Source organism: Mytilus californianus, unplaced genomic scaffold (genome assembly GCF_021869535.1).
Source record: "Mytilus californianus isolate M0D057914Y unplaced genomic scaffold, xbMytCali1.0.p SCAF_6, whole genome shotgun sequence".
Taxonomy (NCBI): domain Eukaryota; kingdom Metazoa; phylum Mollusca; class Bivalvia; order Mytilida; family Mytilidae; genus Mytilus; species Mytilus californianus.
Window position 1 is genome coordinate 88,119,567 of NW_026262712.1, and position 144,179 is coordinate 88,263,745.

The 144,179-nt window shown below is 34.7% G+C and overlaps 3 protein-coding genes and 2 long non-coding RNA genes across 25 annotated transcripts in view; 2 read left to right on the top strand and 3 right to left on the bottom strand.

Moving 5' to 3' along the window:
* LOC127704227 (proline-rich transmembrane protein 1-like) overlaps positions 1 to 3,263 on the bottom strand; it is a 7,477-nt gene extending 4,214 nt beyond the window's left edge. The window contains exons 1-3 of the mRNA XM_052208181.1: positions 3,208 to 3,263; positions 1,132 to 1,292; positions 39 to 161 (exon numbers count right to left, since the gene is read on the bottom strand). Of these exons, the coding sequence (XP_052064141.1) occupies positions 39 to 161; positions 1,132 to 1,292; positions 3,208 to 3,226 (303 nt within the window). The 5' untranslated portion in view covers positions 3,227 to 3,263. The remainder of the gene's footprint in view (positions 1 to 38; positions 162 to 1,131; positions 1,293 to 3,207) is intronic.
* A 5,571-nt stretch (positions 3,264 to 8,834) lies between these two features.
* Positions 8,835 to 90,945, top strand: LOC127706470 (alpha-1,3-mannosyl-glycoprotein 4-beta-N-acetylglucosaminyltransferase C-like). 11 transcript variants are annotated; one of them, XM_052211101.1, is made up of 8 exons: positions 8,839 to 8,973; positions 56,176 to 56,353; positions 67,977 to 68,057; positions 85,096 to 85,232; positions 86,597 to 86,625; positions 87,126 to 87,254; positions 88,617 to 88,710; positions 89,748 to 90,945. In XM_052211101.1, exons 4-8 carry the CDS (start codon positions 85,103 to 85,105, stop codon positions 90,902 to 90,904), a joined length of 1,539 nt encoding a protein of 512 aa, XP_052067061.1. In that variant the 5' UTR covers positions 8,839 to 8,973; positions 56,176 to 56,353; positions 67,977 to 68,057; positions 85,096 to 85,102; the 3' UTR covers positions 90,905 to 90,945. The 11 variants fall into 11 exon arrangements, with proteins under 11 accessions (XP_052067066.1, XP_052067061.1, XP_052067062.1 ...); XM_052211102.1 differs by lacking the exon at positions 8,839 to 8,973 and adding an exon at positions 36,246 to 36,412; XM_052211110.1 differs by lacking the exons at positions 8,839 to 8,973; positions 56,176 to 56,353 and adding exons at positions 42,340 to 42,363; positions 72,484 to 72,499.
* A 6,793-nt stretch (positions 90,946 to 97,738) lies between these two features.
* On the top strand, positions 97,739 to 104,287 carry LOC127705161 (uncharacterized). Of its 11 annotated transcripts, none has more exons than XR_007983728.1 (8): positions 97,739 to 98,228; positions 98,931 to 99,070; positions 99,425 to 99,639; positions 100,349 to 100,705; positions 100,883 to 101,019; positions 101,376 to 101,553; positions 102,964 to 103,179; positions 103,714 to 104,034. It is a non-coding gene; the product is annotated as an uncharacterized LOC127705161 (long non-coding RNA). The 11 variants fall into 11 exon arrangements; XR_007983725.1 differs by lacking the exons at positions 97,739 to 98,228; positions 103,714 to 104,034 and adding exons at positions 98,314 to 98,760; positions 104,068 to 104,287; XR_007983720.1 differs by lacking the exon at positions 97,739 to 98,228 and adding an exon at positions 98,314 to 98,760.
* Positions 104,288 to 125,235: 20,948 nt separating this feature from the next.
* LOC127704896 (uncharacterized) lies at positions 125,236 to 133,983 on the bottom strand. The gene is made up of 3 exons (XR_007983559.1): positions 133,279 to 133,983; positions 132,394 to 132,925; positions 125,236 to 125,836 (listed from the first exon to the last, which is right to left on the bottom strand). It is a non-coding gene; the product is annotated as an uncharacterized LOC127704896 (long non-coding RNA).
* Positions 133,984 to 141,769: 7,786 nt separating this feature from the next.
* Positions 141,770 to 144,179, bottom strand: part of LOC127705399 (alpha-1,6-mannosyl-glycoprotein 4-beta-N-acetylglucosaminyltransferase-like) — an 8,816-nt gene continuing 6,406 nt past the window's right edge. Inside the window, exon 2 of the mRNA XM_052209704.1 lies at positions 141,770 to 142,983. Within this exon, the coding sequence (XP_052065664.1) occupies positions 141,791 to 142,957 (1,167 nt within the window). The 5' untranslated portion in view covers positions 142,958 to 142,983 and the 3' untranslated portion in view covers positions 141,770 to 141,790. The remainder of the gene's footprint in view (positions 142,984 to 144,179) is intronic.

Below are 144,179 nucleotides of genomic sequence, written 5' to 3' on the forward strand. Positions count from 1 at the left end.
ACAACCTTCAAATTTTCCGTAATCATAGAAATACAAACCTCACTGGCTTTCATGATAGCAAAAATACCAATAGGCCAAAAACAACACACAGTCACCATTATGGCCCTTGTCATATAATCTGGGGGTGGAGGTTCTGCCATTGTAACCATTCCTGGTGCCACCTAAAAAATAAAAGAACAAATCCTCTTATTTTTCTATTTGCATCCAATTAAAGTATTTGTAAATATTTCATCTATACCCAACTTTTGTGATGAAAAGACCATAAATAGATTTGATACATACATATAGAATAATTAATTTAAGTGAAAAATCATAACTAATACTTACGTTCAAAATAATGAAGAATTCATTGCAGGACTAGTATACAAGAATATCTGCATAAACAGGAAGTCAAACAATAATTTGAATAAAAAAATTGATAAAGAGCTACTCTGAGGGCATGATGATACAACTGAAACCTGTTTACATGTCAAAGTTAAACAAGTGTGTATCAAAAAGCAATGTGGACATTTACTTGCTTGAAAAATTAATGTGCTGGATTACAGTAATTTAATTCTTTATACATATATTTTCGTGTAAGATGTAAAAAGTGTGATTTAGGCCCCTTTCACCCATTAGAGCTTGCATTGGAATCTATGAGCTGTGGAAAATATGTTGCTCTCATCAAGAGGAACATAAGTAAAAACATTTCCAAAATTTACAACTCATTTTCATTCCAAAATAAAAAAAATTCAACATATTTTTTCCACTTGACACACCATATGCATGTATCTGGTTACTTACACATCTGTTTTTTTCATAGTTTAGGCCTTAGAAGGAACAGTTAAAAGTTCAATGTGTTTTCAGGATTAAAAAGATTTAATGGATACTGTAGTAAAATATTCATCATGTTCATATTGGGTAAATAAATTGGTAAAATGTCTACCTTGAAAAATAGGGAAAAATTAAGACACCTGCTAAAATCAATTATCACCATATAAGGTATATCATATGTACAGGAATCTGTCTGTGCTTACTCCGTTTTCTTTGTACTTACCAGGATATGACTACAAATGATTACAGATACATGTACAGTATACATGGTATACTGGTATAATAACTAAATATTTATCATCAAATACTACCACTTACAACTCTGTATTGTGTTTCATAGCCTGTAGGTGGTGCAGGAGGAAAGCCTGGGTGATCCTGTGGTTGTGGTGCATAGCTTTGTCCATGCCAACTGTATTGAGGAGTGGACTGATTATAGGCTGGAGGGGCTTCTTGAGGGGGGTATTCCTGGTCAGGATAACCTGCAAATAAAAATAATCACTTACATTTTTATAATTTCATACCGGTACTCAAGAATTTGGGCAAGATAGGAACGTGTTTTTCATGTCCTTATTTAGTGAAACAAGATGAGTTTAATTGCAATTTAAAAAGAGTAATAATTCATTATAGTTTTTCGGGGGGGGGGGGGGGGGGGGGGGGGGGGGGGGAATATTTTTTGTTTCAATCTTATCCCACACAAAAATGTATCAATTCAGAAATTTTGTTATTTTTTTAATATTGTGGAAATAATAAGACGGGATAGGTTTTGCAAAAATTAAAAATTGCATTTTAAATTTGGTAAGTTTTTGTCTGGAGCGATTCTGGAATAGATCTATAGCTCTCATTGCCATTCAGCAAGGAAAAAGAATATCAAGCTTAAATATTCATTTCTGCAAAACCATTGAAACAAAACAGGAGGATAATGAATTACAAAAGGGTGTATATATATGTCAAGCATGTCATGTATGTATTCTGTATGAAAGTGCCATACATGTAATTCTGTACTAAGTACATAAAGAAGATATCATGGAATTATCTTGCACTTAAGGTTCTTATATAAAAGTTAAATGAATTTTGTGTTTGAGAAAGAGAAAACTTTTTTGGAAATTTGAATGGCATTTTTTTTTTTAATTCCTGCAGAAGGTCTAAGACCCCGTTCACACTAGCATTTTTTTTTATCGATCTAATTTGAATCGATCTAAATAAATCCAGTTAGCGTTCACATTATCTTTAACCATATCGATTTCTATCGGTCTAATCTGAACCACTGCGTTCACACTACAATTAAAAATGCTATCGACATATGAAGTTATTGTTTCTCTTGAATCACAAGTTCAAATTTTGATACTGGTGTTCATGTAGTTTTCATTAATTTTGAAACAAAAAACTGTAGCAAGGAAGAAATGCTCCGGTTTTGAAAAAAAAAACAACAAAAAAAAGGTCAACAAAAACAACAGAAGAAAAGAAGACACACAAATTTATGGTACGGCTAAGACAACTTTTTTTCCGTTTGTTTTTACTTGCATGTACACAAAGGTCTGTTTTCAAAAAGAGAAATATTGGTTAAACAACGAACCACCGATATATACTGGGTACGTGTTATGTTATTACACTTGTAGTTTTGTCGCTATACATGCGCATAGATTATTTTCGATTCAATCGTACTAGTTTAAACCGATCTTTGCGTTCACATTTAAAGTTAGATCAGTTCACTTTAGATCGATTCAAACTAAACTACCTCTTTTGGTGTTTTTGTTTAGACCGATTGAAGATCGATTCAAAGCGTTCACATTAGCCCTTAAACCGATCTAAAGTGAACCGATCTAGTTTAAATCGATATAAATGTCCTAGTGTGAACGGGGTCTAAGTCAGGTAAAATCTTTGAGATTCCCCCTCTCAGGTAAAGTTGTATTGGATTGATATGGACAATATGACACTAGATATCTACAAAACAATAGATGTAAACATTGTTACTGAGTGTACAGTATCTGTGTTTGTCCATTTGTTAAGACGAACTTTAAAAAACTCTGAAATATGAATCAAAATATTTTTGCAAGTACATGTATACCTGATGAAATATTCTGCTCCTTTTATTCTATAAACTTTACTTATAGTGTTGAGACCAGTTTTAGATTTTAAAGAATAGTATTGAGTGACCCTTGGGTCGTGTATACATGTACATATTTCTCTGAGAGGACCTATGGAGAACCTGTAAATAGTGTATATACGTTTATTGTTACAAGAAATTCTTGGTGTTCCTAAATGGAAGGATAATACTAACAAAAGAAGAAGAAGCTAGAAGACAAACCCTTTTATTTTCGAAATTGATCTTACATCTTTTTTTAGGTATTTTTTTACAGAAAAGGTTACATTTACGGACACAAATTATATGTTTACCTCTTTTTTCATACGACATAGTTCTTGCTTGGCTTGTTGACAAAACGTGAGTAAAGAAAGACAACTCCTAAATTAATATAACCAATCACCAAACGACGCCAGGAAGAAGATAATAAACAGAAACGAAAATAAATGTATTCCAAGTAAAGACAGAGACATATATGTCTCTGGTAAAGACAACCCATGCGCCTAGAAAAGGCATGCCCGGTAGGAACTGGATCATTAACTGATTTTAAGGGACTTATCATTTTTTACCTGGGAAGGGGGGGGCTGGTCAAAATGTCGGGGGGGGGGGGGGGGGGGTCAAGTTTTTTTTATATAAATTCAAAGTTGGGGATCAATTTTATCTCTAATGAAACATTTGTGAACTTTTGAATCTTCAAGTATATCCTATATTTCATGTGTGTCAAAGCATAGATATGGTCAAAGGTAAGCATGGTAAGTGTTTTGCATGTAAAAATTTTGGCATGTGTAATAGAAGGGGTCACATTTTTTTAAAAATTATTTTAAGGGGGAGATGAAATAAAAATAGTGAAATATTATGAGGGGATCAAGAAAATTTTATATCTTTGATTTCAAAACGACTAGCACCCCTCCCAGGTAAAAAATGATAAGTCCCTAAATGCATTAATTTTAGAAAATTAAAAAAAAATCTAGGATTTTGATATTCTTTCTTTTTAAACCAGCAGCTGTTGTTATTATTGCCAGAGACTACTATATAAAGAAGTCTCAGTTATTGTTTTTTTCTTCTTCTAAGTTTGTAGTCATGGTAGTGGTAAGAATATTTATATTGTTCCAAATTAAGGACCCTTGATGAGCGGCATGACATTTATCGTGTTTATACCAGAGACGTATGTGTATATGTTACAGGCATTTTCTAAATTTAGGCATGTTGTAAAATGCCTTAAAACTTTGGACATTTTCCTGCAAGATTCAGTCATTTTATATAATGACTGGAAAAATTGAAAGGCATTTAACAAAATGCCTGAAACTATTTTATAGAATAAATTTAAAAAAAAAAACAATTGTAAGCTTTGAACACAAGAGAAGTTTTATTTATGATTATTACTGAATGTTAAAGCTTGCAATCTAAGACTTTTAATAATCAAAAATTAGTTTTACCATGGAAGTATTATAATATAATACTTCCATGGTTTTACTGAATTATTCCAAATTCACACAAGCACTGATCATGAACTCGACAATTATTATTTTGTTATTTCTTAAAATGATTGGATGACAGAACTGTTACACAATATTTGTCCTGATTTTTTGCAAATACATTGTTTGGCGTAAAATCTGGTTTTAGCACTTCGACCACATTTGGCCGGAGAACCTGGATAATGACACATTTAATTCACATTTAATTAGCTCTTTCATTACCTTATCTGCTAAAACAATTAAGGGCATACAGTTGTTATCCATTCGTTTGATGTGTTTGAGCTTTTGAATTTGCCATTTACTTAGGGACTTTCCGTTTAGAATTTTCCTCGGATTTCGGATTTTTTGTAATTTTACTTTATACAATACAGTTACATGGGAGGTAATGACGTTGCTAATGTAAAATGTTATTTTCGCGACGTCAAACTGTGACAAATCGGGAAAAGATGTATTTTTCGACTGATTTTTTTAATTCAGACTGATTTACTTGAAAACGAGTTCATGGACCCCTCTTTTTTTAAAATAACGTTAGATTTGATTACGTATGAAGATTATTTGTACCAATTTCAATGAAAAAGTCACCGATGAATTCTTTTTAAAATTTTTAAATATACAGCAAAAAATGCCGGTTTTTTTTCTAAAATCATGAAACTTTGATAAAAATTAATTATTTCCAAAGAATTGTTATACAAATTTAGAGCATACTCATGTAATTTAAAAAAAGAACATTTTCCAAATGTTTTTACAAAAATCTGCTTTTGTTTATGATCTTTTGAAACAAAAAAGTTAGGTATGTTTATCCAAAGGATAGAAATGTCAAAAAAAAAAACGAAATTTTGAGTAAATGTCTAAAATTTCGACCCCATTTATCTCTTAAAGTAGCACACGAAGGTATATTTTTTTTATTACATATTTGAATTGACTAGGTGAAAAATAGCTTGTATGCAAATTTTCGTAAAAAAATCACCGTGGGTTCAAAACTGTATCGTATGCCCTTAACGTTCGACAACATTGGGTTTCGCGATAAGCACACAGGTCACACATGAATATCTTCTTTTTCATATTTACCCAAAAAATTCAAAATACATTATCATGCTTAGTTTGACTTGAATCATTTGGCTTATAGCTTTTAACGGACTAAAGCAGATCTGCCCACGACGGGTGATGCATCTATAACAGGAGACGCTTTCCTGTTAATGCACCGTTATTTGTCTCTTTTTGGTCGATTTTCGAGATTTTAACCAAAGTTAACTACTGTCTCATTAATTCATCAGATTGCAAAGACCCAGGAATTTCCTTGAGGCAGTGAAGATGAAGATACTCATATCTTTGCATCACAACCAAACACGACCTTGTTTGGCGAAACCCATGCTATAGAGGGGAATTTGTTTGGATGTGGATGTAAAAATTCTCATTCTTTCTGAATGGGGACATTGAATATATTGCCGCATGTTAGTAAAGTGCAATACTCTCTGCACGTTAAAAACTCTTTGAACGTTCTGCAGGTGGCATTTTCTGTTCCTATCCAAAATACCTTCATTTCAAGCGGCAGTCGAAATTCCTATCCTTTATCCAGATTAATCCAATGCAGAAATAACCCATATGAATTATAACCAAATTGTTCTCGTCTTAAAATGCATGAAATATTTGCTACTGTTTAATTAAAAACAAATTTCTTTTTCTCTGCTTCATATGTTTCACTTCACTGTTTTGAATCTGGATTTTCTAAAATTTCGTTTGTAAATTTTGTCCTATTGAAAGACAAATTTGTCCTTCTGCCATTTTGACAAAATAATCATAAATTTACCATCTGAAATACAGAGTAAGTACATACTAAACGTAGTTTCACTAAAAACAACATATCATGATTTTATAAAAAAAAATGCATGATTTTTTATTATTAATTGTTATTGGCTTTTAACTAGCTTTCAGTAACTGCGAGTACTTTCAAATCGTACTTTCGTGTTTATTTGACCTGTTGACACAATTTGTAATGCATTTTTGTTATTCAATGTTTACTAATTTTGTGTTATATCTCGTCTCACTATTTTTAATATGTACCACCTTTGAGTATTAATTAGCTCTTTCATTACCTTTTCAAAGTATTTAGTATGAAAATAACTTTCCACTGCTGTTCTCGTACTATGAACAACAAATTTATTTATTTTTTAAAAAATATCTCCGTACTCCTAACAACAAAATTGTTATATTTAAATTTACCTGTGTACGTTATTTCATTTAACGCCATTTTGACCAAGGTTGTATAAAGTTGTCTTTTTGACACTGTTTTACATTTTTATTTAATATTGTATTTATATTGTGTAATCATGGATCAAATTTATTTGCTCAGTATATGTTTACTTGTTTTTGTTAATATGTCTTTTTGATTGAGTTAAGCCATTTCAATTGATATTTTATAGTTTGCTTTCTCAATACTATTTCATGTTAGGGTGAAGGTTGGCGCCTGTTAAAACGTTTAAACCCACTGCATTTGTTTGCACCTGTGCTAAGTCAGGAATACTTTGACCTATAATTGTTTACTTTTTACACGTTGTGACTTGGATGGAGAGTTGTCTCATTGGCACTCATACCACATCTTCTTATTTCTATATTATATGACATACAAACTTTCCCTGGTGGTTTTTGAAGAATGAATTCATTCTACCGAACCATTAGTTATTTTCTTTGCAAGATGTTGTGTTTTTGTCCACTTTTTGGCATAAGCATCTCAATGATATCCTTTTTCTACAACTTGGCTGAAACTTAACAGGCAATTTGTTGAATTTTGTTTCAAAATTTCAGTCATTTTACAAAATGACTAGGTATTTTTAGTCATTTTATATATATGCCTGTCAAGGTTAGGCATTTAATAAAAATTGCCTGAAAATTCAGTCATTTTACAAAATGCCTAAATTTAGCAAATGCCTGTAACATATATATGTCTCTGTATATATGTCTCTGGTTTATATATACCGAAAACAGTACATTTAAATGAAATATTAAATGTTCATAAGGCAATAAACCTACATATTTATCATCATTCAGTAGTTCACAGTAAAGGAGTGCTTAATGAGGGGCCTGATGGGTTATTTTCGTTCTTCGTGATCGGCGCATTTTCGCTATCGTGATCCGTTTTTCTACAGATTTTTTTTTTATATTTTTGTGATCCGTGATCATGGAAATTTATTTTCTGTGAATCGTGATTGACAAAAAAATCAACTCGTGATTCGTGATGAGACCCCCCCCCCCCCCATCAGGCCCCTCCTTAATTATAAAGAAGATAAAGAAGAAGACGTATTAAGAGCTAACGATTAATTTTTGCCCCAGAATATACCAACTCACTTTTTCTGAATTTCTTTTGCGAAACAATACTAATAAAAATATATATCCGAATGGTATAAAACAATATCGTAATAAAATATTTCGTCAGTGTCTATATTAGCTGGGACTTTTAGTATGATAGTCCCAGCTATTAGTTTCAAAATGAAAGTATACAATCTGAAAATCTGTCCCTGAAAGGAACTTAATATCCTTCACCATGCAGCATTAAATTAAAAGGTATGCTAATTAGATTGATGCATCGCGTCTGGGAATTAGTGAGAAATCGTTTGCGCCAAAAATGCGTCGATTTGCGCCACTAGTTTTCAAAATCACCTAATTACATTAGTAGGCCCCAAAAAAATATACGATTGCGAAAATAAAAAAAAAAATCTTTCCTCCTTCTTTATCATGGCTTGCCATTGGGAACGATAGTTTACATTGCCGGGTTTGAAGTAATTTAATAGCACATTTTAAGACAAAACAATTTACAATCCAACAGCATAATTCATGACACAAACATAATCTCTTCGGCTGAGTTCTCCTCTTGTGGAATTCTAGTATCTTACAACGGGAACTGTGTCTTTTAATTGAATTGCTGCATCAGTACTACACATTTTATAATGACTTGAACTTAAATCGCAATATTGTCCATAAATGAAAAAAAAAAATGGATGGATGCGATGAATAAAACAGCTCATTGTTGAGCGTATGCAATGCCTCTGGTCCAGACGCTAAGTGATGATATTTCTTTTTCGTACCTTATAATCCGAATACATGTATAGTATACCGAACAGCAGACGTACTTTAAATAAGACTCAACATACTTCTTTTTTTTTAATTTGTTTTCCACAAAACAAATTTTGCTCTGCATATTTTGTGATAGCTTTTTTCTTTTTTCTTTTAATTTTTGATGTAATGTATATCATTTCAAATAGAATGAATAACAGAATGTCATACATGAATTATCCTCTTAAAATCAAAATTCAATTATCTTCACTAAGACATTTAAATACACTTTCCCCGTAAATGTATCTTAAATTTCCACTTACTGCATTGAATAAACAAGTAATCATCACGTTTACGGCATAATAAAACACGTTTTTATATAATAGTACAAGTCCACACATAAAATGGTTTAAACGAATCAACAAAGTACGTTAGATTGATGTTGGTGTGATTCCATAAAAGCTCACGAGATCGGCTGTTTGTACTTATTTGGATTATCTTTAGAATAGAACTGAGGTCCTCTCACTATTTATCTTTGCCAAGAACTAAGGTTTCAAGGTAAGAAAGATAAGTTACAATTCATACTTTGTACTTTATAATTATACTAAGTAGTAAACATGCACTGGATATTCCATCTAACCATATAATTTCAAATTATTAGTTTTGTCCTCGGGTTTCTTTTTTTATCCTTTTTGGTTAACACCAAAAGATAACTTTGGTCGCAAATTTGCTGATGAGACTATGTATATATATATATTACATCATTATTGCTTCACCAAAATGCCCTTTTCCTGGCTGATCGTGTTTTGAGTTGAATTACAAGTTACCATTTTTGTCTTGTACAGTACAAATCAGTATTAACTAGTATAAAAAATTATAACAAAAATACCAAACCCCAAGGTAAATTCAAAAAGGAGATATCCATAAAAACTGAAAAAATCAAACGCTATCAACCAATGGAACAAGTGAAAAACAACTGTCATATTCCTGACTTGGTACAGGCATTTTCCGAAGACAATGATGGATTAAACTGGTTATATAGCTAGCTAAACCTCCCACTTGTATGACAGTTGTTTAGAACAGCCGAACAGATTGATAATGAATATATACTAGACTGATAATAACGAATAAGTGTATGTGTTGCTTTAGGTGTCTGACCATCAATTCTTAATCCCTATCTATTCAACCAAATTTTGCAATCTTCACAGCTTTCCTAGTATTTTGTCTTAAGTTTAACTTCATAGAAACCAGTTATATCCTGCGACTCTTTTCACAAAAATTCTTACGATTAGAATTGATCGTAAGTTATACTGAAATGTGTATAACTTACGAGTATTTTTACTCAAGTTTTTTTTTGTGAAAAGATCGAGCCGCTGAATTGTACATGTATCAACTTTCTAAATGCCAATTTCAACCCATGTTTAAATTCTTTTAAATAAAGAACTGCCTTTCGTAAGCCAAGTACTACTAAAATAACCCCTGGTTTTCTGAAAATCTTAAATTAGTATACTATGGAGAGCATTATTCCTCAATTTTTAATGCAAACTCATAGACAAGTAAGTTTTGGCTCAAAATGGTCTAAATATATTTCTCTTTCACCAAAAGTTTCATTTCTGCAAATGTGTTGGTTAGTTTAAGTAAACAATGACATCAAAAGCACTATTTTGTGTCAGAGTAGGGCTACTTTTACATACGTTCTTAATTGGAGGGAGTGAATTGGTGGTCTGACACCTTTATAACTGTTTTATCGCTGAACTAAAGCGAGAACAAGGTTGCAAATCTATATCAAATCAGTCGTACTACCTGATGAGTTCCAGAATGCTATTGGTTTTAAACAAGTTGATTTTGCATGTTTGTTTTACTTGTCATACTAATATTTCCAATTCAGATATACAAATTTACGGGAAATCGTATGCTATTTTCTGGTGTAGTCAGATATAGTCATACCCCTTTATGATGATTAACTAGAAAATCCAGTTAAAAACTAAAACCGTGAAGAACAAACTCCATACACCTTTTTTGTGCGGATCATACTTACCTTTTTAGGCAGATCGATTTGAAAAATTGTTCTGATCGCCCATCCATTTCTTATCACTTGAAAGATTTTTTGCACGATTATTGATTTCAACCGATACCTTCATTTGATCGGTCGACTAGTTTGTTTAATCGATATTCAGAGACAAAAAGGTAGATGCATAAGTACAAATATATACATTTTATTTCGTTTGAAATTGGGTTTTTCCCGTCTGCTGGTTGTATGACTTATATATATAGATAGGAGCTAGTGTATTAACTAGTTCTGCAACAGTACTTACTATCTATTCATAAAGTTTGATATATAAGGTGCATGGGAAAAAAGGGTTTGGTGCTTTATACGAGTGTGGTTTTATGTACCTATATAAAGTTTAGAATTTAGATGTATTAGTATCGAAGATGCTCGCAGTTACATCAAAGATAATTGGTAGCTATGTTTTTTTACATATATTACATGCATCAATACATATATGAATGATACAAATCAATTTAAAACATTACTAAATTTTTCAATGGATACAAAGATTTGGTTTGGAAGTTTGGCTGTACCTGCAGAAAAATTATTTCAATCGGGATAGCACATCCTAATTTTTACGGTAATGTTGTTTACCGAGCACGGAGATTTAGATGCGATCCGGGTAAACTTACCAAACTAAATATCATTGTTATATACATATGCACATTCACGGTTCTATAATCTGTCGATACCTGTATCTTGGCATTGCACAAGGTCATGTTTTTCTCTTACTGTTAATGACGTCTTTAAACTAAATCCATTGGATGTATGATGTGTACTGATTGATATTTTAGTATTAGATATATAATTTCTTTATAAGTTGTTATTTGCTTTGAACTAACTGTCAGTAACTGAGAGTACTCTCAGATCTGTAGTTAGTGTCTTTTTTTTTTGTTTGTTGTTGAGATGTATAGATATCCTGCCATGTCCGGTCTGTGTTTTTGTTAATTATTTTTCTGCTTCGTATTGATCTGATGAATTAAGCCCTTTTCAACTGATTTTTATAGTTTGTTCTTATGTTGTACTGTTACACCACTGTCCCAGGTTAAGGGGAAGGTTTGGCGCCAGCAAACTGTTCAAACCCGCTACATTCCGTATTCGCCGTGGTTGTCGTTTGTTGCTGTTTATCGTATTTGTTTTTCGTTCTTTGTATTGTACATAAATCAGGCCGTTATTTTTCTCGTTTATTTTGTTTTACATTTGTCATTTCGGGGCTTTTTATAGCTGACTGTGCGTTATGAGTTTTGCTCACTGTTGAAGGCCGTAGGTTGACCTATAGTTGTTAACTTCTATGTCATTTGGTGTCTGGAGGATAGTTGTTTCATTGACAATCATACCACTTCTTCTTATTTTTATTTTTATTTTTTTTTAATGGTAGAATTCTGTACAATTATTTAGAATAAAAATCGCTAAAGAAAATAATAAGTTACTGTGAGCTACTATCCCTATTTCTGTGTATAACTTGTGTATAGCCAATTGAATTTATAGTAGAAGTACTTTAAATTTGGACGAGCAGGGCGAGAGAAAATTTAGAAGATAAATATAAGTCACTTATAATTAACTGATTAGAGAATCATTATAGTGAAATTATTATAATAAAATATATAAACAGGATACCCTATGTATGCCAAACACCGATATTAAAATATTCATGAGTTAAATTCTAAGAGGTATCATAAAATAAGTTGCTTTTATAACAACTAAATGACCAAAATTTACGACTGTAAATATGTACATGTATATTTGGTTTAACTATATACACATCTTATATTATATAATAATACAGTGAATAAACACAGTTTAAATGTTCTGCTGTTCGAAATCAACTTTCTATTGGGTTATTATTGACTTCGTCATTTGTTTGATATAGTGAATAAAATCATAACTTCCTGCATGTTAAGACTGAAACAAATCAGGTAGATTGTATAAGGATGGAAAAGTAAAGGTCAAATCCGGAATAAAATATACGTAAATGCAAATTTAAATGATTTGCAATTATATAAGTTTATATTATAATATATTTGTATTTGTAATTAGCTAACAATTATAAAGTAAAACTTATCTTTAAGACACCCTGTTCTTAAAGATATTAATATATCAGGGTACCTTGTTTGTGAAAGCTGTAGCAATAAGGTTATTGTAACAGCTTTAGAACAATAAATCAATTATCATAGTCTAAAAAAAAAAAAAAGAAAAAAGACTGAAACAATGTCGAAATGACACATTTGTCCTCCTTTGTTTGAGGAGTATCTTACTTTTTTCATTATATGAGAGGTATTTTCCTACAAGAAGAAAAAAAAAAGAAAGAAAAAAGAGGTAATTTTTCATGAAGATCTTTTCTGTATTTTGAAGAAAAATAGTATCACTATATAGGAGTCAGTTTTGAAAGCTTTATCTTTTAAGTCAGTAGTTTTCTATGTAGTGTTTTGTTAACTTGTTTGTCATGGCGTTGTCAGTTTCTCTCGACTTATGAGTTTTGGATATCCCCTTGGTATTTACTGCCTCTTTTTATGTAATAAAACTTTGAAATTATTCATGATCTAAATTTAAAGTCGCAAAATATGAGGTTGTTCATGTCGTTGGGATATGAGCATAGATTTAGAGAATTCTGCATAATTCATAGGGTGTAATTTTTAAAAATGACAAAAGTATAAATGTCATGTAGTAATTCCAATGATGTTCTTAAGCTTGAATTTCATTGGTCAATGTCATGAAAACCGAAACTTTACACATATCATTTAATAATAATGTAACGAGATTCAGCTGTGTAAATATCCATTATTTTTGAAAATAAATCGTTTAGATCCTTTTATTTGAAATATAAGTAATAAAGATAATTTTGTTTTACAAAATTTATTGACTTATAAAGTAGGCCTTCATCTCATAGAACAAAGGACTTAATTCTTGTCAATTTTAATATTATTAACCATAATTAGGAAGTCCGCGCTTCATACTAAAATGTGCTTCGGTCAATGTTTTTACATCCTATTACAACAATAAACAAGTATTCAATTGCTATAATGCTAAAACACTGAAAATACGAGTTAAATCAAGCTTTCGTTCGTTTTGTTTTATCAATTCTTACGTATTTGTAACGTTTGAATGTCCCTTTGGTATCTTTTGCCTCTCTTTTGCCATGGAGTGCACGTGCAAGCAGTGTGTTGCATTTTATTAAGAATTAAAAAAAACTTCAGAACACCATATCGTTATTGCCGAGTTGTCTACCAATCAAACTGATGGATTTAAAGAAACATCTAAGTAATGTAATTATTTTATTATAATACATATTCTCCATACTGTCATCCTTACAACAACAACTGTTTTAGATGATTCAATTGACGAAGCACGAGATGACCGAAAGTAATGCACTTAAAAGATTCATAGTGATATCGGTAATTAAATTTAAAACCAATACTAGTATATCTTTGGTGCACTTAATACCATTGCATTGTAATTTCTTATACTATCAGAAATTTTAGTTTGTTGAGCTAACCAAATTAAGCTTCAGATCTGCTTTATTTTTATTATTTTGTTCTATTTCAAATAGAGATATGTCAGTGGTTGAATAAGATACAAAACTATGGTAACTCGTCTCCCGTCCAGCAGTTAGGTCCATATTCAACAGGCGTAAGTTTGGTTGTGCAGCCACCAGACGCCTAGTCTGAATTGGGGCGTCAAATCTGGTGCCTAGTGTTGGATAAGTGCCACGCTCTCTCTCTCTCTGAACGTGTAAAAATCCTTGCAGCAAATCAGTAAATGGCCTCTTGCAAGGATTTGGTCCTGTTCCTCATATCATTTTTTTCAAGTGGCAGCTCGAATTCCCTCATTTCATTATTTATTTATCAAATGTATAATTAAATTTGCTCTCGTGCTGAATATGCATGAAATGTTTGCCATTGGACGTTCAGCAAACAACAATTAATTATTCAATAGAGGTTTCAAGAAAATCGTCTGAATCAACCTTTGACTTTGACAGTGATGACTTAATGAAAATAATAGGCCAACAATCCAGCAACCTAACTGAATTAAAAAAAAGAAAGAAAAGCAACGTTCAACTTCTTGGTAAATGAAAAACAGATCATATGCGACTGCAAAAAAGTGACACGTTAAGTTTGCTTTTATGTATCATTACTTAACTTCAATCTGGAATAGTTCAACATTACATTTGCTTAATCAAACAAATTAATTCATTACCTAAAGATAAAACACGTTTTATAAATTTGCTCTTATCTTACAATTCACAACATTCTGTCGTTAGATTTTAGTTTTTGTCACTCCAGTATGAAAAGTTTTTAAAGCTAACTTTTCATTTGAAAACTCATTTATAGTTTTAACCAAATTACGCTAGGTTCTTTTTATCTTTCTCCAAAATGTGTTTGTTTTAGATACTATTTAGAAAATCAATAATTCCAGGAAACAATTACTGCAGATAAACCTGATTACTGGCATTAAATACACGACAATATATTATTTATCACAAATATTGAATGTTTCACATCACTTCCCACGTAAAACATTTCAATTATCATGCTGAACAATACACAACGGCAAACAAGTTCTAAATCATTTATTAACCTGCACTGGTTAGAAGTTGAAATATTCCATGATATCAACACTTTTAACTTATTTCTTTTTGGTAAGTTTTTTTGATATGAGAAGATTGTTTGATTGTTACTTGCTCTATAATACATGACATTAGTATTTACTGCTTCTCCAAAAAGCATGCAGCATTTAGGAGTAAGCGAAAAAAAGTATTCGGCCCGGAGTCCGAATTAAGGGTGACATGTCTAAATGAGGATTGTAAATGTAGTGAGATGTACATTAAAAACCGGCTAAACGTGTCGGTCTAGTACAAATTAGGGTTCATATAAATATTACAATAGCATGTTCTCGTCGTGATTATGCATTTAACTTGCCACTGGACGTTAAACAGCAAACAACTCTCCCGTCCACATTCTCAAAATCACAAAATATCTCGTTAAAATAATTAATGACGCACAAACAGAACTGTCCATTTATATGTTCAGCATCCAATACTATATTCTTTGTATTATTTCCACATACAAGTTCTTGTTCATTTGTAAGTGTTTGCGCACATCACTCATCGCTTGTTTATGCGTTCATCCCTCACTGCTGACTTGTCACGTATAAGTCTAACAGTACAGTGTATTTATATTTCATTATACACTTTCTAAATCAAGAGCCTGATATTTTTGATGAGTTTTTACAACGCGCTAATACTTCTTTTGAATTCTAGCAATACACAAATGATACATAAAAAGAATAGCAGGAACCAACAACATTGCACATTACAACAGACCACATTAACATTAAAACCCAACTCCTACTAATAAATAATATCACATTTAGCAGTTAAAATTTAACCAGTGGCACTTAAAAGATTAAACATGTATATAATATCCAAATTGAGTAAAAAAAAAACTCATCATAGATACCAGGATATTTAGTACGACAGACACGAGTTTCGTCTACATAAGACTCGTCAGTGACGCCGAAAAAGGTTAAAAAGGTCAAAGATAGAAGTTGAAGGGCATTGAGGGCCAAATTCTGAAAGGTTTTGCCAAATACTAGTACATCTAAGGTAATCTATTCCTAAGAATTTCAAAAAATTCAAAGATTTGAAATCAGTTAATTTATAATTATAACCATATCAGTAATACAGCAGAGTTTTCAACTACCGCGACATTTAATCATTAAGATAATGAAGTAAGGAAGACATTTCGATTTAGAAGTTGCATTGTTCCTTCATTATTACCAAGTTTTTGAATTTTGACCAACTATATATTTCCTGAAAAGTTATGTACGTTGTGACTAAAATGGACTTTTTAACTTTAGATAAGAGAAACAATGTAACCACCTTTGATAATTAACGCCAGTTAATTAATCAAAATAGAATGCTCAAGATCGAGTAAATTTGAATAAACGTAACGACTCTCTCCCTTCTTATCAAGCTTAAAAATCGATGAGTTGTCACATATTCATTGATATCTAAAAACAAACAAAAATATATTATAAGCACTCTACTGGGAATGTATAGGTTTAAAAAACTTTAAATGAATTATGATATTTCTTTTTATCAATTGAAAGATTCGAGCTTGATCGCCGTGCCAATGAAGAGGTTCGTCGGGAATGATAGAACGATAAATATTTTAGAATCAGAGTTTGAATCTTACAACCGATAAAAAAGGATATGTTTAGTACACGATATATTTTGTTACAATCACAGAAAGAACAATGTATATTTTTTTCCACCAATGATCTTTAATATCGATTCAGTTTAATGTTGACGTGATGTTTAATGCTAAAACGACTGACATAATCTTGACTTCCAAAGTAAGACATAAATGTTTTACTACTACGTCTATATACTCTAATATTTGAATTGTTTAAAATGCATCAACTCGAAATCGGTAGAGCAGATAAGGTTTAACATTTAATTAAAGCACATTTGTCAACATTCCTTCCCTAGAAAATTTAAATGAATTCAGCTATGTATGTAGTAGTGAATTTATGAGAAGCAGGGGATTCGAAAAGGATTCTACGAGGGAAGAAAGTCGTGAGTTGATTATCGTTTACGAATTCAGTAATTTTATTTTTGTCTATCTATTCTTGAATGTTAGAACATGATTGTATCGATACGATTCACATAAATACTTGGGCATCCGAGAATTTTAAGAAATTTAAATAAAACTCAAAAATTAATACATATTATTTCTGCCATTGATTGGATAGTATATTAAATCAAAACTTTAAGCCGTATTGTAAAAACAAGATTTAGGCCATAATTGGCTGAAAGAGAACAAATAATCGTGCTTAAGCTTTTGAATGTTTAGATATGTTAATTGTTCCATCAGTGATAAGTTAGTTCTTTTTGACAAATAAAAAGTAAGCTAAGATTGTAGATGGAAAGTTCTACTTCAATTAAAATCGTTTAAGCTTACAATTGACATGATGTTTGTTTAGACGACTTATGATCAATCAAAATAACACCGATTTATAACATGAATATCAAAATTAAAATTTTGTTTAAGCTGATAAAGATAATTGAAAGCACTTGCACATTACATGTGACCTCATTCCCAAATCTTAAGGCATCCCTGCACTTCAATGTTAATCCTTCACGAGTATCGATTATACTCAAAGGTATGTTGTTTTTTTTATGGTGCGTTTTGTTTAATTCTGCTGTTAAGAGAGAGGCTAAAGTGGTTGCGTATCATAGATATATGTATATTTATTTTACACTTTTGTAATTGAGGTTAAATAGTCACAATTGTATAACGGCCCAGCGGAATACAGCAAACAAGAATGTACTAAATCAATTTATGCCCAAATCTGACATCAAGAATAAAAGTTTCGAAATGTTATTATTGAAAGTTTTGTATCCATGTTTTCCTCTCGTTCGAACAGTTTTGTCATCAAATATATTTGTATTGCTTTATGATCATACTATTGTAGTTTTAAAGTCAATCTGTAATAATGATAATAGATACTCATTTAAAAAATTCGAATGTCGAACTTTACATTCCTAAAAAAAAACAAATAATGCTCTTGATAAAATGAATAACACGCACATATAGAAATAAAATAAAATAAAAAATGAGCCGTTAAATATATTGGATAAACATGAAAAAGTTCAATGACACATCAAAAGAATTGGGGTGCTTGTATTGACAAGAATTAACCATTAAGTGCTTAACATTATCATTATTCAATAGCTGTGGTGGAGGGGTATCGTACACGAACCGAATACTACAATGGTTATTAAAGAAACGCGCGCATATGACATTTGACGTTTTTTAGAAGAAAAAAAATCGTACTGGTAAATCAAATCTAGAGTTTAACTCCAACGTTTTATATGTTTTGCTATGTTAATTTATGGTCTTTAGCATATTTGATGAAGGTTATTCTAAAACATCTGTTCTGTTGTGCGCTCGGAAATCATATCAAACATTTTTTAACAACACTAAATTGTTACTGCTTCATGTAGACTATCAGTAATTGAGGATATCGTCTACCCAGTACTTATGGCTTCTGTATTGGCATGCATTAAATGCTGCATTTTGTCTAAAAAATTCCAGTACAAAGAATTAATTCATTATAATAAAACTAAACTTTGTGACTTCCTCAGGCAAAGTTGACCTGAAAGGTTTCATATGTTCTAATTACTAAAAGTTCCTTTGTTTTTCTTTTTTGTATTTCAATGTAATATATCTTTAGCTTTCAAAACCTTTGATTTAAAGCGTACCCAATGAAGATTATTCCATGTCATACGGTTTTTTTAAATCCCAGCCAGTAGTGTCAAGCATAATACACTTCCTTGTAATTATTCTTATTTTTACTATTAACCGCAGTTGCCATATTTGTCATATGAGAACCAACATAGCACCGAGGCATATCTATTGAAATGAAATAGCTGTAACACGTCATATGTAGGCAACGAATATTACTATATCAGGAAATACCCTGTCATTGAAAACAAAAGAAATTTTGTTTTCTTGTCTTTCATTTTTGCTTATGTATTTTGTCTATAGAGTGTCTTTATGCCCATTTGTTTTTAATTGTTGAAATAGTTATTTGTTTTTATAGTGATTAATTATATAAGATAACAATGTTGACTGCTGTACCCCTATTTTTGACATTTTTACCTATTTTGTCTGTATGTTTTTCTCACACATTGTTGTCAATGTAATGGAATTATATGCGACTGTCATACAAGTGAGAGGTTTAGCTAGCTATAAAACCATGTTGAATCCCCCATTTTCTACATAAGGAAATGCCTGTACCAAGTCAGGAATATGAGATTTGTTTCCATTCTTTGACTGTGCTTGAGCATTTGAATTTGCCATTTGATAAAGGACTTTCCGTTTTGAATTTTCCTTTGAGTCTTTCCATTACTTTGATCACGATACCATTTACCTTAAAGTTTTATTCACTGTTTACTACGATAATGATTTCCACGTTAAAATTTATCAATCAGAGTAATAAACGGGAAAAAAATCAGCCCTTCTGGTTAATGAATACCTATAAATAATTTATATATGTATCTTCATTTTATTTTTGTATTGTTTATTATGTATAGATTAAATTTCTTCCGTTCCATGTATGTACCATCCTCAGCATTTCATTGTTAAATATAATAATATATTAACTTCTGTGTACCTTTGTTAATTGGTTTTAAAGAAGAAATTATCTGTGTCTTTCTGTTTCTTTATGAGCGCACCTCAAAATAATCTGTTATGGTAACATACATCAGAACATTTACCGAACACTTTTTTCTTTGAATTCAGAACCTTATTAGACACAGAATAAGAAATTATACGAAAGTCGTAACGTTTGCTCATTTAATTATGTCAGTGTTAATTGATCAATTTAACAGTGACATATCTTTTTAATTTGAAATGCTACCTTCAAAGGGACTTTAAACGCATGTTCAATATTTTAGTTGATGTTAAATGCTTTATTCTTTTTTGAAACGGCCTTTTAGTAATAAACATATTCTCTCAACTGATGAAAAAGCGAGTAAATGTTGTTCGCTCAAATGTTTGCAAATACAAAGTCATTGATTTGAGTAGCAATTTAGATTAACAAATTATCATGTTTCCCTTCAGTAGTGCACTCAATGTTTTCTTGCTATGACGCTTTATCTTTATTTGAGACATTTTATTGCCATTAATGGTAGTCAGCATTTAACCACAATATAGTCGGCAAGCAAATATCATCACAAACTATCACAAAACCTGTGTATTGACGTACTCAATCGCAATATAATACAAGACAGTTTAAGTATTTTTTTTGCATACTTTAGAATATAAATAATTCCTTAGATGAACCCGATTTCCGGCTAGACAGATCTGTTATTCGCAACGATATGCTCAAAGTTAAATTTGCTTAACTATTTTATCCGGGTGGGTTAAAATTTCATAAATCGAATAAAAAAACAAATTAAGACAACAAGCAAACACTGAGGTATCACATGAACCACAAAAAGGAGCGAGACCAGACGCGCCGAAAGGGTACAAAAAATATCACCAAAGATACCAGGCTTATAGTTTTGTACGCCAGATGCGCGTTTCGTCTAAAAGGACGAAATAGAAGAGCATTGCAAACCAAAACTTCCGAAAGGTTTTGTCAAATACAGATAAGCATTTTCTGCTATGAATGCCCGCCTTGCGAATTCACAATTTTGAAAGTGACCCAACAATTTATATAGTGTCGATTACAGTCGTTCTTTTTCATAACTCTGTTGGAGCAATTTTTGTGTCAGAAGCATACCCCTGCTAATGCAGTTTTTATAGTATGAACATGCACAATGCAACGTATCAATTAAGATATGCAAACATCATACGCAGGAACGGAGGGTTTGTTACTACTGAGAAATGGGAAGTTAACAATTGGAAAGTTGAAATCATCACGTTTTGTCATTGATTCTACGTTAAAAGTCATTCATCTGTATCGATATTGAGGAAAAGATCAAGATACGAAGCAGACCTTGTAGCTTCGGTAGTATCTTAAATCTCAAGTTCACTTTAATATATGAGATGCAAGCAATCACTCAAATGTGGGTAATTGAGTGAAAGGACATTACCAATATATATGAAAGTAAAATTAAAGAATTTTGTCTTTTTGTTTTTGAGAAGATTTAGTAGAAATTCTGCCTCATATGAATACAAAACCTAGTTGGTCAGTTGGGATGCACAGTTAGTACCCATTGAAATTTGTATTTTAAAGTTTGTTTTATGGATGATAAATAAAAGAAATGTTTCATAAAACTGATGTAAATTTTCATTACGTGTAGACAACTAAACGCAAGTTTATTTTGATTTAAGCATTTTCGCTTTTGCCGTTCCATAGTTATGGTCGTAAATCGTTGGGTCAATTCAAGACTTTGTGCTTTTGGGATGATGAATTATAGAGAACCACAACACAATATGAAATATTAATTGTGCATATGGCAAAATCCTAGGTACTATATGAATATGATTTGCACCACGTGACTTCGACCCTTTTAGGTAAATTACTTCCCTTAGTTTGAAAAATTGAAAACTAGAAATTATATGAAATTTGCGGATAATCTAGTCTTTTTCTGTCTTGGCTCTAAAACTAACGTGTCTTTGAAAACTTCTTTTGGCGGATATTTACAAATAAATTCTAAGGAAAAATTATTACAATTTGACTACATACGAAAAGGGAAGGTTGAAATCATCATGTTTTAAAAGAATTTGGCCGAAAACTCAAGAAAACAGATGAGATAAAAGTTATTTACCCTGAAAACTCAACCTGCAAGGTGTTTCCCTCTATGCGGACAAATCTTTAACAGCCTCGTCTTGTATCTTTAATTGTACTCCGAATCTTACTTTTTTACAACTTTTCTTTATTTCATGCAGAAATTTACTACGGTTATGCTTCCGATTTTCATACTGAAAAGGCCGAAAGTTTTCAAAGTAGACAATGTTCATTTGTACACGAACAGAAAGCAAAACACATGTACAATTCACCTATACGCGGACAAATTGTTGATGTGACTTAGGAATTGTCATATTGTCAAATTTATGTTTGGGGCATGTTTAATCCTATTGTTATGGCTGTCGTCATGAAAAGTCAATATGAACGCTATGCATAAGGTGTTTCGTACTACCAAATACATGGCGTATATGTTGAATATCCATTTTGTATCTCCCACCTCTCTTTTTATGTTCGATTTCCGTATTTTTAGCAATTTTAAACATTCCAGAGTTATGTTCGGTGATTGCGTTGCAACCTTGAAAAAACCTTTGAAATAAAAAAGGGATTAACAAGCATTGGAATTCTAAAGGAATGTATTGGACTACTGACCAGAGATTTAATTTTGATAAATGTCATTTTTGCTTTCAAAGTTTAGTTATGGTCATTGATTGTTTAAACAATTGAAATTTTGTGGTTTTCCGTATGATAATTGGAAAACCATCTGGCTAAATGCTTTTCTTTGATCTTGTGACATCATACCCTGTAAATCATTACATGCGAATTGGTCTGAACATACGAATAAATTGTAAAAAGTGAAAGTAAAATAAAATAAGTCATATTTTTATCTTTATAAAGCAGAAATATATACATTGTATCACTACAAAGTAAGTTGCTGTCAATATCATAAAATGGCTCTGCAAATACAACTCTTCGGTCAGAAAATTTATTTTGTGTTAATCTTTTCAACAATTCCATTTAAGATTACGCCAGAGCATGGGCTAAACAAGGAGTTGAACTGGACACTTTGTCAGAATGGGTCAAAACAATAAGGTTAAAACGTCGAATTCATAAGTTGAAAAACTGTGTGAATGATCGACCGAAGTCCGTTTTCAGAGACAAAGCAGCTGTGAAATGTCTTCAAATAATATTGTTTTTGTATGTATGTAAATCGTACTACTACGAGTGTCTTAAACAAAGATGTTGTGTGAATAAATGAGCACTCAGGTAATCCCACATATAAAAACATATCATTTGACAAGGATGAGATTTTGGCGAATCATAAGGCCCTCATGGCTTCAATGAACATTACATTGAACAGCAAATTTGCCGGCTCATCTGCATGTTCCACAAAGGAACTGTCCATTAGATTGACAAAAATTTTGTCCACAGTGACAGAATGTCTTCAGAAATACTATGAAACTGCTTACTCGCGTAGTGGTATTAATAATATGTGGATTCTAAAAAATCTTGATCTTTCTCTGAAATTAATTCTATCAAAACTTGTTTTGATTTTTCAACCCTTTATTATTGTCCGTTTAAAAATTTAAAAATTATTTAGAAACTAAGGTTTCAACATCCTCAGGCAAAGTTGACCTTAGATGGATTTGACTATTTTTTCTTAGATCCTTTTGGATCGTATAGCTCTTCAACTGTTTCGGTTCTTATACGTCCTTGGCTTTCAAATATTTGGCATTGAGAGTTCCTGATGAAGGTAAATCCAGAAAAGTGCTTCGGACGCATGAAATTTATAACGTGTTGTTTTCAGTTTTTATATCACCATTCCCCGTGTGAAATTGAAAATCGTCTAAAAGAAATAATCCACAATGCTTTTCAATATAACAATAGTAGCATACGCTATAAATTTATTGTTTTTGGGATACCATACGGCATATTTTGTTAATAGTGAGTTTGTTGAATTATGAGGTAGACTTTTTTCAACAATTGTCGGAATTCCTATTGGAACGAACTGTACGCCTCTCCTTGCCGACCTCTTTTTATTTGCATATGAGTAGGAGTTCCTTCAGACACTTGTCAAAAACAAGAAGATCAAAGAAGCCAGATTATCTAATTTCACATTCAGATATATTGATGATGTTCTTTTCATTAAAAATACAAACTTTACTGATTGGGTTCTATTGATATATCCTCCATAACTAGAAGTTAAAGAAACAACAAACACGGCTTCCTCCGTCTCCTTTTTAGACTTATACCTCAAATTTGAAATAAGCGATCATCTCAGTACCAGAATCTATGACAAACGAGACGATTGTAATTTTGAAATTATAAATTTCCCCCACCTTACGAGCAACATATCAACTTCACCTGCATATGGGATATACATTTCCCAACTCAGTCGGTATTCAATAGCTTGCTGCTGCTACTCAAATTGTATAAAACGTCACCAGTGTCTGAGCAGAAAGTTGATGAACCATGGTTATGTCAAAGAACGTCTCGTTCTTTTTCTAAAAAAAATCATCGGAAGATACCTAGACCTTGTTTATATATATTCCGATTCAACTTCACAAATAATGCATGATGGTCTTGAAGTATAGATTCTAGATACTGACCTTGTTTATTATCTTTATTACGTGTTATAGTGTTCTTTTTATCTGTTTTTCTATATTTTTAACCTTTATTGTTTAGCCCATATTTTAACAATATACTTTTTGAGTGGCTCGGTATTTATACATCCCGCCATTGTGTTATTGTGACATGGTCACTTTTTGTATTCTTGTCTTTCCTTTTCGCTGATGTACTTTGTCTATATATTGTCTATATGCTATTTTGTTTTTTCTTTGTTGAAATAGTTATTTGTTTTACAGTGATTAAGATTACAACACAATGTTGACTGCTGTACTCCAATTTTTGACATTTTTGCCTACTGTGTCGTTTTGTTTTGCTCACACATTGTTGTCATTATAATGGAATTCTATGCGCCTGTCGAACAAGTGAGAGGTTTAGCTGGCTATAAAGCAAGGTCTAATACACCATTTTCTAAAGAAGTGCCAAGTCAGGAATATGACAGTTGTTTTCCGTTTGTTTGATGTGTGGGCTTTTGATTTTGCCATTTGCTAAAGGACTTTTAGTTTTGAATTTTCCTCGGAGTTCAGTATTTTTGTTATTTTGCTCTTCATACAGTCCAACTTAGCATTAACATTTCAAACTTGAAATATTTGATCAAATAGGGCCATTGTAAAAATAATTTTGGTAAAGTAAATATGAGCAATATACTCACATTAAAATATATTTCATTCGCATCAACATCTTTGTATAAGACTCCTTCTAGTTTCTAGCTATACGGGAAGTTTGAAAGCTGAAAGCAAATATGTAAGGCAAAATTCACAAATATCAATATTGAGATCTGACAAAAAAATGTCTTGTGAAAATCTGAAAGATGTCATTTGCTAGATGTGTGATATTTTTCCATTTTCAAATTCAATGTGCCAAAATAGTGGCATTGCCACAACTTTCTTGTAATAAAAAAAGAAAAATTAAAATGCATTAGAACAATTCAAGTATAAACTATCAACTCTTTTGATGCGAACAAAATATTAAACCAAAAAGTTTTGATTTCAGATCTTATACAATATGGCATTTATAAATTGTAATATTAATAATCATGATTACGAGAACACTTTAAGACAAGAATAAAAATACATCAATAATTATATTTATTATATCAAAGAATGCTTAATGAATACATCATCAAGGTACAATAGATAGCAATATTAACTTTGTTTTATGCAGTAAACAATTCATTGTCGTTGTGTTAATGGAAAATTGAGCTGGGGGACTTTTAAAGACACACGGTTGAACTAAACGTAAGGAAATCATTCTAAATTAAAAATATCGTATTCACGTCTAAGATGTAATAATTAAATATAATCAAATCAAAACTAGATTTATGTATATTTATGTCAAATGTAGATTTCCGAATAGTTGTATATTGCAAACTTATGAACACTTGTATGTAATATGATATTCCTTATTTCTGCTCTCTACACATTACATATAAGAAATTTGTTTTATTAGTTGGAGTTATTGAAATCGGTGGACAAAAACATGGTTGCTTTGTTTATAACTCAGTGCTTATGCAGTTATACGCCTGATATCTTTGATGTGTTTTACAACTACTATGTCAATACCACTGATGATGGACGTCTCATTTTCGAGGGTATATCCACCACTTTTGTGTTGACATTAGTTATCACTGATACGTTTATATTTAAGAATATACTGTTTATGAAATGTTGAATCCTTCGATACGCTAAGATGTTTATACCTCAAGCATAGATTACCTCAGCTGTGTTTTGCACAACTTTTCACGATTTTTTGTTCTCAATGCTTTTCAACTTCGTATTTGATTTAACTTTCCAACTGCCATATGTAGACGAATAAACTCATCATAAATACCAGAATTAAATTTTGTACGCCAGACGCTAGTTTCGTCTACAAAAGGTTGCAGTCTTGTAATTGACTGCTCCATAGGCTTACATGCAAAACAGCTCATTTTTGAAAATAAAAAAATAAAAAATCCTACATAGAAAAAAATTTGTATGTTCATATCATGTATGTACTAATGTGAAATTGTGATTTAATCGAAAGAAAAGTGGGTCATGCCACGAAGAATAAAAAGTTAGGTAACCCTGAAGTCAAAACAATTTTTTTCTACTTTCTGTTTGCTGTTTTTACTAGGCCGCACCACTTCCAGTAAACATGATATCCTTCCACTTTCTTGGATTGATATCCCCAAAAAGATGCAAGATTTTTTTTGAATCTATATATATGTTTCAATTCAGCATAAACTTTTAATCAAACAGAAAAAATTGAGTCCAGAAAAAAAAATCAGAAAAAAAACTATTTTTACCTCCATGTTTTGACATGCACCGGAAACTGGAGTTGTAATACAAGACTGGTACCTATAACTATAATGACATGTCTTAAAAAAATAAATCATTTACTTAGTTTCATTAAGTAGCCATATTTGAACATAAAAAATGCCATTAAAAGAATTGTTTTGTTGTAATAATAAATATAATCCCACTATTAAAGGAGTACCCCTTTCTGAACAAAGGCAAAATTTGGAAATAAGTCATGCCTATCAAATGATCTGTAAATCTCATTCTAGTCTATCTTTATGAATGTTTTCTTATTATGTGGATACTGTGAAGCTAGAAGAGAATTCTTATCTATTATTTTTATTTTTTTCCTTCTATTTGATTGAACCACATTCAATAGTTTACCCCTGCCCCTTTTTTCATGAAATCTACCCAAGTGGGCCTCTTGTTTAAGTCAAATTGAAAAACTACCTTAAACTTTTTCATATTGAAGAATTTGTTGCAATTCAACTATCTATAGACAAGAATGACCATACCTTTCTCTTTTTTGACTATACATGTCTTTATACATGCCTACTATATGATGGTTTTTAGGCTGTACTTGTCACCCCAATGCATATAAAATTTGCAATAACATTCAAGAAAAAACAAAATGAATACTGAAATTGGTGTTTTTGGTAAGAATATTGATTACTTGTCACACCTAATCACAAAAATCCTTGTCATGATGGATAGTTTTTGAAAAATGCTACTTTTTAAACAAATTTTTAACCCAAATATGGAATTTTCAATTAACCATACAGTACCGCAGACAGGAAAAGAAGTCATAGACTCTTGTAAAGTAAACATTTTGTGAAAATCTTTTCACCAAAAGTTCATTTTATACATATTCTACCTATATGTCAACAATTGAGCCATAAAAATAATAACCCTAAAGAAAAAAATTACTTTTGTATGTAGCTGTCCCTTCAACTTTACACTGATTTTCAATGAAACTGCGCAACTAGAATTTCCATCACAAGAAGAAGATTTTATGAAGGAAAAAATCTTTCTATGTTCTTTTTTATTAAAAATCATGTATGTAATACTACCAGAATCTCAATTTACCTCAAACTGATGTGCTTTATATCTATTTATACTTTTGAATGGTGTCTTGTATAAAAAATCATAATTATTACATAATTTCAGTTTTTTCATTGTAACTTGATACCCCATGATTTTGTTTTCTTAAAAAGTCCTTAAATCATAATGTTTTATCATTCTGGGCACACAAAAGTCCACATGAGCTACTTCCTTGCAGTGAAGATAGGAAAAAATTACCCTATGCAGGTTGCATTTAATTGACTGCTCCATAGGCTTACATGCAAAACAGCTCATCTTTGAAAATAAAAAAATAAAAAATGCTACATAGAAAACAATTTTCATGTTCATATCATGTATGAACTAATGTGAAATTGTGATTTAATCGAAAGAAAAGTGGGTCATGCCACGAAGAATAAAAAGTAGGTAACCCTGAAGTCAAAACAATTTTTTTCTACTTTCTGTTTGCTGTTTTCACCAGTCCGCACCACTTCCAGTAGACATGATATCCTTCCACTTTCTTGGATTGATATCCCCAAAAAGATGCAAGATTTTTTTCAAATCTATATATATGTTTCAATTCAGCATAAACTTTTAATCAAAGAGAAAAAATTGAGTCCAGAAAAAAATTCAAAAAGAAATGGACTATTTTATTTACCTCCATGTTTTGACATGCACCGGAAACTGGAGTTGTAATACAAGACTGGTACCAAAAGACTCATAAGTGAAGATCGAATCAAAAAATTTAAACAGGCCAAAAAAGTACAAAGTTGATGAGCATTGAGGACCAAACGTGCGTCTGGCATACCAAATTATAAGCCTGAATCTTTGGTTAGTTTAATTATGTATGTGATTAAGCAGTTGTGTTACGGAAGAATATTGGTAATGTCTGGTAATGGTTAGTTAAATTTATATACAATCTACCGTTGCTCGTGACGATTTCAGTTATTTTATGGACACCTGCCTACTGTTAAATACAACGTATAAATATGAGGAGATATATAGTATAATTGTTAGCGAGATTACTATCCACCAGAGACCAAAGGACGTAGATGTAAGCTGTAAAATGACCTCTTTTTGGCTGATTTAATTTTTGCAGAAGTATATTTATTTCTCTTAGTTTTCGAGTGATAGCATTTGATAAAAATTAATATCAAAAAGCTCTGTAATAACATAAACGGTACCAATTTTTCTGCACCAGATGCGCATTTCGACAATCAATGTCTCTTCAGTGATACTCGAGGCCAAAATATTTGAAAATCTAAAGCTTATTAAGAGTATGAAGAGCTATAAACCAGTCCGACATCTTGGAAGTGACGCCCTTCTCTTTATAAAAATTCCGTTTTAACATTGTTAGAGCTTAGAACTGTGTAAGCGGTGTTGTCGTTGATATATCCAACCGCTTACTTTCGAATCCTGCTGATGAAACGATATCAATTTGTTTGTGCATAAATGCAGTTTTAACATTGATGGTCTAATTGAATGACGAGTTTTCAGCTGATGATAGAGAAAATAAATCGTAAATCGTGGGATCTTAGGATCAACGTAAAACTCATCAAAGATACCAGACTTAATATAATTTAGAGCAATTCTCTGTAACCACCAACCATTTCATATGGGGGGGGGGGGGGGGGGGGGGGGGGGGGGGGGGGGTCGGCATGCATGGTCACTGAAACTTAGCCTGACCATTTAATTAGGTGAACAAGTCAGAAAAATGCCTCCCAAAGTGTTGCTAGGCCACGATTGGCATGGCAATCATGTCAATGAGTTTAACTGTATATTTTAGGGAATTATATTTTGAAAAAACAACTATTTTGCAGGCATTCTGAAGCAAAGCCAGATTTTATTTAATGATATTTGTTAATATTTTTCAGAAACTTGATACTAACCAAACATAACAGCAATGTCATATTTAAAAACAAATATTAGGCTGAATATTTTCAGAACCGCAGAAGCAGAGGTCATTTGTTATTGTATTTGTAAAGGCAAATTAAACACATTTAGCATGAACAAAATATACAGTTTTGCATCCACCTCCATTAAAGTTGTGGTTATAAATATAAAGTATCAATGTTTCTAGTCAATAATTTATAACAAAATATTTTGGATTCAGGGTGCTAGGATGGTTGCTATGGACACCAAAATGTGTCATTTCTAGCTCACCTGGCCTAAAAGGCCAAATGAGCTTTTCTCATCACTTGGCGTCCGTCGTCCGTCGTCGTCGTTAACTTTTACAAAAATCTTTTCCTCTGAAACTACTGGCCCAAATTTAACCAAACGAGGTCACAGTCATCATTGGAGTATCTAGTCCGATGACCCTGCCTGCCAACCAAGATGGCTGACATGTCTGAAAATAGAACATAGGGGTAAAATGCAAGTTTTGTCTATTATTTTGAAAACCGTTATAAATAGAGAAAATCTGACGTGGGCAAAAATGTTCAGAGTGATGATCTCTACCAATTGTCCATATACGTCAAAACTATCAGACGACTTCTTATAGGAGTTATTTCCCTTAAATGACAAATTTTACCATTTTTGTTCATTTTTGCCTATTATCTTGAAAACTATAATAGATAGAGAGAATCTTGTGCAAAAATGATCAGCAGGACAAGTTCTACAAATTAGTTTGATGGTCGAAATTGTCAGTCGATTTCTCATTAGAGGGTTGTAGCCCTTTGATGGCGATTTTTACCAATTTTTTGCGTTTTTGCCTGATATCTTAAGAATTATAATAGATAGATAGATAGAAATTTAAATAAGCAAAATTGATCAGCAAGACAAGATCTATAATTAAGACAATATGGAGGAAATCGTTCAACGATTCCTTATTGGAATTATTGCTCTTTGATGACGATTTGAATATTTTTTTTGCGTTTTGCCTTATATGTTAAAAATTATAATAGATAAATAGACACTTAAATCACAAAAATGATCAAAAAGGCAAATAATACTTGCAAGTCAAATTTTGCCGATATAGTTAGTAGACTGTCACTCTTTGTGGGAGTGATTGCCCTTAAATTAGGATTTTTTTTTTATCCTCTTTTGTGTTTTGAGCAAAAACTAAAGAAGAAAAAAAGGACACTAAACAGACTAAATGATCAGCAATACCAGATCAACAAAACAGGAATTTTTGTCATAAAATCTGTTCTCGTCTACAATGTTGGAGAGTGTCCTTTGTTGAATATGCACATAGACCAGGTAGGGGAGTAACTGTTTTCCGATGTCGTGTATAGAAAAGATAAAACAGTTAATTTCCCCCCCCCCCCCCTAAATTGTTCCGATTGTAAGTTTGGTGTAACTTCTTTAAGTTGCTCTTACTTGACTAGATACCAGGATGTCCTACCGTAGAGTACTGTAAATTCAGAAATTATTGCGTGCATTTATAATTTCGATTTTTTTTAAAATAAACAAGAATGCGAGTTTAATAATTGCGATGTTAAGAAAAGCTGCATACAGATATATGTACCAGATATCAGAATGCGAGTTCTTATTATTGCGATATTATATTATTATAGGAGGCATTTTTCGCATTATTAAAAACCTCACAATAATTTCTGAATTTACACTAGGTTACCTGTCGAAAAAATATAAACTTTGGAGTCAAAAGTCGGTAATATGAAAATAGTCTAATCAGTTATCTATTTTTACCTGTACCAGCCATTATTTTTATCAGGTGGCAACAGAATATGGGCTTTTTACAGAAGATATGCTATTCATTATTAATTACTGTTAAGTTTAATAACATTTGATTATGCAATTTCAAAGGGAAATATTTAAGACGGACAATGGAAAAAAGTTATGACAATGGCGAACGCTCAGTGTCTGTATAACCTCAGTAAGCTCTTAAGAGCCAGGTGAAATTAAAGGAAAGATCTTTGAATCATAATCAGAAAGATTTGTTTTACATTTTGTCATTTTGTCATTTTCCACGATATGAGAATGGATACTTAAGACTACTGTGACGATATTGACCACTTAGCCCCTTGTTGTAAACCTAAATATATGCCTGAGAAAACAGCCTTAGTACTTATTTTAAATGATTTAAAGTTTCCTGAACACACAAACATATCTATGATGTTTTAAGTCAGGACAGGAGACAACGTGGCTGATGTTTAACTGAAATACACATAGGTTCAGACATTCTAATTGAAAGAAAGAACTACATTTTAGTTTAAAAATTTCGGAATTTTTTCACAAGGGACCAAAACATTGATGATTGCTAGGCAGTTTCCAACTATATGAAAATGAATACTGAAATCTTTGATAACGATATTGACCCCTAACCTTCCAATAAGCATCTATATAACAGTTCATATTAGTCTGAACCCAAATATGTATGGTTGCTAGGTACTTTTATATCAAGTAAGGGTCGTTGCTAAGAACTTTTGACATGACCTTGACCTCTGGCATTTAACCTTGTTACCAAATAAAATCAATAATCATTCTGAACATTTTTTTTCTATTCAAGGTATGGGTATATTTGTAACCATTTCTGACAAAATATAATAAAAAAGAATCAAGGTCAAAGGTCAAGGTCATCAGTAACCTTATATCTTTTGATCAAACTTAAGGTTTTTTCAATTTATTTTTAACCTTAATCTGTCATAGTTTATGAGATATTTTAATAACAAGGTCAAAATTATTTTACAAAATAACAAAAATTTCACTTTTAGGTTCCCTTAGCAACCACCCTAGCAACATGAATCCCAAACCTTTAGTTATAAATAAAACTAGGCAACAGTGTTGGTACACATTGATAACTTCAATGTTAATGGGTGTGGATACAAAAGTTTGTAATTAGTTCATGCAAAATGCTTTTAATTTGCCTTCTTGGATACAATGAAAACTCCCTTATTTTAATCAGTGTTGCAACCGTCTCCCCTTTTCATTAGAATTATGTTTTATCTTTTATCTAACTAATTTAATGTTATATTTTAAGGCCACGCCAAATTATTACCTCGTTCGTCGGAATACCCGCGTGTTGTGAAAGGTGGACCAGAAAAAGGTACTTTTTTTTAAACCCCGTCCGTCTCTAAATTTATGAAACAAAACTTTTAATCAGTTGTGCGTTTGAAAGTAACATCATACAGACACGGAAATTGACATTAAAAACGATCCAGATCTAACATTCACAACGTTGTTGTTACAATATTATTGCCAAATTTAGTATGATAAGCATTCTTAACGTAAGACATGAGTGGACTATCTTTAGTTACAGTGGTAAAGCAGGAAAACACATCAGTAGAATATGATTTGGGCAATTATTTTACCGATTTGTTGGAAGTGCTCCGTGCAAGACCACAACATGCACAAACGTTCATAACATCAAACTACAATTACGACACAGAATAATATGACAGCAATTTTTAGACCAGCTGCAACTACCATCCCTAAAAGATCGTCGAACCCGAAACAGATAATATCCTCTTCTACAAAGTCAGACACGGTGAAGCCAAACTGAAAAAAAAACATCTAGGACAACCAAGAACATGCATTATGGTCAACATTTCCTGAGACTGCAAACAAAACCAGACAAATTAAAAATCTGCTTCATACCAAACACAATTAAAGATTGGAACCTACTAACACCGGATATTTTCACCAAGATTCAAACAGCAGAAGAACCAGCCAAAACTTTCAGTGATATTGTAAGGGGAGTCCCACTTAAGTGAGTTACTTGACTCACGCGCATTGTAGTAATATCCTTGAATGATTCACCGTATATCTATCAAGATCAAATGACAAAGCAACGACGCCACCGAATTGAAAGATTTAAATTATGACAGTATAACATGCATAAGAATAAAAGAGAATCCCAAAGCTGATAGAACCTGAATTGAAATGGCATCGTAAATGAAACTATTATATTGTTTACTTTTTTTTATCTGTTTTATAATAAACGTTATTCCTTGAATTTTTGTAATCTTTTATTTATATTTGCTAGTATCATTTCAAAGTTATATTAAAATAAATTTGAGAATGGAAATGGGGAATGTGTCAAAGAGACAGCAATCCAACCAAATAGCAGAAAACAGCCCAATGCCACCAATGGGTCTTAAAACAGCAAGAAAATCCCGCACCCAGAGGCAGACTTCCTCTGACCCCTAAACAATTATGTATGCTAGTTAAAAGCATGGAACTTGACAAGAATGTTTATGTGGTAATTGAGTTCAATCCATATTTACAATTTACAAAATATACATGTATATAGCATCTGACTGGTTCATTTGAATGGTATAAATTAGTGTGGTTTTTGAAGGACAGTCCTTTATTAACTGTCAGCTTGTTGTATACACAAATATTTATGGTTGTATATACAAGCTTTATACATGCATTTATGCTTTGCATATGTTCATTTAAAACAACATACTATGCATCAATTATGACTTACATTAAACAAGGATGCATGCCTGTTCAGAGCTGTTGCACTTTTTCATGTTCAGCATGATCATATTTATTTGATCAGACTACACAAAGTTGTAGGTTTTGCTACAAGTTAACCATTCTATACCTGGAAATGTTGTGAAAAGACTGAACTAGGTGTCAGAGAACAAATTGAAAGCAAAGTAGGGTTATATAAGAACTAGGATATGAGATATATGAAATATCAAGCACCAAAACTATGTAATTTGTAATCGCTCGCTTGCTTAAAATTCTTTTCATAGATTTTTAAAAAAAATATTTCAAAAATAATATCGCTCGCTAGTAAGAAAATTATTTCGCCTGCCAAAATTTGCTCTCTCGCTACCCTTTTTCAAAGGAAAGAGTCCAAAGAACTAGATATTAATTTGCTGTTGCCTAATGAACATTGAGTAATGAACCGTGAAAATGAGGTCAAGGTCAAATTAAACCTACCAGACTGACATGTACATCGTAAAATATTTTCATACACCAAATATAGTTGACCTACTGCATACAGTATTAGAAAAACAGACATTGAAATGTGTGCATGATAACTGCCTAAAAATGGCAATTTTGAGCCAAAATCCAAAGGGACCCGTAACCATGGCAACGGGGACATAAAAAAAAATGTTTGTTAATAACTACCAACAAACAAAATTTAAAAAAATTCTGAGACTATGCGTGCCGCAACTTGGTTGGTGGCTACAGAGAATGGCTATTAAGTACACAACACGCATGTCTTAATGCATACATTATTTGATAGAAAGAGGTCAGTACAATCGTAAAAACAAATCAATCTACTATTTCCATTTCATGAATGATTAATAAAATGTATTATATGATTACATTGCAAATTGAAACTAAAGCGGGAAACATCTGTCGTTCAAAAAGTGATGAAAGATTTGTATATAACGTTAGTAACACTATCATGGATTTAGAAATATAATCGAGAATCTAATCAATGTTATATCATTCTTTTGTTTTATCTTACAATAATATAAATAACAATAATACAATTATATACATAATTCAATAATAGATCACATGAAATAGGACATTTGAAGACTTCATCTCAAATTTTGTGTTTGCATGTTTACAGTTGTAGTTTAATTCCAAATTGCATATCTGATTTCAATACAAGAGTCTGCTCTGGAAATATGGATTTTCAATATTTTGATGATTTAACTTCGATATGCAAAATAATGTTAAAAAAGGTATATATATATATATAAAATACCGAACATCAAGGTAAATTCAAAAAGCGAAAATCTCTAAATACTGACAAAATCGAAGTTGGACTTTATCAACCACCGGGGAGGAGTCTTTTGTAGACGAAACGCTGGCGTGCAAAACTTCAATCCTGTCGTTTATGATGAGTTTATTTATACTTTTTTGTTAGATTATTGCACCCTTAATTTGTATTCAAGCACGACTACAGTGTTTCGTTCGTTTTCTTTGTGTATAGGATCGTGTGAATCTACATATAATATATGAAGTACAGAGGTCGGTATTTATTAAAGTGTGAAAATACATAATTGTTTTATTTTTAAGTAGGTAACGTAGTTTTAGGTTACTTTCAGTAATAATAAGCATTTTATCAAGACGTTATAATTGATGTACTTACTACTGTCTATTTCTTAACTGCAGTACGGACATTTTTGAATTAAGTTTTTTTTCTAAGCTTGACTATTACCGTTTGGCAACCGTAATACGTTGATAAAATTGTGGTCATGTACCGTCGTATGCTTGCATGTTCTTTTACAATTATTCTAAACGTAAAGTCAAGAGTCTTTCGTTTAGTTCTTTTTCTTTTCATTTGTTCTTTTCATTGGTACCGCTATCATTTTATAACGTGTCTGATTTTCGTGGTCATTTATTATGTATTATCTTCTTATGTCCAACGTTATAAGAGGTTACTTGAGAACTCAATAAACTATGTTGTCCAGTTCAATTTTTTATGCAATGACTGGGGCTGTTCCGGTTGCTACGGCATCATTGTGTTGTGTTTTTTTTTTTCTAACCTTCGACTGTTACTGTTTACTCGATGGCGTGTCAATTGCATATCTTTTTTACAATATTTTTTCACTCATGATAGTTTATCCATAGCTTCGAATATGAACGAATTGCTTCGGGAATTTCTATATAATCAATGTCTTTATTGATGATTTTTTGCTATTTACGCCATGATATATAACATAAACTCTATATGTGATTCAAACGTTGGAAGCTGGGTATTTAACACCAATTCCAATCTTACAGTCATTATATAATGATGATCCAAATTCATTGATATTGTGTTCAACAGAGATACTATTTAGTAATTAGTTATCAACATGGATTGAAAGTAAGGATACTATGCATATCGTCACCATGTAATCTTTTGGTAAGTTTTTTTTGTACTTGTAAAAATGTATTATTCCTATACTTGCTAGATACAATAAATTACAACAGTAAAGCCGTATTTTCTTTATTCATTTAACGATTGGCTATCAATAATTAAGGATTCGATGCTCACTGTAGAAACTGGTACAAACTTTACCTGTTAGGTGAGAAAAGCCGTTGAAGATAGATTTCCATAACCAGCTGACGGAATGACCGATGTTACTTTGCTAGGAGTTTAGGGAGTAGGATGGTTTTTCTTGTTGTTTTACGATTATTGTTTTTATTTAATAATCAATGATGAAACTTAAAATATCACAGCTTGTTAAATATAGAAGTTCAAATGATGCATTGAAATTGCACTACAATTGGAATCCATAATTATCCTTCTTGCAGGGCATATGTCAAGATCCATATCCCTATAAATATCTTAATTACGAACGAATGTCAAAGTTTTGTTTTTATATGGGGATTAAGTGAAATGTAAAGAATATCCTTTTAACATATAAAACAAGTGAGTCTTTATTTACTAATTCAAAGAGGTTTTAGAAGATTTAAATGTAAGCATATCGTTACATTTGATAAGTAGCCTATAGTTTGAAGTGAAGATTTCCTGTCAGTGAAAACATTGATTTGCATTTACTGGTATAACTAAAACAGACCAATTTAACAGATAGGTTAAAGACAACAGTTCATGCAGATTAAGAATTCCATATGTAAATATTGCTTGTTTTTCTTTTTAACCCAATTTTAAAAAAATTAAAGATAAGTTGAGTTAGAAAAGAACGCAAGACAAGTTATTTATTAAAGGCTTGTCAATATCTATGATTATAATAAATGTATTTTGAAAAGTCCAATAAAAAAGGGTTTTTAAACCCAAGTCCCTGAACTTAGTATACCAATTACAGGAACTATGATAAAATGATACGTATTCCTTTTAGGGACTTTTTTACTTAGCCAATTTATTTGTTCTGGAATAAGGTTATTTAAAGTCTGTTGTTTTTAAACCAAGTGAGAGGGTCTAAATGTGCCATGTAATCATGAATTCCTCAAGAAACAAAATAATAAAGACTGTAACTAATAACAACAAGCATATGCCCTTTCGTTTTAAGAGCGCTTTTTATATAGGACTTAAAACTCATACTTTTGGTAGTGGCTTTGTCCTTTCTTGAGAAGGGCATTTACTCGATAAAAAAGAAAGATTGTGGTTTGATGTCTCAAATATTTCTCAAAATTTACGTTTCGTCTATTTGTAACATTTTGTAGTTGAAACGGTAATAATGTACAACGCAAATCAGCCACGAGATCTTGACCTCTTATCTTGGTCAAGGTTACAAATATAGATTATCACTGACGACACTCAGTCCCATGACTTATAATTTCCTGCATAATGGTTATCCTTGTCATTTATGGAACATATTGTACGGAAAACCGTTTTGATGGAAGGGTCGTAGCCAACAAAGTTGTTGCTTGATGTCTATCATATCATAACTTTTTTCTATTATGGTTTCTTAGTTCTGGGTGACCAATGCCTGATCTTTTGAACATTGTCAAAATTGAATGTCAGAGAGACCAATGATGGATCCCATATGTCACTATAACAAACTGTTTCCGTAATTTTGAAGCTTGGTGGAGTCATCTCTAGGTTTTTTGTATGATTTTCCTAATTGTTTTGATCCAAAATGAAAATATTATCGGTATAATCCATTAACTATTCTACCCTCTGTTTTATCCTTTATCTTTGTTGTTCCTTAGATGTCATATGAAATGAAAGAACAAGTGATTCTGATGGATGGAGTATTAAAAAACCGAGCTCAACTTTAAAAATCGTACATATTGAATCGAACTTTCAATCTTCTCTGTGAAATTACAATTATGTCATAAAACAACAAGAATGACAAATGATGTGGACAATATCGTCTGAAATGTATTTGTCAAAGAATTTTAAATATCAACTCATCAATGGAATTTCATTAACAGTTTCGTTAATGTTTACATATACCATTACGCGTGTGTTTGTGTTGATTTATTTTTGTAATTACATCCGTTTTGTTTAGTCCTGCAGATTTTCTATAGTCGTAGTATCAGTTGATTCAGTTGTCTTCCAGTATTTGCCATACTCCCACGTTCTTAAACAAATTAATACAATGTCAAAGTTTCTGAAGTAAAGCCTGGTGTGTATGTTTCTCAAATTCATTAAGTTTAATTTCCTGAATAATTTTTGTCTTTTCTTGTGATTTATTTATAATATTATTTTTTTTTTTGATATTGTACATCTTTTATTCAAAAAGTAATAACGATACTGTTGTTGTGGAATTATTGCGATTCGTAATTGCTTCAATCTGCACTTTGAGAACTTTTTGACGTACCTTTGTTTTGGAATAAAGACAATGAAAGTTAGTTGTGTAACTGTTAAGTAAAAGGGTTTAAAGATGTCGTGCTATCATGAATCATAATCAAGAAACACAATAATGAAGACCATAACTACTAATGACAAACAGAAATGTGGACTTTTGTTTTAAGAGTTTTAGTCGAATAGGGTTTATAACCTACTTTTGGCAGCGTTTTTATCCCTTCTTGAGGAGGGTAGTCGTATTTCTTCGGGAAAAAAAGAAAGAAAAACCTGTGGTTTGGTGTCTCAAATATTTCTCAAAACTGACTTTTTGTCTATCCGTAACATTTTGTAGTTGAAACAGTAACAATGCATAATGCGAAACTTCCAAGGGCTTATATTGGTAAAAAAAGCAAATATAGGTCACTGCTGACGACATTTATAGTCCCATAACTTATAATATCAATATAATGGCTAACCACGACATTTTTGGAATATATGGTACCAATTACCGTTTTAATGGATGAGTTGTATCCTTCCGGACAAAGACAAAAAGTTGCTGCATAATGTCTATCATATAAATTAACTTTTTATTCTATTATGGTTTCTTTGTTCTGGGTGCCCAATGGCTGATCTTTGAACATTGTCAAAGAAACCAATGAGGAATTTGCTAGGTCACTAGAACTTAGAACTTATTTCCGTATGTTTGAAGCTTGATGGAATCACCTCTCAGATTTCTGTATGGTTTTCCGAATTGTTGTGATCCAAATTGAACATAAAACAGGTATAGTCCATGAAATATTCCATTCCTTCTGTTTTATCCGTAATCTTTGTTGTTCGTAAGATGTAATATGAAATAAATTGACAAATGGATCTGAGTGATCCTGTATAGAAAATCACATTTCTGGATGAATTTACAATAGATTTAGTTGAGTCATAATAATAACAACAATGATAAATGATGGTTTCAAATTGAACATATAGTAAAACAAATTCGTCTGCAATGCATTTTGATAATAAAATATCAATTACATCAATCGAATTTTATTAACAGTTTTGTTAATGTTTATATATATAGTTACACACTTGTTTAATCGTCTTTGTGTTGATTTGTTTTTGTAATTACATCCATTAAGTATTGGTCACAGATTTGTATATCTCGATTTTCATTCGCAGTTTCAGTCGATTCGGTTGTCGTCCAGTATTTGCAACAAGCTATAAAAGGCACCGAAATGACACATATAAAACAATCTAGTGAATACTTGTCTTTTTGGCAAACTTCTTATTTCTATACCGGTATGCATTTCATAAACTAGAGGTACTGTTAGCAAAGCTCACACATTGATATCCACCTCCAAATATAGGAATGGCATAATCTATAATTTGCTTAGAGATACCCACAAAAAAAAATCGGATAAAAAACAAAGAAGGATGTGCAAAGTTGCATTGTATGGTGAACATTCCGAGAAGGTTTCATTAAATTTTAACAAGGTGTTTAAGAGGAAAGAACGTATACAAATTTGTACAGTTTTTTTTTCTTTTTCTTTTTTTTGGGGGGGGGGGGGGGGGGGGTATGACAAACTCCAAGTCATGCCCAAGTAAACCCTTAAAATTATTCCGATAAGGAAATAAACAGGAGTTTCAAAGTACATCAAGTATGTAGATTATGTTATCTTTAAAAATATTTCGCAAGACGGTTCAGAATAGTGGGACAGAAGGATGAACGAATGAACGGACGAACACTTCCATCACTATATACCTCCCGCTTCTGGGATAATTAATAGTTTAGTAATATTATGTATACAGCTCGTAAACTACTATAAATATAATGTTACCAATTTAACATTGCAGTAAAATCTTTGAATGTTATCTTTATCAGTTACTGTACTAACATTGATTTTATTTTTTCATATTTTAAAATGCATAACTTAACATGTATTTCTAGCTATTAAGTAAACACTAGGTCGATACTATGTTTGGCATTGCACAATGTCATGGGCTTTTTCTGGCCACTTATAATGTCCTTATAATCAATCTTTTGGAGGTGTACTAATTTATATTTCAGTCTTTGAAAACATAGTTTATAAATGTTGAAATTGGATTCTGAACAATCTTTCAGAAACAAGGAATATTCTTTGGTCTCGGTATTTGTGTAGTTTTTCATTCTGTTATTTTTTTTAACACAAATAAAATTGAGAATGGAAATGGGGAATGTGTCAAAGAGACAACAACCCGACCATAGAACAGACAACAGCAGAAGGTCACCAACAGGTCTTCAATGCAGCAAGAAATTCCCGCACCCGGAGGCGTCCTTCAGCTGGCCCCTAAACAAATATATATACTAGTTCAGTGATAATGAACGCCATACTAACATGTTTAACCCCGCCACAGAATGTTCCTTTCTTAAGCAAATCTTACTATACAGTATGAATTTTGCTCGTGGTTGAAGGCCCGCCCTAGAGTGTCCTGTATTCGACTACATCCCTGTCCTTCAGTCTTGGTGATACATGTATCATTTGCAGTCATACATTTCACATTTCCTTTTCATAACATAAGCCAAAGTTTGTTTAAATAATCCCAGTAAGGAGAAAAACACAATTTTAAGTGTATTTGAACAGTTAAAAAAAGTATCAATATAAAGTTAGCAAGTAAGAATAGTGTTGTTGTTTTTTTTTTTTGTTTTTTTTTTTGGAGGAAAACAAATTCATTTCAAGCATTTTTCTTAAATATTACTGTACTTTAAAATGTTGGACATTTGAATTCTAGTATACTAAACAGAGAATAGTTATCTGGAGAATTCTAGTATACTAAACAGAGATTAGTTATCTGGATAATTCTAGTATACTAAACAGAGAATAGTTATCTAGAGAATTCGTCTTCAGTTTTTCTTCTGGATTTTTTTTAATGAAGAAAATACCAAAGGGCAATTTAAAACCACAAGTATCAGAACAGATATCATCATGGTAAATATATAAAACAGACAAACAGCGTTCTTTGAACCTTGACATAGAAAACCAAAGATTAAGCAACATGAACCCCGTTATAAACGGGAGGGTGAACCCTGATATTTCTGAAGGGTAAGCAGTTTATGCTCCACTAGAGGCGTCCGTCGTCTTGTTCGTGGCAATTAAAAAATCCGGTGAATTCTGTCACTTTCTGGCAGTATATTATTTGCAATGATATTTCACAGTTTTTATCTTTAAATGTAATAATTTTATGTATCTACAAATTTTTGCTTATACATGCTACTTATTTAAACTTAAAAGTCATACAAAATGGACAAACAACCTTATTACGGTGATAAGCTGTCATACTCAACATTACGTTGGTATCTCTTTTAAAAATACTTTTAAAGTTCCGTTGAGTTAAAATGTCTAACTCCATTAGCAGAAAGGCTTAGATTTAAAGCCATTTTTTATTCAGGTTTCTCTTCAAACCACTGATCACTTTATAGAAATTTCAGATTCAGAACTGAAACCGGAAATTTGTGATCATATAGTTTTTCATTGTTTATGAGATCGATGAAGCTTATCTAATTATATCAACGTTTAGTCACACTTAAAAGACTTGTTGTTTGATAATCAATAATACTAAGGAAGATGCAACAGTATCGATCGCTTGCGGTAAGTACCATTTGCTTAATGAATAAATATTTTGATAAATACAAAACTGTATAATTGTAAATACTTAAATCGAAGAAAGATAATATTGCTTTAGTTGGATTGATCTCTATTATTTAATTGATAAAACCTTTAAATTTAATAGATGAAAAAGTAGCATTCTCAGAAGTTTTTATCAATCGTGAATACTTTTTTTATAATTGATTACTATAATTCTATTATAATACACGTAGTTATAGACCATCTATGACACAAGGCCGTGGTGGTAAATGTATACACGCTTATAAAAGTGTCACTGTGCGGTATTCTAATTGGGAAAAGGTCCGTGCTTTTATTTGTGTTTTGTTATCTATTATACCGTAATTAAATGTCAAATGATTTTATTGTACGTTATATTATGTAACTTTTGTTATTGCAATGACCGAGATTTAAAAGGGGATGCAGTCTTAAACAACCTAATTAAAACTTGCAACATATTCATGTGCATGTCCATAGTCAGGAAGCTAATCAGTGATTGTTCCCAAGTCATATCTTAGGTTTTTAGTCATTTTGATAATCGGAGATTGAAGACCAGTGGCGGATCCAAAAAGGGGGGGGGGGGGGGGGGGGTCCGGGGGTTGGAGCTCCCTTTTTTTGACGATCAATGTATTTGAATGGAGACATATATTTGGAACCCCCTTTTGAAAAAGGCTGGATCCGCCCCTGAAGACAGATATCTTCATTACTTAACTCACTACTTTTCTATACTCGGGACGATTTCGAGCTAGACATATTGTACTGACACTTGTTTATAATTGTTGAATACTATTTATTGACCATAAGGTATATCGATGTGTTTTTGTGTCGTAGGTCATTGATGTATACCCTTCGTCTAATTTTATTCATATGTAAAGGGGAATGAAATAAAGGGAAGAAAAAAATAAAAGCAACAAGTCAACGCTCAGTTTGAATTATTAACTAAAATATGTAACAGAAAATAATAAAAGAGACGGTGGAAACCACTAGATAACAGACACCGAGCATTGAAGGGATAGTGTGAGTCGGCGTGAGCCATCAATCAAATACCTTGAGACAAGGTATAACAGCAAAATAAAAAAAACCCTGAACACTGTTAGAACTGTATGAAGAAATACTGAAACTGGTTTACAAATGCACTTTTAGTATAAAAATTAGGAGATGTTGTATGATTGCCAATGAGACAAACAACCACCAAGGTTCAAATAAAGTGGATGTAATCAATCATAGGCAATCGTACGACCTTCAGCAATGAGAAAAACCCATACCATATAGTCGGCTTTAAAAGGCCCAACATGAAAAATATGAAACAATTCAATTGAGAAAACTAACGGCTAAACGTATAACTAAACAATTTACGAAAAACAAATATGACAGACATGAGCCAACGATAACCACTGAACTACAGGCCCGACTTGTGAAAGGCACACATTGGACTTGGTGGTGCCAAACATGTTTGAAGGCGCCAACCTTCACCTAAATTGGGACAGTGGTGTAACAGTACAATATAAGAACAAACTATAAAAATCATTTGAAAAGGGCTTAACTCATCAGATCGATACAAAGCAGAAAAACATCTAACAAAAACACAGACCGGACGTGCCAGTGAATTTATACATGATCCCTCACAACAAAAGACACAAAGTTCAGACCTGAGAGTACTCGCAGTTACTGACAGCTAGTTAATAACAACTAATAAATAAATCATTTTAATTATGACTGAATTTTAGATATATGATTTAGGTCTATCGAAAAAAAAAATTAAAAGTCAAAAACAAGTAGAACACAATGAGTGCACTTTCTTAAACAATCGAATATTCCAACTGAAAGTAACTGAAGATGCATTGATGCGGTAAGCTAACCATGGAATCACCTGTGCCATTTACGTACAAAATGTATGTCATATTTGTCCCCAGTGAATTGTATCTAGGATAAATATATATAGCTGCTAGTATAAATGACAATATTTTTATATCAATAAATCTATCGACTGCTTTGTGAGCAAGTCATTGGTTTTGAAAGCTGTTTCTCTGTTTTATCTACTTAATTAATGATACATCTCTAATTAAGTTTCGATTAAATCGTGGACAATTATAATACGGCAGTTTATTGTGATTGCGGGTTTTACAGATTTTGAAGAATATAATGACTAAGTCTTGGTAATATTTCTATTTGTGAAAGGAGACATGCAGGCATATGTTAATTGAAGGGATATTTCCTGACATTTTATATAATGCCGGTTAATAGAAACTTGATAATCATCATTGTCTCGAGAAAAAAGTTATACTCAACGAAAAACGCTTCTTTGAATATTCTATATAATCAAGACCGACGACCTATAGCTATTTCCCCTCATGCCAATTTATCCGCGCGGGGGGGGGGGGGGGGGGGGTGGATGGATTAGCATGATTCCACTTCTCCCCTCAGCGTGATGGAGAGGGGAGCCAGGATCAGGCCTATTCCTCCTTTAGTAGCACAAGAAGCTCATCCCTCCCTTGTAGTGACTTCGGCGACGTCAGTTGGAAATAAATTATCCATTAAAAGACCATAGTAACCTTCTTTTAATTAGATTAGCGTTACCACACTATCATCGCATAATTATACATTCAATATCAGATAATTCATATATCTACATATTGAGAAGTAAACAGTACAGGTTCCAGTCCCACTCAGGGAGGAAGTAAAAAATCAGATTTACTCTAACATTGTTTGGTTGATTTTCTAGGCACTTTATAAATATTCTAACGCCTGGTATTTCTTTAATTTTAATTATAAAAAGAAATCCGATGGACACGGTATAATTTGCAGTTGTCACTACACATAGGCAGATATATATATTATATATATATATATATATATTAATTTACAGTGATTGTATGCTTCTAAAAATAAAATAGCATCCTGTAATTATACACAAGAGATGGGTAGGTGATCATTCGATATCCTGTACACTTAAAAGCACTTCGTATATTGTGTTAGGCGTCCTTGTTTAATTTCTAAGAGAATTTAAGGTAACACCTCCAGAAACGAAAACTGATTTTCATTAGCTATAGTTAGAGGAGGGGATAAGGCGTCTGCGCAATATAATGCTAGGCAGTGTTGTTGTAGAAGTGAGAACTAAAAAACACAGGTTCCAGCCCCGCTCGGGGAGGAAGTAAAGAATCAGATCTACTCTAACATTGCTTGGTTGATTTTCTAGGGACTTATTCTATATATATATATATACATGTAGGACTCTGAACTGCGATGGTCACGCAGAGGTGCGATGGTCACGCTGAAGTGCGATGGTCCGCGCTGAAGTGCGTTGGTTAACACGCTGAAGTGCGATGGTGACATTGTGACGCTAACTTGTTGATAGCTACGCTGAAGTGCGTTGATGGTTACACTGAAATGCGATGATGGTTACGCTGAAGTGCGATGGTCTTACTGTGACGTTGACGTTGATTTTTACGATGAAGTGCGATGGTGTATACTAGCTAAAATACAATAATTTGAAGTAAGAACCACATTAAATGTGGTGGTGTAGTGGTTAGCGTGCTAGCCTCGCATTTGGAATCTGGTCAGGTGAACCAAAGACTTTAAAACTTAAACTTTCTAATTCTCCGCCTAGCCTGCAGCAATGGAACCAGAGATGGCTCAGATTAAGTATAATGGATTCGAGTGGGAGGACATGTCTTTACATGGAGTGTTCAAGTGCGATATAAAAAACATTTAAGCGTGTCGGTCTATAGTTCTAAGCAGGATCCATCTCATTTTATGAAATGTAACGTGTTCCGCCAAAAACTTTAGAATGGATTTATCTCAGGAATAAAACAAAATTACATCATCTTGATATATAAAAAAACATTGCTGATAATTAATTTTATTAGTTAATTGTCCACATAAAATCATGTGAAGCATACTTGAAAAGAAGTCAAAATTACAAAAAAGTTATCGGCATACTTCCGAACACTGGTTAGCCCATCTGCAGACCAGGTTCCATCGTTCAGCCGCTTTGCTCCCCCACAATTTGTTGCCTGGCTTGGTTTTAGATATGTTTATAACCTCCACCTACACTGCTCAAACACTGTTCGGGACTTGAATCGTTCGTTACTTTCTTTTTCCTTTCCTTTCCTTTCCTTTGTTAGCATGAAACCTTCATTTACAAAATCTTATTCGCCTGCCTGCGAATTTCTGTTGTATTTAAAGTAACGTTGTATTTAAAAACGTCACAATATTTAAGCGTCATGCCAAACCATCGCACTTCAGCGAAAGGACCATCGCACTTCAGCGTGACCATCGAACTTCAGCGTCCCCATCGCACCTCCGAGTCCTACATATATATAAAGCATAGTCTGATGTGATGATCACATCCATTCTCCTCAGTGAACCCTAGATATGTGTTACGTGTCCTACTGTAGTAGGTCGCCTATTGGCCCAATGGTCAAACCCATATTCTAGTTGAAGAGTACATAAAGAATTTAGGCAGATGGTAACAGTTGTTGTAGGAATGCTTGAAACATATGATAGTTAATAACCTCTCACTTGTTTATCAAATTTGATGACATTTGAAATATATTCAGCTCTACTTGTTTGTTTTAACATATATAAACATAGCCGGTTATGCAGGCTTGAAAAAACCTTCTAGATCAGTCAACGGAATGATTCTTCCTGTTTTCATTTTTCAATGTTGACATTCTTTTTTTTTAATAACTGAACACGCTTAGCACATGCATAACCCATATCTCCATCTAAAGGTCAAATTAAAGGTTGCATGAAGACTGATTCAAATGAGGTTATATTACTGACTTGCAAGCCGATAATACATCACCAATGATTTTGAGCATGTTATGACAAAATTGAAACAAACTGACTGCTAATAGTTACATATTATTTCAATATTTCGCTTTGGTGAATGTTTGAAACAAACAAAATTTATATTTCAATTTGTATCTAAATCGTAGCTAATGTCCTTTTAACAAAAAGACATATGAAATTATGTTCAAGGGGTATACAATGAACTGTAAAAATGAAATTGTATATTATATTGATCCCACATTGACTAAATGTAACACTGCATATCAAATAACATACGATTTAAGTTAAGTCATTATTTATAGCCTTCTCACATTGACTTCAACAACGATACTTGTGTTTGTTCAAAACTTCAAAGTTTGTTTTTATCATGTTACACAATTATAAAGAACAGAAATTTGCCGCAGAAAAAAGAAAAGCGTGAAAGATGTATTGCAATTGTAAGAGTTAAATGCAAATTTAATTTATTCGAAAAAGTTAATAACCGTTCATCTTAAACTTTGGCTACATATACCGGATTTATGTATTTTTTAAATAAATAATTTATATCACAATCATTGACTAAATGTAACATTGCATATCAAATAACATACGATTTACGTTAAGTCATTAATTATAGCCTTCTCACATTGACTTCAACAACGATACTTTTGTTTGTTGAAAACTTCAAAGTTTGTTTTTATCATGTTACACAATTATAAAGTTCAGAAATATGCCGCAGAAAAAAGAAAAGCGTAAAAGATGTATTGCAATTGTAAGAGTTAAATGCAAATTTAATTTATTCGAAAAAGTTAATGACCGTTCATCTTAAACTTTGGCTACATATACCGGATTTACGTATTTTTTAAATAAATAATTTATATCACAAAATTTGTAAAGTGTCTCCATTAAATTACTGATTAATGCATGGAAGTGTACATGCATGTAACCGAGGATGGATTAAAAGTGAATACAAACTGACTGACTTGGTAGCGTGGTATCATTATTATAATGACTGGTAAGTTAAATTGTTTCACTATATTTACAAAAATATATATAAGATGTAAGTACGAAAGGCCGGTAGGGTCGACATTCAGCTGTTAAACACATCATTTTTATAGAAGTTTTATCTATCACGACAAATAGCTTTTTTTCTTCTAATGTATCGAATTCTTTAATATTTAAGGACAGTTTTAACTCACAACATAGGTAGATCGGGAACAAGATGTGAATGATCTCAACCTTAAGGTTACATGTACGACTGACTGATTTTGGCGTTAATCGAAGGAGATCTCAATTAAACTAGTACCCGACCGTTACTTGACAAGTTTGACAATACTCCGTATATTCCGAAGGCATACTGAATATTTTACGGAGGGAACCAACCTATATCTTAGTAGAGTTAGAAAATGGGTGTCGATCAATTTTTGCGGCAGTTATACTCTTAATATAAAATACTTGAAAAAACTGTTTTGTTAGTGCACTCACGCCTTTTTTTCTTGGCGGACCTTGACAAAATTTCTATGAATAGGTTCTCTAAGTATACATTTTTAAATGTATACTTAGAGAGCCGATCCGTTGAAATTTTGATAACTTTGGCTGCATATACCGGATTTCCGTATTTAAAAAAATTTATCGAAAACTGCTTCATAGTCTTGAAGTATGGTTACCTGGGGGTGAGTTGGGGCAATTGGCTTTACGAAAAATCTGCATTATGTTAAAAACTTTGTTTATTAATTTTATATCCTTGTTGAAATATAAAGATAAAGAAATAAAACTTGGACATCAGACTATTACAATGTATGTAAAATGGCCACTCACAATCAAGAATTCACCATGGTTTAAAAAAAATCGAACGTTGTAAAAAACTAACTAGGAACATGCATTGTATATAGTCTTGCATATTATTTTGTACCCCCTTTTACATGTATTACAATAGTGTTAGTCCCTTATATATACCGTTTTTTTAATTCAATTGACATTCAAAATATAAGTTACATTTTAATATGAGTTACATTTTAAAATCTACATCTGAATGTTTTAAAAAGTTTATACTTTATTGTAACAGGTCGATATTAAAATCATCATGTAGCCTATATTAAGGAAATTTATTCATGATATGTGACAGTTAAGATGTATCTGTCTTATGGACCATACCCACTGTAGAATAAACGGGTTTAAATCTGTTTTATGTACATATTTATGTGTAAGCATGGACAGAAACTGTAAGAAAAGACGATACTATGTACATGACGAAACAATTCGTCTATTTGAAACAAAAGATAAATAAAGGTCTTGTTTTATTCAGAACATAACAAAATTCTTATAACAACTAGAAAATATCAAAACTACTATGATAGAATATAATATTTAAACTAAATGATAATTCTAGCTTCATTTGGATAACTCAAAACCTTAACGACAAACACCACTGTTCTTATAACTGCCATAGACTACTGACAGATACACATAGCAGGTCAGATGAACAAAAAGTACCTAATTCACATTGTAATGTATGCAAGTACATCTATTTTAACAAACAGTTGTTCTACAAAAATCAGTTAGTTTTCCCAACCATGGACATTTTTTAATCCAAAAAATTATATTAGTAAAATGACTGCTAGAGCATTCCTGGTGAAACAAATACATGTCAAAATAACTCCAACATGCTCTTATAGCTTTGTAAAATATTTAAACACAATTTCCCCTCCCCTTCTTATGTTTCGAGTAATGTGCCAGAGTATATTTTCATGCACATTGTTTATTTGTTATAAACTCCGTCTAAAATCTATTTTCCTAGTTAATAATAAAGACAGAAGAGACAAAAAGGATTTAGATAAAATATTCAACTTGCATTGTTGAATTTTTGTTTAACGCTGTCCTTTTATTATCTCACCTGGCCCAAAGGGCCAAGTGAGCTTTTCTTATCACTTGGCGTCCGTTGTCGTCCGTTAACTTTTACAAAAATCTTCTCCTCTGAAACTACTGGGGCAATTGGAACAAAATTTTGCCACAATCATCATTAGGGTATCTAGTTTGAAAAATGCAGTGGCGAATCCAGGGAGGGTGGATTCCGGGGGTTGGAACCCCACTTTTTTGACGATCAATGCTTTTGAATGGGGACATATGGTTGGAACCCCCTCTTTATCCTGGGTTGGACCCCCTTTTAAAAATGGCCCCTGAAATATGTCCGATGACCTCACCTGCCAACCAACATGGCCGACACGGTTAAAAATAGACCAAAGGGGTAAAATGCAGTATTTGGCTATTATCTTGAAAACCGTTAAAGATAAAGAAAATCTGACATGCAGAAATGTTTAGAATGATGAGATCTACCCAATGTCTGTTGACGTCAAAACTGTCAGACGATTTTTTTATAGGAGTTATAGCCCTTAAACGACGAATTATCTTAATACCAAAATAGATAGAAACTTTAAATAGCAAAAATGATCAGCAAGACAAGATAGATACAAATAAGTTAGTACGACCGAAATCGTTGGTCGACTCCTTATTGAAGTTATTGCCCTTTAGTGATGATTTTTACCAATTTTTCACTTTTGCCTATTATCTTGAAAACTATAATAGATAAAGAGAAACTTTAAAAGCAAAAATGATCAGCAAGAGAAGATTTACAAATAAATCATCATGGTTTAAATCTTCAGTTGACTCTTTATTGGAGTTATTGCCCTTTAATGATAATTTTTACCATTTTTGGGACGTTTTTTGCCTATTATCATGAAAACAATAACAGATAAATAGAAACTTCAAAATAGAAAAATGATCAGCAGGATAAGATCTACAAATACGTCAACATGGCTGAAATTGTCAGTTTATTCTTAATACTGTTATTCCCCTTTAATGATATTTTGTACAAAAAAGTGGCAATTGTTAAAGATGCAGGTGAGCGACAAAGGCTCTTTAGAGCCTCTTTTAGTTGAAAATATCGAACATTAAAATAATATCTATTGGGTGATTAAAACTGACATCTGTTAAATTAGTTTTAGATTTCTTTTAGCTTAGAACATTCGAAATGCAAAGTACGAGTCATGATGTAAATGTTATAATTTGCTCTTCCACTGACCCAACAAACACAATCATCATGTTTGTTAAATAGTTACTGTAGTCCAAACAGAATTACAAATTGACACCCTTTTAATGCAAACTTTTCTTTGCAAGTATTGCAAATAATTAAATCTGTTTGTGAATTGCTGAACACTTGGTGTATCTGAAAACTTGGTGTATATTGAGGACAAACACATACATTTCAGTCCGTCGGCACTGATTTCGCCGCACTGATAAAAAAAGTAATTGGAAATTGAATTATATACTCAATATATTATGTCTAACAAAATGGGTAATCACAGTTGATAAATAAACTTTTAATTCATTCTAAAATATCATATTAAATAACATCTTGAAAAGCAGTTATCTGTGATAATCTATAATAATTTATCTATTCACACTTAATATATCTTATTATTCTGAATCTTTGCCGAGTCTTTTTTCATATTTTATGCCTATTTTGCTTTTGTAACATATCATTGAAATATGACAACACGTGTGTCATGTTTTATTTTTTATTTTCATATTCATTCATCAGTTAATTTTGTTCAACTAATAACACATGCTTCACAATTCTTTTTTTTTTGTCCAATCAAAGTCAAACGTTCAGGTAAGACTATTATTCTAGAATTTTATTGTAAAGCAACGCTCAGACACATATAACATGAGGTAAATATACAATAATAAACATGATTTATAATACAATGGTAACATTTAAAAACAAAAACAAATAAAAATTCATACAAATCAATATACATATCACAATAAGTTAGTTAGCTTTCTAATAAAAGATGACACCTGTCTATATAAATTAACATTGCAATAAGATAACATAACAGATAATTTCTGCTTGCTTGGATGCTTTGTATAATAACTACAATATTCTATAACTTATAAAATTTCTAAATGTTGCTTATTTTCGTCGCGGTGCCAATTTTGATATTTTTCCGTTTTGTATGACAGTTATTTTAAAGTAGTTATCTACGACATAGTTTATTGTGGGAAATCATGCACTCTTGTAGTTTCATGTAAATTGAATATATTAATCAAAGATTAAAAGAGGTAGGGCCACTTTCCCCTGGATTTATTTTACTCACGGGGTCAAAATCAAGAACTAGTTAAAACAAACTGGAATTTAAATATTAGAGGGCCTAAAAATATCCTTAAACATTTAACAATAAATTTACACATATCAATCAAATCAAAATACAATTCATCGCTAATCATAGTTATTGAAGACAGGTTTTGATACAAGTTCAATATTGCAAATTTAACATGTTTTTTTGTCAACTTTTGTCTCGAATGACATTCTAAAAGGATAAATTAATTTGTATTTGAAAGAAAAAAAACCCAGCTTGACTACCAATTGAATCTTGGTTTTGGGTAAGATTGCCATTCTTTATCATTTTTGCGGTCACCGGTATTACTCAAAAGAGGTAGTACCAATTTGTTCTGTATTAGTTTGTCTCAGAAGGTCAAAATAAACAGTCGCATATCCTACTAGAATTTGATTATGAAAGGGTCTATATCATACACTTGAAACGATTTCCAACACATTTTGATTTGTCAAAATTGCTATCTTCAGGCAGTTGTGAGTTGGTCATCTGCTTAGAAGTAATCCATGCTATTGTTAAAACCTCAAAGTATACCCAGTGATCTGTGCTACTGTAGAATTTTGTTAAAGTTGCAAGACATTTTGAAAATGGTCCATTATTTGAAATAAATGCCTGTGAAATTGGCATACCTCTTTGCCAAAATCTACTAAAATTTTAGCTTCATCTTTAGGCAATTAAAATTTGTTACATGTTCAGAAATACGTCACAATATAGAACTTCAAAGAAATCACATGAAGCTGTTATACTGTGAATTTAAGTAAAGATTGAAAGACATTTTGTAAATGTCCATTCTATGAAACAAATTCAGGCTCATTGGCCCTACTTGTTATCACAAAATAAACTTTAATTTAAAGTATCATGTAATTTAAGATTGGAGCTATTTTGAAAACCTTAATGGACAAACATTACCATACAAACTATTTTTTAATATTATACACCTATTAGAGAGATGGATGCATGTAACTGTTATAAAACTTGCCACATGCAAAAGAAATAAACGGGCCTAAATGTAGGTGTAGATGTAGAACAAATAAAAAAAAACAATATCTCATCAAAAATGACAAAATGACGAAAGATATTTTCTTCTTCCCCGAATGGTCAACCGGCTCTGTTATTCAAAAAATCCAGAAATGTTAATACGTTAACAGATTATCGGATTTTCTGCGTATAGATATCGTTTATTATTCCACTGTTTAACCATATTGATAGTTTAATCAATATTTGATTGGTTGAGACTATCCCACGTGTCATTGAACAAATCTTCATATTCCATTCCGAGGATCATATTCCCCTCTGAAATGTCGGGATTACTTCGTGCGACGTTACGCGTGGTTAATGTACATAACGTTTTGAACTTCTTATTCTTCTTAAATATAGCGATAGCAAAAATCATTATCATGTTCAAATTATTTCAGACGATAAAACAAAAAGACTTATAATTAAATTTTGATCCTTACTGTTTATAAATGGGTATGTCGTGTTTAGTTTGACTTACAAAAACAAGCGGATAAGAAAGAAAAACTTATGCAAAATAATATTTAATGTATTGATAGTAAACAAAGCATAGGCAGTGGAATAAAACATTCATTTCCCTTTGCCTCGGGAGATATGAAGATTTGCTCACCCTCGAAAAATCATATTTCCCTCGGGCAGAGCCCTCGTGAAATATGAATATTCTTGGGTGAACAAATCTTCATATCTCCTTCCGGCACGGGAAATAAATGTATAATATCTACCGCTCGACATAGTGTGAAACTTTAAAGCTCGCTCAGATGTGCAGAAAATCAAATTACTTATACGTTTAGTAAAGATTTTGAGTTTTTGAAAATAGCCCTTGTGTGTGATAAATTCGGAAGATATTGGCCATTCCTCTTTCCATAGAAATTTCAAAAGGAAAGTACAATCTTCTTGTAGAAAGTTGTTCTCCATGGTTATATTATTAGACATAGTTGAGAAAATACATGTGGCCCTTTACTGGACAAATGATACAAACGTTAATATGGAGATATCTTTTTTTGCGCCAATATGTGGCTGTCTCATTGACGTATACACCACTTCATCTTTTACCCATAATGCAACGGATAACTTAACTACCATTGTATCTATATCTCTTCCACGAGTTGAATAATTTACTGTAAGTATATATAGGTACTTCATACCCTTTAAATTCTCCCTCGCCCTGCTCGTCCGAATTTAAAGTATTTCTACTCTAAATTCAATAGGCTTTAAACAAAACAAACACAGAAATAGGATTAGTTGCTCGCAGTAACATATTATCTTCTCTTGCGATACATTATTTTATTAAACTTTACAATACAGGTATCTTTGATACAACCAACATATAAAAATACATGTAATAAACATAGCAGCCACTGTATATATACTAATGTGACTAACTTGGTGACGATTCGACGTAACTGCGAGCACCTTCGATACTAATACATTTAAATGCCAAACTTTATATAGTACCATAAAACCCTACCCGTAGAAACCGCCAAAACTTTTCTCGTGCCTTGTACACGTAACATCAAATTTTATAAATAGTACATACTCTTGCAGAACTAGTTTCAGAACTAGTTACACTAGTTCCCATCTTTATATAATTAATACAAATACCAAACGGGAAAACCCAATTTCAAACGAAATGAAATATATAAATAATCAAACGTGAAATATTATCATAAAAGTGAAGTTTTAAAATAAGAAATATACAAATTTTTACTTAATCAATAACAAACATGTGATGCCAGATGTTGCTTAATGGAGCTATAAAATTTCATTCAAACATCGGGACTTTATTACTGAAACTAAAACATTCAATAATTCTCGTTTTCTACAAAATGTTTGAAATTAAATATGATGCCATTGGTTGAAGACATAAATATACAAGTCAGAAATACATTAATTGACACGAACCTTAAAGGTTCATAATCAATATTGTCGTAAAATTGCCTTGTAAAAGAAGTTTCCTGACCATACTAAATATAAAAAATACGAAATACATGAACACGCATAAAACACAGACTATGAATCTGTTAGATAATGAGACATAACTTCCTGTATCTGAAAAAAAAAATGTTAATTTCATTAGTAATTCAAAAGCATGAATATTACATGTCTCTCGATAACAGTATTTAAATGATTAATTTCTATACTCCTCACATTTCAATTCATTATTTTAACAACAACAAAATATATGTCAATGGGTAACAAAAGGTATGCAATATTTTTTGTTTTATGGAGAGAAAATCATAACTATATGGGAAAAAAAGAAATCAGTGTGATTCAAATAGAAAGTCTCTGTCACAGATATTCGTAGTTTTTGATTTTTTTCTAATAAATCATGTTTTGGTAGAGACTAATAGGTAGGTCGCTTAGTAGACGAGTGCATTTATTTACTGTTAGACATTTGTTTGGGGATTTAATTGCGTATTTATAGGAGTAAAAGAAATATCCTTTCCTTTCTAGGAAAGGATAAATACAAATAAGCCTGATGCTGCAATGTCTGCTTCAAATGCTAAAAAATATATACTGTCTCTAATTAATACTTTTATGTTACTTTATCTCGCCCTTCTGAGCTTCAAAGATACAACTAAGACTACATAATACTTGTATATATTGATAAAAGCAAGGATTCGACACAAAACGTTAGACAAACGTGATTGTTTGCATTATCTAAATAAATGAATTAAATAAGGCGTTCAACTGAAGCATCTTTTTTTAAAGTCAATCCTGTTTATTATTGATATGTGTATTTGCTCAACTGCGATGGTGTTTCGTAATATGTTAAAACACTTGACAGCTACATTTTGTATACTCCTAATTTTGATAGTTCTTCTTTAATTTAAAGGTACATTATTGACACTAACCCTTAAGAAGTAAGGATACCCAACAATAACACTAAAGAAGTAAGGATACCCAACAATAACACTAAAGAAGAAAGGATACCCAACAATAACACTAAAGAAGAAAGGATACCCAACAATAACACTAAAGAAGAAAGGATACACATCAATAACACTAAAGAAGTAAGGATACCCAACAATAACACTAAAGAAGTAAGGATACCCAACAATAACACTAAAGAAGTAAAGATACTAAAAAAATCAAACTAAAGAAGTAAGAATACCTGACAATAACACCAACTGAGTATAGATACCTAACAAAAAATCTAAATGAGTAAGGATACTTAACATTTACTCGAATGAATGAGGAAACCTAACAATAGCTCTACATTGTAACTGAGTAAGAATACCTGAAAAGGATTCTTACTAAGAAAGGATACCTACCTATAATTGTAACAAAGAAAAGGTTCCTAATAACAGTCCTAAGTAACGAATCCCAACAGTAGCCATAGTTAAACTAGTTAAACCCCATCACATGAGCATGTACCTGTACCCAGTCAGAAACTTCTATAGTTTTATATTGTGTGGGGTTTGTTTGTTGTTTTTTTTTGTCCTTCAGGGAAATTGATGTAAAAGGTATATGTTTGATTCTCTTTTAAATTTATTCATTAATATTATAAGCACAAATTTTCTAGACTCGGGACGATAACGATCTTGACAAACTAAATTAAATGAACACGTGTCTATTGATGCAGAAATTAAATTGACCCTAAGATGTCTTTGGATTTGTTGAGTTACTGCCTCATTGACACATGCACTGTATTTCTTTTAATTATCACTAAGTAAGGATTCTAAACAAAATCCAGTGTTTAAGAAGATTCCAAATAGTAAAAAATTCTTGAGACAGATTAACGTGCGCATGAGCCTTGTAGCTGACATCGGATACGCTTTGAGACCGACTGTTCGGAAAGCTAAAACGTGTACTAGTATCTAAAATTGGATATGCTTAAGAATAAATGTTCGGAAAGCAAAAACCGTGCATCTGACGTCGGATACGCTTGAGACCAAATGTTCAGAAAGCTGAAACCGTGTATCTGACATCAGATACGCTTGAGACCAAATATTCGGAAAGCCAGCGGCTCTTTTCATAAAAAAATCTTAAGAGTAAAAATACTCGTAAGTCATACACATTTCAGTATAACTTACGATCAATTTTAATCGTAAGATTTTTTGTGAAAAGAGTCACAGGATCGCTTACCTGACGTCGGTTACCGTTTAGACCAAATTTTTGGAAAGCTAAAGCCGTATTTCTGACATCGGATACGCTTGAAACCAAATGTTTGGAAAGCTAAAACCGTGTATCTGACATCGGATACTGTTTAGGCGAAATGTTCGGAAAGCCAAAGCCGTGTATCTCTCTCGGATACGCTTCAGACAAAATGTTTGGAAAACCAAAGCCGTGTTTCTGACATCGGATATGCTTGAGACCTAACGGAAAGACATAATTGTAGTTCATTTGTTCGCTTTTTTTATTCAAGTTCATTTAAAAATCTAGCACCATTTTCTAAAAATTTGTTGATCATTAAAGCATATTGTTCAAGACATAATAGGGGCGTCGGTTTACCGAGTGGTCTAAGTAGTCCAACTACTGTATCACTAGCTTGTCAACGCTAAAGTTGTGAGTTCGAATCCCGCACGTTGCCGGTGCATTCAATTCTAATCTTAATTGACTAGGATTTGTCAGTTTTCTTACCGAAGGGCGGTGGTTCTCTCCGGACACTCCAGCTTCCCCACGAATAAAAACTGACCGCCAAGAAATAGCCAATAGTGCTGAAGTGGCGTTAATCCACCAATCAAGACATAATAGGTGACTGTTGTACCCATGTCCGTATATAGTAACTAAATGCACACATAGTCACGACGAGAATCTCTTCTTGTAGCAGTAGCGTGGTCAATAGCTCTCTGTTCTCCACTTTTCTGTTTTGGTTTCTGTTTTGATTTTGCTTTTCCGCAATTGTAAATTGTTTGTTTTTATTTTGTCTACAGTCTTTTCAATATTCTTATGATTAGATAGTTAGATGTTTTTGTAATACGGAATACACAACGGCGACAAAACAGCAACACCGTGCATACCTGTACACCAGATATTGGTGTTTACTGGCAACCAATACACCATGCAGTCTCTCCAAAAAAATTATAACATCGCAAGCATTCAGTAGTTATCATGGTACACAACAGCAGTCAACCAAATGTGACACTGTTTTGCAATTCTACTTCCGCAGTGAACAATTCAAAGTATATATCTTAAAAGAGATATTGTGTGTACGAGGATACACAACGAGTAATTTATCATCATGTCGACACAAAACCATGTTGAATTTTTGTATTTATTTATTTTCGAACAAAGATATTGATATGTGAACTGGCCAATTGGTCCGGGGACACAGTTATTGTCCTTTGACAAATATAATCCCTAGTGGGGACAGTGTATTACTTGCAAATGTTTTTCATACCGAATTTATTTCCTCATGTTTTATGTCTCAAATAGCAAGTAGGGGGATGAAATTACACTGTAAAACAATTTTGGTCATGAATTTTAGAGTAAAGTAGGGATTTGGTCCATGGCCAGTTGAAAAGGGTAAAAAATTAGTATGTCCGAAGCTGTCAAAATGAATTCAAGAACCCCTTAACATCAAATTGTCCATAGTTTGAGTTAGAGCTGGTAGACTTTTCTATAATATTGATATAATTTGTCCCAAAAGTAGTACACTACACTGTCTTAAATCTTTTTGAGATATCGCTGATTTGAATGTATTGTCTAAAAGAAATGCACTACGAAATAACTCTGTTCTTGGGCCAGTATGTTACTTAACAATTATAGGTTTTAACAGTTCAGATTAAACGATCGTTGATATAATATGTCGATTGATTGGTATTTGCTAACGCCTAGTAGTAACTATTATCTAGAAGATTCTGAACGAGAAAAAAAAAGATTAATTACGTAAGTGGGTCAACAGGGATAAAGGACAGGAACGAGGAAGGGGCATTCATATTTCATTTTGGCCCAAGAAAAGGGAAATTTTTGAGAACTTCTCAAAATTTTAAAATAATATAGTGGAACGTGTGAAAGTTAGAAATATAAATGAATAAGCCAATATTTTTAATGTTGTGGCGTCCAAAGTGCATGGGCTCATTTCATGCAAATGAGAAAACCCGCTGATTTCACAGTTTTTCATCCATTATATTTTGTTTGCGAAAGCATGATGCACAGCCTTTCTTACACATTATAGTTTTATATGTACCAATGTTAAAGTTGTTTCATGTGTGTCTACATAATTTTCCAATCCAAAATGTATTCTAAAGTTGATATACAACAAGAAAATTAGGACACTTTACAAAATATATAATTTCGTCTCGTTCTGGTTTGATGCCATGGTAAAACGTGAAACATGAAAAAAGTAAAATCACAAAAATACTGAACTGCGATGAAAATTCAAAAAGGAAAGTCCCTAACCCCTAATTAAAATTGTGTTTCTTTTCTGAAAACCTTTTACATTAGATATGTTCGAGCAAATTCAAGACCATGTGTGCAAACTTTGGAAATTGCAATACACTTTAGGCTAACTAAATATTTGCCATATGGGACTGCCTCTGAAAGGGGGTCTATACTGAGTAAGGTCTGAATATTTTTCCTTCTTAAGGTCTTCTGCTGGTCTGTTAAACGTTATTGCGAGTGTTTTTCACGTTTAAAGTCGAATTTGTCGAAAATTGAGCAACTGATTTAACTTTCCACGTCCGACCACATGTGGCTACGGCAAATAGATACCCCTCTTCTTCAACACGGGTCTTTCTTGTAATTCCGGACGGGGGATGTCAACGCGATCGAAATTTTATACCACAGTCAACATTTTCATTCTAAATAATGAATATTGAAAACAGTTCCACAACAAATTAAATCGAGACACAAGGACAGCATGCTAAAAGAAGTGCACAGTATGATATACCACTAAAGTTAATATCATTGACTTCCTTTTTTTTTTTTTTTTTTTTTTGTATGCTTATTTTTCCATCCTCTGGGAGAACATATTACAGTAAATAAACATCGAAGAATCGTACACGTTAACTATAAATACACACAGCATATTTGATAAAGTTTATTTTACCTCAATTTTGAACCGGAACGAAACAGGTCATCAGTTTTTCAAGGTTTTTAAAATTCATACAAAGAGACTAAATTTACAACGACTGGCTGACTTATTGTTATTGAGGAAGAAATTAACAAATTCGTGTGAACTGATAATGTTTTGACTTAAAAAAGACCTAGAGTATTACATAATACATTCAGACAAATAATGTCGTGGCTAGCAAAGAATGTATCAATTATGAATGGTTTTTACGGAAGAATTTTGGATAATCCACGTTTCTTGCCAAAGGTAAATACCGTCAGACAAATTTAACTGATAAGTTATATATTTAATGTATTATACTTTGGTCATTGTTCATTTATACGCATTGGGACGTTTGTGTAAACGAACATAAAATAATTTGTTTCTTTTCTTTCGTTATTTAGACATTAGCAAACAGCCCACTAAATTCGCTAATCATACTCCTCCTTACCCACGATTAAATTAGAGAAGTATGTTCTGATCCATTCCAGAGTTACAATCGTAATCTAATTTTGACCGCATGGGTTGACTATGGGTAACACATATGGTGACATGAGCTCTCCCATACTTCCTTAAAGCGCATGCTTACGAGAAGCGTTCGTTTGGCTGTGTGGGATGTATAAATACGAAACCACGTCCAATCAGAATAAAAAACCGATGTCTCGTGTAAAGAGTGCCACGCTCTCTGTACATTAAAACATATTTGCAACAATTTTTAGGAGTACGTAGGTGGTCCGTTGCAAGGTAATATTTCTACCCTATCTAGCATACTCCTTATCTCCAGTGGCTGTCTAAACTTCACACCCTTCATTTCGGTCGACATCCTTTACAGAACGTACCAAATGCATCAATTATATTTTGTTCTCGTCCTGAATAAGTATGAAATATTTGCCACTGAACGTTAAGCAAACAAATCAATCTAAAACCAAATCAATAATTTTAATTACGATAGTAATTTCATATATATATTCTTGTTAGCCTTAATTTGAAAGAAAACATATCATCATAAACAGTTCAAGAAAACAAACATATTGATTGATATGTAGTAGTATAGTACATAATTTATAATATACTGCTCAAAGTTACTAGTAATATTTTATTAGGCAATACTTTCTTAGATACGTTTCATGGTTTAAGAAATCGATATTGATGGTCCTGTCCATTATTATCAAAAAGACGATTAAGGGCTTAACTGATATTCTTTTGGCTTTAAATATTGCTTATCATAATATGAACTAACGTGTTCGAGCAGTTTGATAAGGATTATCTATGCATAACAGCAGTTTTTTAACATTCTCAAAGTCTGCAATCTTTACCTTTTTAAAATACTTATGTGAGGTATATGTCTATGAGAGTGTAACATAACGCGGCAAAAAGACATATTAAGAAGATAATATATGTTATTTAACAAAAGACAGATGTCTAAATAATATGTCAAGCTCCAAATTGCACCGAGTCTTGAAAAGTTGCAAATAAATTAAAGAGAGTCCATAAAAATATGCCATCAACACCAAGTTCCCTAAAGAACTAAAACAGTAAGAGTAAACTAAGAAAAACCACTAACGCATTATCTGACTTGGGACATTCATATTCATATGTGATGTGGTGAATCTACTTTAGGTTTTTTTTTTGCGATCTCAGCTCCATCAGTTGAAATTCACAATAACAAATTATAAAGACTGTTCATAAAATAAAGTACCATAAAAATCACTTAAGGATGTAGTCATGCCAGGTTTAGGACTTTTTGTCATGTGATCGTACTCCTTGGATTTTTTACTACGATACAGGGTAAAATATTTACCACTATATTACCCACTTTTCTTTTCATAGAAGACTTCAAGAGCTCATAAAATATCATTACCAAAATTGAAGCAGATTCTAGATTTCTTTTCTTATGATTTGAGACCCAAATAATGCCAATGCTAAATATAAGCGAGTCAGCCTTTCCCCGCCTTTTTTTTTAATCAAATATTTCGAATAGGAGTTCCATTACATATCAGTATTTTTAGCTTATTTGTTCCCTAACTAATGCTCTTCTGATTTACAGTATCAATTGTAAATTCCAGTTTTTTTTAAATTTTACCTGACTACATCCTTAAATATATAATACTGGTATTATAGACAACAAAAAATCAGGTCCATACAAAACAGGATAATACCGTATCAAAGAATCCTAGTGGTCACAGCAAGCAAGCTCAAGATACTAAATCTACTGATATAGAAATCATGCTGCCCTACAGTTTATTATCGACATTCTATTGACATAATGTCTTCCTGTTAATTCGAGAAAATGCTACATCAAATTAAACAGATTATGATCAAGGAAGTTACATGTAAAGCTTTTACAAGAATATTCTTACCAATAATCATTGTCATATTTAACTTTAAAAATCTGATGTGGTATTTAAAACAGTTATGGTGTGTAAGGTATAACAGAAACTTTACACTTCCATCGACGAATTTAGTATTTTAATTCGACTTGAACTTCCATTTTGATGTTTATGATGAAAACGCGAAAGGTGCACACAGATTATGTATGTTTACATAACTGCATCGATTCACTGAAGTTTATTTTCACTTCTCTTTGACATAGTCCGCTCATGCAGATTTGAATTTTATTTATAAATTGTATACATAAATCGCAAAGCGACATGTGCTTATATTACAATGATGCTATTCCCTACAATAGCACCACATATTATACTCGATAAACTTAAACGTGTGGTAAGTTGCTTTAAGTTTCGGAGTATTTCCATCCATCTATGCACAATAAATTTGTAGGGAATTAGCATTTTTGGCATATCTTCATGAGTGTATCTGAAAACAATTCGACTTGATACAAAATTTTAAGGGTCTATCTTTTTCAACAGGTGATACTTGCAGTAAGTTCGTACAGCTGTGAAAGTAAATTCTTACTGTGCTGTGACAGTAAATTCTTACTGCTGTGCTTTAGTTCTAGTTGCTAACTGACTAGTTTGCACTGCTTTAGTGTTATTAGTTTGTTAAGCCTTGAAATGTTAATTATACTTTATGTGTCTATAAAATAATGTGAAAGCTGTTACTTATGGTTATTGTGCTGGTAATGTAATTCTGATTGGAATATTGTTTAAAAAATTCCATAGATAAAAATATTGGATATAAATATTTATTTCAAACTCTATAGGATTCAGACTGTCCAAATAATATTTTGAATTTTAATCCAAGATGTTTGTTTTTTTCTGAGGAATTATATCAAATATTGTGACTCAGGGTTTGGTATACTTGTTAGCTCTGAGTAGTTCAGGCACCAGCATTTCGAAATCAACACCGACTTCTCTGACTTGCTATCAGCTACCCAACAACAACCAGGTCAGGAAAACGGGAAAAAACTTTTTACGAGATTTTCTAGATGTGAATAAGTCTAGAAAAGTTAGGAATTGCTTGGTTCATTTCTATATAAAATACAAAATAAAACACAGTCACCTCTTAAAAATAGAAAATATAATGGATGAATATTTTAAAAACAAACAGTTATCATCAATCGTAACCATTGCTTTGACTTAAGAGTATTTTTAAACAGTGAGTTTAATAGATGAACGTTTGCAAAAAATAAAGGCAAGTAAAGCAGTGATGGGCATCAATCAATCTGTGTAATTTGGCTCATCGTCTACTTCCTCAAGTTTTGTAATTATTAATGGATATTCATAAAACAATCTTATATGTCTTGTGTCGCTTTTGTCCTAAAGAGATGTATCTTTTAGTGAAGTGGACTTGAATTCGATGCGTGTATAAAAATACATGTAATTAAACATGATACTAACATGGGAATCATTAGTGACGTCATTCACACCGACTTTAACATGTACTTTTTAATTAGATGATATTAGTTTAATAGTACTGGTAAGAAATAAGTGCTCTTAAATAACTTAAAATGTCGCATTGTTTAAATTATATTTATTTTGCAAACACATATTACATTGGCGAATTTCTGGGCGGTAAATATTACAGAAATGCATGTAAACTTAAAGGTTTTAATTAAATACTTAGAACAAGAGAAACGCCTCGAAATACAACTGCTGATGTCTCCCAAGGGGTACAAGACAAAATATCTTCTGATTTAAAAATATTTATACATGTTTTTATAAATTTCATCCCACGCTCTTCTCGTATCACGAACCTACTTATAATAGCTCATTGTGAAATGGAATCAGTTGTTTTTTTTTCAACTGCTTCAAAAACTTTCCTTACGCAAATTATCTTCCCGCCTCAAACACTGCTTCTCATGTTTCTGTATCATGATTGGGTGCTTGGGCCATTCCTGTCTCTGCATCACGATTGGTGTTTAGGCCATTCATGTTTCTGTAACACGATTGGTGCTCGGGCCATTCATGTTTCTGTATCACGATTGGTGCTCGGGCCATTCGTGTTTCTGTAGTACGATTGGGGCTCAGGCCATTTATGTTTCTGTATTACGATTGGGTGCTCGGGCCATAGATCTTTCTGTATCACAATTGGGTGCTTGGCCAATTCATGTTTCTGTATCACAATTGGGTGCTCGGGCAATACATCTTTCTGTATCACGATTGGGTGCTCGGCCATTCATGTTTCTTTATCACGATTGAGTGCTCGGGCCATTCATGTTTCTGTATCACGATTGAGTGTTCGGGCCATTTATGTTTCTGTATCACGATTGGGTGCTTGGGCAATTCATGTTTCTGTATCACGATTGGGTGCTCGGGCTATACATCTTTCTGTATCAATATTGGGTGTTCGGGCCATTCATGGTTTTGTTTATCACGGTTGGGTGCTTGGGCCATTTATGCTTTATGAATTATGCATGTAAGTTGATATCATTACACATTTTGTCATCTGTAACCATGAAAGTTAATGTAGATAGTCACAGGTACAAATACATCATCCTGGTAATATCATTATAAAAGTGAAACTATGTCGTATGATTCTCAATGAAACAACTATCCAACAGAGAACGGCAGACGGATTTATATAATTTATCAAAACTTGTTTCCGAATCCCATATTTGACTGCTGTGTAAAAATTGTATTGTTCAATTGTTATAATTTTCGATAATAAATACTGTTTAAACTAACAGAAACCGAAAAATTGAGATACAAACAACTGCATGTTACCGTAAGGCTTTCAACAATGAGCAAAACCCATACTGTATATTAGGCTATAAAATATTCAGGCTTGACAAAATATTAAACAATTAAAAAAACAACGTACTGATGTATGCTAAAATATTAATCGCAGACAGCAACCAACGAAACCCATAGGATTACAGGCTTCCGACTTATACTTTTACATTAAGAATGATGCAGGAATAAAGATTTTTGCGAATGGTCAAGCCTCCCTTAACCTAGGAGAGTGGTGTAACATCACATCATAAACCTTTACTAATCAGATCGGTACTAAGCAAAAAAACAACACACAGGAACAATAAGGGCGAATAACATTAATGGCACCAATTTTTCTGCACCAGATCCGCATTTCGACTCTTTCTTCAGTGATGCTCGAGGCCAAAATACTTGAAAATCCAATAACATATTTAAAAACATGAAGAGCTTATAAACCTAAAAGGACAAACATCATAGGCAAAGCTGGGCAAGGAATCAGAGATTTGCACGAGATATTTATTCCTTAATTTCAAATAATTTCCAATTTTTAATAACACAATATCCATATTTTCATGCCAGTGCCGAAATACTGGCTTCTGTGTTGGTGATACCCTCGGGTACTAACAGTCTATTGGCAGAGGTATCGATCCAATGGCAGTAATAACATTAACGGTACTAATTTATTTGCATCAGATGCGCATTTCGACAATTATGTCTCTTCAGTGATAATCGAGGCCAAAATGTTTGAAAACCCAATAACATATTTTAAAAAATGAAGAAATTGCAAACCTAAAAGGATAAAAAGTATAGCCATAGCCGGGAAAGGAATCAGAGATTTGCATGAGTGAGATAAAGTCCTTTATTTAAAACAATTTCCAAAATTTCATAACAGCAAGTTTTAATAACACAATATCCGTATTTTCTTGCCTGTACCGAAGTACTGTCTACTAGGCTAGAGATACCTTCGGGAGCAAACAGTCCACCAGCAAAGGTATCGACCGAAAAGTACCGATCTAAAAGTACTCGTTATTACTGAAAGCTAGTTCAAATCCCAGTTTCAATTAATGAATAAATCATGTTTTTCAAGACTATGTATGTTTCATTAGCACTAGTGTTTCGTGAGACATGTGATGAATTATTAACATCATGAGAGATGATATGATGCAATATATTGTAATAACGCAATAATCACTGCGATGTTGATATATATTCAATATCTGATTATGTGGATGCATAACGATAATTAAATTGTTGAACATTTATTATATTTACACATCAATAAGTTAATGAGCATTTTGTATTGTTTTCGGTCCTCATTTGTATCATTTAGATATACATGGATATTTCATGTTTAATGATGAATAGAAGATATCGTGCAGTCTATAGAGAAAACCTCAATCTTGTTATTGATATTTAATATAAGCTTCCACAAATCTAATGGATCACCGATTTTGAAGAACAAAAGAAAACATTAAACTAATTGTCTTTATTTCAAACCATGGCTATGTATTTCATCATGTTTTCAATATTCGTTAATTGAACATGTGAAATAATGCAGAGTATGTTTTGACGCCTTTAAATGCAGATAGGACCCTTTGCAGAATACAGAAAACACGATTACTAACATTTTTTTATCATGTTATTGAATTTCCAAAACCTGTTGTATCGTGATGCTAATACATTACACAAGTCATGTTGGTTAATGTATCATGTATGGAAATTCAAATTGTGTATTATACTTATTTGTCGACAGAATAATGATACCGAGGTCAAGTGTCAAACAAAAATTTACAAAACAGCTGTTGACCGATCAAATGCAAGCTGCTAGTCCTAAAAGAATTTCTCTTTTTTTTGTAATACATTACAATAAAAATTAGAAATATTACCATAAATTATTAAATACCTTAGACTTAGGTTTTTACTTTACGTGGTTACAGTAAGTACTACATAAATGTCATGCAGTAATGTTAACTAAAGAGATGTGGCAGGGTCCAAATGACATGGATTTAAAGAAATAAAAGTAACCATATGGCCTTCAATAATGAACAAAACCCATATCGCATAGTAAGCCCTAAAAGGCCTCAACATGACCTTGTGTGAATTTAAAAGAGAGGTGAAAGATAACAGAGGGACATTCAAACTCATAAGTCGAAAATAAACTAACAACGCCATGGCAAAAAGAGAAAAAGACCAAAAGACAAACAACAGTATATAAAATACAACATTGAAAACTAGACTGAGGAACACGGACCCCACCAAAAACCGGGGATAATCTCATGTGTTCCTGAAGAGTAAGCAGATTCTGCTCCACATGTGACACCCGTCGTGTTGCTCATAAATGTACAAACCCGGTGATAAGTCTAATTCGGTGTGTAACATTCGGAGAAAAGGAGGACGGGATTGTGGTTACGACAATTTGAACATAAGTATCATATGTAGTATACTCGACACTCAGTCGTGTTGGCCCTATATTTAATTAAATAAAAAAAAAAACTTAATTTTCTTAACTTTGACTTATATTTTTAGGAATCAATGTAAAGAAAAACAGATACTGTTCTTGAGTTCATCATCAATAAGATTGGTTGTGATTACGCTACTTATAAGGTGGTAAGTATTTCGAATAAAAGACGTCAGAATCTACATCCCAACACGTTCAATGATTAAATCTCATGGTAACATGCAAGTTTACTTGAATAAAAAATACCGTCCATCAATACATTGTATATCTTGATTAAGAGCTACTTTTATCTGAACTGAAAAAACCTTGAGCAACCGGACTATGGGCAGTATTTTCACTTTGTTTCAGTTTATTTGAAGTTTTGGACAGAAAAGAAATGATATAGTGAATACATCCATGACACAAAACCAGTATGTGCACAGCAAAAAACACAAAAAGCAAAAGAACAGCGCTATTATATCATCTCAAAGTCACAATGAGGCCTTCAACACGGAGCAAAAAAAAACTCTCACCTTACTGCAAGTTTAAGGCGGCCTCTAGCATCGGTTTGAGCGAAATTCTTTGCAAACTGACGATCAATGTGAATTGAAGAACAAAGCCATGGAGTGATATCAATAAAATAAAGCTGGCAGTACTGTTATTATTTAGTCCGACAAATACACTTAAGCGTTCAAAAACAGTTCAAGTTTGTTTTGCATATGGCCAAACATTGAAAAATGCAATAGTATCATAATATAAAAATAAGAAGATGTGGTATAATTGCCAATGAGACATCTCTCTACCAAAGACCAAATGACATAGAAGTTAACAGCTATAGGTCACCGTACGGTCTTCAATAATGCAAAACCCATACCGCATAGTCAACTGTATAGGAGACATTGTTTTTGTACTGTCCGCCCGCCTGCGAGTCCGTCGCAAGATTCTTTACTTTCAAAATTGTCTTGAATATTGGTTGACCGAAGTTGTGCTTTTTACTAAAATCAACGATTAATTTGAGGTAAAAATTTAAATAAAATATTCTTTTTTTCCAATATTATTATCAATGCTTCTAGCTATAGTCAATAGTAGAAAAATAATAACAAAGATACTGGAATTCGTTGATATTTTAGTCAGTGTCTCTAAATCTTGCTTGTCTCTACAAAATCATTTGCCTTTTGTTTATTGATCTAGACCATTTTGTTCCTATATCGAATCATTACCTTTTAAGCTTATTCAACGATTATTTAAGTTTTGTAGTATTTTGCGGATCAGAATTTGTAATTTTTGTGTTAAAATTTATTTAGATAAGATACTCAACATTGCCGTGAGGGAAAACGTTACGTTCTATAAAGTATATACAATTGATAAGCGTCGGTTCGTTAAAAAGATACCACGAACCCGGAGCGTTTTATCCATTGTGTCTATTATTTAAACTATTGCTGAGACATCTTTTCAAAATAACAGTTCTTTCATTAATTAGGTCCTATTACATGTATCAGTGAGTTCAAACTTAATTATCTTGAATGATTCACAAGAAACAACCAATAACCAGAAGTATGCAGGTAGTGGGTTTTAAATCTTCAAATAATATTTAAAAACAAATCCCATGCACTTTCAGTAACCTGTACTGAAATTTCCATTGAATTATTATTAACCTGAATATTATCCGTAATTTACAAAATAAGGCATACTCGAACTAATTTCTAAGTATATATAATATGTATGTTACCAAATTTCTAGCAAGAAACATAATTCTAGGCATTTCAAAATTTCCTCTCATGATGATTTGTCAATAGGCAAATTTAAAGATAGTATTACGTATTAAAACAGATGAAATCACTCTATACCTATATCCATTATAAAAATGGACAAGTTAAATGTTATCATTTTCTTTTGCTATACGCGAAATAGCTAATAATAAAACAAAAATAAACGGGAAAATCCCCGTTCTTGTTGCAAACATATCACAAAAAATAAAAATATAATAAAAAATGGAAAAACTAATTTAAAGAAAAGGGACAAAAAGAGAAAACAGGGATTCGAACCTTAACCGACAAATCTCAACTTTTGTTTGATTCTACAACTTATTCATCTTTTTTTCTTGATAGAATTTTATTCAAATATGTACAATAAATATTCACCAAACAGTACCTGGTGTCACAAACAAACAGTTACATGCAGTCAATTAAAACAATATCAAAAGCAATTCAACAAATTTTAAAGTTTAAATATGTTAATTCTTTTACATATCAACTAGTATAGTTTCGAATTAATATGATATGTTTGCATGGTTAATATCTGTGACTTTAATAACAGGATTGTCTGATATAAAATAGTTCTCTAATAATAAATGTTCTTTTCTCAGATTTAAAAGATAAAAAAATGCAACTCCTCCATCTAAACCTAAATTGATTGTTTGTAATACTATATAAGATAAGATAAGATTTATTTTATTAAAGTGTCACCATCCATTACAATATCTATGTATATATACACATAAAATCATAAGAACCAAACATTTAGTAAAAGGATGCCAGCCGAAAACGACTTACGAGACACTATCATTAAAACAAACATCTAATACATACATAAAAGGACAACTTTTTTTACATTTAAAAAGTATTTCGTAAATAAAACAAAAAAAAAATACATATATAATTTCTAGATGACATATATGTATAGATATTTAAATGTGCAAGATGCAGTAGAATGTGACCCCGTGCTTGTGGTGTATACCCTTATATTTTACAATCGTGGGTTGTTTGCCTGTGGGAGAGCTTTCACATGTTTATTATATCTTTATAGCTTGCTGTTCGGTGAGAGCCAAGGCTCCGTGTTGAAGGCCGAACTTTGACCTATAATTGTTAACTTTTTATACATTGTGACTTGGATAGAGAGTTGTCTCATTAGCACTCATACCACATCTTCTTATTTATATAAGCCATATGTGTCCATTGTACCGGTATGATTGTTTGTACTACTATATAAATGTATAGATATTTAAACGTGAAAGCCCTGTGTGTTCATTGTACCGGTATGATTACTTTCATGTTGCTCAATCTTTTAGTTTTCTTTGTAGCGTTTTGTGGGCTTGCTCTTCAACTTCGTATTTGGGAGGCCAATTAATATTTTTGATTCGAGCGTTACTGATGAGTCTGTTGTAGACGAAACGCGCGTCTTTCATACAAACTTGTAAGCCTTAGATGTAGGAAGATGTGGTATGAGTGCCAATGAGACAACTTTCCATCCAAGTTACAATTTATAAAAGTAAACCATTATAGGTCAAGGTACGGCCTTCAACACGGAGCATTGGCTCACACCGAACAGCAAGCTATAAAGGGCCCCAAAAAATTACTAGTGTAAAACCATTCAAACGGAAAAACCAACGGTCTAATCTATATAAAAACGAGAAACAAGAAACACGTATGAACTACATAAACAGACGACAACTACTGTAATCAGATTCCTGACTTAGGACAGGTGCAAACATTTGCAGCGGGATTAAACGTTTTAATGGTACCAAACCTTCTCCCTTTTCTGAAACAATAGTATTACATCACAACATAGAAAAACACACCATAAAATATCAATTGGAAGGCTTAACTCAATCAAAAAACGTAAATTAACACACAATGAACGAATAAATTTGACCTGTGACACCTGAATGCAAATACACAGTTAATAAAAAATTACAAGGGATAAATAATTAAAGTCAAAAGTAAATAAACAGGTTTAAACAAAGTTAAAGTATGATATCACTGTGAAATTTCAAACAATTTATAGAAAATCATCACTTTTGAAGAAGCCTGCGTCATATTATACACAGGTAAATGAAAACAATTGTATCTTTGATATGTTTTGTTTGTTCGTCTTTCAGTAGTTTGTTTTTGCCATAGCGCTGTCAGATTTCTTTCGGCTTATGAGTTTTGAATGCCCCCTTTGTATCTTCCGCCTCTTGTTTTTAAACATAAATCCTTTATTTAGAGTACAGATAAATTTTAATAAACAAGAGTTGTGATTAGCTTCATATGTAGAAGGCTTTTTTCATCGCCCAGTTTTAATTTCATATAATCAGAATAAGCTACAATGATTTAAAAAGAAGTCTTGTTTAACTGTAGCTGCTTTAGCTTGCTGAATGTATTCATGAATGCAAGTTTTATATATTTTGAAATCATTCACATTTAAATATGTATGACATATTTGCCTTCAATTGTAAATCAGCCTTTATTTATTTTGGGTTTTAGTGCAATTCAGTTAAATGGTATATTGTTGGACGCGTCTTGGTAACATTTCTACCGTTTACCACTTTTCATCACAATCTTGACTACAAAATTGATGTTTGAATTGTGGAAATATAATCAATTTAAAGACCAGCACAATGATTTCCTGGCAGACAGAATACATTGCAACATGATTGAAATCTGGTATTTGATAACTACATCGATGCTGAACAAATTATTCCCAACAGATTCCAAATGATACATACTCATGGTTTGTGACATTGTCGATTAATGAAGAATGAACAGGATGAAATTTAAATATTAATACAATCATAGTATATAATCGGTGTAGTAACGACTAACGCATCTTTTTCAGTGTGACTTCTCATCAGGTAGGATTTTATTTATTTCAAAAATCGTTTGATCCCTCCTCCCGTTAAAAACATTTTAGCTGAATGTTGTAGATCTATTAAAAGAAAAACATAAAGAAAATGTTTAGTTTTAAGATAGTCACTTTTTACAAAAATGACATATATTGTTACTTATTTTTTTCTGGATTCATTTTAATCTACAACTCTCATGTATAAAGTCAATTTGACCTAGCTGTTGATGTTTTAGTGAAAACAAAATGTATTGCTTGAAATTTTTTTTATCAAAATGTATAACTTTAAAGAAATCAAATATTATGATAATTATTGATAAGTTTTAATTATATGTACATGTAAAACATTAAAGTTATAATACTTTATAAATGTTATGCGTTTGAAGCTTGAGAAGGGGGAGGGTTAGGTCAAAAAAATTATTTAACTCCGCCATATATCCTTGTGCCTGTACCAAGTCAGGAATCTTGTCAGTGGTCATCTAATATCATATCTTAATGATATTATGTGGTGTATGACAGATCTATGATACTTTCTATTTAATTTATTCACAACTTTAATGGACTTGGGATAATTAACTGCTTGACTTAATGAATATACTCCTGTCTATTGCATGTTGGAGACTTGTGTTGTCCTTTGATGTCTTTTAGTTGTTGGTTTGTTGTCTCATTAACGCGGTTTGCATGTTTCCATTCATTTGTAAATAGCCCGACATTGTTTTCACTTTTTAACAGATTTAACCTGTTGTAGCATGCTTTTAATTTTTTTGGTTGTATAGCCAATTCAAATGTCCCCAGCACACATCTCAATATCGGAACGTCTGGAAGATTTCGGGTAAAGCAACTTTCATCCAGAGGGTATATACAAAAAGAAACAGTTGTTTGTTAGATGTATTCATCAATGCATGTATTCATACTTGAATGTACAATTACATTAACATTTTGACATTTTTGAATATTTAAGTACAGTCACAAGCGTTCAGTATTGGGTTTTGCTTGCTCTATGCAGTTCAAATCCACGGATTAAAATTCAAAATTACCGGATGCATATATGAATATTGGCGCTAAATAAACGAATGATTTTCAGACTGAATTAGTTTATTCTGAAGAAAAAACAAGTTGCTTTCTTTAAAAAAAAGAAAAGCAATACGTGAACCTAAGACCGCTGACTGGTCACCAAACGATCGTTGCTGAATTTTTGTTTGCATTTGAATTGAAATAATTGACTGTGAATAGAAGGAGATAATGATGAAGTTAAACTGCCTTTATTAAAAATATGATATGTAATAGTGTGTACATTCTTGCAAAAGTCAACTGAAAGTAATTTTGGATAGGTGTGAATAGAAAAGTGTATATACAGCTACTATTTGAATATAATTTTAAAGCTCGACTATTTCATTTATTACTTGGAATTGTACATCATTTTTTTTATAATCCTATTGCAAATCCCAGTTTCTACAAACCGGATGTATAATGCAAATTGCACAAACCAATTGCGAGCAGTGCCACTCAATTTGCTTTATAATCTGGATGCATTTATTTTATCTATCATATCTTTATATTTTGTTTCCTGCATGGATGCCTTCATATTCTCAACTCGTTATTTAAGTTGTCTGTACTCATGGTAGATGTTGTACGGATAAATTTAAAGTCAATTTTCCATGTGAAGTGAAACCCTGTGGCATGCAACTTATAAGAAGATTTTATAATTTTTTCCTGAGAGTAACACACCAGCTTCATTTGGACCTCTTATATAGAGACTAACTTTGGTCTCATAAAACATCTCAAATTTTAAGGATTTCCTGATTTTACTTAAATCAATCCAAATATTTTACAGGGAAACTTGGTTTTGAAGAATATCTTATTTTCAGAAGTTTTATGAGTACCTGAATATACTCTCAAAAGAACCAATTTATATAAAAAGACATGTAGATATAAAAAAAAATACCAGGATTAACATGTTGTACGCCAGACGCGAGTTAAGTCTACAAAGAATCATCAGTGACGCTCGAATAAAAATAGTTAAAAAGGCCAAATAAAGTACGAAGTTAAGTAATCAATTCCTTGGGTAGAAAATCCTTTGCATTTCTAAAATGTCAAAATTTATAAAAGGATAGTGACTCCAAAAAGAAAACAAAAGAGAAACAGCTAGAGGTCAGAATACCGTAAGCAATGATGACCGTGTTTGAAAGTCACATGGTAAGCTCTTATTGCCGTTTCCTGAATTTAGATAAGAAAAACGAAAATTCGCATTCGCGAGTGAAATTAATATTTATACATGGACGTGGTATTTTTGCGCAAGAAATAGTTAATAGAAAGCATACGCACTGATACTCTGGATAAGAATACGCATTACATATATTAATCTAATAGTTGAATTCGGATGTCAAACTACCTACCTCAAGTGTTTTGACTCCGGATTCATTGACATTTTATCCGGAATTTTTGTGAACGTAAACCGATAGTGTGCGTGTGAACAGGGTGATGTATAATGTAAATGAATCAAGACGTGTTTAGGATAGCTGACCAACACAATGAATACAATTTTCAAAACCGTACCATAGTACAAATATCTAGATGCTATAAGGTTGAACTAATAAAAGAAAAAAAAAAGAAAAAAAAATAATTAACATTATGATCATAGTAATTAAATTTTGTTATGATTATTGTAAAATATTAATTACGTTTTTTGTGAGATGCAAGGATTTAAAATCCTTGTGAATTGAAACCACGCAAGTATTTTTTTCATTTACGATCGTTTAAAATTTAGACATTTAGTTAACTTTGGGTACGCATCCCTGCTCATTGGTGCTCATACGTTACATATAATTTTCATAAATGTAATGACTGATCAAACCTGTGAGATATAATGCACGTATACATTACAATCTTAATTATATTCTATAATCATGAATATTCTCTTAGTCTGGTAGTATCTTTTAATGAAATTAGATGTTTTTTTACAGAAAAATCCTTTTGTTTGATTATCATTCTGCTTTCCGACCACTGTGTTTCCGACCTTAGATAAATATTTTTAACAGAAATATCGTTTTCTTAATTTTCTTCATTCTTTCCGACATTTTCTCATGCTATGATTGAAATACTAAATATCAAATGATAAACATTCAGAAATAATCAGTTTATTCTGGGTCATTGTACATCAATAAACTATTCCCAGGTTTATCAAATACAACACACACAACGCGTAGAATTACCATCTCAAAGCATGAATTATATAATTGCGTTATCATTATACTTGATATTTAATAAACATTCACATTATTAAAAACATATATGTTTTGTCAAAAGGCAAATAGGTTCTAATATTTAAACGATTTTTTGACTGCAACTAAGTCTTTGTTGAAAAATACAATGACACGTGGTAGCCTAGCCATAGAGGAACCGTATCAAAGACGTAGATAACTACCTTTATAAATGATCGAAAACTTTCGCAATTATATAATTCATGCTTTGAGACTGTCCCTGTACTCGTTGTGTGTGTAGTATTAATAAACCTGGGAATACGGTAGTTTATTGACATACAATACCCAGAATAAACTGATTATTTCTGAACGTTTAACATTTGATGTTTAGTTTTTCAATCATAGCATGAGAAAATGTCGGAAAGCATGAAGAAAATTAGGAAAACGATATTTCTGTTAAAAATAATTATATAAGGTCGGATACCCAGTGGTCGGAGATCAGAAAGATAATCAAACAAAAAAAATATATATAATTTCATTAATAAATACTACCAAACTAAGAGAATATTCATTGTTATATTAAACTGAGACTGAATTTATACCTAATAATTGTAGAATATAATCAAAATTGTAATTGTATACGTGCATTATCTCCCACATGTTTAATCAGTCATTAATAAAGGCACATTTATGAAAATTATTTGCAAAGTATGAGCACCAATGAGCAGGGATGCGTACTCAAAATTAGCTAAATATCTAAATTTTAAATGGTCGTGAATGAAAAAATACTTGCGTGTTTTCAATTCACAAGGATTTTAAATCCTTGCATCTCATAAAAAACGTAATTAATGTTTTACAAAATAAATCATAACAAAATTAATTACTATCATAATGTCAATTATTTTATACTGTTTTAGTAGGGATTTATAAGTCACTGCTTATATTTTGTATAGCAACATATGCATAATCTTTAAAAAGAGATTCATTTGATAAATAAAATGTCCATCCGTAAATACTTGACATTTGTGTTTATTAATATTATATTTAAGCTATTTTCGGAAAAAAAGTTCACAAACAGGAATGTATGTTTATTATAAAATTTCAATTCTTTTTTTTTTCTTTTTCTTTTTCTTTCTTTTATTAGATCAACCTTATAACATCTAAATTATTTTTATGATACGGTTTTGAAAATTGTATTCAGTGTGTGTTGACCAGCTATACTACACGTCTTGATTCATTCACATTATACACCCTGTTCATACGCACTATATCGGTTTGCGTTCAAAAAAATTCCAGATAAAATGTCAATGAATCCGGAGTCAAAACACTTGAGGTAGGTAGTTTGACATCCGAATTCAACATGTTCAACTATAAGTTTAATATATGTGATGACGCAAACGTGTTAGGGTCTACTCGAATGGTGTGATAATTTAATTGTTTTGGTTTCTGTAGTACCACCAATGTTTTCGATCAATTTTTTTTATTGAAAAAACACATCTGTTATGTGATATGATCAATTTATTAAAGTTGTTTTCCTCGAAAAAGACACGCCAAATATCAATTTACTCATACATTTTCGCAATGTCTTTATGTAAATACAATTTTTGTTTATGTTTGTTTGTTTTGTTCCTTTTTTTTCATTGTCGAGTACAAATTTGATTAATTATAGAATCGTGTATATATGGTGTATTATTACACATACTTGTTCATTTACATGTCATCAAATATGGCTATTACCTTTTAAAGATCCTACATACAAATCAATAGAAGATGTGCTTATCATAGACAATGGGTAATGATTTAATTCAATACATGATCTCAATAGGCACATTTTATTATAAGTGTTATTCAGTTCTGAAAAAGACAATGTTGTATTATATGAAAACATATTCGCTGTTTTCACAGTTTGTTCAATTTGTTTTATATAGTGTTAAAATAAGTTTAGGTTATCTCTATAAGTTTGCTTTTTGTAATTTTTGCGTAGATATTAGTTTTACCTTTATCATGTTAGTTTTGAAACTGCTTTGTAATGATGTAGCTTAAAATCCCGGACCCTATGAAAACGAAATTTCGATATTTCATTTGAATGCCAGAAGTGTCCGAACAAAACTTGAATACATTGAAACTCTAGCCTTAGGCTCTTCCATAGTTTGTATCACAGAAGGTCATCTTGATGAAAATATTTTTAGTCAAGATATACATATAGATGGGTACCATCAGGAATTATATAGAAATGATCGGAACTGCTTTGGCGGAGGTGTTTTGGTTTATGTATCTGAAATACTAAAAACTAAGAGACGATTCGATTTAGAATTTGAAAATGGTGAACTAATATGGCTAGAAATTGATTTTCCTCAACACAAAATTTTACTTTATCGATCACCAGGTTCAAGTCATCCCTTCTGGCAAAATTTTAAACATTCAATAGAACAAGCATATAATTATACAACTAAAATTGTAATTACAGGTGATTTGAATGTTTATTTATTTACTGAACACAATCATGTTTTAAATGATCTAATGAATATTTTTTGTTTAAAAAATGTTGTAAAAGAAGCGACCAGATTTGATCAAAGATCTGGAAGAGCTACTTTATTGGATCCAATTTTAATTTCTGAAGATTGTTGTGCTACCTTTACTGACGTTATTGATATAAATAGAGAAATGAGTGATCATAATGCTACCAATGTATATTTAAAAAATCCGAATTTTAGCGAAAAAATTTTTACACGAACTATTTGGTTATATAAACATGCATATTTTACTAGATTTAATAATGATATTCAGAATTTTGATTGGCAAACTTCTTTGACTGCTTTTGAGGACGACGTAGACAGAATGGCAGTTTTTTCACAGAAAAGTATATAGAAATGGCTAAAAATTCTATACCTACTAAAACCGTCACTATTCGATCATCAGATAAACCGTGGTTTAACTCGGAAATTCGAAAAGAGATTAGACTACGTGATAGACTTCATAAAAAATTACGAAAATTGAGAACTGTGCAAAATACTAAAAAATTCAAAGTTCAACGTAACAAAGTAAATAACATGATTATTTATGCAAAGGAACAGTTCTATTTAAACGCTAATGGTCTTTTATATGAAAAGTCAAACACAAACCCGAAAGCATTCTGGTCTCTCGTTAAAAAAGGTATGGGTAATTGTCGTTCCACGTCGATTCCTCCATCATTAAATCCAAATAGTAATGAAATTTCTGTTGGTGAAAAAGAAAAAGCAGATTTGCTTAACTCATATTTTTGTAATATTTCTTCATCTTCGGATGATGGAGTTTAACCTCCAGATTTACCACTTCGTACCCAACATAGCTTAGATATTAATGAAATAACGGAGGATGAGATTAAAGACGTACTCAAATCTTTGGAAATTGGTAAAGCATCCGGTGAATATTGTATTAGTCATCAAATGCTAAAATATACTGCTAATAGTGTATGTGTACCTTTATCATATATATTTGAGTGTTCAATGAGAACTTCAAAATTTCAAAGTTGCTAATGTTTTAGCTTTTTTCAAAAAAGGGGATAAATCGATGGTTTCAAACTATCGTCCTATTGCATTGTTAAGCTGTGTGGGTAAAGTTTTTGAAAGGATAGTTTATAAACATATTTTTAATTTCATTTTTGAACACAAGCTATTGTACAAATTCCTGTCAGGTTTCGTTTCTGGTTATTCAACATTTCATCAAATGATTGAGATTTATCACAGAATTTGTTTAGCTATGGAAGCTAAAGAAATCATTTGTATGATTTTTTGTGATATCTCGAAGGCTTTTGACCGACTTTGGCATAATGGTCTATTAGCAAAAATAAAAACTTATGGCATACTGGGCAAATTATTGCGTTGGATTGAAAGTTATTTAAGTAATATGAAACAGAAAGTGCTTCTTAAAAATTCAGAATCCACATTTGGAACATTAAAAGCAGGTGTGCCCCAAGGCTCAGTACTTGAGCCCTTATTATTTCTTATGTTTATAAATGACATAGCAGATGAAATTCAATGTTTAGTTAGACTTTTTGCCGATGATAGTTCACTTATGTATTCTTCGAATAATGCTATAGATATAGAAGGGAGATTAAATACGGATCTAGAAACATAAAATAATTAGTCAAAACAATGGCTTGTAGATTTTAATCCTCAAAAAACAGAATATATGGTTTTTAATTTCCGTAAGGATTTCCAGCCTATTAATTTGAAATTCAATGGACCATTATTAAAAAAGTTGATGACCACAAACATTTGGGTGTTACTTTTTCTAATTATTGCAAGTGGTCAGTACATATAGATAATATTTGCTATAGTGCCACTAAACAGATTTTTGTTCTCAGAAAATTGAAATATATTTTTAACAGAAACAATCTTAATAAGATATATCTTGCATAATTACTTCCACTTTTAGAAAATGCATTCGAGCTATGGGATGGATGCTGTGTTAGAGATTCTGAAAAAATTGAGCGCTTGCAGTTTGAGGCAGCCAGAATTATTACTGGACTTCCGCAATTTGCAAGTAAAGAGTCCCTACTTTTTGAAACTGGATGGGAAACTTTGAATTCTAGAAGAAATAGACGTAAATTATGTTTATTTCATAAAATACACAACAATAATGTTCCAGAATACCTTATGGATTGTATCTCGGATTATACAGATGATAATTATTATAATACTAAAAACCGTTCTCACTATAGAGAACCGAGATGTAGATTGGACATATTTTTTAAATCTTTTTTCCCTTCTTTAATTCGAGCATGGAATTTATTTCCGTTAGATATTAAATCCATTCAATCATCTCCAAATTTCAAAAACACAATCCGGCGAAATGATATTTCATTTTTAGTACCTAAATATTATTTCATTAGAAACAGGATGGAAAATATACTGCATACAAAATTACGACACAGATGTAGTCCGTTAAAAGCTGATTTATACAGAGTTTATTTAGTAAATGACCCAAGTTGTGAATGTGGGTGTCCATTAAAAGATTCGATTCTTTTTTTCTTAGAATGTCCACTCTACATACATTTAAGAAATCAGCTCTTTGAAAACATTCAACACTTAGTTGCTATTTCCATAGAACATATTTTATTTGGAACAGAAGAAATTAGTGTTGAACAAAACACAATCCTTTTCAGAAATATACATAGTTATATACGCCATACAAAAAGATTCTTTGATTAATATTGCTATATCTTAAAGTGTACTCGTATCCAACTGTTACTGTTTAAACATACCATATTTATTGTATATATTTTTCATATTGTACTGAAATATATAATTGCTGTCATCTTGAAATTTTGTATATTGTACTTATTTGGAAAGGATTATTTTAAGTTGTTATAACTTGTATCCAATCCTATTGTATATTTAGACAATAAAATATGTTTAAACTAGACGCAAATGCGTATTCTTATCCAGACGCGGTAGTAAGAGCTTGACATGTGATTTTCAAGCACGATCATCATTGCTTACGGTATTCTGACCTCTAGCTGTTTCTCTTTTGTTTTCTTTTTTGAAGTAACTGTCCTTTTATCAATTTTGACATTTTCGAAATGCCAAGGATTTTCTACCTAAGGAATAGATTACTTAACTTCGTACTTTATTTGGCTTTTATTAAACTATTTTCATTCGCGCGTCACTGGTGATTCTTTGTGGACTTAACTCCCGCTGGCGTACAACATATTAATCCTGGTATCTTTTCATATCTACATGTCTTTTTATATAAATTGGTTCTTTTGAAAGTATGTTTATGTATTCATAAAACTTCTGAAAATAAGATATTCTTCAAAACCAAGTTTCCCTGTAGAATATTTGGATTGATTTAAGAAAATCAGGAAATCCTTAAAATTTGAGATGTTTTATGAGACAAAAATAAGTCTCTATATAAGAGGTCCAAATGAAGCTGGTGTGTTACTTTCAAGAAATATATATACGAAACATTCTTTAAAGTTGCAAGCCACAGGGTTTCACTTCACATGGAAAATTTATCTATACAATATCTACCATGAGTACAGACAAATTCAATAACGAGTTTACAATATGAAGGAAGCTCAATATAAAGATATGATAGATAAAGTAAATGCATCCAGATTATAAAGCAAACTCAGTGCTTAAATTTATATTGTAATTGGTTTGTGCAATTTGCATTATACATCCGGTTTGTACAAACTGGGATTTGCAATAGGTTTATGAGTACAATCCCAAGTAACAAATGAAATAGTCGATTTTTAAAATGTATATTCAAATAGTAGCTGTATATATACACATTTCTATTCACAACTATCCAACATCAATTTCAACTGACTTGTGCAAGAATGTACATACTAATACAGATTTTTAATAAAGGTAGTTTAACTTCATCATTATATTCTTCTATTCACATTCAATTATTTCAATTCAAATGGAAACACAAATTCAGCAACAATCTTTTGGTGACCAGTCAGCGGTCTTAGGTTCACGTATTGCCTTTCTTTTTTTAAAGAAAGAAACTTGTTTTATCACGGGTGGATTGATCAGTATGAGGTATTTGTCCGCTACGTAACTATGATATCTTCGTGTTCATTTTTGATTTTTTTTGTATTCTTCATGGGTGCCATTATGTTGTGAAAAACTCTACATATGACGAACGCCTACATTAATCGGGGTATCTATAAGTGGTGCTTTCTACTAGAATAAACTTGACCGTTCAGAAAATTTACTGGTAACTGCATGCACGGTTGCCTATAATTGCTTACATCCACTTCATTTGAATTTTTGTGGATAGTTGTCTCATTGGCAATCATACCAAATCTCCTGATTTTTATATGTATGTTAAACGATGACACATGACTATATCGAATCAATTTTCTGGTATACAAAGTACATCATATTCAGTTTAACAATCGTACTAGGTGAATTCTCTCAGTGAACTCATAATTAATTCATTCATTGTTCAGCTCTGGTAAATATATAAGCAATTATGAAAAGTATATTCAATCGTCTGAACACAATCAACACGGTCCACTTATCAATTATTTAATCATAAAAATGCAACTATTTTGCTTCTTTTTTTGTCCACAGAAGTAATATAATAAATGTATTATAGAGATAAGAATGTGAAAGCATTTAGTAGTTTAAATAAAAAAAATGCCGATTCAATAACATCGGTGGTGCCTGTTATTTTTCTTATCAACATTTTGCTGTCACTTAATTCTTGAAACTACATATATGTTATATAAGTAAACTAACTAAAATGATTGAATTTTTTTTTAATTTAAAGATTCTGGATATCTATAAAATCTCTCAACTAATATTGTTAAAAGCAAAGCAACTTAAATACACAAAAGGGGTGATTAATAAACAAAAAACGGTTGTATAAAGAAGGGAGAAATTTTTAACAAAACGAATTTCCATCGAACCGGTATTGATATAAAGTACTCCAGAAGGATGAGCAGACTGAGTATGCTTTACATCTGACACACGTCGTTTTCCTCAGTGGTCAAATGTAACAATGGGTCAATCTGTGATGGTCAGTATCGGCAGGAATGCGTGAATCCCTCTGTAATAATTGTCGACAAATTTACCTAATGCCTATCGACCAACACGTGCTAATTTCAAAGATACGATTTGATTGGTTTATTTATTCAATAGTGCCAAAAGCCTATACATGTGTGACTGTAAAATGAAACACAAATAATAATATAAATTCATATAACAACCCGAGAACATATTTAAGAATTGAATGCTTTTTTGTCATTTTATTGGGGTGTAAAAATGTTGACCGAAGCACATTTTTATGAAGCGCCTAAAAATTTATAAAAAGAAGCATTCAATTCTTTTAATTTCATTTTTCTGCTACAACCATGAAATTAAGAGTTATATCAAGCTTTCCGTAAGTTTTTCTATGCCTTGTTTTAACATTGTCGTGGATAACACGTGCAGTCATAGCCATTGTATTTATTGATATGGAAATAAAATTTGATGTTCGAGTGCCTCGCGATTGTTGTCAGTCAATCAATATGAATTATAATGAAACATATAATTTAATTATACACGTATAAAACCTAGTTTAGTGCGTTGAATACAGGTTTTAGAATAACCTTCACCAAGTTATCTCGAGACAAAAAGGTACAGACCCAAAACACATCGACTGTATGGGATCAAATACAGTCTCGCTATTACAGTCGTGGGTTTTGTTATGAATTCTTTTCAGGCGATTACTATCTCTTCTGTTTTTAATCAAAATGTCAAGTTCGGTGTCCCAAAACTTACGATACCGATTTGATTTGTTTACTCTTTCGATAGAAAATTCAGCAGCATCAAGTACGGACTTTTCCCCAGTGATCTCAAATTGTATTGATATTCGAAGGCATTCTCATAGTGTGCTCAGGTGCCCTAAATTTAGTTTTTAAGGTTGTTTGAAAAGTATTCCAATTAGTATTTTCATTTATTTTTCAAATAAAAGCCGATTTTTTAGGTTCGTTTTTTATTTTCCGCGTGTTTGTATTTATTTCGGTTCGTATTATGACATGATCACTATGTAGATCAAACAAACCTGTTAGTTTGCGGATAAGGGCCTCAGAAAGAAGGACGCAGTCGATTGTGGACCTTTGATTATTTAGAATACTTGTATAATGTCCTTCAAAAACAGAGAGGCAATTTAGAGCATTTAAGTCACTCGCATCTATGATGATAATTCACACATGATATTAAAGTTTGTAGCGTGACACTTTTCAAAACATTTTCCCGTTAAAGTCACCTTAAGTAAAATTTCATAACCAGAATGGATTTTCAAGTAGTTTATACATGATCATATCGGTTGGTTACCGATCGATTCCATCATTTGGAAAATATGCAATTCCAATAGCTGTTTTTGTAGTCTAGATAGAACCCGCAAACGTTCATGTTTATCAAGAAGTTTACCAAGTTAAGAAGGACAGGAAGTTCTGGTTTTAAACAAAGACCCATACCCCCTTTATCTTAACCTGATGACCTGCATTTTCCGAACCATGTATACTCATGGTCAAGGTTAGCGGGTCTATCATTTGATTTTAAAAAGGTTTCGATCATGCCAAATATACTTACGATATGATTAAGACACTGCGGATGTTTAAAAATCTATTTTAGAAATAGATTAAACTTTGGACCTACCATTTTGTCAACGTTTAGGTTTACGTTTTCCTTTTTACAGACATTTGCTTCACTAGAGCTATCGCCATTTACGGCGCTCGCTTCTTGGCCGAGAACCTAATGCATATTACAGGACTTAGCCTTATGGCTTTTACCATTACACTTGTGACAAGTGACAGGTGCCCCATGACGACATACAGCGGAAGTATGATTCCGCTCACCACAATACAAACATAATGTACCGTTGTTGAACATGTTGTAAACGCTATTTTTTCAATTTATTGCAGACACAAAATGCGAATACTGCCTCGTGGTAGACGAAAAGAAACTGTAATCCTATTTTTGGGTACATGTAGTGTATTGGGATTTATGAAACTAAACAGTGTTATAGATGCATACCCACGTACATCAATACACATTGAAGGTCAGTATATTATTCATAAAATAAAAAAGTCGGTGCTAATGATATAATTTGTATATGTTTAAACAGTCTTTAATTGTTGTTTATGTTTGTCATTCCTCTTTAACTGCTGGCTAATCCTCGTGAGCTGTTTATTATTCATCTGTTGGTTATTCCTCTTTATCTGTTGATTATATCTCGTTAGTTGTTGATTATTCCTCTTTAGCTGTTGATTATTCCTTTTTAGCTGTTGTTTATTCCTCTTTATCTGTTGGTTATTCCTCTTTAGCTGTTGATTATTCCTTTTTAGCTTTTGGTTATTCCTCTTTAACTATTGGTTATTCCTCTTTAGCTGTTGATTATTCCTTTTTAGCTGTTGATTATTCCTTTTTAGCTGTTGATTATTCCTATTTAACTGTTAGCTATTCTTCTTTAACTGTTGTTTATTCTTCTTTAGTTGTTGTTCATTCCTCTTTATCTGTTGATTATTCCTCTTTAGCTGTTGATTATTCCTTTTTAGCTGTTGATTATTCCTCTTTAACTATTTGTTATTCCTCTTTAACTGCTGATTATTCCTTTTTAACTACTGGTTATTCCTCTTTAGCAGAAAGTTGATGAACCAGGGTTATATCAAAGAACGTCTCTTCTTTTTTCTTAAAAAAAGTTCAATGGTAGATACTAAGACCTTGTTCGGTAGATACCAATACCTTGTTGATAAATATTCCGTATCAACTTCACAAATAATACATGAAGTATAGATTCTAGGTAATGACGTTGTTTATCATCTTAATTACGTTTTTTATTGTTCTCTTATTTGTCTTTGTAAATGATTAACCTTTCTGTTTAGTCCATTTTTGGTAATATTCTTTTGTATTTTTGTCTTTCATTTTTGTCTATATGCCATTTTGTTTTTCTTTGTTGACATATTTGTGTGTTTTATAGTGATTATTATATATAAAGATTATAACAATGTTGACTGCTGTACTCCTATTTTTGACATTTTTACCTATTATGTCTGTTTGTTTTGTTCACATATTGTTGTCAATATAATGGAATTGTATGCGACTGTCATACCAGTGAGAGGTTCAGCTAGCTATTAAACCAGGTTTAATCCACCATTTCCTTCATAAGGAAAGGCCTGTACCAAGTCAGGAATATGTCAGCTGTTTTCCATTCGTTTGATGTGTTTGAGTTTTTGATTTTGCCATTTAATAAAGGGCTTACCGTTTTGAATTTTCCCTGGAGTTCGGTATTTTTTCAATTTTACTTTTCTCTTTAAAACCCATCGTATTTGATACGTAGAAATACACCGCATACAATTCTAAAAATTAACCCCTATCTCCAATACCATTAACTAAAAATTATATGTTTAAACTTGTTCTTTTCAGGTGCAGGTAATGCAGTCTTATTGAATAAGGTACAAATTAAATCACAAAATTTAGAAAACTTCTATATTCACCATAATTATGTAATAAACACCTAAATTTTTGCTTCTATATTCTTGTTTCGGGGAAATACTTCTGATTCGTGTCAAGTTTGAACTTGACGTGGAACCCAGCATTGTCTGTAAACATCAAATGATTTAATTGATACATGTAATGTATTAAGACATTGAGAAGAACCATCAGTTGAATTTATTTTCTTTATTATTAAGGGGCATTTACTGAAAATATTATAATATAAAAAATCAAATCCGAAATAGATCAACCATTACATGATAACATGACTGATATGACGAGAAAGCTTAACTAATCAGTGGCATACAGACGTATAAATATACGGATGAACAAGCTTAGGGGAAAACTTTATGTCTTACACCACTCGGCAACAGCTTCAAAAAGATAAATATTTCAAACTATTTACTTTGAAATAAATATGAAATGTGTCGAATGTTAAAATGATATTGTTTTGTTTCAGAATTACACAGCTATAATGATTCAAAACAGTACTAAAAGAATAAAAACAAGTGTAAATGTAACCAGTGAAAGTACATCAAGCAATTCACTGTTACAATTGGTTACAAAATCGGCTCATTCTGAAACATTGGTAATGTATACAAGTTTTGAACATAATTGTCACATTTCCTTAATTTGATAAGTTGCAAATTACACTTTAATGTATAACTTCGCCATACTTTGAATGAGCCAAATGCATATTTTCATCTTCATTAATTTCTAATCATATATTCTAACTATCTATTAATTTCTAGTCATATATTCCAACTATCTATTATTAATGTATTGAATTAATTATATCACAAATAATTCTTATTGTAATATGTCATGTTTTACAAGAATGAACTAATGCATCAGCTTGCATAAAATAGTAATATACTGACGGACTTTAAAAACGCAACACACATTTTGATGATTTGATTTTGTTTAACCAAATCATGATTACTCTTTATATAATTGCTATGCATGCTTACCACACATCTTTTTGTTTAGAAAATTCACATTACTGGATTATTGAACATACCGGATTATTGATGGCGCACGAATTTCTAAAAGCGAAATTTGAAACCCATGCATGATTTTTTATAGTTTTTTTTCTTTGTGAATAAACTCATCATAGATACCAGAATTTAAATTTTGTATTTACGCCAGACGCGCGTTTCGTCTACAAAAGACTCATCAGTGAACCATTTCTTTGAATCCATACCACACTTAAATCAGTAAAAACATGTTTCATTTCCATATTGCGGGGACTCAGCAATGAAAATCTAAATCATGCCATTACAATGTTGCGGACAGGAATAAGGCAACTTGCCGTTGCTAGACAATGTCACGTCAGAACCTCCTCTTACAGTCTTCACACCAACGGTACAGACAGACGGGATATGTTAATGACCAGCCATGATCAGATCAACCTGAAGTGACAACGCCACGTCATTAGTTCATTACGCAGCTCCATTTGCGAGACAGGTTTACTACTGCAACGTAAATACAATTAAAGCCTACAGTTTAAACCACATAATTGCCAAATCTGACTGTAATTGGTGGGACAGGGGCAAAATCAAAAGTGACAAAACAAAACTTAAAACATGCCCAATAGAACTGGTTGACTTTTCTGTCAATCATTTAGGTGTTGGTACCAAGCAGTCATTGGCTTCGACGAGGCCACATCCATTAATAAGGAGAAACCCAGAGTTCGAGTGCATACTATATGATTTGAACATTAAACGTGACGTAATCAATCAAACTTTCGAACTGCAAACTTTATTTAAACAATGAAGTAATGAATGAAGTTTATGTTAGTATATTTATTTTATAAGTTTTACTTTTTTCAAAAAGAAAATAAAAAAATAATCTAGTCTTGCGTTTTTAAAGTCCGTTAGTATAAGAGAAATAAGAGAAGATAGTACAAGACACGTTGTTTTATTTTTCATATCATTTAAAATCTTGACAGAAATCAAGTATAAAGTCTCCGGGATCCACAGAGTTCACATTAAATTTCAGTGTAAGTGCAGCATTGCAGTATGGTCATTTCAGACCACAAAAAGGTATGTAATTAAGTTTTGTATTCTTAGGCGTCCTGAATATGATCTGACTATTTGTTCAAACAACTTTTCATTTCAAAGAATAATGTTTATTAATCGAGTTTTGTTAATCTTTTTCTATATCCTTTTGAAAGAAACTAGATACTATATTTTAAAATGACACACTGAAAAGATTACATAATTTATGACATTCTTCCCAATGTATATAAAAACCATCAAATTATAAGCCATGATGCAAATAACATATCCTATTGTGTCGGAACAATAATTTTGAATATTACAGTATGGCAGTCTATACAAAATAACGACAAAAAAGAACACGGCAATTTCGTATCGTACTCCATTAAGGGAAATAATTATCATATGATTTAAAATTATGACTGAACATGCTCGTTAGGACCCAACCTTCATTTAACATTAGAAAAAGACAGAAGAACATGAATAGAACAAATTAAGGACTGGTTGGCACTTTTGACAACTTCTAAAGAAATAAAAAAAAAATGAATGTTCCTACCTAAGAGAACTTGCAGTTTATAAAAGCTTGTTCAAAATCCCTATTTCAGCTGATAAATGGACCAATCGAGCATTTTTAAAGATAAAATTATTTTACCTCTGAAAGCTTTGATTAATCCATTTTGACCGCTACCTAATCATTGCTTGGTCTTTGGTTTTCTATGTTGTGTTTTGTGTTTTGTGTTCTGTTGTTTGTCTCTTGGTCTTTTTCGTTTTTAGCCATGAGGTTGTCAGAATGCTTTCGACTTATGAGTTTGAATATCTTTTGGTATTTTTCGCCTCTCTTTTTTAATGATATATAATATCTTTCTTATGCTTGTATTGAGTGTTCAATGTGAATCAATATTTAAACATTATCGGAGTAATCAGTATCAATACAATTGATGAATGGAAAGTTATTTGCTAAGCTCAACCATTATTTAATACTACCATGGTTCAACCTAAATTTCTAGTTTTTATCTGACCCCCTTCATAGATTATTATTAGTTTGTGGCATGAAACCATTGATCATTTGAACTCTTTTGTAGGTTTTCTAACGATTGGGATCCCATCGATAAAACGAGAGAGGTTTAACTACATCCATAAAACAATCGACTCATTATTAGCAAACTCGTCACCTGAGGATAAGGAAACGGTTACTATAGTGATAATGTTTAACGATGATGATGCTGACTGGAACAATGAACGAGCATTAAACGTTTCAGAAACGTATGACGAATATATACAATCTGGACATATTCAAGTAATAACTTTACCGCCACAATTATATCCGGATTTCAATCTTATCCCAAGGACGTATAACGATAGTGTCGAACGATTAACGTGGAGAAGTAAACAAAATATTCACTATGCATTTTTATTCAAATATTGTCATAATATCTCAGACTTTTATATGCATTTAGAAGATGATGTTGTTGCAGCTAAAAATTATATTCAAGACGTTAGGAAATATAAACGAATTTTTATGAACAATTGGTTTTTAATTCGATTTTCAAATATGGGATTTATTGGAGTATTTTTTAAATCATCTAACTTATTGACAATTTCTGATTTCTTTCTGTTGTTTTATGCCGTACAACCTTGTGACTTTTTAATGAACATTATTGCAAAAATAAAACTACAGGAAAAAGAAATACGATTTCGTCCAAGTTTGTTTCAACATCATGGTATAATCTCATCTCTAAAGAATAAAAAACAGCTCATAGTAGACCGTTATTTCAAAGGAACAAAAATTATACGACGCAAAAAATATTACAATCTGAATCCACCAGCGGAGGTGGACACGACTATGGTTGTATACGAAGAATACACAGCCGATCAAGCTTATTTTATAAATGATAAATACTTTTGGGCAATAAGCCCTCAAAAAGGACAAACATATACAGTTGTATTGAAGGAGCAACAAACTTTAAAAGCTCTCGTTATCGTTGGAGCCTTTCCAACAAAAAAGACAGACTATATTGAAAATGGGGAAGTGCAAATATCCTCATCCCAACATTGCTCCGATTGGATAAAACTTGGAGAGTTAACTAAAGGCTCGTTTGATACTGCAAAAGTCAAGAATCCAGACATTGCAATTTTATTGAGAAACATAACTTGTATTCAAATCGAGGTAACAAAATCACAGAGTAATTGGGCCATTATTAGTGAATTAGTCTTGAAACTAGATGAAGAAAAGACTTAGTTATCAATAAAAAAAAAACATTGTTTTCATTTTTTAGAACATTTTAGATGTCAATATTTCAGTTTTATGAAAATGCATACCCCAATTTAAATATAGAAATAAAAAGATGTGGTATGATTGCCAAATGAGACAACTATCCACCAGAGACCAATTAGCTAAACCAATATTGTAGAGCAAGCTATAAAAGGCCCCGAAATGACAAAATGTGTTTTAGTCATATAGTTCATAAGAGGTCTGCAAAATTATGCTTTAGAGATGTATGCTTTTGGGAATGTTGCATTATTGTGGAAGAGAAGAAATTGCTTTAAGCAGTTTTATGTTACATGTTTCCGCAGTTAATGGTACTTATCGACCCGAACTTTCTTTGCAAAGCTTTATTTATATATTGTTTATCGCTTACATAGTCGAATTTTTGTTGGTATTGCAAAAGTAAAAAATCCTCTTGATTTTATCCATTTTTATTGTTTTTATAAAATAAAATGTGGGATGATTACAAATGAAACAACTTACCACCAGAGACCAGTAATGTTTTGCTACCATGTATAAGCTTATGCTAGTGATTTCTGATTATGTTATGAATTTTTAATTTACTGTTACCTAAGGACATTATTCTCATCTTACGTATGTATGTGCTTACGTGGCATTTCATTGTGCTGTATATATTTTAATCAATGGATCGTTTTATTTGATGTTTATGTGTGCTTATTTTTTTTTTACCTTTGCTGGTTTGATGTTTTGTATATATGTTTTAATCGGTGCTTAAAGCTTTCTTAAGCATGGAATAACTTGACGGGTGATGCTTTCTTAGCAAGAATGATAAACGGTTTCAACCGTTTTAACTTTTTTTTATTCGAGCGTGACTGATGAGTCTTTTGTAAACGAAACGCGCGTCTAGCGCAAATACAAAATTTCAATCCTGGTATCTATTATGGGTTTATTCACTTATTTATGAAATCATGCGATTGTTGACTGCTGTATCCTTTTTTTTTTGACATTCTTACCTTTTATAAAATTGAGAATGGAAATGGGGAATATGTCAAAGAGACAACAACCCGACCAAAGAGCAGACAACAGCCGAAGGCCACCAATGGGTCTTCAATGCAGCGACAAATCCCGCACCCGGAGGTGGTCCTCAGCTGGCCCTTGAATAGAATTGTGTGCTAGTTCAGTGAAAATGGACGTCACACTAAACTCCAAAACATATAAATGAACTAAAATTAAAAAAAACCATACAAGATTAACAATGGCCAGAGGCTCCTGACTTGGGACAGGCGCAAAAATATGGCGGGGTTAAACATGTTTTGTGAGATCTCAACCCTCCCCCTATACCTCTAGCCAATGTAGAATAAAGAAACTGTTTGTTTTGTTCACATATTGTTGTCAATATAATGGAATTGTATGCGACTGTCATACAAGTGAGAGGTTTAGCTAGCTATACAACCAGGTTTAATCCACCATTTTCTACATAAGGAAATGCCTGTACCAAGTCAGGAATATGACAGTTGTTTTCCATTCGTTTGATGTGTTTGAGCTTTTGATTTTGCCATCTGATAAGGACTTTTCTATTTGAATTTTCCTTGGAGTTCGGTACTTTTTAAAACGGTTTTTGTTTGTTACCTTGATAAGCATGTTAAATGCAAATCACTGGTTGCATTCTGTATGTTGTAGTGTTGTCACGGAAATGAAGTTCCAAATGTAAGAAATATTCTTTAATGTTATTTTTCACTAGATGCAATATTACAATATTGTTTCTGACGGAATAAAGGTATATACTATGTGTTCCAACAGGAACATTCATAAAAGCATTGTTTATACATTGTGTAACAAAGTGTCTAGAGGAACTTCTGTTAGGATGAACACATATACAGGACTCTATACGTTGACGGTATTTCCCTGCAACGTTTGAATTAATTTGAAATAAAATGACTTCCATATAAGGAAGAGGTTTGATGCACTGAAAAACTGATTGAAACAATAAAGTCAAATCGTTCCATTTAGTTTGCCCTTTTTATACTTTATGTGCCTCCCACAGTTTTAACTTTTACAAATGTGTTTTGGTATGTGGACTTTTGATGTTTGAACTCACATATATTCAAAATTTAATGATATAGAACTTAACAAGTAACAGTTACTTTTTTCTTCGTAATAGAGAAAACATCTATCTAAAGGTAACCTACATATAAATTAACAACACAATCCTATTAAAATTTTATACTTAGAATTTACTAAGTATAATGTGTATTTATTTTCAAAGACTACATTTTCTGTTCTTAATAAAACATATGAGGCCAAAGGTCAAAGATAAAAAGATTAAACATGAAACTAAAGTGATTGTCATTTACTTATTTAACATGGAGTTTTGCATACCTGCATTTTTGAAACCTTGTACATATTTTACACATTATATATAGGGACATTTGTGAATAAATAGTGGCAGTTTTCAACATACTTCTATTCTAAGCGGTTTTGTATGTCAATTCATTGTAAATGAAATCTGATTGATTTTTTTACACATTAACAGCCCAAGAAAGCTAAACTGTGGATTGAAAGAAGACGTTTTGTCTCTGATGGATAGTTGTCTCATTGTTTTGTCATACAAAAACTCCTTACTTATTGTTATTTTTTTTTCAATAAATGAAATGAAATTGAATGCAATGGACTGGGATCAGAAAGGGGACCACGGGAAATATAGTATATGGATAGTCTTGTAGGTTCGGAAAATTTAGCCTCAGGGTCGACCAAAATGATCCACACTCACATCGCAGATTTTGCGTTTGATAAGTCCTCCATAACTGTAGGCCATTCTTGTGCTGAGGGGGATCGGGTCACCCTGAGAGAAACACATTTTGGTTTTATTAACCGGATTTCCGAAGGAAAAATCGGTAATTGATTTGGTGATGTACGGCGGGCGGGCGGGCATCCGGGCGGGCGACTGCCAAACAGTGTCCGTGCATTTACTCACGAACCGTTCAACCAAAGCTTTTCAAATTTTAATATGTTGCTACTGATGACAAAATGGAGGTCAAGTTCAATATTGACGATTTTCACTTTTACCGTTCAGGAGTTATGGTTCTTGAAAGATTGAAAAATGGAGTTTCCAGTCGTGTCCGTGCTATAACTCATGAACCTTTTAACCAAAGCTTTTCAAATTTTAATATGTTGTTACTGATGACAAAATGGAGGTCAAGTTCAATATTGACGATTTTCACTTTTACCGTTCAGGAGTTATGGTCCTTGTGATATTGAAAAATGCCAAGACACAAATAAATATTAAAAAATCCGGTTTGCTGTCACTCTGATAGTCTCTTGTTTCTATTACTTCAGGGTTTTTCCGCGTTTCATCCGTCTTAATAACACATGTCATTGAGAATCAAAGTAAAAAAATTTTAAACGTAGCCTCTGGCTGTTGGCAATCTTTTTTAAATAAATACAGAATTAAATTAACACATGTCTAGAAGTATATATCTAGCTGAAAATTTAAAGGACAATTATAGTTGTGTTTAGTAAATTTGTAATCTCAAATAAACTGTATTTAAGTAGGTTATTTTTTGGGGGATTTGTATCGAGTTTTGCTTTGTCCGTCTGTGCATCAACATCAATTGTAAGCGCAAAAACTCCAAAAGTTTACATAAGGCGTGGATTTTGTACAGTTGTGCATAACATGTACACAATGTAGATATGCATACAAAATTTTGTGAAAATTGGAAATTTAATTCAGGTCAAAACTAATTATCTTTAAAAAGAATCAAAAGTATAATGTTTGTCAACACAAAATCTGTAAAAGTATGAATAAAAAGCAAAAAATCACAAAAACACCGAACTCCGAGGAAAATTCAAAACGGAAAATCACTAATCAAATGGCAAAATCAAAAGCTCAAACACACCAAACGAATGGACAACAACTGTCATATTCCTGACCTGGTACAGGCATCTTCCCATGTAGAAAATGGTGGATTTAACCCGGCCCTATAGCTAGCCAAACCTCTCACCTGCATGACAGTCGCACAAAATTCCACCACATTGACAACGATGTGCGAACAAAACAAACAGACACAATAGGCAAAAATGTCAAAATAGGGGCACAACAGTCAACACTGTTATAATCCTAATCACTAAAAAACAAACAAATATGTAACAAAGAAACACAAAAAGGCATACGGACAAAGCACACAAACAAAAATGAAAGACAAGAATACAAAAATTTACCATAGCGCAATTACGGGATGTATAAGTACCGAGCCACGTCAAATAGATATCACCAAAAATAGACTAAACAGTAAATGTAATATTCAAAAAGACAATTAAAAGAATACTATAACACGTTATTTAGATGATAAACAACGTTAGTACCCAGAATCTATACTTCAAGACCATCGTGTCTTGAATACCGAATAAGTTGGGAAATGTATATACGCAGGTGAAGTTGGTATATTGCTACTAAGGTGGAGGAAATTGATAATTTCAAAATTAAAATCGTCTTGTTTGTCATAGATTCTGGTACTGAGATGACCGTGTATGTCAAATTCGAGGTATAAGTCTAAAAATGAGGCGGAGGAAGCCGTGTCTGTTGTTTCTTAAATTTCTAGTTCTGGGGGATATATTAATGGAACCCAATCAGAAAAGATTGGATTGTTAATGGAAAGAACATCATCAATATATCTGAATGTGAAATTAAATGACCTGGCTTCTTTGATCTTCTTGTTTTTGACAAGTGTCTGAAGGAACTCCGACTCATATGAAAATAAGAAGAGGTCGACAAGGAGAGGCGCACAGTTCGTTCCCATAGGAATGCCGACAATTTGTTGAAAAAGTCTACCTCCAAATTCAACAAATATGTTGTCAATAAGAAACTCCCGCTTGCTGATCACTTATTCCTCTGTGTAGCATGTTTTTCTTTTTTGTTCACTATTAACAAAATATGCCGTATGGTATCCCAAAGTAATAATTTATAGCGTTTGCTACCATTTTTATGTTGAAAAGCATTGTGATTATTTCTTTTATACGATTTTTCAATTTCACATGGGGAATGGTGGTATACAGGGTTGAAAAATCAAAAGGTTTGATAGAACTAATTTTAGAAAAAGATCGAGATTTACAATTATCCAGAAGTTCTTTAGAGTTTTTTAGAATCCACATATGGTTAATACCACTACGCGAGTAAACAGTTTCACAGTATTTCTGAAGACCCTCTTTCACTGCGGACAGAATTTTGGTCAAACTTATGGACAATTCTTTAGTCGAACATGCAGATGAGCCGGCAATGTACCGTTGTTTGTTCGGAACTTTTTGAAGCTTAGGTATCCAATACAAATAAGGTAAGTCCTCCGATTTTTGTTCAATGTAATGTTCATTGAAACCATGAAGGACTTTTGATTCGCCAAAATCTCATCCTTGTCAAATGATATGTTTTTGTATGTGGGATTACCTGAGTGCTCATTTATTCCTAATTCTTTTATAAGACACTCGTAGTAGTACGATTTACATACAAAGTCAATATCATTTGAAGCTTTGTCCGCAGGAACAGCAACATACTTATCGTGAAGACATGATTGACATTTCACAGCCACTTTGTCTCTGAAAACGGACTTTGGTCGATCATTCACACAGTTTTTCAACTTATGAATGTGACGTTTTAACAGAGACCTGATTGTTTTGACCCATTCTGAAAAAGGGTCCAGTTCAACATCTTCTCGTCTCAATAAGACTGAAACGCAATTGTGTACAATTATTTACTTTTATCATGTTTATTATTATTAATTATTTTTTTAGTAAGTGATTTTATTTTAAAACTGGGGCGCGGGCTTGGTTTTAGTTTAAAATCGCTTATATTTTGATTAACTATTTCATTCTGTGTTAAGATTTCAACGAAATGGAGATATAGATACATGTTTGATTTCAGTGTGTCAACAAAATATCCGTCGGCTGCCTTTCTCAAAATGGCTGCTACTTAACTTAAAAAGCATAAAAAATGTACAATTTGATATCCTAAACTTATCTCTATTAACTTCAAAGTGATCGGATTTAAAAAAAAAAAGCTGATATGTAGGTGAAATATGATATCGTGAACTGATTTCTTGTGTCAAAACTATACTTCGCTTTTTTGAAATCTAAGAAAATTGATATGTCAGGAACTATAGGTCACAGTACAGTCTTTAATGACGAGAAAATCCCCATACCATGGGTTAAAGTCCACTGAAAAGAAAAAAGAGAAATAACTCAACTGGGTCTGAAATGTATCCTAATATATTGCCTGTTATAGTAGTACATGATGTGGTTTCAATTCTATAGGTTTCAAAATACTGTATATATTTATACTTCCATGACATTTTCTGAGCGTTGTTTTGTTTTTCGTGGCAAATAATTCATATGAATAATTTTTCAAGGTGCCAAACCAAGTAGAATATTTGTAAGAGTACGCCAGGATGTTTCTGTTTTGAGTTTGTTGTAATTATTTTTGTCTTGCAAAAGGTGTGCGAATGATACTATAGAAAGGTACCGTTTTCTCGTTCAACCTATTCATTAATTGTCTTGGCTACAACCAAGATTTTAACTGGTGGAAATGGGTACTTTCAATGGAAAATCGGTGCATTAAATCCTTTTTCACGGTTGCACATCTGCTTCTTCTTTGAGAACTTTTGCAACGTCTGGATATTTTTCTAGAAGTTTTTGATTTCCGACTTTTAAAATCTCATAGGGCTAATAGTACAGTACATATGCTAAAAAGTAAAATCACAAAAATACTGAACTCCAAGGAAAATTCAAAAAGGAAAGTCCCTAATCAAATGGCAAAATCAAAAGCTCAAACACATCATTACTTCATGTTTTAAGACCAGGCTGAAGCTAGCGAACAATAACTAGCGAACAATAAGCCAGCGAACAATAAGGCGATATATCTAACAACCGAAAAAATGAATAAGACAGCAACGGCCGTTAAATGAAAAATATTTAAAAAGTCAGACATTCCGTCCAAATATTGCAATTTCAACTCTATCATGAAATGGTATTTATCCCATCCATTGATGAAACAAGTCACAACTCTATTTAGGCTAATATTCAGTACCACAGTAAATCTGCATCTGTCAACGGATTATTTGTAGTTGTAAAACCACCTATGCACCCACTTCCATTTAGAACGTATGTAAAAGTAGTCCTTCCCTGTAAAATACAACACCTTTGATGTCATTGTTTAATTGAACTAAGATACACATTTGCAGAAATGGGGGTTGGCCTATTCCATGGCTTCTACAGAAAAATAATGAGGGGTGTCACGGGGTATGACTATATAGGTCTTGTAAAAGAGAAACAGGCGCATCTTTTGCGCAAGGTATCGAAAAGCGCTATGTCCAAAAATCTGAAACTAGAGCTCAAAATTTGAAAAAAATTGTTAAAAAAAGGGGGGTTGACCTATTCCATGGCTTCTAGAGAAAATAAATGAGGGGTGTCACGGGGTATGACTATATAGGTCTTGTAGAAGAGAAACAGGCGCATCTTTTGCGCAAGGTATCGAAGGGCGCTATGTTCAAAAATCTGAAACTAGAGCTCAAAATTTAAAAAAAAAATTGTTAAAAACAGGGGGTTTGGTCTATTCCATGGCTTCTAGAGAAAAATAATGAGGGGTGTCACGGAGTATGACTATATTGGTCTTGTAGAGGAGAAACAGGCGCATCTTTTGCGCAAGGTATCGAAGGGCGATATGTTCAAAAATCTGAAACTAGAGCTCAAAATTAAAAAAAAAATTTGTTAAAAACAGGGGGTTTGGTCTATTCCATGGCTTCTAGAGAAAAATAATGAGGGGTGTCACGGGGTATAACTATATAGGTCTTGTAGAGGAGAAACAGGCGCATCTTTTGCGCAAGGTATCGAAGGGCACTATGTTCAAAAATCTGAGCTCAAAATTTTGAAAAAAAATGTTAAAAACAGGGGGGTTGGCCTATTCCATGGCTTCTAGAGAAAAATAATGAGGGGTGTTACGGGGTATGACTATATAGGTCTTGTAGAGGAGAAACAGGTGCATCTTTAGCGCAAGGTATCGAAGGGCGCTATGTTCAAAAATCTGAAACTAGAGCTCAAATTTAAAAAAAAAAATTGTTAAAAACAGGGGGGTTGGCCTATTCCATGGCTTCTAGAGAAAAATAATGAGGGGTGTCACGGGGTATGACTATATAGGTCTTGTAGAAGAGAAACAGGCGCATCTTTTGCGCAAGGTATCGAAGGGCGCTATGTTCAAAAATTTGAAACTAGAGCGATAATTTGAAAAAAAAAAAAGTAAAAACGAAGGATTGGCCTATTCCATGGCTTCTACAGAAAAATAATGAGGGGTGTCACGGGATATGACTATATAGGTCTTGTTGAGAAGAAACAGGCGCATCTTACGCGCAAGGTATCGAAGGGCGCTATGTTCAAAAATCTGAAACTAGAGCTCAAAATTTAAAAAAAAATTGTTAAAAGCAGGGGGGGTTGGTCTATTCCATGTCTTTTAGAGAAAAATAATGATGGGTGTCACGGGGTATGACTATATAGGTCTTGTAGAGGAGAAACAGGCGCATCTTTTGCGCAAGGTATCGAAGGGCGCTACGTTCAAAAATCTGAAACTAGAGCTCTAAATTTAAAAAAAAATTGTTAAAAACAGGGGGGTTGGTCTATTCCATGGCTTCTAGAGAAAAATAATGAGGGGTGTCACGGGGTATGACTATATAGGTCTTGTAGAAGAGAAACAGGCGCATCTTTTGCGCAAGGTATTGAAGGGCGCTATGTTCAAAAATCTGAAACTAGAGCTCTAATTTAAAAAAAAAATTGTGAAAAATAGGGGGGGTTGGTCTATTCCATGGCTTCTAGAGAAAAATAATGAGGGTTGTCACGGGGTATGACTATATAGGTCTTGTAGAAGAGAAACAGGCGCATCTTTTGCGCAAGGTATGGAAGGTGCTTTGTTTAAAAATCTGAAACTAGAGCTCAAAATTCTGAAAAAAAAATTGTTAAAAACAGGATGGTTGGTCTATTCAATGGCTCCTAGAGAAAAATAATAAGGGGTGTCACGGGGTATGACTATATAGGTCTTGTAGAGGAGAAACAGGCGCATCTTTTGCGCTAGGTATCGGAGGGCGCTATGTTCAAAAATCTGTAACTAGAGCTCAAAATTTGAAAAAAAAATGTTAAAAACAGGGAGGTTGGCCTATTCCATGGCTTCTAGAGAAAAATAATGAGGGTTGTCACGGGGTATAACTATATAGGTCTTGTAGAGAAGAAACAGGCGCATCTTTTGCGCAAGGTATCGAAAGGCGCTTTGTTCAAAAATCTGAAACTAGAGCTCAAAATTTTGAAAAAAAATGTTAAAAACAGGGGGTTTGCCTATTCCATGGCTTCTAGAGAAAAATAATGAGGGGTGTTACGGGGTGTGACTATATAGGTCTTGTAGAGGAGAAGCAGGTGCATCTTTTGCGCAAGGTATCGAAGGACGCTATGTTCAAAAATCTGAAACTAGAGCTCAAAATTAAAAAAAAAAAATTGTTAAAAACAGGGGGTTTGGTCTATTCCCTGGCTTCTAGAGAAAAATAATGAGGGGTGTCACGGGATATGACTATATAGGTCTTGTAGAGGAGAAACAGGCGCATCTTTTGCGCAAGGTATCGAAGGGCGCTATGTTGAAAAATCTGAAACTAGAGCTAAAAATTAAAAAAAAAAATTGTTAAAAACAGGGGGGTTTGTCTATTCCATGGCTTCTGGAGAAAAATAATGAGGGGTGTCACGGGGTATGACTACATAGGTCTTGTAGAAGAGAAACAGGCGCATCTTTTGCGCAAGGTATCGATGGGAGCTATGTTCAAAAATCTGAAACTAGAGCTCAAAATTTGAAAAAAAAATGTTAAAAACAGGGGGGTTGGCCTATTCCATGGCTTCTAGAGAAAAATAATGAGGGGTGTCACGGGGTATGACTATATAGGTCTTGTAGAGGAGAAACAGGCGCATCTTTTACGCAAGGTATCGAAGGGCGCTATGTTCAAAAATCTGAAACTAGAGCGATAATTTGAAAAAAAAATGTAAAAACAGGGGGATTGGCCTATTCCATGGCTTCTACAGAAAAATAATGAGGGGTGTCACGGGGTATGACTATATAGGTCTTGTAGAGAAGAAACAGGCGCATCTTTTGCGCAAGGTATCGAAGGGCGCTATGTTCAAAAATCTGAAACTAGAGCTCAAAATTAAAAAAAAAATTGTTAAAATCAGGGTTGGTTGGTCTATTCCATGTCTTTTAGAGAAAAATAATGAGGAGTGTCACGGGTTATGACTATATAGGTCTTGTAGAGGAGAAACAGGCGCATCTTTTGCGCAAGGTATCGAAGGGCGCTATGTTCAAAAATCTGAAACTAGAGCTCAAAATTAAAAAAAAAATTGTTAAAATCAGGGGGGGTTGGTCTATTCAATGTCTTTTAGAGAAAAATAATGAGGGGTGTCACGGGTTATGACTATATAGGTCTTGTAGAGGAGAAACAGGCGCATCTTTTGCGCAAGGTATCGAAGGCGCTATGTTCAAAAATCTGAAACTAGAGCTCTAAATTTAAGAAAAAAAATTGTTAAAAACAGGGGGGTTGGTCTATTCCATGGCTTCTAGAGAAAAATAATGAGGGGTGTCACGGGGTATGACTATATAGGTCTTGTAGAAAAGAAACAGGCGCATCTTTTGCGCAAGGTATGGAAGGTGCTTTGTTTAAAAATCTGAAACTAGAGCTCAAAATTCTGAAAAAAAATGTTAAAAACAGGGGGGTTGGTCTATTCCATGGCTTCTACAGAAAAATAATGAGGGGTGTCACGGGGTATGACTATATAGGTCTTGTAGAGGAGAAACAGGCACATCTTTTGCGCAAGGTATCGAAGGGCGCTATGTTCAAAAATCTGAAACTAGAGCTCAAAATTAACAAAAAAAATTGTTAAAAACAGGGGGTTTGGTCTATTCCATGGCTTCTAGAGAAAAATAATGAGGGGTGTCACGGAGTATGACTATATTGGTCTTGTAGAGGAGAAACAGGCGCATCTTTTGCGCAAGGTATCGAAGGGCGATATGTTCAAAAATCTGAAACTAGAGCTCAAAATTAAAAAAAAAATTTGTTAAAAACAGGGGGTTTGGTCTGTTCCATGGCTTCTAGAGAAAAATAACGAAGGGTGTCACGGGGAATAACTATATAGGTCTTGTAGAGGAGAAACAGGCGCATCTTTTGCGCAAGGTATCGAAGGGCGCTATGTTCAAAAATCTGAAACTATAGCTCAAAATTTAAAAAAAAAATTGTTAAAAACAGGGGGGTTGGCCTATAAATGGCTTCTAGAGAAAAATAATGATGGGTGTCACGGGGTATGACTATATAGGTCTTGTAGAAAAGAAACAGGCGCATCTTTTGCGCAAGGTATCGAAGGGCACTATGTTCAAAAATCTGAGCTCAAAATTTTGAAAAAAAATGTTAAAAACAGGGCGGTTGGCCTATTCCATGGCTTCTAGAGAAAAATAATGAGGGGTGTTACGGGGTATGACTATATAGGTCTTGTAGAGGAGAAACAGGTGCATCTTTAGCGCAAGGTATCGAAGGGCGCTATGTTCAAAAATCTGAAACTAGAGCTCAAATTTAAAAAAAAAAATTGTTAAAAACAGGGGGGTTGGCCTATTCCATGGCTTCTAGAGAAAAATAATGAGGGGTGTCACGGGGTATGACTATATAGGTCTTGTAGAAGAGAAACAGGCGCATCTTTTGCGCAAGGTATCGAAGGGCGCTATGTTCAAAAATTTGAAACTAGAGCGATAATTTGAAAAAAAAAAGTAAAAACAGGAGGTTTGGCCTATTCCATGGCTTCTACAGAAAAATAATGAGGGGTGTCACGGGGTATGACTATATAGGTCTTGTTGAGAAGAAACAGGCGCATCTTACGCGCAAGGTATCGAAGGGCGCTATGTTCAAAAATCTGAAACTAGAGCTCAAAATTTAAAAAAAAATTGTTAAAAGCAGGGGGGGTTGGTCTATTCCATGTCTTTTAGAGAAAAATAATGATGGGTGTCACGGGGTATGACTATATAGGTCTTGTAGAGGAGAAACAGGCGCATCTTTTGCGCAAGGTATCGAAGGGCGCTATGTTCAAAAATCTGAAACTAGAGCTCTAAATTTAAAAAAAAAATTGTTAAAAACAGGGGGGTTGGTCTATTCCATGGCTTCTAGAGAAAAATAATGAGGGGTGTCACGGGGTATGACTATATAGGTCTTGTAGAAGAGAAACAGGCGCATCTTTTGCGCAAGGTATTGAAGGGCGCTATGTTCAAAAATCTGAAACTAGAGCTCTAATTTAAAAAAAAAATTGTGAAAAATAGGGGGGGGTTGGTCTATTCCATGGCTTCTAGAGAAAAATAATGAGGGTTGTCACGGGGTATGACTATATAGGTCTTGTAGAAGAGAAACAGGGGCCTCTTTTGCGCAAGGTATGGAAGGTGCTTTGTTTAAAAATCTGAAACTAGAGCTCAAAATTCTGAAAAAAAAATTGTTAAAAACAGGATGGTTGGTCTATTCAATGGCTTCTAGAGAAAAATAATAAGGGGTGTCACGGGGTATGACTATATAGGTCTTGTAGAGGAGAAACAGGCGCATCTTTTGCGCTAGGTATCGGAGGGCGCTATGTTCAAAAATCTGTAACTAGAGCTCAAAATTTGAAAAAAAAATGTTAAAAACAGGGAGGTTGGCCTATTCCATGGCTTCTAGAGAAAAATAATGAGGGTTGTCACGGGGTATAACTATATAGGTCTTGTAGAGAAGAAACAGGCGCATCTTTTGCGCAAGGTATCGAAGGACGCTATGTTCAAAAATCTGAAACTAGAGCTCAAAATTAAAAAAAAAAAATTGTTAAAAACAGGGGGTTTGGTCTATTCCCTGGCTTCTAGAGAAAAATAATGAGGGGTGTCACGGGATATGACTATATAGGTCTTGTAGAGGAGAAACAGGTGCATCTCTTGCGCAAGGTATCGAAGGGCGCTATGTTAAAAAATTTGAAACTAGAGCGATAATTTGAAAAAAAAATGTAAAAACAGGGGGATTGGCCTATTCCATGGCTTCTACAGAAAAATAATGAGGGGTGTCACGGGGTATGACTATATAGGTCTTGTAGAGGAGAAACAGGCGCATCTTTTGCGCAAGGTATCGAAGGGCGCTATGTTCAAAAATCTGAAACTAGAGCTCAAAATTTTGAAAAAAAATGTAAAAAACAGGGGGGTTGGCCTATTCCATGGCTTCTAGAGAAAAATAATGAGGGGTGTCACGAGGTATGACTATATAGGTCTTGTAGAGGAGAAACAGGCTCATCTCTTGCGCAAGGTATCGAAGGGCGCTATGTTCAAAAATCTGAAACTAGGGCTCAAATTTTGAAAAAAAAAGAAAAAACATAGGGGGTTGGCCTATTGGTGTAATACCTTCATTGTTTGTTTTTTTTTTTTTAAATTTGCAGTTTTCAAAAAAATGTGGAGAATTTATCTTTGTTTCAAATTAAAAAATTAACATAACATTTCATTGCATATAAGAAAATAACTATCACTGTCAGTTAACCAATCAAATTTCCCCCTTATATAACCTGTGTACAAGCTTTAGTAACCATGCAACCTCAAGTTTCCAAAATATTCTACAGAAACCCAAAATAAAAAAAAAATGATGCTTTGAAATACCCAAGATACATGTATATGTTTATGACCCAGAAATATTTTACTGCAATAAAATGATGTATTAATTACCTACAACTGTCAAATTCAAGGGAATATTTTTTCGACATATTTTCGTATGCAACCGGATGTGACGTACCATGCATTGGTGGTATTACACCTATTCAATTGCTTCTAGAGAAAAAAATAATGTGGAGTTTCACGGGGTATAGCTATATAGGTCTTGTAGAGGTGAAACAGGCGCCTGGTTTGCGCAAGGTTTCGAGTTGCGCTTTGTCCAAAAACTGAAACTAGGGCTCGGAATTTCAAAAAAATCTGGGAAAAACAACAGGAATTTGCCTATTCCATGGCCTCTGGAAAAATAATGAGGGATGTCGCGGGGTAAGACTATAAAGGTCTTGTAGAGGGCGCACAGGTGCATAGTTTGCGTAAAGCTTCAAGAGGTGTTATGTTTAATTATGTCGAAAGGAACTAAAATTTAGTGAGGAACAAAGTCAACTCAAATGTAAAACAAGAACGTGAAAATCGTGAAAAAGACATATTAGAGTCAGCAAAGAAGAATTTCTTGTCATATGAAGTCGAAATGAAAATCCAAATTCCCCCATCCGAATTATATCATGAAAGAGATTGTAAAATGTGTTATGTAAGTACTGATAAAGAGAAGCTGAACACTGGCTGAATTTTTTTCAATGGTATTTCGAAAAAGAAAACGATGAAGATGAAAGAACTTTAGTGCGAAGGCCAGCTGGTATACAACCTTAAAATCTATATACTATTACAGACTTAATAGACAGTCTACTTTGTCTATTTATATCAGAGGTTTTGTACCAGAATAAAACAAAATCGTCAAAGAGTACTGAGTTGTTAAAAAGATATGATAGTAAAACTACATACAGACCAGTTAACTTTATCATTGACAATCCAAGCACCACATTCTTAAAGACGGTATAAGTACCCTCGTCCACGTGCGTGCATTGTCTGATATAAATAAATGTTTACTAGGCAAAAAAAGAAACGTTACCCTTGTTTTTAATAAAAAGAAATTGCATATATTAATTTCGATATATTTTCAAGATTAAAACTAGTGACCTGAATGATTTATCTATCATTTACTATTTTGCTAAAAATTCGAAGACGACGTTACGTCATTTTCTGATTTTAAACAAATAAGCATTTTTTCAAACATTTACCTGTATCGAGATGGAATTGAGTTGTCCTTTTGGTCATTAAATGTGTCGAGCATTATTGTTAACAAAAGGTTGCATTAAAAAATTGAAAAAGTTACACGTAAGTCAATGCCACGTCTAAGTCATAATGAGAGAGAACGAGCTATTGTGTTGTTGGCAGCAAAAATGATTCTAATACAGGTTGCAAATCATCCCAATGTCTCTAGAATGAATATTGAAAGGTTTAAGACTCGTCTTAGAGATACTGGCACGACAAATAATCGTCCCCGAGGTGGCAGGCAACGTGAAACGAAGTTACGTCAAGACAGTCACATCCGCATTATTCATCTCCGGAATCGATTTGTAAACTTGTCACAAACAGTACGACAAACTCATGGAAGAAACAACAACAGGCTTTATTCCCAAACAGTTTGTAACCGACTGCATCAAGTTTGCCTAAGAGCTTATCGTCCGTTGAAGGGACCTATCCTTACGCAGCGTTGCAGGATTTCGCGACTTGAATGGACTCGGGTACGGATTCGATGGTATAGGCTAACAGGGAGATAAGTCTTTTTTACCGATGAATAGAAATTCAACTTGACATTTAGCGACAGCAAAGCCAGTGTCTACCGGAGGTGCAATGCATGATTTTCTGATGCGTGCATACAGGAAACAGATCTGTTTGAGGGTGGCGGAATTATGGTATGGGACGGAATAACCTACCAGGAACGCACCGATCTGACAATTATTGAAGGTAACCTAAATGCAAAAAGGTATAGGAACGAAATTCTGGCTCCACTCGTTCTCCCGTTTCTCCGAAGGCATCGTTTTGACCACGTTTTTCAGCAGGACAACGCCCGTTGTCACGTGTCACACATTTCAATGATTTTTTGGAGAATAATCACATTCGTGTGTTGCCGTGGCCAGCAATGTCTCCAGATTATCGCCAATGGAACATTTTTGGGACGAACTTGGACGACCCATCAGAAAGAACCAAAATCCATTGGAAACGCTCGCCAATCTCCGAATACTAGTAGCATTTTTCAGGGAATGGAACAACACAAAGGGCCATTGATAAAGAGGGATGATCATGGGTAGTTCCTACAAATACTGGAACATGAACGACAACCATATCACCATTCTGAAAGCTCCGAGGGCCAGTTCGGATGCTGTAATGAAATGATGGGTTATTAAAAAAGTAAAAGACAGCACGTATGAAACCTAGTGCGACCAGATTTAAACGGATATACAATAAATGAAGATAGAATATGATGCAGCAATCAAAGAAAATGAGAAAAAATAATGGACAAGCTGGACAAGTGTGACCACAAACTCAAACATGCAGAACCATTTGATTAGTTAACTTCACGAAAATAACATGGCAGAGGACAAGGTGATGAATGTTTGGTATGCAAGGAAATAGTAAGAACAAGAAAGAGAAATTCAATAGATTGACGGAGTGAGATGTGTTAAAATAAACTAGAGTAGATATCTAGACCTTAAAAATTGAGGGTAATACGTTGCATCATAATCATACCTCTCGTAAATACCACACACATGACGTTTACTATGTGCCGCACTTAATGTAATGTCACGTCACTTTGACATGTTGCTATGACTAGTACATCTATCACATAGTCAAGAAGTCTCTTATTTCTATCTTAAGAAGGGAACATGGATACAAAGCTGAAAGCCATTCGTTTCGGACATAAACGAGCACTTACAAGACTGTGGAAGAATTTTGGAGACATAACTGCAAAGATAGTTTCGATATAGAAATTGAGGAAGTCACAGCTATTTTAGATTCCGTGTCACAGAAAAGTGATATTCAGAAAGGTCTTAATGATAGAAGCTTGCTCGGATGAAGACGTGGTGGAAGAAATTCAGCAAACAGATCAGAACATGTTCGTTTAGATTAAAAAAACCGTCAAATTAAAAACTCATTCAATCCTCACAATCAACTAGTCATTATTTACCCGTCAATACTACCGTTTTTCAAGCTAGTCATTTTACTCCCTCTGATACACCCATACATATCATGATTTCACCTACAGGCAATAGTGTACCCGCAAGCGACTCCTCTCAATAAAACCCGCACGCCAATTGATTCAGGTCGACACCTCTTGTACAATAAAATGCAGCATAGTTTTATACTAGTAACCCTGCTATATCAGAGAAAACCGGTAAACCCATTGGTTACTAGTAACCTTTACATTCTCATAACCTTTACAGTCTTGGAGAATCATCAAGAATATAGACCTTCTAGAGAGGTTAGTTTAAACATAGTTATTTTTAGTGGATTTGGAAACAAGTTATCGTAACTTATATTAATGATATCCCTCTCTACTTTGCTGGTGCGAGTGCTGCCTTGTAGCGGCATTAGCCTGGTCTCTTTCGAAATCTACAAGGTTTTTTTACGTGCAGTGATATGGATCTCTCTTAATGCGAGTCAGTCGTTTATCGTACCCTTCCGACAGACTATCATCGTTCCTGAAGACAATACTCGCAAATGGTGTCAAGGCAGAGCCGAAAATTTGGTCCCTGTAATTTTCTCCCAGGAACAGAGATCGAACCACGAACCTTTGTGTTTGAAAAGAGAGGTTGTGACTCCATGTCTAATTGTTTGATCCAAGAAATAAATGACTGAGATTACCTATCCATTTCTCAAAGAGATCATTGACATCACCCCGATTTCGCCTCCGCAATACCTTATCGATGTAGTACGAGGTATTCAGAAGTTCGGGAACCCTGTATTTCCTCATCGTTGAAATCGTGGGGATTGGTAAACACGCGGATCCGACCATGCTGTATAGTAAGCATGTCTGCATACAAGTTACAGTACACCTTATTTTCTTTCATATTTCTTATGACTTGCTGCCAAATGTCTTAAGTCGATCTCTGTTTGGTGGGTTTTTTGTTGGTGAACGAGATCATCTAAAGTACCAATCGCTCATGTGCGCGTAGATTTGGCTTTAAAGTATTTGATCATCTTCCCATCATGGTGTGGTTCCAGTGGTCGAGAAAACCCGGCTTTCCTCCATTCTGGCGGGATAAACGTCGTGTTTTCGGCATAGCACTTTGACCTCTTTGTTGTGGAATTCAGTAACTTTTTCCGTCCATAGTTTTATGAAAATGCTTAACTTAAATACGGTATAAAAAAACAACCTTCATCGTCATACCTTCTTGGTCTTTTGCGGCACTAAACAGTCGTATTTGACAAGGAAAACTTTGATGATGCTAAGAATAAACGTGAATTCTTCGTTCTGTTGAGACAGAACTGTAATCCAAGTTTCACCTAAACGAACAGCGATCAGGCATCGTTTCTCGAATTTACGTCGAATTGTTTTATCCGTCCAACGAATTTTTCTATTGAGACGCCCAGTCCAATTGAACTTTGGTGAATATGAGGTGTCAAACGGTGTCGCGTTCCATCTTCTTTCTCATTGCTGGATTATATACAGTGCAAAGTTAACAATGCATGTTCCTGTCACTCACATAGTTGCGAGTTGTTGTTTTCTTATGTTGAGCATCGACAGCTCATTTAGACGGCTTGGTTCCACTTGGATTGCAAGGTTCGAATCACAAAGAATTTAGGTACATTTGATAAGGAATACACACCTTCCGTTGGACCAAAGGAGTGTACCAAAAGCAGAGATCAAGACGATACACAGCTTCAGCGACTCATGGACCAAGGTGTTTGGGGTTCTTACTGTATGTAATCGTTATTCAGCTAAGTACCAGGTCCGGTGAAGTTGTGCAACAAACGATCGGGGCGGTTTTTTTTAGCTTGTTCATGAAACATCCACTGGTTGTACTCATAAAGTGGAATATCCTCGATCCACCCCTCCGTCGTCGCCCCTTGCTATTCGTTAATTCGAAGCGGCTGTTTGTCTTTGTATTCTACTTACACTTCAGACTGCCGTAAGTCGTTATAAGCCGACGCTGCTAAAAAATCAGTCAGGTATTTATGTTACGATAGTTTGGAAAATCTCTTCATCAACCTATCTATCTACTCCTGCAAAACGCACTGGGAAAGAGGTTCTTACAAATGACATAAGCGACCTGATTTCCGATATAGGTAAATGTCCCACATCACCCATCAATGTCATTGTTCGTCTTTGAAACAGACCATCGGGAATTGACACAAACAGTAAGATCTTGGTGGTTTTTGATGAATAGTGCGAAGACTTCTACGTCCGAGTAGGACTCAACAACGCTGATTGATTCTATCTCTGTGAAAACTGCTTGAAACTCCCACGCAAGACGATCCAACTTTGTCAAGATCTCTTTCAACAATACAATCAGAGTTTCCAGACATTCACCGTTCGGCCCTGGTCAAAACATCATGCTGGTCTGAGCCTTACGGCTTTGTCACCATTAAACGCTATTTTTTTACGGTATTAAACACTAGATAATGTTTTTCTAAAACGCTTTCAAACGCTTAAGGGAGTTTTTGCAAACGCTTTACATAAAATGACGTTTGTTATACTAATTATTGCCTATTCAAAGCAGCATGAAACACTTCACATGAAGTTCCAGGATTCCAGGATGAAAAGCATACCATCAAATCTAGTAACTTACAATAACTACTTGACAAACTTGTTAGCTATTATTCGTATGTATCTCTGTCCTATATGTTCTCCCATTTATTTGTATTGTAGTCCTGTCATGTAATGTTGTCATTTTAATGTTATATTTAACATTGCCATAAAAGCGGGAGGTTTGGTTAGCCACAAAACCAGGTTCAACCCTCCATTTTTTCTTAAAATGTCCTGTACCAAGTCAGGAAAATGACCATTGTTATATTATAGTTCGTTTCTGTGTGTGTTACATTTTAATGTTGTGTCGTAGTTCTCTTATATTTGATGTGTTTCCCTAAGTTTTAGTTTGTAACCCGGTTTTGTTTTTTTTCTCAATCGATTTATGAATTTCGATGAGCGGTATACTACTGTTGCCTTTATTTATTCGTGATCTAAACGAGTCTTTAAACAAGTCTTAAAAGGGCAAGAGAAAAAACTGCTTCTTAGTCAACCAAGTCGAATGTAGACCTCCTTGTAGTCTTACCATTATCTGCACTGCCTCCTCCATCTCCTAATTTGCAGATACATTACCTATCGATGCAGCTAAACGTTCTACCCTCGGACATCGTACACAGGAGTACCCAAATCTCAGCATTGGAGTTTGCGAAACATCCACGTAACCGTCAACGTTCAACGCTACCCAGTCATTTACTTCAACGCTACATTTACCCAGTGCAAAAAATATTGGTTGTACAAAAATGCAGCATAGCGCCACTCGATACCTTGCGCAACAGATGCGCCTGTTTCTCCTCTACAAGACCTATATAGTCATATACCGTGACACCCACAGTAGTGTCAAAAGGGGGATTCTGCCGCACTTGCCATTTTTAAGCACAAATCCTGCATAGGGACCCCAACCTCAAACATAAAATGCAAATTCATTGTGTTTCAACTAGTCTAAAGATAGAAACAAGAATATGGCTTTTTGTAAACAATGGTAGAGACACCTTAAAGGGACGTAATCCTAGGGTAAATACAAGTATGTCTTTCACACAAAACATCAGAGATACCCCAGCCCCAAACACCTTAGAAGGAAGCACCCCTTCAATTGATACAAATAAAGGGATGGCATCCAATAGTGTTGATATGAATATGGATCAGTTCAAAGATTTCTTTCTTGAGAATGAAGAACCAAAAACTTGCGGCGCTTTACTGAAGAGGAAGAAGGGACAGTTCTGCAACAGTAAACCGGGAAAAGATGGGCTCTGTTGGAGACACAGCAAAGAACCACGCCAGCAGGAGGAGGAAGAGGATACCCCAGTTGGAGAGAAAATCGTGGTGAAAGCCAGCATGAAAGAACTCCGAGAAATCGCAAAGAAGGAGGGACTTAAGGGATACAGTAGGAAACCCAAGGGGGGATTGGTAAAGTTAATCGAGGACAAAACCGCACACAAATTTTCTCGCGAAGAGGTTTTCACCAAAAAGGAACTGAAGACCATTGCCAAAAGACTGGAATCACCAACTGTTCCCGACTAGCGAGAGCTGCTCTGACTGAGCTGGTGAAACATAATACTAGTATCGAAAATGCACCCATCGAAGAGGAAATCAAAATTGTCGACCGACGCAATGCATTGAAAGGTGTATTTGGTACAGTCACCATTGAACCACTCAAGCAGCATAATTTGGAAACGTTTTTCCAGATCAGCCGAGGAACCTTTTCCAATGAAATCAAAAGTACCCTCACCAAAAAGAAAGCATTGAAGGTGCAAATAGCATTAACAGTAGAGTTGGTGAAATCAAACCCTGCAACCGGAGAGAATATCTACGTATATCCCACCTTCAGATCATGTCAGGTTACGATCACCCAATCATCAGACCTCGATTTCGAGATTTCCCTTGTGGCAGAGAAGGTTAAGGAAAATATGGCCAAGTATATGCGCGATGGTAGTGGATGGACATTTGAAAAGATCGATAAGCTAGAAATCCACTTGAACAAATTCAAACCACTCGCCGGGAAGTCTTACATCCCACTCCCACAGAAGCTCACCCAAAAGAAAGCTATCATCAATGTGAGAAATGAAGATGATCATTGCTTCAAGTGGGCAGTGTTATCAGCACTTTACAATCCGGAAGTAGACAGGAAATCAGCAAACCGAGTCACACAGTACAAACAGTGGGCAGGCGAGCTTAACTTTGATGGGATTGAATTCCCAGTTTCCCTCAAGGCAAATAACAATTCGAGCGGCAAAATCCAAACCTCAACATTAACGTTTTTGGCTACGATGGTGTTAAGAAAGGTGAAGATGAAGAGGAGGATCTCTAAGTATATCCCCTGAGAATATTGGAGAACACCGGAGAGAAACACATAGACCTCATGTGTTTGACCCATAATGACAAGCAGCACTACTGCTGGATTAAGAGCCTTTCACGCCTTCTGACCTCTCAAGTGACAGGACACAAAGAATCAGTATACTTCTGCCGTAGGTGTTTGTGTCACTTTTCCAGACAGGACATCCTAGACGAACACATAGAATATTGCAGTCAGAAGAAGCCGGTCAGAATCTAGATGCCGGAAGAAGGAACCTTCATCAGTTTCCAAAACCACCAACGCCAGATGAGGTACCATTCTTAATCTATGCGGATTTTGAGTGCTTTACGGAAAAAATGGACACCTGCCAGCCAGATCCATCACGAGCCTACACCAAGGCATATCAACTGCATCAGCCATCTGGATTCTGTTACCGCATAAAATATGTCCACGGTGACTACAAAGATTCAGTCGTTTACTGTGGAGAAGATGCAGCCAAGACATTTGTGGAGTGTATGAAAAAGGAAATCGGAGAAATTGCCAAAACCTATGAAACCAAAATTGCGATGGTAATGACGGATGAAGATAATGAAAATTTCGCGGCGAGCACACTCTGTCACATTTGTGGTAACACTTTGGGTGGGGATAAGGTTCGGGATCACAATCATCTTACTGGCAAATATCGAGGTGCAGCACACAATGAGTGTAATTTAGCGTTTCAGCTACCCAAATTTGTCCCAATCGTATTTCATAATTTGAGTGGGTATGATGCCCATTTATTTGTGAGGGAATTAGGATTCGGAGAAGGAAAGATTAACTGTAACCCCAATACCGATGGAAAATATATAAGCTTCTCCAAGAAGGTTGGAGATATCGAGATGAGGTTTATTGACTCCATGCGATTCCCACTCTCCTCCATTGAAAACTTGGCAAAGAATCTGACCAAGGATAAATTCAAGGCAACGCAGAAGTGTTTCGGTGATCACACCAAACTGATGATTAGGAAGGGAGTATATCCATACGATTATGTAGATAGTCCCATCAAGCTGGAGGAAACACAGCTACCACCAAACTGCGCGGTGAACATATTTCCAATGAAGATTACGCCCACGCCCACGCCCAGCTTGTGTTCAATGAATTTAGTTGCCGGACGATGCAAGAGTATCACAATCTTTACTTGGAAAGTGATGTGGCCTTACTAGAAGATATTTTCGAGAATTTCAGGGATAACTGTATGAAAACTCACAAGCTCGATCCCGCACACTATTTCACATCCCCAGGGCTATCGTACGGAGCGATGCTAAAATACAGCAGGATCCGCTTGGAACTTCTGGCCGATCCGGATATGCTGTTGATGTTCGAAAATGCGACTAGGGGAGGTGTGCCCATGATATCTCACCGACTCGGAAAGGCCAATAATCCATATATGAGCAATTACGATCCATTGCAGCCAACCAAGTTTATGACCTACCTAGATGCAAACAATTATGGTGGGGCTATGGCACAACCCCTTCCCACAGGAGTGTTTGAATAGGTAGATCCAGAGGAGATCGACGAGATGTTAAAATATTCAGAAGATCATAAAAATGGGGCGTTAGTAGAAAGTGATCTAGAATATCCTCAACACCTTTACGATAGTCATAACGACTACCCTCTCGCGCCGGAAGCCATGGAAATCGACGGAGTTTGTAAATTGGTACCTCATCTAGGCAAATTCATCGGATCATCAGATTTGAACAATCCCCATGGCTTAAACCGTATATCGACCTGAATACCGAACTCAGAGCTCAGGCTACAAGCGATGCTGAGAAGGGTTTTTACAAACTCATGAATAACTCAGTGTTTGGAAAAACGATGGAGAATATTCGAAAGAGGGTCGATGTTCGACTGGTGAACAGTGAGAACAAGCCCTAAAACTGGTGTCTAAGCCTAATTTTGATCGCCGGTTCGTATTCAATGAAAATCTGGCAGCCGTTCACATGAAAAGAACTAAGCTGAAATTCGACAAGCCAGTCTACTTAGGAGCATGTATCCTGGACATCTCAAAGCTCCTGATGTATAAATTCCATTACGGTTTCATACAGGAGACGTATGGTGATAACGCCCGGCTACTGTTTACCGATACAGATAGCTTGGCCTATGAAATTCAGACCGAGGATTTTTACAAAAATGTTACCCCCCATGTTCAGGAAAAATTCGATACCTCGAACTATCCAGCTGACCACCCTTCAGGAATTCCATCCGGCGTCAACAAGAAGATAATTGGAATGTTGAAGGACGAATGTGGTGGTAAAAGTATGACTGGCTTCGTGGGACTTCGACCAAAATTATATGCGTACAAAATGGATGATGGAGACACTACCAAGAAAGCAAAGGGAGTTACAAGGGCTGTCATCAAGCAGCATATAACCTTTGACAACTATAAGAGATGTTTTGACACCCAGCAGGAAATATACCGACCGATGAACATTTTCCGAAGTTACCGCCATCAGATCTACACTCAGGAGATCAACAAGGTTGCACTTTCGGCTAAAGATACCAAGCGACACATTCTTCCCGACGGAATTAGCACCCTTGCTCACGAACATTATAAGATTGAGGAGCAACACCGCCTGCAATAAATAAAGTATGGGTAAAACTCAGAAAAGAATGAAATACCTCGAGGTGCACAATGTAGTTCTTCCCCACAAGCCTCTGTCGAATAAGGAATTGGAGAACGCCGTCACAGCCCTAGGAATCTCAAGTTTTAGAGGGGTGTTTATGCGAGATACCCTACCACCCAGTCCGCGCCGCATAGAATGTGGAATCTTGAATCATGATAGCTGGGAGGGTCCTGGAACGCATTGGACTTGCTGGTATAAACGTGGACCGGTAAAGTATTACTTTGACTCTTATGGATTGCCACCGCCTGCAGAGATGGTGAACTACTTACAGCCTGAAATTCGATATATCACCGATAAATTACAGCAACGAGGCTCGGTGGTGTGTGGTCGCTTTTGCCTTTTCGTGTTGAAAGTGTTGGTGACTGGAAAATCGCTGGAAGATACAATCTTCTTACTCTATAAATAAATGGATAAGTTTGGATCTCATGCAAGAAAGCGCGCATCCCTTTGGCGAATGCTACAGGATTTGGATATGAACGACAATCGCATTACTAGCCTAGGATATCCCAAGGACAGCTCGGATGCCGTGACAAAACGGTGGGAGACCCAACAGTTGAAAGATGGTATAAAAGACATCACATCAATGATCTAGAGGCTGCGCTCGAAGCAATCTCGAAAGAGCTTGAGGTGGAGAAGAAACGTTTAAACGGCACCGAGAAAAGAGGTGGCGAAGTGCTTGCCTTCGATCGGAGGAAGGGTAAATGGTGAAATAGATATGCTGTGACACCCAATCACCAATCTCCCAACTCCAAAATCGGCCAATGAACCTGTGACTAAAAGCTGGTATGCAAAGAACTGGCAGGAACTTGTCATGAGCCTCACCGGCAAGATAAACGATCTCGGAAAGAAGATTAAGAGAGGAAGGTCACGGCGCGAGCTTGGTGTTGCCTCTGAAGAGGATAAACACATTAATAGGATTAAGGAACTCTTGGGGTAACCTCAACAACCTTTCCCGTCCTGATTGAAAGGATGGGAAAGCTTGAAAGCTTGAATTACTGTACATCTGACTTTTTGATCCAAGAGTTAAACCTTGCAGGATAACCCTTCCACTTCACAAACACCTCATTAATCCTGTTCTTGCGGAGGATCTTTCCTATGCGGTAGACGTCCTGATCAGTCTTCTGAAGTTCGGGCTCATAGAAGGATCCCTGAAGTTCCTCCCCATTTAAATCCTTGAGATGATAAGTGGGTAGCTGGGTGGAAAGAACTTGAGACACCTCGAAAACTTCCTTGGTCCAGCGCGGTGTGCAACCCTTCTCAAATGTGCCTTTCTTCTTGGTAATTCGAACCTTATCACCTATACGAAACCGTGCCTGCTGCATGGGAGGGAGGTCTCCATACAAATTCCAATACACCTTGTTTTCATGTTTCTTGAGGCTTGCAATCACAGGAGTCATTTTAATGGATCTATGTTTGGCGGTATTGTACTGGTGAACAAGATCATCCAACATATTGATGTAGGTGCGTGTAGAGTTGGCTGAGAAATATTTGAACATCTTCTCTCTCATGGTGCGATTCAAGCGCTCGACAACACTCGACTTCTCCTCATTCTCAGTGGAGTAGAGCTCAATATCATGCTTTTGGAGCAGCTGCTTTACATCCTTGTTGTAAAACTCAGTACCTGTATCTGTCCACAATTTCTCAGGAACGCGCTCCTTGAACACCGCTTGAAAGGCATCCCGCACCGTCACCCCCTTCTTATTTTTGAGTGGTATCAACCAGACATATTTGGAGAAGACATCGATGATGCTTAGGATAAACTTATTTCCCTTGTTGTCCCTGGAAAAGGCACTCATATCAACAAGGTCGGCCGCCCAGGTCTCATCCACACCACCCACTACCACACGGCGTTTCTGAAACTTGCGTCGAACAGGTTTGTGTAACTCCTCAGCTAAATCATCGGTCCATCGAACTTTTTTTTTAATACCCAGACCAAATCGAGCTTTGGTACCGATGATGGGTCCGACGATGCTGCGGTCCATGCGTTCTCGTGTGGTAGGATTGGGAATGGTGTTAAGCGAGGCTAGCATAGCTTTGTCACATATGGAGTTGCGTGCGGCTGTATCCTTGTGCTGGGCATAACAGAGATCGTGGTGATATGCAGCATGGTCAACTCGATTAATGGGTTTTAACTAAGCCTTCGGGGTGCCATCGGGGAGTAGCCGCTTGCTAAGTTTAGTCCCTGGTCCGGTGAAGTTGTGTCCGGGCAGATGCATTTCCATGGGAAATCGGTTGATTAGATTGTTCATGAACCCTGCACTGGTTGTAGCAACAAACTGAGACTTTTTGGCACCACACACCTTGCAGTTGCCAAACTTCCTCCATCGCCCGTTGCTGGTAATTGTCTCGCCAGGGTTAACTGTGTCTGTCTTCCTACGACATTTCACGCAGAAGATCATCGCTATTTTATTCAAATAAATGAAAGTCGAAGACATTTCCTACAGTGCAAACGCCCCCAAAAGGATCAATCACTACCTCCTACCGCAGCGGTCGATCAGAGGGTTGATCATTGGGAAGTCGGACTGTGGTAAGACAACGCTGTTGAACAACCTACTCCTGCGCGATGGATGGCTCGACTACGATCGATTGTACGTTTTCGGAAAATCGCTTCACCAGCCCATCTACCAGCTGTTGCAGCAAGCGCTGGAAAAAGGCTTCCCTAAGGAAGATATCCGAGACCTCCTACAGTGCAAGGGCAAGTCACCCTACTCGTTGATCGATGTGGTCAACGCCTTACCACAACCACGACACCCAAATGGTATCGACACTTTTTTCTTCCAGCAAAGGAGCGATGTACCAGACCCCCGGGAACTTGACCCCAGCCGCAAGAACCTCATGGTGTTCGACGACTTGATGATGAGCAAACATAACACGTGTGAAGACTACTACGTGCGCGGTCGCCATAACATCGTCGATTGTTTCTACCTGTGCCAGAACTACTTCAAACTGCCCCGACAATCGATCCGAGAAAATGCAAACTGTATCCGTCTCTTTCAGCAAGATGCTAAGAATCTCGATCATATCCGGCTTACCAAGTAACAATTTGACGCTCTGTGTAAGCATTGCTGGTCCCAACCCTATGGATTTGTAACCATCGATTTCACGAGCCCCAAGTCAGTAGGGAAATACCGATACAAATTAGATGAGTTCTATGATGTATAAGATAAAGAATTGATCAGTTTGAAGATTTCTTCCTGGAACTGGAGTATGAAGACACAGAGGAACCCCAGCCCTACAAGTTTTAGTGGCCCTGCAAATGTAAGTTCGAGTGGGACCCAGTCGATATGAGGAGTATGTGTTGGAAGTGTGGTCGCGCGATCCCCCGCCCGATCGATAGCGGTGTAGGTGATTTCGACGCATGAAACTCTGGCCGCCAGTACGATAAGGTGAGCGTCAACCCCAATGCCCTACCAAGACGATTCTAGGCCACCAGTGTACACACCCATGCCAACCGCGTAAAGACCTATGCCTACGACACTTGAAGCTTTCGAAGAGAATACAACCATACTCGTTACCCCCATTCTTTCAACAACTTTTTAAACGCTAAATGAGAGATATTTTTTCAAACGCTATAAGGTGTTTTGAAAAATGTCTATAAACGCTATGGGGCGTTCACACCAACGCTTAGGGGCGTTCACACCAACGCAATGGGGCGATTAACAGCGTTCGCTCCTATAAATAAATGACGTTTATCAAGATTACCAACCCTAAGCAGCGTGAGGCGCTTGCCAGGGAGTTGCAAGACACCGAGCGGAAAATTCAAGCCAGTAATATGCAGCATCGCCTCGACAAGATTGGACTTAGCCGAGACCTTTCCAAGGTGTTTAAGCCTGTGGTTGAGGCTCAGCGAGAGGTAGCTTCACAGATCACCAAACGATCGCAGACCTTCCTGCAGCAGTGCCAGCAATTCCTCCTCCACCGCCCGAGTTTGCCGACCCACTACCCATCGCACCACCTACATACACCGTCCTTGGACCCCGAGCACGGCAGTATTTGCAGCTCAGTATGACTCCTTCCGCCGACCACACCTTTGTATTGCGATCTGAAAACGATAGTATCTTTATCGGAAGCTCACCAGTTACTTTTGACGGTGGTGATATTTTCGTGGATGGTGTGAGGTACAAAGGAACCCTTATTCTCTGGGAACTCAAGGTGAAAAAAAATCCAGAATCGTTCGAGCCCGAAGACCTAGAGGAGTATGCACAGATTCTAAAAAGTTCCGGTGCCATGTATCAAGGCAATTCCACCCTCTCGAGAACCCCGAAGGCGAATAAGGTTTACAAGTGGAAGGAAATCGTGTCCCACATCTACCAAAAGAATAAGTTTGGCAGTGGGCTGCAAACCGTGTTTTTACCTTCAAACTTCAAGCAGCTTCTCGATCGCTTGGAACTTTGCGGCATACCGAGCAGGAAATAATGGTGTGCGCAACGAAATTGTGTTGATTATCGATGCTATGAGAAAGGGTAGACATATCAGCATCGAGGAATATAAGGCGCTTCATCGTAGCATCCTATAAATAAATGTTGCAAATCAAGAAAGGTTACGCTCGAAAGTACGCCTACGGTGTTTGGGACTGTTTGACACAATCGCCAGTTTGGCTGGACGCATGTTTACTTCCTCTGCCGCCAAAACCCTAGGAAGTATGGCCGTGAGTGCTGCCACCAGTGCAGCCTTGAAAGGTGTTGAAAAGGGGGCCTCCAAAGCTGTCGACCATGTGGTTGATAAAGTGACCCGCCCCAGGAAACGTAATAAAACCCCCCAACAGTCAAGTGTTCAGCGCAAGAAGCCAGAGGAAGTTCGGTTCTGGTATCAAAACCATCCACGACTTCGTCCACCGCTATAAATAAATACATTATGTCTGACATCCTTACAATCACCGAAGGGTTGACCTTCCACGAAAGTCTCCAGGAATATCAGGTTCGAGAATACGAACCACAAGCCGGTGCCCAGCTGAACAGTGCCAGTTCTGAAATCCGAATCAACATTTAAATCCAGGATTTGTTCTTACAACCCGCCCAGAGTTATCTCTTGGTAGAAGGACGGCTCCTAAAGAACGACGGCACTGCATATGCCGACGCTGATCTCGTGTCCCTCGTCCATAATGGTATCATGTATCTCTTCAGAACCATCAGCTATCGACTCTCCGGCCAGCAAATCGAGCACATCAACGACCCCGGCGTCGCCACCACCATGATGGGAATGTTAACCTACCCCGACGACTTTTCCAAATTACAAGGTCTCAACCAACTGTGGTTCAAGGATTCCTCCATCGACGCCCATGCAAACAACACCGGCTTTGTAGCGCGCCGTGGCTACATCATTGTCAAGCCGGCGAACAAAGGGTCGTTTTCATTCGCCATCCCCCTGAAGCACATTTTTGGGTTCGCTGATGACTACGACAAGATCGTGTACGGGTTCAGGCATGAAATCACACTCGTGCGCGATTCAGATACAAATGCCATCCTGAGGGACCACGCCGTCGACGTGGGAAAAGTTGTCCTGCGTAAGATCTCATGCTTTGTCCCCCACGTCACTCCTTTAGACGAAAACAAGATGCAGCTATACAAAACCATTTAGAGTAAAGCGAAGATCAACTGTGGGTTTCGAATGAAGCAGTGCGATTCCATAGCCGTCCCCAAAGCCCCACAGTTCAGCTGGCGCTTATCTGCCAAGAGCGATCGCGAGAAGCCCAGGAACATCATCGTTGCCTTCCAAACCGAGAGAAGTGGGAACCAGGAGCGCAAAGTTGCCGTGTTCGATTTCTGTCGATTGCAAAACATCCATGTCACTCTCAACGCTGAACGCTACCCGGCCGTCGACTACAATGCCGTTCTCACCGAAAACAGGGTAGCCAGAGTGTTCAAAGAGGCTGCTGACTTCAGGAAGAAATTCCACAACATGGACACCCTCCTCAGCAACGGTGGCATCAACCCCTCTGACTTCATCGATCTGTACCCCTTGTTTGTCATTGACGTGAGTCACCAGTCCGAGCGGCTGAAGGAGTCCACGGTGGACATTCAGAACCGGGCCCAGTTCGAGCGTAACGTGGAGGCCAACACCAGAGCATTTGCACTTATCATTTCCGACAGAATCCTAGTTTGAATCCGATGGGCAGAAGATGAACGTTGTGTTCTAAAAGTAAAAAATGGATAAAATTTACCTACAACTCCACTTTGAAGCCGCCCTGTCGAAGTCTATGCGATCGTGGTGAAGGCTGGTAGACAACTCAAGGAGCAGTATGACGGTATCGAAGAGTGGAAGCAAACATATGTGACAATGGTGTACCATAAATAAATGGATAACACATTTTTGCGACGAATTCCAAACAACACTGACCCCAAACGGGGGTACTCGTTCATCGTCTCTGGAAACGATAGTAAAATCCTTACCTGGTTCAACCCCCACTGGAACTCAAGGAATCCAAGGAATCCAAGACCTATGAGATGGCATTAGTGAACCTGGAAACATATAACTCCATTCCCAACATTCATAAAGGTAACAATTCCTTACGCTACTCCCCGACGATGGTGCCAACTGGTTTCCCAACGCACTGAGCACAGGCTCCTATGACATCGAAGACATCAATAATGAGATCCAGCGGCGGCTACGGCTCAACAAACACAAAACAAAGATCATCATCGATGTCAACCGGGCGACCCTAAGAGCAACGCTAACCCTCACCAGACACTATCAAGTAGACTTCAACGTTGTCAATAGCATCAACACCGTCTTGGGATTCAAGCGGCAGATTTACACATTCGATATGATCACAGATGGCTATACAGAAGAGGAACACATTGTAAATATCATCAGCATCAACAGTATTCTGGTGAATAGTGAATCATCCATGGAAGTTATGTGAATGGTACACAGCAGTTTACCATATACATCTTCTTTCCCGCAGACGGTCCTGGTATGAAGATAATTCAAACCCCCAAGAATCTAGTATACTTGCCGAACCATCAATCGCATGCAAACGTATCTCACCGATCAAGATGGTAGGCCCATCGATTTCAGGGGTGAACATCTCACCATCCGCTTTCATCTTCGTGAGGTATAAATAAATGACTTATCACGAACATGGTTTGAACTTGACAAAAGGTCAAGCTGATAAACTACAACGGGCTGTCAAGCAAGGTTGTCCGGTCTCCATTCGTTTGTCCCACGCAAACCTGCAAGGTGAACACAAGATGTGGCTCACCTCTCGGCAGGTTCAAAAGATTATTAACCTTCTCCAGAAAGGTACTGGTGGTATGAATCTGTAGGTGAGTGCCGCCCAAATGACGGAAAACATGCAAAAAGTAGGTGAATTACTACCCATGTTGGCAGGGCTGGTAATGAGGGCACTTCCCATGGTAGGTAAGACAATTCTACCTGCCTTGGGTGTTGGAGCCTTGAGCGGTCTGGGTGGTGTAGCCATCAACAAGGCTTTAGGGTCTGGATTGTACCTGAAACGTGGTGGGTGTGTATTTACCGTGAAACCTAGTGACAGGTTGGGAGTTCCTTCCATTTTAGGGTTACCAGGCTCTGGTCCTTTGCCTTCCTCGAAAACATTATCATTGATAAAATCGTCGTCTACGATTTTTGAACTTCTGAGTTCCTCCATTTTTTGTACGAAAGCCATATTTTTGTATCTACCCCTAGGATTACATCCCTTTAAGGTGTTTCTACCATTGTTTACAAAAAGCCATATTCTTGTTTCTACCCTTAGACTATTTGAAACACAATGCATTTGCATATTATGTTTGAGGTTGGGTTCCCTATGCAGGATTTGTGCTTAAAAATGGCAAGTGCGGCATAATACTCCTTTTTACACTACTACCCACCATTACTTTTCTGTAGAAGCCATGGAATAGGCCAACCCCCTTTTTCTAACAATTTTTTTTCAAATTTTGAGCTCTAGTTTCAGATTTTTGAACATAGCGCCCTTCGATACTTTGCGCAAAAGATGCGCCTGTTTCTCTTCTACAAGACCTATATAGTCATACCCTGTGACACCCCTCATTATTTTTCTCTAGAAGCCATGGAATAGACCAACCCCCCTGTTTTTAACAATTTTTTTTTTAATTTTGAGCTCTAGTTTCAGATTTTTGAACATAGCGCCCTTCGATACCTTGCGCAAACGATGCGCCTGTTTCTCTTCTACAAGACCTATATAGTCATACCCCGTGACACCCCTCATTATTTTTCTGTAGAAGCCATGGAATAGGCCAATCCCCCTGTTTTAACATTTTTTTTTCAAATTTTGAGCTCTAGTTTCAAATTTTTGAACATAGCGCCCTTCGATACCTTGCGCAAAAGATGCGCCTGTTTCTCTTCTACAAGACCTATATAGTCATACCCTGTGACACCCCTCATTATTTTTCTCTAGAAGCCATGGAATAGACCAACCCCCCTGTTTTTAACAATTTTTTTTTTAATTTTGAGCTCTAGTTTCAGATTTTTGAACATAGCGCCCTTCGATACCTTGCGCAAAAGATGCGCTTGTTTCTCTTCTACAAGACCTATATAGTCATACCCCGTGACACCCCTCATTATTTTTCTCTAGAAGCCATGGAATAGGCCAACCCCCCTGTTTTTAACAGTTTTTTTTTCAATTTTTGAGCTCTAGTTTCAGATTTTTGAACATATCGCCCTTCGATACCTTGCGCAAAAGATGCGCCTGTTTCTCTTCTACAAGACCTATATAGTCATACCCTGTGACACCCCTCATTATTTTTTTCTAGAAGCCATGGAATAGACCAACCCCCCTGTTTTTAACAATTTTTTTTTTAATTTTGAGCTCTAGTTTCAGATTTTTGAACATAGCGCCCTTCGATACCTTGCGCAAAAGATGCGCCTGTTTCTCGTCTACAAGACCTATATAGTCATACCCCGTGACACCCCTCATTATTTTTCTCTAGAAGCCATGGATTAGGCCAACCCCCCTGTTTTTAACAGTTTTTTTTTCAATTTTTGAGCTCTAGTTTCAGATTTTTTAACATAGCGCCCTTCGATACCTTGCTCAAAAGACGCGCCTGTTTCTCCTCTACAAGACCAATATAGTCATACCCCGTGACACCCCTCATTATTTTTCTCTAGAAGCCATGGAATAGGCTAACCCCCCTGTTTTAAACATTTTTTTTTTTCAAATTTTGAGCTCTAGTTTCAGATTTTTGAACATAGCGCCCTTCGATACCTTGCGCAAAAGATGCGCCTGTTTCTCCTCTACAAGACCTATATAGTCATATTCCGTGACACCCCTCATTATTTTTCTCTAGAAGCCATGGAATAGGCCAACCCCCCTGTTTTCAACATTTTTTTTTTTAAATTTTGAGCTCTAGTTTCAGATTTTTGAACATAGCGCCCTTCGATACCTTGCGCAAAAGATGCGCCTGTTTCTCCTCTACAAGACCTATATAGTCATACCCCGTGACACCCCTCATTATTTTTCTGTAGAAGCCATGGAATAGGCCAACCCCCCTGTTTTCAACATCTTTTTTTTCAAATTTTGAGCTCTAGTTTCAGATTTTTGAACATAGCGCCCTTCGATACCTTGCGCAAGAGATGCGCCTGTTTCTCCTCTACAAGACCTATATAGTCATATCCCGTGACACCCCTCATTATTTTTCTGTAGAAGCCATGGAATAGGCCAATCCCCCTGTTTTAACATTTTTTTTTCAAATTTTGAGCTCTAGTTTCAAATTTTTGAACATAGCGCCCTTCGATACCTTGCGCAAAAGATGCGCCTGTTTCTCTTCTACAAGACCTATATAGTCATACCCCGTGACACCCCTCATTATTTTTCTCCAGAAGCCATGGAATAGGCCAATCCCCTGTTTTTAACATTTTTTTTTCAAATTTTGAACTCTAGTTTCAGATTTTTGAACAAAGCGCCCTTCAATACCTTGCGCAAAAGATGCGCCTGTTTCTCCTCTACAAGACCTATATAGTCATACCCCGTGACACCCCTCATTATCTTTCTCTAGAAGCCATGGAATAGACCAACCCCCCTGTTTTAACATTTTTTTTTTAAATTTTGAGCTCTAGTTTCAGATTTTTGAACATAGCGCCCTTCGATACCTTGCGCAAAAGATGCGCCTGTTTCTCTTCTACAAGACCTATATAGTCATACCCTGTGACACCCCTCATTATTTTTCTCTAGAAGCCATGGAATAGACCAACCCCCCCCTGTTTTTAACAATTTTTTTTTTAATTTTGAGCTCTAGTTTCAGATTTTTGAACATAGCGCCCTTCGATACCTTGCGCAAAAGATGCGCTTGTTTCTCTTCTACAAGACCTATATAGTCATACCCCGTGACACCCCTCATTATTTTTCTCTAGAAGCCATGGAATAGGCCAACCCCCCTGTTTTTAACAGTTTTTTTTTCAATTTTTGAGCTCTAGTTTCAGATTTTTGAACATATCGCCCTTCGATACCTTGCGCAAAAGATGCACCTGTTTCTCTTCTACAAGACCTATATAGTCATACCCTGTGACACCCCTCATTATTTTTCTCTAGAAGCCATGGAATAGACCAACCCCCCTGTTTTTAACAATTTTTTTTTTTAATTTTGAGCTCTAGTTTCAGATTTTTGAACATAGCGCCCTTCGATACCTTGCGCAAAAGATGCGCCTGTTTCTCTTCTACAAGACCTATATAGTCATACCCCGTGACACCCCTCATTATTTTTCTCTAGAAGCCATGGAATAGGCCAACCCCCCTGTTTTTAACAGTTTTTTTTTCAATTTTTGAGCTCTAGTTTCAGATTTTTTAACATAGCGCCCTTCGATACCTTGCTCAAAAGACGCGCCTGTTTCTCCTCTACAAGACCAATATAGTCATACCCCGTGACACCCCTCATTATTTTTCTCTAGAAGCCGTGGAATAGGCTAACCCCCCTGTTTTAAACATTTTTTTTTTCAAATTTTGAGCTCTAGTTTCAGATTTTTGAACATAGCGCCCTTCGATACCTTGCGCAAAAGATGCGCCTGTTTCTCCTCTACAAGACCTATATAGTCATACCCCGTGACACCCCTCATTATTTTTCTCTAGAAGCCATGGAATAGGCCAACCCCCCTGTTTTCAACATTTTTTTTTTCAAATTTTGAGCTCTAGTTTCAGATTTTTGAACATAGCGCCCTTCGATACCTTGCGCAAAAGATGCGCCTGTTTCTCCTCTACAAGACCTATATAGTCATACCCCGTGACACCCCTCATTATTTTTCTGTAGAAGCCATGGAATAGGCCAACCCCCCTGTTTTCAACATCTTTTTTTTCAAATTTTGAGCTCTAGTTTCAGATTTTTGAACATAGCGCCCTTCGATACCTTGCGCAAGAGATGCGCCTGTTTCTCCTCTACAAGACCTATATAGTCATATCCCGTGACACCCCTCATTATTTTTCTCTAGAAGCCATGGAATAGGCTAACCCCCCTGTTTTAAACATTTTTTTTTTCAAATTTTGAGCTCTAGTTTCAGATTTTTGAACATAGCGCCCTTCGATACCTTGCGCAAAAGATGCGCCTGTTTCTCCTCTACAAGACCTATATAGTCATACCCCGTGACACCCCTCATTATTTTTCTCTAGAAGCCATGGAATAGGCCAACCCCCCTGTTTTCAACATTTTTTTTTTTAAATTTTGAGCTCTAGTTTCAAATTTTTGAACATAGCGCCCTTCGATACCTTGCGCAAAAGATGCGCCTGTTTCTCCTCTACAAGACCTATATAGTCATACCCCGTGACACCCCTCATTATTTTTCTGTAGAAGCCATGGAATAGGCCAACCCCCCTGTTTTCAACATCTTTTTTTTCAAATTTTGAGCTCTAGTTTCAGATTTTTGAACATAGCGCCCTTCGATACCTTGCGCAAGAGATGCGCCTGTTTCTCCTCTACAAGACCTATATAGTCATATCCCGTGACACCCCTCATTATTTTTCTGTAGAAGCCATGGAATAGGCCAATCCCCCTGTTTTAACATTTTTTTTTCAAATTTTGAGCTCTAGTTTCAAATTTTTGAACATAGCGCCCTTCGATACCTTGCGCAAAAGATGCGCCTGTTTCTCTTCTACAAGACCTATATAGTCATACCCCGTGACACCCCTCATTATTTTTCTCCAGAAGCCATGGAATAGGCCAATCCCCTGTTTTTAACATTTTTTTTTCAAATTTTGAACTCTAGTTTCAGATTTTTGAACAAAGCGCCCTTCAATACCTTGCGCAAAAGATGCGCCTGTTTCTCCTCTACAAGACCTATATAGTCATACCCCGTGACACCCCTCATTATCTTTCTCTAGAAGCCATGGAATAGACCAACCCCCCTGTTTTAACATTTTTTTTTTAAATTTTGAGCTCTAGTTTCAAATTTTTGAACATAGCGCCCTTCGATACCTTGCGCAAAAGATGCGCCTGTTTCTCTTCTACAAGACCTATATAGTCATACCCTGTGACACCCCTCATTATTTTTCTCTAGAAGCCATGGAATAGACCAAGCCCCCCTGTTTTTAACAATTTTTTTTTTAATTTTGAGCTCTAGTTTCAGATTTTTGAACATAGCGCCCTTCGATACCTTGCGCAAAAGATGCGCTTGTTTCTCTTCTACAAGACCTATATAGTCATACCCCGTGACACCCCTCATTATTTTTCTCTAGAAGCCATGGAATAGGCCAACCCCCCTGTTTTTAACAGTTTTTTTTTCAATTTTTGAGCTCTAGTTTCAGATTTTTGAACATATCGCCCTTCGATACCTTGCGCAAAAGATGCGCCTGTTTCTCTTCTACAAGACCTATATAGTCATACCCTGTGACACCCCTCATTATTTTTCTCTAGAAGCCATGGAATAGACCAACCCCCCTGTTTTTAACAATTTTTTTTTTAATTTTGAGCTCTAGTTTCAGATTTTTGAACATAGCGCCCTTCGATACCTTGCGCAAAAGATGCGCCTGTTTCTCTTCTACAAGACCTATATAGTCATACCCCGTGACACCCCTCATTATTTTTCTCCAGAAGCCATGGAATAGGCCAACCCCCTGTTTTTAACATTTTTTTTTCAAATTTTGAACTCTAGTTTCAGATTTTTTAACAAAGCGCCCTTCAATACCTTGCGCAAAAGATGCGCCTGTTTCTCCTCTACAAGACCTATATAGTCATACCCCGTGACACCCCTCATTATCTTTCTCTAGAAGCCATGGAATAGACCAACCCCCCTGTTTTAACATTTTTTTTTTAAATTTTGAGCTCTAGTTTCAAATTTTTGAACATAGCGCCCTTCGATACCTTGCGCAAAAGATGCGCCTGTTTCTCTTCTACAAGACCTATATAGTCACACCCCGTGACACCCCTCATTATTTTTCTCTAGAAGCCATGGAATAGGCCAACCCCCCTGTTTTTAACAGTTTTTTTTTTCAATTTTTGAGCTCTAGTTTCAGATTTTTTAACATAGCGCCCTTCGATACCTTGCTCAAAAGACGCGCCTGTTTCTCCTCTACAAGACCAATATAGTCATACCCCGTGACACCCCTCATTATTTTTCTCTAGAAGCCGTGGAATAGGCTAACCCCCCTGTTTTAAACATTTTTTTTTTCAAATTTTGAGCTCTAGTTTCAGATTTTTGAACATAGCGCCCTTCGATACCTTGCGCAAAAGATGCGCCTGTTTCTCCTCTACAAGACCTATATAGTCATACCCCGTGACACCCCTCATTATTTTTCTCTAGAAGCCATGGAATAGGCCAACCCCCCTGTTTTCAACATTTTTTTTTTCAAATTTTGAGCTCTAGTTTCAGATTTTTGAACATAGCGCCCTTCGATACCTTGCGCAAAAGATGCGCCTGTTTCTCCTCTACAAGACCTATATAGTCATACCCCGTGACACCCCTCATTATTTTTCTGTAGAAGCCATGGAATAGGCCAACCCCCCTGTTTTCAACATCTTTTTTTTCAAATTTTGAGCTCTAGTTTCAGATTTTTGAACATAGCGCCCTTCGATACCTTGCGCAAGAGATGCGCCTGTTTCTCCTCTACAAGACCTATATAGTCATACCCCGTGACACCCCTCATTATTTTTCTGTAGAAGCCATGGAATAGGCCAATCCCCCTGTTTTAACATTTTTTTTTCAAATTTTGAGCTCTAGTTTCAAATTTTTGAACATAGCGCCCTTCGATACCTTGCGCAAAAGATGCGCCTGTTTCTCTTCTACAAGACCTATATAGTCATACCCCGTGACACCCCTCATTATTTTTCTCCAGAAGCCATGGAATAGGCCAACCCCCTGTTTTTAACATTTTTTTTTCAAATTTTGAACTCTAGTTTCAGATTTTTGAACAAAGCGCCCTTCAATACCTTGCGCAAAAGATGCGCCTGTTTCTCCTCTACAAGACCTATATAGTCATACCCCGTGACACCCCTCATTATCTTTCTCTAGAAGCCATGGAATAGACCAACCCCCCTGTTTTAACATTTTTTTTTTAAATTTTGAGCTCTAGTTTCAGATTTTTGAACATAGCGCCCTTCGATACCTTGCGCAAACGATGCGCCTGTTTCTCTTCTACAAGAATGTTATAGTCATACCCCGTGACACCCTCATTATTTTTCTCTAGAAGCCATGGAATAGACCAACCACCCTGTTTTTAACATTTTTTTTTTTTATTTTGAGCTCTAGTTTTAGATTTTTGAACAGAGCGCCCTTCGATACCTTGCGCAAAAGATGCGCCTGTTTCTCTTCTACAAGACCTATATAGTCATACCCCGTGACACCCCTCATTATTTTTCTCTAGAAGCCATGGGACTGACTGACCCCCCTGATTTTAACAATTTTTTTTTAAATTTTGAGCTCTAGTTTCAGATTTTTTAACAGAGCACTCTTCGATACCTTGCGCAAAAGATGCGCCTGTTTCTCCTCTACAAGACCTATATAGTCATACCCCGTGACACCCATCATTATTTTTCTCTAGAAGCCATGGAATAGGCCAACCCCCCTGTTTTCAACATTTTTTTTTCAAATTTTGAGCTCTAGTTTCAGATTTTTGAACATAGCGCCCTTCGATACCTTGCGCCATAAATGCGCCTGTTTCTCCTCTACAAGACCTATATAGTCATACCCCGTAACACCCATCATTATTTTTCTCTAGAAGCCATGGAATAGGCCAACCCCCCTGTTTTCAACATTTTTTTTTTTAAATTTTGAGCTCTAGTTTCAGATTTTTGAACATAGCGCCCTTCGATACCTTGCGCAAGAGATGCGCCTGTTTCTCCTCTACAAGACCTATATAGTCATACCCCGTGATACCCCTCATTATTTTTCTCCAGAAGCCATGGAGTAGACCAACCCCCTTGTTTTTAAACTTTTTTTTTTAAATTTTGAGCTCTAGTTTCAGATTTTTGAACATAGCGCCCTTCGATACCTTGCGCAAAAGATGCGCCTGTTTCTCTTCTACAAGACCTATATAGTCATACCCCGTGACACCCCTCATTATTTTTCTCCAGAAGCCATGGAATAGACCAACCCCCCTGTTTTAACATTTTTTTTTTAAATTTTGAGCTCTAGTTTCAGATTTTTTAACATAGCGCCCTTCGATACCTTGCGCAAAAGATGCGCCTGTTTCTCTTCTACAAGACCTATATAGTCATACCCTGTGACACCCCTCATTATTTTTCTCTAGAAGCAGTGGAATAGACCAACCCCCCTGTTTTTAACAATTTATTTTTTTAATTTTGAGCTCTAGTTTCAGATTTTTGAACATAGCGCCCTTCAATTTTATTGCGCAAAAGATGCGGCTGTTTCTCTTCTAGAAGACCTATATAGTCATACCCCGTGGTACCCCTCATTATTTTTCTCTAGAAGCCATGGAATAGACCAACCCCCCTGTTTTAACATTTTTTTTTCAAATTTTGAGCTCTAGTTTCAGATTTTTGACAAAGCGCCCTTCAATACCTTGCGCAAAAGATGCGCCTGTTTCTCCTCTACAAGACCTATATAGTCATACCCCGTGACACCCCTCATTATTTTTCTCCAGAGGCCATGGAATAGGCCAACCCCCCTGTTTTCAACATCTTTTTTTTCAAATTTTGAGCTCTAGTTTCAGATTTTTGAACATAGCGCCCTTCGATACCTTGCGCAAGAGATGCGCCTCTTTCTCCTCTACAAGACCTATATAGTCATACCCCGTGACACCCCTCATTATTTTTCTGTAGAAGCCATGGAATAGGCCAATCCCCCTGTTTTAACATTTTTTTTTCAAATTTTGAGCTCTAGTTTCAAATTTTTGAACATAGCGCCCTTCGATACCTTGCGCAAAAGATGCGCCTGTTTCTCTTCTACAAGACATATATAGTCATACCCTGTGACACCCCTCATTATTTTTCTCTAGAAGCCATGGAATAGACCAACCCCCCTGTTTTTAACAATTTTTTTTTTAATTTTGAGCTCTAGTTTCAGATTTTTGAACATAGCGCCCTTCGATACCTTGCGCAAAAGATGCGCTTGTTTCTCTTCTACAAGACCTATATAGTCATACCCCGTGACACCCCTCATTATTTTTCTCTAGAAGCCATGGAATAGGCCAACCCCCCTGTTTTTAACAGTTTTTGTTTCAATTTTTGAGCTCTAGTTTCAGATTTTTGAACATATCGCCCTTCGATACCTTGCGCAAAAGATGCGCCTGTTTCTCTTCTACAAGACCTATATAGTCATACCCTGTGACACCCCTCATTATTTTTCTCTAGAAGCCATGGAATAGACCAACCCCCCTGTTTTTAACAATTTTTTTTTTAATTTTGAGCTCTAGTTTCAGATTTTTGAACATAGCGCCCTTCGATACCTTGCGCAAAAGATGCGCCTGTTTCTCTTCTACAAGACCTATATAGTCATACCCCGTGACACCCCTCATTATTTTTCTCTAGAAGCCATGGATTAGGCCAACCCCCCTGTTTTTAACAGTTTTTTTTTCAATTTTTGAGCTCTAGTTTCAGATTTTTTAACATAGCGCCCTTCGATACCTTGCGCAAAAGATGCGCCTGTTTCTCCTCTACAAGACCTATATAGTCATACCCCGTGACACCCCTCATTATTTTTCTCTAGAAGCCATGGAATAGGCCAACCCCCCTGTTTTCAACATTTTTTTTTTCAAATTTTGAGCTCAAGTTTCAGATTTTTGAACATAGCGCCCTTCGATACCTTGCGCAAAAGATGCGCCTGTTTCTCCTCTACAAGACCTATATAGTCATACCCCGTGACACCCCTCATTATTTTTCTGTAGAAGCCATGGAATAGGCCAACCCCCCTGTTTTCAACATCTTTTTTTTCAAATTTTGAGCTCTAGTTTCAGATTTTTGAACATAGCGCCCTTCGATACCTTGCGCAAGAGATGCGCCTGTTTCTCCTCTACAAGACCTATATAGTCATACCCCGTGACACCCCTCATTATTTTTCTGTAGAAGCCATGGAATAGGCCAATCCCCCTGTTTTAACATTTTTTTTTCAAATTTTGAGCTCTAGTTTCAAATTTTTGAACATAGCGCCCTTCGATACCTTGCGCAAAAGATGCGCCTGTTTCTCTTCTACAAGACCTATATAGTCATACCCCGTGACACCCCTCATTATTTTTCTCTAGAAGCCATGGAATAGGCCAACCCCCCTGTTTTTAACAGTTTTTTTTTCAATTTTTGAGCTCTAGTTTCAGATTTTTGAACATATCGCCCTTCGATACCTTGCGCAAAAGATGCGCCTGTTTCTCTTCTACAAGACCTATATAGTCATACCCTGTGACACCCCTCATTATTTTTCTCTAGAAGCCATGGAATAGACCAACCCCCCTGTTTTTAACAATTTTTTTTTTAATTTTGAGCTCTAGTTTCAGATTTTTGAACATAGCGCCCTTCGATACCTTGCGCAAAAGATGCGCCTGTTTCTCTTCTACAAGACCTATATAGTCATACCCCGTGACACCCCTCATTATTTTTCTCCAGAAGCCATGGAATAGGCCAACCCCCTGTTTTTAACATTTTTTTTTCAAATTTTGAACTCTAGTTTCAGATTTTTGAACAAAGCGCCCTTCAATACCTTGCGCAAAAGATGCGCCTGTTTCTCCTCTACAAGACCTATATAGTCATACCCCGTGACACCCCTCATTATTTTTCTCTAGAAGCCATGGAATAGGCCAACCCCCCTGTTTTTAACAGTTTTTTTTTCAATTTTTGAGCTCTAGTTTCAGATTTTTGAACATATCGCCCTTCGATACCTTGCGCAAAAGATGCGCCTGTTTCTCTTCTACAAGACCTATATAGTCATACCCTGTGACACCCCTCATTATTTTTCTCTAGAAGCCATGGAATAGACCAACCCCCCTGTTTTTAACAATTTTTTTTTTAATTTTGAGCTCTAGTTTCAGATTTTTGAACATAGCGCCCTTCGATACCTTGCGCAAAAGATGCGCCTGTTTCTCTTCTACAAGACCTATATAGTCATACCCCGTGACACCCCTCATTATTTTTCTCTAGAAGCCATGGATTAGGCCAACCCCCCTGTTTTTAACAGTTTTTTTTTCAATTTTTGAGCTCTAGTTTCAGATTTTTTAACATAGCGCCCTTCGATACCTTGCGCAAAAGATGCGCCTGTTTCTCCTCTACAAGACCTATATAGTCATACCCCGTGACACCCCTCATTATTTTTCTCTAGAAGCCATGGAATAGGCCAACCCCCCTGTTTTCAACATTTTTTTTTTCAAATTTTGAGCTCAAGTTTCAGATTTTTGAACATAGCGCCCTTCGATACCTTGCGCAAAAGATGCGCCTGTTTCTCCTCTACAAGACCTATATAGTCATACCCCGTGACACCCCTCATTATTTTTCTGTAGAAGCCATGGAATAGGCCAACCCCCCTGTTTTCAACATCTTTTTTTTCAAATTTTGAGCTCTAGTTTCAGATTTTTGAACATAGCGCCCTTCGATACCTTGCGCAAGAGATGCGCCTGTTTCTCCTCTACAAGACCTATATAGTCATACCCCGTGACACCCCTCATTATTTTTCTGTAGAAGCCATGGAATAGGCCAATCCCCCTGTTTTAACATTTTTTTTTCAAATTTTGAGCTCTAGTTTCAAATTTTTGAACATAGCGCCCTTCGATACCTTGCGCAAAAGATGCGCCTGTTTCTCTTCTACAAGACCTATATAGTCATACCCCGTGACACCCCTCATTATTTTTCTCTAGAAGCCATGGAATAGGCCAACCCCCCTGTTTTTAACAGTTTTTTTTTCAATTTTTGAGCTCTAGTTTCAGATTTTTGAACATATCGCCCTTCGATACCTTGCGCAAAAGATGCGCCTGTTTCTCTTCTACAAGACCTATATAGTCATACCCTGTGACACCCCTCATTATTTTTCTCTAGAAGCCATGGAATAGACCAACCCCCCTGTTTTTAACAATTTTTTTTTTAATTTTGAGCTCTAGTTTCAGATTTTTGAACATAGCGCCCTTCGATACCTTGCGCAAAAGATGCGCCTGTTTCTCTTCTACAAGACCTATATAGTCATACCCCGTGACACCCCTCATTATTTTTCTCCAGAAGCCATGGAATAGGCCAACCCCCTGTTTTTAACATTTTTTTTTCAAATTTTGAACTCTAGTTTCAGATTTTTAAACAAAGCGCCCTTCAATACCTTGCGCAAAAGATGCGCCTGTTTCTCCTCTACAAGACCTATATAGTCATACCCCGTGACACCCCTCATTATCTTTCTCTAGAAGCCATGGAATAGACCAACCCCCCTGTTTTAACATTTTTTTTTTAAATTTTGAGCTCTAGTTTCAAATTTTTGAACATAGCGCCCTTCGATACCTTGCGCAAAAGATGCGCCTGTTTCTCCTCTACAAGACCTATATAGTCATACCCTGTGACACCCCTCATTATTTTTCTCTAGAAGCCATGGAATAGACCAACCCCCCTGTTTTTAACAATTTTTTTTTTAATTTTGAGCTCTAGTTTCAGATTTTTGAACATAGCGCCCTTCGATACCTTGCGCAAAAGATGCGCTTGTTTCTATTCTACAAGACCTATATAGTCATACCCCGTGACACCCCTCATTATTTTTCTCTAGAAGCCATGGAATAGACCAACCCCCCTATTTTTAACAATTTTTTTTTTAATTTTGAGCTCTAGTTTCAGATTTTTGAACATAGCGCCCTTCGATACCTTGCGCAAAAGATGCGCCTGTTTCTCTTCTACAAGACCTATATAGTCATACCCCGTGACACCCCTCATTATTTTTCTCTAGAAGCCATGGAATAGGCCAACCCCCCTGTTTTTAACAGTTTTTTTTTCAATTTTTGAGCTCTAGTTTCAGATTTTTTAACATAGCGCCCTTCGATTACTTGCTCAAAAGACGCGCCTGTTTCTCCTCTACAAGACCAATATAGTCATACCCCGTGACACCCCTCATTATTTTTCTCTAGAAGCCATGGAATAGGCAAACCCCCCTGTTTTAAACATTTTTTTTTTCAAATTTTGAGCTCTAGTTTCAGATTTTTGAACATAGCGCCCTTCGATACCTTGCGCAAAAGATGCGCCTGTTTCTCCTCTACAAGACCTATATAGTCATACCCCGTGACACCCCTCATTATTTTTCTCTAGAAGCCATGGAATAGGCCAACCCCCCTGTTTTCAACATTTTTTTTTTCAAATTTTGAGCTCTAGTTTCAGATTTTTGAACATAGCGCCCTTCGATACCTTGCGCAAAAGATGCGCCTGTTTCTCCTCTACAAGACCTATATAGTCATACCCCGTGACACCCCTCATTATTTTTCTGTAGAAGCCATGGAATAGGCCAACCCCCCTGTTTTCAACATCTTTTTTTTCAAATTTTGAGCTCTAGTTTCAGATTTTTGAACATAGCGCCCTTCGATACCTTGCGCAAGAGATGCGCCTGTTTCTCCTCTACAAGACCTATATAGTCATACCCCGTGACACCCCTCATTATTTTTCTGTAGAAGCCATGGAATAGGCCAATCCCCCTGTTTTAGCATTTTTTTTTCAAATTTTGAGCTCTAGTTTCAAATTTTTGAACATAGCGCCCTTCGATACCTTGCGCAAAAGATGAGCCTGTTTCTCTTCTACAAGACCTATATAGTCATACCCCGTGACACCCCTCATTATTTTTCTCTAGAAGCCATAGAACTGACTGACCCCCCTGATTTTAACATTTTTTTTTAAAATTTTGAGCTCTAGTTTCAGATTTTTTAACAGAGCACTCTTCGATACCTTGCGCAAAAGATGCGCCTGTTTCTCCTCTACAAGACCTATATAGTCATACCCCGTGACACCCATCATTATTTTTCTCTAGAAGCCATGGAATAGGCCAACCTCCCTGTTTTCAACATTTTTTTTTCAAATTTTGAGCTCTAGTTTCAGATTTTTGAACATAGCGCCCTTCGATACCTTGCGCCAGAAATGCGCCTGTTTCTCCTCTACAAGACCTATATAGTCATACCCCGTAACACCCATCATTATTTTTCTCTAGAAGCCATGGAATAGGCCAACCCCCCTGTTTTCAACATTTTTTTTTTAAATTTTGAGCTCTAGTTTCAGATTTTTGAACATAGCGCCCTTCGATACCTTACGCAAAAGATGTGCCTGTTTCTCCTCTACAAGACCTATATAGTCATACCCCGTAACACCCATCATTATTTTTCTCTAGAAGCCATGGAATAGGCCAACCCCCCTGTTTTCAACATTTTTTTTTTAAATTTTGAGCTCTAGTTTCAGATTTTTGAACAAAGCACCTTCCATACCTTGCGCAAAAGATGCGCCTGTTTCTCCTCTACAAGACCTATATAGTCATACCCCGTGATACCCCTCATTATTTTTCTCTAGAAGCCATGGAATAGACCAACCCCCCTGTTTTTAACAATTTTTTTTTTTAAATTAGAGCTCTAGTTTCAGATTTTTGAACATAGCGCCCTTCAATACCTTGCGCAAAAGATGCGGCTGTTTCTCTTCTAGAAGACCTATATAGTCATACCCCGTGACACCCCTCATTATTTTTCTCTAGAAGCCATGGAATAGACCAACCCCCCTGTTTTTAACAATTTTTTTTTTTAAATTTAGAGCTCTACTTTCAGATTTTTGAACATAGCGCCCTTCGATACCTTGCGCAAAAGATGCGCCTGTTTCTCTTCTACAAGACCTATATAGTCATACCCCGTTACACCCCTCATTATTTTTCTCTAGAAGCCATGGAATAGGCCAACCCCCCTGTTTTTAACAATTTTTTTTTTAATTTTGAGCTCTAGTTTCAGATTTTTGAACATAGCGCCCTTTGATACCTTGCGCAAAAGATGCACTTGTTTCTCCTTTACAAGTCCTATATAGTCATACCCCGTAACACCCTTCATTATTTTTCTCTAGAAACCATGGAATAGGCCAACCCCCCTGTTTTTAACATTTTTTTTCAAAATTTTGAGCTCTAGTTTCAGATTTTTGAACATAGCGCCCTTCGATACCTTGCGCAAAAGATGCGCCTGTTTCTCCTCTACAAGACCTATATAGTTATACCCCGTGACAACCCTCATTATTTTTCTCTAGAAGCCATGTAATTGACCAAACCCCCTGTTTTTAACAAATTTTTTTTTTAATTTTGAGCTCTAGTTTCAGATTTTTGAACATAGCGCCCTTCGATACCTTGCGCAAAAGATGCGCCTGTTTCTCCTCTACAAGACCTATATAGTCATACCCCGTGACACCTCTCATTATTTTTCTCTAGAAGCCATGGAATAGGCCAACCCCCCCTGTTTTTAACATTCTATTTTCAAATTTTGAGCTCTAGTTTCAGATTTTTGAACATAGCGCCCTTCGATACCTTGCACAAAAGATGCGCCTGTTTCTCCTCTACAAGACCTATATAGTCATACCCCGTGACACCCCTCATTATTTTTCTCCAGAAGCCATGGAATAGACCAACCCCTCAGTTTTTAACAATTTTTTTTTTAATTTTGAGCTCTAGTTTCAGATTTTTGAACATAGCGCCCTTCGATACCTTGCGCAAAAGATGCGCCTGTTTCTTTTCTACAAGACCTATATAGTCATACCCCGTAACACCCATCATTATTTTTCTCTAGAAGCCATGGAATAGACCAACTCCCTGTTTTTTACAATTTTTTTTTTAAATTTTGAGCTCTAGTTTCAGATTTTTGAACATAGAGCCCTTCGATACCTTGCGCAAAAGATGCGCCTGTTTCTCTTCTACAAGACCTATATAGTTATACCCGGTGACACCCCTCATTTATTTTCTCTAGAAACCATGGAATAGGCAAACCCCCTGTTTTTAACAATTTTTTTCAAATTTTGAGCTCTAGTTTCAGATTTTTGAACATAGCGCCCTTCGATACCTTGCGCAAGAGATGCGCCTGTTTCTCTTCTACAAGACCTATATAGTCATACCCCGTGAAACCCCTCATTATTTTTCTGTAGAAGCCATGGAATAGGCCAACCCCCCTGTTTTTTTATTTTTTTTTCAAATTTTGAGCTCTAGTTTCAGATTTTTGAACATAGCGCCCTTCGATACCTTGCGCAAAAGATGCGCCTGTTTCTCCTCTACAAGACCTATATCGTCATACCCCGTGACACTTCTCATTATTTTTCTGTAGAAACCATGGAATAGGCCAACCCCCCTGTTTTTAACAGTTTTTTTCTCAAATTTTGAGCTCTAGTTTCAGATTTTTGAACAAAGCGCCCTTCGATACCTTGCGCAAAAGATGCGCCTGTTTCTCCTCTACAAGACCTATATAGTCATACCCCGTGACACCCCTCATTATTTTTCTGTAGAAGCCATGGAATAGGCCAACCCCATTTCTGCAAATGTGTATCTTATTTCAATTAAACAATGACATCAAAGGTGCTGTATTTTATTATTTTATTAATCCGTTGACAGATGCAGATTTACTGTGGTACTGAATATTAGCCTAAATAGAGTTGTGACTTGTTTTATCAATGGATGGGATAAATACCATTTCATGATAGAGTTGAAATTGCAATATTTGGACGGAATGTCTGCCTTTTTAAATATTTTTCATTTAACGGCCGTTGCTGTCTTATTCATTTTTTCGGTTGTTAGATATATCGCCTTATTGTTCGCTGGCTTATTGTTCGCTAGTTATTGTTCGCTAGCTTCAGCTTGGTTGTTTTAAGATCATGCAACCATTGTCGATATGGAAAAAAGAATTCAGAATCAAATGGATGTAGTTAGTGGAGAACGGCTGTCATATTTCTGGTTAACTACAGGAAAATAATTTCAGAAAGGAAAGGACATATTTTAATATGTTATAGCGGCTCATAAACACCCTTATATAACTACCTCTTCATGGTTTCATGCAGTTTAAAGCTTTAAGGCGAAATTAGAAATAACAAATGTAACATTACTTAAAGGTAATTTAACAAAACCTAAGCATACAATCAATTGTAAAAACAAAAACAAAAAATTAATATCACTGGAACAGACAATTACTTTCCAATTCCGGTTTTGGTGCAGTAGGATTCCAAGGAACCATGGCTGATCACATTTATACTTTTATAGCAACACACCAATTGCTTACATACAAACCAAAATGAAGATATTAACACTCATTTTATAATTACGATCATCTGACCTACATTCTCAAAAACATACTGAAAAGGAGAGAAAACTGCTATAAATTTAAAACCGAAATCCATTAAAGAGGATTTACATATCAACATTAACGGTACCATTTTCTTTCTGGACCAGATTCGCATTTCGACAACTAATATCTCTGTAGTGATGCTACAACCTTAATCAGGTACACTCGAGACAAAAACCTGTAGGTAAACCAAACATGTATAAAACAATGAGAATATAAAACAAAAAGGCTGAAATAGAAAGAAAAAAAACTTTCAAAATAAATTGCTTCTTGGTGGCGTTGCAACTTAAGCTATGATAGTACCAGCCAAGTAGCCAGTATTTTTATAATCTTAATTATGTGTTATAGTGTTCTTTGCCTTTGTATAGTTTTAACCTTTACTGTTTAGTCCAATTTTGGTAATATCCTTTTGGCGTGGCTAGGTATTTATACATCCCGCCATTGTGTTATTGTGCTATGGTCATGTTTTGTATTAATATCTTTCATTTTTGCGTATGTGTTTTAACTATATAGTGTCTATATATATATGACATTGGTTTTTCTTTGTTGACATAGTTTTTTGCTTTTATAGTGATTAAGATTATAACTAAATGTTCACTGCTGTACCCCCATTTTTGACATTTTTACTTATTATATCTGTTTGTTTTGACACATTGTTGTCAATATGATGGAATTCACAGGTGAGAGGTTTAGCTAGCTATAAAACCAGGTTTAATCCACCATTTTCTAAATACAGGAATGCTGGTATCAAATCAGGAATATGACAGTTGTTTTCCATCCGTTTGATGTGTTTGAGCTTTTGATTTTGCCATTTGATAAGGGACTTTCCGTTTTGAATTTTCCTTGGAGTTCGGTATTTTTGTTATTTTATTTTTTTCCAACATTTTTATTAGGTTTTGGATTTTTAAATATGTCGGCCTCGAGCACCACTGAAGAGGCGCTAGTTGTCGAAATGCGCATCTGGTGTATAAAACTTGGTACCGTTATTATTATTACTACCACAGGGTTGATACCTCTACTGATGGACTGTCGCCGATGGTATCATCAGCCCAGTAGCCAGTACATCGGTATTGGTATAAAAATACAGATATTATTATATTGCAATTTGCTGTTATAAATTTTTAAAATCATTTTAATTTAGGAATATATCTTCCTCGTTCAAAGCTCTGATTCCTCGTCCGAATTTGACTATACTATAGGTGCTTCTTATTTTGATCAGCTCTTCCAACGTTTTTTAAAAGTTTTGGATTTTGGCCTCGAGCACCATTTAAGAGACATTTATTATCGAAATGCATCTGTTGCCTAAAATTAGTTCATTTGCTAGATAATTCATAAGCTGAAAAATGGCAGCGTGCACGTAGTTGTAAAGAAAATTTGATAAGATTTCCGTGCCACATGTGTTTCCTGAACAATTTTCATCATGTTTGGTTGAAACCACGAGTTTGAAAAGTCAGAAACATAAAACATTGGAGAGTACAACAAAAGCGTCTAAAAAGAACAGTAAAGGTAAACTTTTAGTGAAACACTTGCAACCTTAGTTTTACAATTGTATAATTCATGAACTATAAAATTTAAGCCATTTGCAAATGAATCATTTAAAACCCGCCAGTATAGTAACAGTAGCCTCGTTAACTGAACAATGTTTCAGTCGGACCACATTCCTACATACAACTGATACAGATAACGTGGATTTCAGGAATACAAATTTTGAAATTTCATACAATTCAGTTTATAAATATCACTTGAGATCAGAGGATAACTATTACCTTCTGATATAACTATCAAAAATGGAAGTTTTAAGTGTGTTATTAACAACCTTGTGAAATATTGAGGACGGTATATATTTTCGTATCAATCTGTTGTACAAACGTGAAAACAAACACTTATTAATCATACAAAAATCTCAAGCAATTTTATACATTTATTTCTTCAAACTTTGTTTTGAACCCTTTTTTGTTTTATTTTATTTGCATCATTAGAAATGGAAATTTCCCGTTTAGTAAAAATAGATATTTCGTGAATGATCATCCATATCGATTGTGTTCTAGTCACTTCTATTGTCACACATTGTACGTAACGTGGCCAATTCGAATAAACTCCATCCAGATTTATGACTCTTTGATGTATATTTTTAATGTATTTCCAGTCTAAACAATTCTGTGAAATTTTAAGCTTACCTTTTGATAAAATATCATCCGGTTGCTCTGGCAATCCAAATTTTATATATATTCCAGTTACTTGTTCAGGTTTAAGAAATTTTATGTTAAATTTTTCACCCTGCTTTGGGGAAATCCCCCAGAAATATTCGTCGGAGAGACCATAAGGATTCTCAGGAAAATGGTTTTCGAAGGTTTCAATCGTTGTTTCAATATTTGCTGGAGGGTTGTCATTATAAAATCGTTTTTTAGAAGATTTCTTTTTCAATGTTCCATCTTGCAAAAACTGCTTTTTACCTCTGAGTGATGATATAACACCGACATGTTGAAATAATGACGGTTTGTGTCTTATATCTTTAAACTGTGTTTTTATGTGCTTAAGATATCCCAGTAAGTTGTCACCTGGTTGTTCGTTATAAAACATTAACAGAAACTTTGCCAAAACTAATAGTTCATCATTACGTACTAGTTTTCCAACAAATCCAAGATTACAGAAATCTAGACAAAACCATTTGACGCGTTTTTTATTCATCGTTGAAATAAAACTTTTTATTTTATTAAAATAATTTGGGGTGGCTTGTATATCATCTTCCAACTGAATATAATACTCAGAAATATTGTGGCTGTACATAAACATGTACGCATAATCTATATTTTGCTTGCTTCTCCAAGTAACTCGCTCGGTCGCATCATTAAATGTGCGGGATAAACTATTAAAGTCGGGAAATGTTTGTTCGTGATAGTGAAATATGTGTAAAAATCCTGAATCCAAATACTTTTGGTATTTTTTGTGAATATCATTTGCTGTAAAGTCTACATATGTTTGATTTTCATCTGCCATGTATAAAGCAATCACGATTTCCAGTCGTTCCTGATCGCTTGTAAACATTATTAAAGATTCTAAAGTTTTCTCTAAATAACTAATTCCAGGTCTTTGCATTGTTGGGATGCCAATAGTAAGAAAACCTTTATAAAGATAAAAAGATAAAAATATAAAATCACAAAAGCAGATGTTCATCAGGTTTTAATGGTTTTGTAGTTATTGTTCAAATCTATAAAATCTCCTATGTAATATTTTTGTATATGTTTTAAATTAAAGCATGATTCTTTTTTACTCTTGAATCCCCGTCTGGTGTCAGTTTTCGTTCATACTGAAATCCACGTGGTAACTTGTGTTGGTTTATGTGAAGAAAACACAATTGATGAGCTTTGATTTGTTAAAAAGAAAACATGAGCCTATCCATTATGTCTCTTATTTAAAATTTTTGTGTTGACGTCTTTTCAAAATTACAGTTCTTTTCGAAACAATAACCCTGTTGTTTGTGGGATCATGTAACCACCTACTAACAATTAATTAGAAATTGTATATATAAAATTGAGAATGGAAATGGGGAATGTGTCAAAGAGACAACGACCCGACCATAGAGCAGACAACAGCCGAAGGTCACCAATGGGTCTTCAATGCAGCGAGAAACTCCCGCACCCGGAGGCGTCCTTCAGCTGGCCCCTAAAAAAATATGTATACTAGTTCAGTGATAATGGACGTCATACTAAACTCCAAATGATATACAGGAAACTAAAATTAAAAACGATACAAGACTAACAAAGGCCAGAGGCTCCTGACTTGGGACAGGCGCAAAAATGCGGCGGGTTAAACATGTTTTTTGAGATCTCAACCCTCCCCCTATACCTCTAGCCAATGTAGAAAAAACAAACGCACAACAGTACGCACAGTAAAACTCAGTATAAGAGAAGTCCGAGTCCGTTGTCAGAATAGGAAACAAAAGAAAATAAACAAAATGACAATAATACATAAATAACAACAGACTACTAGCAGTTACTGACATGCCAGCTCCAGACCTCAATTAAACTGATTGAAAGATTATGTCTTCATCATATGAATATCAGGCACAATCCCTCCTGTTAGGGGTTTAGTATTATACCGTCATAAAATATATGAGAAGAACATAACCGGTGTCATGCCAACAACTGGTTTTAGAACAAATGTGTTTAATTCCGATGCAAAGACCCTATAAGTGAATCAATATTAAAGCCAAAATATGCAATCTTTAATGACCTGACAACAGTATCGTAACTATATCCCTTCTTAATATGTCTGTTTAAAGGTTTTGTTAGCTTTTGAGGTGAATACTGACATTTTT

Coding starts and splice junctions, on each gene's coding strand:
- LOC127706470 (XM_052211106.1), top strand. CDS start 85,103: ATGCGAATACTGCCTCGTGGTAGACGAAAAGAAACTGTAATCCTATTT. Junction 85,233..86,596: donor TACATCAATACACATTGAAG/GTCAGTATATTA, acceptor TGTTCTTTTCAG/GTGCAGGTAATGCAGTCTTA. Junction 87,255..88,616: donor CGGCTCATTCTGAAACATTG/GTAATGTATACA, acceptor AAATCTTGACAG/AAATCAAGTATAAAGTCTCC.